We start from the raw sequence: 144179 nt of genomic DNA, 5'->3' as shown, positions 1-144179 counted from the left end.
GATTCTTTGGGGCAGGGGTAAACCGGCGGGAAACCGCCGGTTGCCCTTTTCTGACCGCGGCTTTACCGCCACGGTCAGAATTGCCCATGAATCACCGCCAGCCTGTTGGCGGTGCTTCCGCGGCACTCTGCCCTGGCGTTTTTCACTTTTACTTATTTTTACCAGTGCTGGACGGCATCTGCAAAAAGTTTGGCCAGTGCTTGGTTTTATGTCAGTTGATTTCCTTTCAAGGCACAGTGGTTGCAATCAATAAAAAAGAGACAAAATGCATTTTGCAAATGTGAATGGAAGACTGGAGGTCTGCTGTCCCTTCCAGGCCTCCATTGCTGCATTCGGAGAGTTTAACAAACTGAATCCCTGCCTCATTATTAGTAATGGGGCAGGGATTCTCCAAGTCCTGTTAAATACTGTTTTGCACTGTGATGGATATGTACCTGTTTCGAACAGAATAAATGACCTTGGGTTACATTGCAAATGCTGTGCAAAAATTGACTCTCTTCGTTTTCCACTATGTGGTATGGCAAGAGCCAGCCACGGGTCCAGTAGCTCACTAGATTCAATCTGCATCTCACTGATGAGCCCCAAAAATGCTGGAACCTGCCTTTGAGTTGTTTGTATTCTTGTTCAAAGAACACCAAGCCTGACAGTTTGGGCTGGTCTGTTCCTTTTGGATCTGGTCCAAAGCTGGTTTGCATATGGTTGCTTGATGATTCATGTCTGTAGTGGCATAGTTAGCTAAAATCGTGAAGAACTGGAATGCAGCCAAGGGTGATTACCAACTTCTGAGATAAATTCAAGCTTTCTACCCATCACTTATCTGTTTCACTCAGGATGATGCCAAGTCTGAATGACGTTCAGATTAAAACGGGCCTACACCTATGCTTGCCATCAAAGTGTATATTGGTGTGAATACTGGTGTAGGGTCTAGACAGTGTGGCTATTGGATGTAGGAGGGGTGTAGGGTGCAAGTGATGTAGCATAAGACTGGAGTGGGATGTGGGTTGAATGTCAGTGGTTAATGTTTTTTTAAGTATGTTTCAATGACGTTCAGCTGATACAGAGGCATGCCGCTGTCGACTGACAGTCGTGTATGCTCGATTAACGCCGGTGTTAGAGCGTCAGACCTTAATAAGTAAACTTACAAGGAGACGCAAATAGGCCGATGGATCTTTGGACTGCACTTAGAGTTTTTCCCACCATGAACCCTGTACCAATACAAATTAGTAGCAGTAACAATCAATGACATCAAAAATAGAAGTCAGTAATTTCCACACACCATGACCTCATGGCCATAAATAACCACACCTTTATGTAAAAGTAAAAAAAAAAAATCCCTATATTAACAATGCTAATGTCACATAACTTAATCTCAAAATCGAATGATAAACATACATAAAGAACACTGGCTGACCAAAGCGGCAAAACAATCGCAATCTAATCAAAGTTTGAGCCACTACACTTTCTAAGGTTACAGTACAAATGAATAGCAAGAATAACTGCGCAAACGATAATACATACATTTGGGTTCAGCAAAGAAAATACATCAACAGTTATTGTATGTAGCGAGCATAATCAGTGAACACCCTAACTAACATCAGATTAGAATAGCGTGTTTGGACTCCATGCAAAAGAATTTAGTCAACACAAATTTGGAAAAACATCTAACTATGGCTCTATCAAAAGTAGCAGTTGGTACCTAGGAACAAAAGAACATAGACATAACAATCAATGACGTGGCTAATACCTGTCCTCAATATGATTCAGCAAGCTGTGGAAGTCTTTGTCAATCGGACATCAGTTCGGTCAGCGAGACATCAGGATTTAGCATTAAAGTGAAGAAAAAGCAAAGTCTCTCCAAGCAATAAAGTTAAGCACGTCTCTTCTCGAGACAGTCAAGAAAATAATGGCAGTATCTCTTCTCAGTGCAATCCGGCTAAGTTAGATTTCCTAAAACTACTTCCCATGATCCTATTGGTCAAAGAATTGCATGTTTGCATTTAGTCCAATGAAAATAAAATCCTAAATCTACACTTTTGCTAGCATATGATTCACATGTCAATGATTGGCTCCTCATCTCCTGTTCCCATAGTTTGGCTTGTCAGGTATCAATATTGTTGTGGCTTATATTCCAGTCAGTGCATCCATTGTCTTTTCCTGGGAAGGTCAGTTTTACACACATTACATTAAACATTGTATCTTAGCTAGCACATCATCTTCTAGCAATCAGTTCTCATGAGAAAGACTTTCAGCTACGAGCACTTGGTCAGCACAGTAGAAAATCACAATTTAATTCTCTAAGCATCCATTTTATAAGTTGGTTAAGAAATGCAGCTTGACATGAGGCCATGCAACTAGGCCAAGACCTTGCTAAGTTAAGGCCTACAATTAATAAATCAAATAAAGAGAAGGGATCGGAGGATTTTATGGTCCAGTGTACACCCTCCAGTCAAACTGATAATATAATATAATACACTGTTCCAAAACTGGCGAAAGGGAAAGGGAAGAAGTCCTGATAATCAGGAGCACAAGTCCTCACACACCACATTTGGTGTCGTGCTTCATCATCGGACAGCTCCTCGTCAGGCCGGCACTGCAATGCCTGACGGGCACCACCCGAAGGGGGGCTCTTTGCCGGAGATCTTTTAGTTAATGATGAAGCCGCGGAGCCGAGTGTGGGTCCGAGAAAGAGGAAAGAAAAAAGACAAGAGAAGAATAAAATTGGCTCAAAACCCTCACTAAATAATTTATTGTTCGCTGTTGGGAATTGGTCAAGATTAAAAAAGTAGCAAGGGAGTGAAACAAGAGGTAATGCTCAGACACTCGTACAAAAATCAGGATAAAGGAAGACGGTAATTATCCGAAATCCCTCAGTATAAGGTCAATATACGGTCGACATGTTTCGCGTCTCTCATGGTCCAACAGGATCCCTTGACGCTTCTTCAGGACCTATTTATTCATTGGACTTCTCCAATTGAAAACAAAGGAAAAATCATCAGCTCCTGCAACCTAACGCTCACAGTCAAGACGTCATTAGTCACTTACTAGAGATAAACCGGACTGGCTTTCCTTTCCTATCAGTCACCCATCTCTATTTAGAGGAAGTGTTTCATGGGATCACGCAGGCCTGTTGCCCGGTTCACAATGAATTTGTGAGGTTGCCGGCGTGCAATGACACACCTACCCCCGCGGCTGCGTTCCCGAATATATATTCCAGTCAGTGCATCCATTGTCTTTTCCTGGGAAGGTCAGTTTTACACACATTACATTAAACATTGTATCTTAGCTAGCACATCATCTTCTAGCAATCAGTTCTCATGAGAAAGACTTTCAGCTACGAGCACTTGGTCAGCACAGTAGAAAATCACAATTTAATTCTCTAAGCATCCATTTTATAAGTTGGTTAAGAAATGCAGCTTGACATGAGGCCGTGCAACTAGGCCAAGACCTTGCTAAGTTAAGGCCTACAATTAATAAAGCCATTACATAATGCATAACCCTTAATATGACTTATCACTACATTAATCAAACATAATCTAAACATTTCACATTAATAAGCCATTAATAAGTACACTTTGTGAATATTGGCGGCCAATCAGGTGGGCGAACCTTCAAATGTGTGCAGTATTTTCCTCTATATTAATTATTTTTCTATGCAAATTCAACACTCATTATACATGAATAATCATTAATAATCTCATTAATATTTTATCATTAACACCAGCAGTCATACAGTCTGAGAAATACAAGCATGAGGCAAGTTTAACAGAGCATGCATAGGCAGAGAGAATGATAACTATCAACGTTCGGCGGTTGCAGTAATGGCAAGCCAGAATGTAGTTAGATGTCAGGAAAAACGTTGTTTGCTAAATTGAATAGGAACTTGAAGACAGAACCTAACCCATTCCCCCACCCCTGAGACTCACCACGAGTAAAAATCACAGATACATGGCCTTTTAGGTGGGGACTGTCTACTTCAGGGTAACTGTGCGCAAGCCGAATGGCAGGGGATGTTAAGAAGTGGGTCAGGCCGGCGCACAATGCCCATTAGGCTGAAGGGGCTTCAGCCCCCCCATCCCCCAGCCGGGTTCCAGTGCCCGGGTTGAAGCTGTGTGGATGTTTATCCCAGGGAAAGCCTGGGCGGAGTACGGCTGGAGGAGTGTACCCGAATAGACATTTTTCTTTTTTGACAGACAGCTTATTTTGCTGCTTGCAGAGTCCTCAAAGGAGGCGATGGGGAAGGTGGGTCGGTGTCACAGGTGATTCACAATATCCAGGACAAAAAACCCACATTAGGGGTTTTAATTGTTCAAGGCACTGTACTTTATTGATCACCCATTGTTTTAAAGGAGACAATGCTTGCCCATTGGCGCTAGTCTGTAAAACCGCACGTGCACACTAAAGGAAATCTCTGCCATTTTCCTGTGCTTCCAGGCAAGGCAGAAATGCCAAATTGGCTTGATTTCAAATTACATTTATATAGTGCGTTCTACTCATGCAAGGGATAATAAGCACTAAATAAATGCTAAAAAGGGAAGAAAGAGTTTTTCTCTTTTAAATGCAGTGACCATCCAATCGTCCTGGCTTTTCTGTCAATACCAGAGTGGGAATGTATGGTTTTAGTTCTAAAAGTGTCAAGTACTGTCAAATATAAGAGCATGCAAAATGATGTTGGCAAAATAGGGGGGGGGGGTGGATGGATAGCGAAGAGAGCCAATGAGTAGCAGTCCCAACCCTCTGGGTGAAATGTTCCTGGCAGCTGTCGCTTTTTATTTGTGCAATTTTGTATAAAGCAAAGACATCAGGGTACATTAAATGAGCACCAGATTACATTACACAAAATCAGATATTTTTTCAGGCACAGGGTGATTAAGTGATTTGCCCAGGATCACAGAATGTTGAGCTGACGCTGGAATTCAAACCTTGTTCTCCAGTTCCAATGTTGGCAGCTAAGGCCGTTAGGCTGCACCTCATCAGTAAGTATGGGCATCAGCGGTGGCTGGTGATCTTTGAAAGTGGTGAGGCATAACACCACCCTGGAGTTTACCCCATTTTTCCAAATTTTGCCTCACTTATACTCATTCCTGCTCACATTTAGACCCAGCTTAACAACCATTTTGCGTTGGGTTTGCTTCACAAAAGTGACCCAAATCCGTGCACATTTTTTAAAAAATTTGCTTTCCAGTGGCAAATCTGTTTTGCACTGCAAAGGTGCCTGAAAGTAATGCAAAGGAGTGCAAATTGCTGCTTTGTGTTACTCTGTGTTAAGGGGTACTCCATGGGTCATAACCGTCATGCAACCACCTATGGTTTTGACATAAAACCTAGACAGTGTTTTGCATCAAAAAATAATTGCCACTTAAAAGCAGGCAATAAAAAGAAAAAATGCTTTTCTTTCCCCTAAATTTTCCCACTTTGCATGTGTACTGGACTTTACAGGACAAATCCAAAGTATGAAAAGTTTTTAAGTTAGTCAAAGCATAGTATTTTGTGCTGGTATGGCACCCTTCCAGTACAAAACCTATGCTAGACTCACGTAGACACCTCTGCACTATGGTGCAAAGGAGTGTGCATGGTGTAGACAGCATGATTCTGTGCCAGCACTAGGGAGAGAAAAGGATGGTGCTATATCTTTTTAGATATGGTGATTTCCTGCTCTCTTCCTGTCACGCAACACAGCACCTTTGAGTGCTGTGCTGCGTTGTGTGAAACTTTGGGTAACCATGGGCCTTAGTCTCTTTTCCCTCACTCACTCTAACTCACATTCTCTCGCTTGCTCATTCTCACTCATACTCACTCCCATTCACTGTTACTCACACATAAACATACTCATACTCATTAATTCTCACTTACTAACAATCAGTCAGGAATTTGTAAAGCGCACTACTCAGTGGTGAGGGTCTCAAGACGCTGAGGAGGGGAGGGGGAGAAAGGGAGGGGATGGTGCTGCTACTGCTCGAACAGCCAGGTCTTGTGAAGGTTCCTGAAGGTAAGGAGGTCTTTGGTGTGGCGCAAGTGGGTGGGAAGAGTGTTCCACGTTTTGGCGGCGAGGTGCGAGAATGATCTACTGCCAGTTGTAGTTCTGCGGACATGTGGGACGGTTGCGAGGGCGAGGTCGGCGGAGTGGAGATGATGGGTCGTGGTGTAGAAGGAGAGTCATCTGTTGAGGTATTCTGGTCCGGTGTTGTGCAGTGCTTTGTGAGCGTGGGTGAGGAGTTTGAAGGTGATTATCTTGTTGACTGGGAGCCAGTGCAGATTTTTCAGGTGGTCTGTGATGTGGCAGTGGCAGGGGATGTCCATGATGAGGCGTGCGGAGGCATTCTGGATGCGTTGCAGCCTCTTCTGGAGTTTGGCCGTGGTTCCTGCGTAGAGGGCATTGTCGTAGTCCAGTTTGCTGCTTACGAGGGCTTGGATAACTGTTCTTCTAGTTTCAGTGGGTATCCATTTGTAGATCTTTCGGAGCATGCGGAGGTGTTGAAGCAGGAGGAGGAGATGGAGTTGACTTGCTGGGTCATGGATAGTGAGGGGTCCAAGATGAATCCTAGGTTGCGTGCGTGGTCGGTGGGAGTTGGAGCGGTTCCGAGAGTGGCAGGCCACCAGGAGTCATCCCATGCGGAGGGGGTGGAGCTGAAGATGAGTAGTTCTGTCTTGTCGGAATTGTGTTTGACGCAGCTGGTCGTCATCCATTCCTTTGTGGAGATTGGTCTTGGCAGAGTTCTTGGTGAGGGAGAGGATCAGTTGGGTGTCGTCGGCGTATGAGAGGATGTTGAGGTGTTGGGATTGGGCGATGTTAGCGATCGGGGCCATGTAGACATTGAAGAGGGTCGGGCTGAGGGACGAACCCTGGGATACGCCGCAGATGATTTTGGTGGCCTCCGAGTTAAAATGGGGGGAGACGGACTCTCTGGGTTCTGCCGGTGAGAAAGGAACCCACTCACTATCTCTGGACCCAGGCGCAACCGCACCTGCCGCACCATTGAGAGCTACAACCACAATTCACTTCTACTCCCTCTCACAACCTCCAATCAATAACACATTCTGACACACTCATACTCCTTCACTCACTCTCTGTACTCACTTTTACTTATTCATTCACATTCCCAAACTCTGATTCTCACTTTCACTCTCATTGACACTCTCAAACACTCACCCTTTCACTCAATCCCATTCACTCTCAATCACTCACAAACCCATACACACATACATAGAGGAATAGTTACCTGGCTTAGCTGGCATTTCAAAGGCTCCATGGCAGCAGTAAAGCAGGAATCTGGTGCTGGGTGTAGGAACCAGCAAGCTGTTATTCCCAACGAGGAGTCAGATGGAGCAGCAAGGGCAAGATTAAAAAGGGGGAAGACCCACCTCAGTACCTCTCCCAGCTTCTTGATAAGCAGGGTCCCTGGGTTTTTGGGATGGCCAAATTATGCAGCAGGGTTGACTAAACTATGCGTCCAGAAAAGGCAAATATGCAGGGTAATTGAGCACATTTTGTGGTGGTATAAGTTCGATATTGTCTAATTTTTACACTTGTTAACACTTTATGGGCATAGGTTACACCTTGTTGGTACCAATTTAACACCTAAATATAGCAATAAGCAACAGAAAGGTGACCAGTCAACCTTTGCAAAGGGACTTCCACTACATAGCAGAACATGTCTCTACGTTTTTAGTAATTTTTGACCCGTTTGAGGTAGAAAAATCTTTTTATGAACATCTGGAGATTATGCAGCAGATGATGAATTGTGTGGCAAATGCAGCAAAACAATAATTATGTGAAAAACTCCACAGCTGCACAAATGTATATTTCCAGTGGCCCTGTTGACAGGATTGGAAGCACAGGCCTATAATAAGATGGGATAGTACTCAAGATCGTGCCCCTGCTGCACTTTGTGGCTTTTCATTGGCTTCATGGATACACTGGGTGCACCCTGACAGCCCCATTTTAACAGATATACTGTGCTGCCTGAGGCATGTGCAGTATGCTTGCTCAATAAAATGGATTGTGCCTGTATTAGGGGATCATAGTTGAACTACGCCCATCTGACATTTCACCGTCTACCTCCCAGAAGGTACTTGTTGTTTTTAGGTTGAGCATAGCAGCGCGCAAGCTCTGCTTTTCCAACATGTTGGTATCTATTTGGGCTTTTAACCACGCCCACCTCACGCCCATCTCTTTCACTCGTTTGTGGGCTTGCCTTTCAAAAATCCTTTGATGACATTGGTAAATGCTTTACGTTGGTCCCGCCTTAGGGCATTTTTTTTACCGCCTGGGGGACCGACACTGTTACATGAATAATTGCACGTTTGTCGATATGTTTGACTGCGAGCGATCCTCTTTTTCTTTTTGTGTCTCTCCTTCGCGCTCATGCTCATGGTGGTCACGGTGCTTTGAATTGACTTGCATATGTCAATTGTTTTACTTTTGATTTTCAATTTAGGTCGCAAGAAAAGTCCATTTAGGAATTTACAACGCTAATAGCTCTAACTCGAGCAAGCGTGAGACCCCATTGTATTGCAAATGCATATTTGTTTGGTGGACAGATATATAATAGACTAAAGAAGTCTCCTTGCCTCAGACTGTTATTCCCTGGTCTTTCTAAAATTCCTCACTACAGATGTAGATCAAAACCACATACCAAAATGAGATAAAATCAGTGAACATCAAGAAGACATTCACAACAAAGTGCCATCTGAGAAGGAAGAGGTTGGGCCATTGAGAGGGGATAAGAAGACAAGGCAAACAGAGAGTATGGGGGCCATTAAGACCCTGGCGGTCCTGCTCCCCCACACTGGCGGTGGCAGCCAGACCACCGACAGCATGGCGGTGCAGGACCACCAAATTATGACAAGGGTAGTGAACCACCTGTACCGCCGGGGGGTAGGACCGCCTGGCCAAAGGTTGTCCACCTTCGACCCGGCAGTCCACCTAACACCGCCTGCGGTATTTTGAGTATCCTTACTGCCTGGGATATCGTAGTGGCATCCCTAACATGAAATCCCTAGCAGTTAGGATACTGGTGACAGGAACATTCCTTCCTGTTGCCACTACGGGACTCCCCAACCCCGCCCCCGTCCATGTCAGAACCCCCCCCAACCCCATCAGAAGCCCCCCTAACCCCCCATGCAGCGACACCCCCCCATCCCTGTACTGTACCCTCGGCCCCCCCATCCATGCGCGCACACACCACACATACATACATACACGCACACATGCACGCTCACTCATTCACAAACACATGCACACATGGCCACGACACTCCCCCACCCCTGCATACACACAGTCACACAGGCACACAGACTCCTGCACACACATGCACACTAACACCCACAACACCCCCTCCCACCCCCCCATTAACACACACACACACACATACCCATTCACGCACACAACACTCAGCACCCCTCCTACCCCCCTGTCGGTCGATCACCTTACCTGGTGGTCGTCCAAGAGGGAGCGGGGGTCCATGGAGCCTGCTGTGCCTCCAGCGCCCCGCCAACGCAACACCACCACACCGTCTACTATGTAGTAATACGGCGGGCAGTGTTGTGGTGACGTGGCGGTGGCTACGGAGCAGGCTCCACTAGACTGCCGACCGCCAGTATGGCTGCTGGTGGCTCCCCGCTAAATAGTGGCAGAGAGCAGCCAGCAGCCATAATATGGCAGTCTGAAGACTGCCAAAACTGGCGGTCAAGTGGCAGGCATGACTTTGGCGGTCTGCGAAAAAGACCGCCAAATTCATAATGAGGGCCTATGTGTCCATACACTTGCAGTGCAAAATCAATTGAAAAATCACCATTCAAAAGGGTGAAGTCTGCTCAGTATCAAGAAGCTAATTTTGGTGCATATTTTATTAAGGAAAAGAAGTTGGTTGTTCTTCTGGAGAAGACATACATTGCACAGAGAAAAGTAGGTTCTTGTGCATACAGAGAGTGGAGCTGCACCACAAACAGACCTTATCACCTTGTAGAGCTGAACTCATTCCTCTGCAGAGCTAAGCTCCAGCACAGATGCAGCTGAGTCTCTGCATACATAAGGCTGAATAAATGCAGGCAGAGCAGAGACCGTGTACCTACAGGTAATTTCTTTCATTGAGGTGGAGCTGAGTTCCTGCATACATAGCACTGCAGCCCTGGGCAGACTGAGCTGAACTTGACTGAGACTGAGAAAACAGGACCAGTTAATTTTCTATGAGAATCTCACACATCTCTCACCTGGGTTAATCTTCCACAAGGCCTGCTCCTGATAGGGTGGGAGGAGAAAGTAGGAGGGAGGATGACAGTGAGAGAGAAGGAATTGAGAGAAGCGACAGAGAGAGAGAGAGAGAGAGAGAGAGAGAGAGAGAGAGAAAGACCAGGTAGATAGTAGTGAAAGAGAACTAAGAATGTGTGTAAATATGGACAGAAAGGTGAGAAAGAAATGAGGGGAGTGTGACTAAGAAGGAATAGAACAGAGACGGAGTGTGAAACTGGAGCACCAGAATTGGAGATGTAACAACATCACAACAATAATGCTAAGGCGAACTTCATGTTATGTTAAGGGTATTTGTGAAGTGCACATCTCACCTCGGAGAGTATCCTGGTTTTGAGAAAGCAGGAAACATGTTGGCTGTGACTGGGACTTATCCAGATAAACAGCCATGTTTTCAGATTCTTGCACAGCTCAAGTATTGAGGAGGCAGCTCTGATTTGTAGGGGCCAGTTGTTCCAACCTTCGGGCGGGAGGTAGGGCAAAAGCACAAAGCTGACTCCAGTTCTTTGTATGTGGGGATGTGTGCGAGCAGGATTCTGGCAGAGCAGAGGTGTTTGGTGAGTGTGTTGCTTGTTGGTTAGTGTGGGTTAGTGAATGAGGGAGCCAGTGGAGGTCTTTGTTGGGCGGAGTGATATGAACACTGGGGAAAGCCTAAGTGTGAGTCTGCCCACACAGTTTTGGATAGTCTGAAGTCTTTCTAGCAGTTAAACAGTGATTCTGACAGAGTGCGTTGCCCTAGTCCAGCTTGTTGGTGATGAGGGCCTCGGTGACCATTCTGCATGTGCTTACTGGGAACCATTGGAAGATTACATTGAGCATTTTGATGGTGTGGAAGGTGGAGGGGGTGACTACTTTGACCAAAGCAAACTTTATAGCATATTTCACCTATTTCTTTTGCTCCCTTCATGAGAAGTCTGCCTTTTACGGTGTCACTGGGCAGTGCTGTTTGTGGATGGTGCCAATACCAATTTCCAAAAAAATATTTTGGTCACCAGCATAATTTTTTTATCAAATAAACCACTGGGCTGTGGTGAAGGTGTTACTCGTATGTGACAGATTGACTTGGCATCTATGTTTTAGAATGGTAGAAGGTGGTCTAGTCAATTTTGATATTGTGTTTTACAAGGAAAGTGAAGCCAAACCCTTCACATACTGAGGTAGTTTGGCATTTTATACTTCCTTCCCTGGTGTGATTGAAGCAGGCAGACCCCAAAGTGAGTAGATGGAGGAGTAAAGCACAAAGCTTGTGAGCGCAGGTTAACTTCAAGGGTGCAATAGGAGTGATTTCTTGCAGGAGGCTCTGTTAGTGCCTGTGTGCTACCCATTAATGTATGGCTTGGTGGTACCACAAACAAACTGAAGGGCTCCAATCCTGGTGTCCTCAAATCATGGTCTCCTCAGTAGCTCTGCATGCTCCCCTATTCCGCTAGCTGTACCTTCTATCTTCCTGCCAGAGAACACCAGACATCTGTTCAGGTGAAGGAACATGAGCTCTGCACTGCCTGAGGGTGCAGACATTTTGCACTGGCAGAAGCTACAGATTCCCTTTGAGAGCGGAGAAGCAGGTTTATTGGCATGCACACACTTTCCCACAAGCATGGGTCTACTCAAGGCCTCCTTTTTGTTATATCAATAGAATCCTGAAGGAGTGTCTTGCACTGTTGATGCTTACCATAACAAAAATAAATGTAATTTTTACATGGTTTCAGTTTCTTTCAGGTATATGGCTGCCAACACTATTTCCCAGGGTGAATTTCTGTTGCAGCAAGCACACATTTAAATCTGTGCATCTTTCTCTAACCTTCTTTCATTTGAACAGTGACTGAGTGCAAGTTTGGCTGAGGTGTGTGTGTATTTTTTATAAGAAAAGTAGTCTAGAGCTAGCAAAATGGGAACTGGCTGTATTGTTGTAATTTACAATATAGCCTCATTTCTCGCACAACAGTGTTTAGCCATTTTAAAGAAGTATTGAAGGGCCAAAAATTCAAAAACTATTAAATCAATCTTTTGAACTCTACCTTGAACGACAGAAAATACTACATTTAAAAGATATTGATAGCTACAATGGAGAGTATTGAGAAATCATTACACCTTTGAGTAAAAATGCATATATTATATATTTTGGTGCTTCTATTGCACAGAAGCAGAGGCATTAAACACACATTATTAAGGAACCATAACATATAGAAATATTTCATGGTTATGTGTGAAATACATATTTTATTGCCACTTTGCAAAGGTTTTACATTGTTCAGGCTACTAGAATTATGCAGCTTGGGGATCAAGGTTTTCAAAATTACACAACAAAAATTGCAAATTATGCAGCACTGGCTAAACAACAGTTTTGGTGAAATATGCATGATAAGTAAATCCATAGTTATTAAACTCTGCTGCCACAGAGGCACTTTAATCCACTGATCTCACTATTGCCCATAGTTTTATCAAGAACAGGTAAGCAAAACCTTAGCATTTTGATTCTAGTTAATGCCCATTGTTATTTGCACTTTGAATAAACAGTTTGTAATATATAAATAATGCAAAATGGGTACCTTGTCATTGTCATCTGAGTCTTCTGGTGACATTTACAAACTACAAGGCCGAAGATATCACCAGAACCCCTCAGTGGTACTATTGGACCAGATTACACAGTTACCCATTATACATGCGGTGTATGTACTTAACATTAAACCCTTGATGAATGCGGCCTAATGACTATGTTGAAACATCAAGAGATTATTATTGTTCACAGGGAGTGGTAAAATTGAATGTTTGAAGCTTTTTTGAAAGTTCTAGAACATCAACTAAAGAAGGAGATGTGGTCTAGTGGCTAAGCTAGCAATCTGAGGACCTTGAATTTAATTCAGCTTGGTCCTGACTGATAACTGTGCAGTTCTGAGAAATCACATAATCACAAATGTGTGAGATGCTAGTGTAAATATGTGTAACAAAAGATATAAGCCACCACTTAATGAATAGAATCTTGCATCATTTTCCATTACCTCCCAAAATGGGCTACTCTGTTAGTCTTGAGCAAGGTCATTGCTGTGGAAATACTAACATGTGCATGCTTCCACATTCTGAACAGGTATCTGGATTATTATTCTGTGGCTACCCCTTCCTTTTGAGCTGTTGATGAGCCCACCTCATATTGTGACAGACAGATAGAAGCTCCCATGATTTTCTTTATTCCACTTTATTCTTCACACTTCAAGTCTATTTCTCAATGTCTGTACGGGCACCTCATTGGGCACATTGGAAGATTCCCCCACACACTTTGTCTTGAAAATAAACTTTTCAAGTAAGCCTTCAGTGCTTTCAATTCTGACATTCACAGGACTCGCTTGGTACCAAACTTCTTGCAGACATCTGATGCTCGCAGGCCTGGAGGACATTCTGAGCTAAAGCAGTGCTCAGTGTTTCAGGGAAATGCATTGGTGAAGACAAAAGATCTGGCTCTAATGTGTTACTGCAGGACAAAGGAGGAATGGGTATATGCCATAACATATTAAATCTGGACCTATTGGCCTTCTAAATGTGTATTCTAATACTGGCTTTCCCCCTGTGTACAAATTGGTAGCCCCACCAACAATGTTTAGAACTTGCCCCCGCCCATCCCCCAAAGTCCGGGTCTAGTTGTACAACAGGGTTCAGGATTGAAAGAGGTGAGTGTGTGGCTGTTTTGGGGAGTCTAACAGTGTCGGGTGTCCTTTTTGGGTTGTTCCTTATTGTCTTGGAGGATTGTGTTCCAGATGGTCACCAGGGAGTATTCCTGCAGGCTTTTTTCTCTTCCAGGGCTTTAAGTGGGATGAAAAAACTGGGGAGTCTCTAAAAAGGGCGCGGTACACATGCTAAAGGGGTGTGGCCAACCCTATTAGGGATGTGGCCTAAATCATGGGAACTTGCATTGTGTGCTTAAGAATATCATTAAGTCTCACTCAGAAAAGGATAATAAAATAGCAAAAAGGTATATTTTTAACCATAAGCAATAAAAACAACAAACACTTTTTGATGAATTACATTACTTAGAAATCTATCTGACAGGAAGGACAGGGCAAGGTGTGGCCCAGCCTGTCTTTCCTGGTTGGAAATACCTTTGGGTCAAGTCCACAAACCACAAAAATAAATAAAAGCAATTAATAAACTGCATAAAAGTAAACAAATCTTTATATCCCCCAATTCATTCATGTTCTGAACACACAGCCTCCAAATCCTTGCTCAGGTGGATTTCAAAGGTTCAGCAGAGTTGAAACATGCTGGGGCTGTTAGGTTTGGGGCAGGGTCACACAGACTGGTTCCTCTGCATGCCCCTTTGGAAGGAGAGGGAGAAACGCTTCCCTAACTGTTGGATTGCATTGCAGTCTGCACGCTCACTGTGAAAAGGGCAGAACAGGTTTAGGTTTGCACGAGTGTCTGACTGCCAACTCTGACCTGAGTAGCCAGAACAGGATTGTGCTGTGCTGGTCGCTGGTGGTTCTGAGGATCTATCCTGAATGGCTGGAGACAGATGATGTTGATAGAATGGACGATGATGTTGCTGTTCCAGCACTGCAGAACGAGAAGGGAAATCCAGAGAGAAAATGCATATTTCTAAAGCGTTTCCCTTCCCGCTACAATGCTCACACTGACTGACATTGCACCGAAACGTCTCCACCAGTGAGAAGTCAGCGAGAAGTAAACGCGCACACATCTTTTTTCACACTGGTGCGCATGCTCACTCCAACGCTCAAGCAATAAATGAATCGTCTGTGCCACTGGCATTAAAACAGAACCAGATAGTGATCCGTTTCGATATCCCCTTTTAAAAACTGCTGTTGCTCAGCACCGGCAGTACCCAGCCCTCTTAAAGCCCTGTTCTCTTCCCTACAAAGATCTGTGCACTTCACTTGCGTCCACCCGTATTACTTCCGCGAGCCACTGTGGTGTCGAAGGGGGCATGGCCGATTTCCACCTCATAGCCAGCACTCACTTGGTCAAGAACAATGTGCGATCCATGATCGGGTTATGGCCTTTGAGTTTTTGGGGAAGGGGTACAGGCCCAGTAGACAATGGTATGCCGTAATTAGTTGTTCACGGCCTGTGTGACGTCTGAGAAAACAGTGCCCAGTAACCTTGTAGCATTCTACATACCAAAAGCAGGTGGAGCATATCAGCAGAGTTTGAGGCACATCGGGGGCAAGTGTATGTGGCGGACAGGTATATGAGAAGTAGGCATCGGTGAGTGTAGGTAGGCCATGTGTAGAATATAGTTTTTTATACATTTTAAACTGTTTTTTTCTGAAGACCTCGCAAGGGTATTCCAAGGCCCCGAGCCAGTCAGAGTTGTAGAATGTTTGACCCAGGGTGTCTTCCCACTAAGGGCCAGATGTAAAAAATTGGGGGGTTTGCGATTTCCTAATAGCAAATTTTAGCGACTCGCAATTAGCAAATCACAAACTGTGACATACAAGAGTGTGTTTAACAACATTATCGATTCCCAGTAGGTCTCAAATGGACCTGCTTCATCAATATTCATGAGGCAGGTCGCAATTTGCGACCCACTGTGAATGGCTACACCCATAGGAATGGTGGCCTCTGGGGTCAGCAGACCACCATGTCTGTGATTGCTTTGTCAATAAAGCAATTTTATTTTGTAATGCAGCCTGTTTTCCTTAAAGGAAAACAGGATGCATTACAAAAAGAAAAATGAAACGTTTTCTTTTCATTTTTTAAGAGTAAGCACTGCCAGCTCTCAAATTTTTTTTGCATCCCCATTCGCAAAGGGGAAGGGGTCCCTTAGGGACCCTTTCCCCTTTGCAAATGACTTGCCCCCAAGTTGAAGTTTGTGGTAACTACGAATGTTTTGCGACCACATTCCCATTCGCAAAACATTCCTACATACCAATGTGAGTCACAATTAGGAAGGGACGCCCTTAGCACGCACCTTACTAATTGTGAGTCGCAAACCCTATTTTGCGAGTTGATAATAGGTTACAAATGGTATATGCCAAAAAGCATTTTACCGGTTGAAAATGGCACAATAGGCTTTTTTGCCACAGGTAAAAGGCTTTGTACATTTGGCCCTTAGGGCCAGATGTAGGTAGGCATTCAATTGCGACTTGCAATTTGCGAGTCATAGCGACTCGCAAATTGCAACTCGCAATCCGAGATGCAGGAAGGTGTCTCAGACACGTTCTGCGACTCGCTATGGGGTCGCAAAGACCCACCTCATGAATATTAATGAGGTGGGTCGCAGTTTGCGACCCCATAGCGAGTTCAGGCACTCACAGGGATGGTGGCCTGCTGGAGACAGCAGACCACCATGTCCGTGACTGCTTTTTTAATAAAGCAGTTTTTTTTTTTCTTTTTGCAGCTCGTTTTCCTTAAAGGAAAACGAGCTGCAAAAAGAAAAAATTCCGAAACCATTTGGGGCCAGATGTAAGTAGGTTTCCTTTTGCGAGGTGCAAATTGCGAGTCCCAGCGACTCGCAATTTGCACCTCGCAAAAGGAAATGCAGAAAGGTGTCTCAGACACCTTCTGCAACTCGCTATGGGGTCGCAAAGACCCACCTCATAAATATTTATGAGGTGGGTCGCAGTTTGCAACCCCATAGAGAGTCCAGGCACTCACGGGGATGGTGGTCTGCTGGAGACAGCAGACCACCATGTCCGTGACTGCTTTTCAATAAAGCAGTTTTTTTTTTTTCTCTTTGCAGCCCGTTTTCCTTAAAGGAAAACGAGCTGCAAATAGAAAAAATACCGAAACCTTTTAGTTTCGGTTTTTTTCAGAGTAGGCAGTGGTCCATAGGACCACTGCCTGCTCTGAAAAAAAATCATTGTGAGCATTCACAAAGGGGAAGGGGTCCCATGGGGACCCCTTTCCGTTTGCGAATGAGTTACCATCCACTTCAAGTGGATGGTAACTGCGAGTTGATTTGCGACCGCTTTCGCGGTCACAAATCAACTCTACATCGCGGTGCGACTCGCAAATAGGAAGGGAACACCCCTTCCTATTTGCGAGTCTGAAACACATTTTGCTAGTCGGTACCGACTCGCAATATGTGTTTCTGCATCGCGTGAGGGCATTAGCGCCTCGCAAACGGCGTTTTTCGCCGTTTGCGAGGCGCTAATGCCTTCCTACATCTGGCCCTTGGTTTCGTTTTTTTCAGAGTAGGCAGTGGTCCATAGTACCACTGCCTGCTCTGAAAAAATATTTTTGTGGGCATTCACAAAGGGGAAGGGGTCCCATGGGGACCCCTTCCCTTTTGCGAATGAGTTACCATCCACTTCAAGTGGATGGTAACTGCGAGCTGGTTTGCGACCGCTTTCGCGGTCACAAAGCAACTCAGCATTGCGATGCGGTCGCAAATAGGAAGGGAACACCCCTTTCTATTTGCAAGTCGACTCGCAAAATGTGACTCTGCATCGCGTTCAGCCTTTTGCGCCTCGCAAACTGCATTTTTCGCCATTTGCGAGGCGCAAAAGGCTTCCTAGATCTGGCCCTTAGTCCTTAGGCATGTCAGGGCACTAAGAGAGTCGTTCACAAACGGTCAGTATCCATGTAACAAACTGCCTGCAATGTCCCACGGAGTGAAATGCATGAAGTAGGAAGTTTGTCACAGACTTGGACCTCGGATGTCCCAGTGTTGGAGAACTGCCCCATATGTTAGGAGAGCTCCACTGTGCATGACATAGTGACATTAAGATCATGGAGTTCCAGAAAGGACAGTAAAATCACGTCACTGAAGAGGTCACCAAGCGTGGTGGTGCTGACCTCAGTTAAGATGCAACCCTCTATGGAGAGTCCCTGAAGGGTTAGAAGTGAATAATGGGGTTGCACCATTTTGGCATGTGTGAATCCCCGCCGCAGGCACTCCCAGGCTGTCCATAGTATGAGCGAATAGGAGCTTCTACTGCGAGAGCCCAGTAGTAGTAAGCTGAAGAGCTGGCCCTTCCATATTCTTGTTTGGGAGAGCCCTGTCTCCTCCATGTGACGGCTGACCAGCCAGAGAGCAACCCAGTAGTAAGTAATAATACGATACATTCAGGGTGTCCATACCACCTCTGTCAGGGGGAAGTTGCTGTGTGTTCAATGCCACTGTTTTCACTAATCAGTCTGATCAACAGGGAATCGAGTTCGCAGAAGGTACACGGGGGTGCAATCAGAAGGTTCGTAGAAGTAGAGGAGGCTGGGTAGCATTACTATTTTTGCCTGCTTGCAATGGCAGAGTCGCCCAGAAGCATGAATGGGATCACAAGGAGTATATGTTTTTACTGAGGTTGCCCTCGAGGAGGTCTTCCCCATTGTGATATATTTCAGTTCCCTGTACTTGAACATGCGTGGAGCCCATGTTAACCACTCATCTCCCAGTTGTATGAGTCTCTCAGGAAGGTGCTGTTTGAACTGGAAGGCAAGTGATTTTGTATAGTTGACCTTGAGGCTGGAAACCTTGACAAATGCGTCCAAGATTGAGATGAGTGGGGTCAAGATTGAGCTGAGTGGGGTCTCCGTAAATGTTTCAGAGGTAAAGGACTATAGCATTGACCTAAAGAGAGACTATAGGGCCCATTTACAAGCCCCTTGTGCTACTGTAGCATAATTTATTTTTATGCTATGGTCGCGCAAACAGTCCCCCCACATAGCACCACATTTACAAACTGGTGCAATGGTACCATTGCGCCAGATTGTAAAGCCTTGCGCCACATTATACCTGCGCCAGGTAAAATGTATGCAAGGTATGCATTCCCCCACAGAAAGGGTAGCAGAAATGGCACAGTGAAATTTACAAGACTTCACTGTGCCATTTTGCGCCATCAGAGCTTCATTTTTTTAACGCCTGCTCAGGGCAGACGTTAAAGTGATGCTGTGCTGTTTTCAATGGGGCTCCCCTAGCATTGCCTGGACTAGTGTCAAAATTGTGGCGCTAGTCCAGCAATGCTAAGGTCACAACTGCGGTAGAATTTCTGACGCAGCTGTGGACACTGTGCCCCATGGAGCATTGTACTGTAAATACAGCACTCCCATGGTGTTGTTGCGGGGGCCAGAACAGTGCAAGAAAACTGGCCCGTCAATCACGATGCACTAGTTTCTTCTAAATGAGGCCCTATGTGTGTCTGATCAGTGAACGGTATACCCCACTCTCGGCCCTGCGCTCAAAGCTATGTTGCCAGTAGCTCCAGTGCCAGGACGAACAACAGTGGGGAAAAAAGCAACCTTACCTGGTGCCCCTGAAAAACCAGGTATATATCCAAGATAAGATGGTGTGTTGTGACCCTGGTGGTGGAGTAGATATGAAGAAGGTGGCTCCATCCCAAAATCTGGGAGCTGAATCTAAAGCGGTGAAGGGCCCAGAACATGTAGTCCTAGTTCAAGGAGTTAAAAGCCTGACCCAGGTCAAGAGCAATGCATGCTGCTTTGGGCAAATACTGGTGGGGGCCATCTTCATGGCTGCATATAAACGCCAAATATTCAGGGAGATGTTTAGGCAAGGGACAAACCTGTTCTGATGTGAATAGACAGGCCCGGAAGAATGGGTAGTATTCAATCCATAATGATTTTGCTGAGAATGTTATAATCCAAGGAAGGGAGGGATATTTGCCTTTATAATGAAGGGAAGGATGGATGCTGACTGGGGTTTGGAATTGGTACCACCAGGACCTCACACAGTGCGCGCGGTAGGGACTCTATGTCCCTAGCTTTATGGAACATCTGTAAGAGATGCAGCACCAGGGAAGATTCCTAGGCTGCATATATTTTGAGTGGCAGTCCATTGATCCCAGTGTAACGGTCACTTGGGAGGGATCAAATTACCTCTCTGATGTCTTGCTCTGTGATAGGGGGCTTCCAGGATGGGTCTTGGTCCCTTGGAATCTGTGGCAAAGTCAATTTCTCCAGAGACGTGCATTGTGTGGTTTTTGTTGAGGGGCGCCCTTTTAATATAACGTAGTGTAATGTGAGAGAAATAACCTGTTAATTTCCCTTTGTGTGGTGCAGTGTGACCCTCCCTGGTCTTTGATAGTATATATGGGGCACCCTGAGTATCAAGGTGTAACCAATCAAGCTAGAAGCCTGCCCGGCTTTTCAGCCTCAGGGTTGGTACGGGCCACATGTAATGTCCAGTCAAGACATCAGAGGCGCTCCATCAGCATTGCATGGAGTTCTCTCTCCCTATCCAAGGCCTTATTAAGAGGGGCATCTGAGACCACCCACATCTCCAACTCCCCAGGCTTTTCTTGATGTCGCAGACTTGTATATTTCGGACCGGCTAACCCCGACAATTATGTTGTTGCAGACCCCCTATAATGACCTTTAAGGCTTCCCATTCCATCTGGGGAGGAGGCAGTGTTAGTGTTATCAGCAAAATAGGCAGTGATTGCTTCCTGTACTGTGGATTTAAAGGCAGTGTTTTCTGGCTAAAGTGGCTGTACCCACCTTGTCAGGACTGGGGTGGGCATTGTTTCCCATTGTATGACTGTCTGTAACATATTGTGGTAGGAAAAGGTCTTACCTAGGTAAAACATGCTTATAGTTGAGGCATAGAGATTGGATAAACATACTATACGATCTAGGCAGGCTGTGGAGTCTGTGAGGTAGGGAGAAAAAGAAGTGCTCTTTGTGTTGAGGGTGTCAGGCTCGCCACATGTCTACCAGGGACCAGTGTTGCACCCATGGCTTTGGCATTGCGGGAAACAGAGGTGCCTGGTAAGCGGGGTTGTGATCTGTCCAGGGTAATGTACGACACACAATCAAAGTTGCCCCTCAACAGTCATTAGACATTGGCCCAGTGTACTAATATGGCAGAAAGTGAGTCAAGGAACTGTGATGGGTCGAAGTTAGAAGTATACATGCTCCCCAATATTGCATGCTGACTATCAAGTCTCCCTTGTAGTATGGCGTAATGGTCTCATTGTCGACTAGGCAGTCTTCAGTGGTGAAGGGGCCACAAGATGGATCAAAATTGTTGCCCCCCTGAAGAATGCGGAGTAAGAGGTGTAAAAGAGTTAGCCCCACCAGCGTCAGCTGAGTCGGTCTCCCTCACGTCAGTCAAGGTGGGTCGCTTGGAGAAAACAAATCTTTTAAGTTGGGAGTGGATTTTGTAACGTTTAGCGGCAAACCGCATGCCTCTGACATTCCATGTTAGGAACTTGCAGGACTCAGTTTGAATGTTGTATAGGCCAACTTGTAGGCTAGGAGGGGTGCCCAGTACAGGACCCTGAGTACGATGGTGAACAACACACATGACCAGATAGGTACGTTAGGGAAGGAGTCATGTGTTAAAAAGAACAATTGCCCAAAACCTAAAGGACAGAGGCCAATGAGCCATCTAACCAAACTAATAAAATAGTAGTGCATGAAAGTCTAACAATCCAAACAATTAGGTAGGGACCGCCAGGGAGAAGGAAGAAGCATTCACCAAGGAAGGCAGTTTCCATTGGTGCAATGAGCTTGCCAGCCTGGTGCGTAGGAAGAAACGAGATGGGGTCTATTCCCGTAGGAGGATCCGCTGAAGGTTGTGTGAGGTGAGGAGGGGGTGAGCTGCAAGGGAAAGGTTGGTGCCCAGTTACACAGTAACCTAATGTGGTTCACAAGGTCGATCAGACGGGCCATGTGATCTTCTGCCAGGGGGTGATTTCCAGCATGACTGACATATGTTATTGGACCTTTTGACAGTTTCCGTTGGTCTTCCTTTATCACTCCTAGGTCGAGGGTCATTGTGTCTATTTTGATTTGGGAGGTCTGTGACTCCTGTATTTCTGTCAGGATTAAGTCCAGTTTGTTGGGGGTGGATGCGTTGAAGCTGGTAGCTTGGGAGGAAACATTGGAGTCTCTGAATGAGCCCTCCAGTGCCATGATCTCCTCAAGCGTGGAGTGGCCGTGCCAGTAGGCCTTGCCCAACAGGTTGTGGGGCTCCTGGCCAGCCTGCTGGCCCGATCCTACTATTCGTTGCATCAGCCCAAGGACAAAACTGGAACCAGCAATCAAAGTGGGCTGTGGGATGGAGTAGCAAGGATGAAGCAAGTACAACATCAGGAGGTCATCCGGAAGGCCCACACCATCTGGCAGGTAGTCCAAGATGCCCCAAAAATCACCCCAGTCGCCACCACGGCTGGGATGAGCAGCCTAACTTTAGGTAGCAGCAGCATACTATTGGGAAGGTGCCTGGCCTTGTACCCCCAGATTAAACGTGCTGCTGAGGGCCACCACTGGTCATCTCCCTCTTGGTGCACCCCTTCCCCTGTTTAACACCCACGGTAGAGGCAGCTGGGCGGTGGATTGTGTGTGCAGGGCAAAGGTGGGGTCCCCTTACAAAGCCCCATTTTCAGTGTACCCAGGCGCAGGCTTGTGGCATTCTGTACAGGACCAGACGCGGCCTCCTCTCACCATCAGATCCTATGTCAGGTCCTCATGACCTGTAGCCCCAGAGCTCAGGATGGTCAGAGAAAGGATAGGATTTCCGTATGCTGCCCCCCAAGTCATGTCTTCAGGCACCAACCTGAGGAATGGGGCTGCAGGCATATGGTGTTTCAAATAGTACTGCCTGTTTTCTGTGGTGGAGGGGTCCTGTGGGCTGCGGGGCTAGTGTGCACAGCTCGTCCAGCGCTGGCCTGGGTGAGTTCTGCCTCTGTGCCTGGGCCACATGAGGCACCATTGAAGTGAGGCTTTGAGTGAGTCTGGCATCTCTCAAACGGCCTCCACCCCCCAAGTATGTTTCCTTTCAGCCCGCTGGGTGTTTTTGTTGTCCCTAGGTTGTCCAGGAGTGGTCCAGGAAATATTTGAAGCTGGACTGGGGGTCTGGAGGTCGTACAAGTTACGACTTCCATTTTAGGGGGCTAGCCATGCCCCCTGTGGTTACAGTTGGTGTACTTAGCGTAGGGTGTAAATGAGTAGAGCCTGTGGGACCTATTAAACAAACTGCACTGTCTGGTATGTTTAGTAGTATTACAGTTGCGCTGCTAGATTACCACAAAATGCTGTTCAGAAACCTGAAAAGTGTAAATCTCCACCTCTCCTATTTTTTCTAGAGGGAGATCCTTGCACATGTAAATTTACTACATAGTATTAAATGTGGGAGGGACCAGGGTTAGTGGTTGGCAAATGGTAGTACCTACTACAAAATAGATGGAATTTAGGAAGGAGTAAGAATTGATTAAGGAGTGGTTTAGGGAGAGACAGACACCCACAAAATAGTAAGCCCATTACAATTCACAAACTGCACTTCTGAAGTTACTACAGTCAAAAATGACCCACAACAGTAGTTAATGTTCTGCAGGTCAGAGCTGGAGTAAGCCCAGAACCATACATAGCCCACCATTGGCAATGCAAAACCCTCCCATAAACAATAACGGAGGTAGGGGCGTAAAGTAAAAACAACTAAGAAAATAATGCTAATTTGAATTATTAAAAATAGATAAATAAAATAAGTCTAATTTAATATTAAAAACCTACCTAAAAATAAAACCTATTTTTATTTTAACATATTTTTATAGCCTTTTTTTAATTTAAAAATAAATTCATGTAATATTCATTTGAAATGTACTTAAATCATTTATAATTAATAATACACATTCACATTTAAAAAAAATTCCAGCAAGGTACAGAGTAAGCATTAAATCAACATTACACAATTTTTTAGTAGAAATGGGTATCGATAAAGGGACTACCCAGGTATCGCTATACACCATGTTTCAGAAATATTAATACATAATAAAACAATATAATAATAATTTAAACTTCAGAATGTTTTTTAGTTTATTATATTTAAAAAAAATGTTAATTGAAAATTAATGTAACTTTTTAAATGTGTTCTAACTCAAAAATAAATCTAAAAAGTGCATGAATATGTATCATGAGACTATTTGAAATATCTATACCTATATCTATATATATGTCTGTCTATTTATCTATCTATCTGTTATATATATCACAAAACTCTGCCCAAGGGCATTGGAGTACTTTAGAACACTAGATTAAATCACATAAGGCCGGATTCCATGTATTTTTAAGCACAGATTAGGTAATTTGCCCAGAGCCAACACTAGGACTCGAACCTGGTTCCATAGATCTGAAGTCAGCAGCTCTAGCCATTGGGCCACATCCATATTTCTCAATTTATGCGTCATACCTAAATGGGATAATTGTGTATGATCACATATAATGGGCACAATCGCTGTTTAAATGGCTTTGTGATTTAAAAAACAGCAGCAAAAAATACTTGAATGTTTACTCAGAGTCTTGCTTGGAAATACTTGCACCAGTGGTGCTGTAACAATTGTCAGAGTGGGGGTGCTGACATCACTGTTACATCACTGAAGTCATTTGGATTGTGAAACATCCTAGCTTAACATAAAGGGTGGCAAATGGTAATGTGTGCAAAATCATTTACACATCACCAAGTAAAAGCCTCTTGATTCATGTTGAACTCACATATGTATATGTAGGATATGCAGTTCTTTTACAAGTATCAAAATGTTATTGTTACAAAAAATTACATCCTACAGCCTTTCATTTCACACTCAACGGTTCCCCAGCACGGTTGTCACGTAGTTCACTTTAAAAGCTCCTCTCACTTTACAGTCAGAGAAAAAAGTAAACACCAATCCCCATCTAAAAAGTATAAGCAGCAATTTATCAGAAGACATAGCCTGACATTTGACCCATGTCGTTGAAGCACAGTAAATGTAATTGAAGCATAGTAAATGGGACAAGATAAATGTAATGTCTCTTTTGCAACCCACAAGAAACCGGCTGGTGACCCACCAGTGGGTCACAACCCGCCAGTTTGAGAAATGTTGTTATATATTAAAGTACAGGAAAATGTAAAGTTTTTTAATAAACTTGAAAAATGTTGTTAACATTTTTTTATGTTTAATATTAATGTAAATTAAATTAATTTGATACACTTATTTTATGGTAGAACAACTTAAAAAAATGCTACATTGCTATTACATTTTAACTATAAATTACGCTAGGGGCATAGCCAAGTAAGATGGCCTACTGCACGTACTAGCAGGAGGCTCACCGGCAACCCGCTGCAATCCTACTAGTTCCCGGCTGAGATAATCCCCAACTCCTCTGCCCAGGCGCTTACCTGGCGAGGAGATGTGGATACCGTTTTACCCGGGTGGCTGTGGCCACAGATTCAGCGCTGCAGAATGAAGGCCTGGAGGCCACGTGGTACGCACAACACGTGGCCTGGGAGCTGACGGGTTGCCGTACAGCCTTCTGTCGGAATGGAGTGTCTTGCGGGGGCTTGGGAAGAAGCGGCCCGGGACATGACGAGAGGCCCCTGGTGGGATCTTGAAGTAGGGCCGGATACGGCGGCCTGCTGCAAGACGGCAGGGAGCCGCCCATGGAGCAGAGGACAATGAGGGAGTGGCCCGGGGGATCATGGTTTGCTGCATGGCCCTTTGCAGAATTTTCACACCTGGCTGGGCCCAGTGAGGTGGAGACTTGGGTCCATTGTGGAAGCCTGACATGGGCCTATTGCAGAAAAGTACCCTGAGAAGAACCAGCATTGAGGAGTGAAGGCCAGAGGCCTGTAAACCTGCTGAGGTGTGGAGAGGCCTACAGTGGACCAGAGATAAGGCCTGCAGCGGAGGGCCAATACGAGCCTGGGGAAAGTGATTTGACGGCCGGGGCCTCATCACAGGGAGCTGGCTGGGGCTTCCTTCTTCCCCCCCTCTATGGATTAAACTGTTGGCCCGCTTGGGGAGGCACTGAGACTGGAACTTTGTACCTGGTGAGGCACTCACTGTGGTGAGCTGTGGATGGTCTGTACCCCGACCTGTGGCCAGTTGGGGCTGGGACCCAGGCGAGAGTTCAGTGCGCTTTAGGGTGGACTCACTTTGAGGCCTTGAGGGCATACTGTGACTGGGCTGTCCTCCCTGTGCCCCTGGAGTGAATGGCGAAGGGAAATAAAGCATGACCCTGACAGTTGGTTCCCTGAGACTGTTCTCTTTGGAGCCCTAGTGAGTTGCTGGCCCAGACTCCTGGAATGGTGCAAGGAAAGGCCGTGCGAGACTCTCAACAGCTGCACATGGAACATTTTGCTGGTGCACGGATGGCTGGAATGACAAACGACAGACAGAGTGTGTTCTCAAAATCTGGGGCAGAGCCTTTGGCCTCACAAATCCTGGCAGCAATTGAGAGTTCAAAGAAGGCCTTGGAGCACAAGATGGACTCCATCACCACTGAGGTTAATATGCTTTGTGCTGATCTCGAGGGCTCCAAAGAGACTGAAGGGAAAGTACAGGTGCTTTCGCAGGAGGTGAAGGATTTGAAGGACACTATGCATATACTTTCGAAGCAGGCCATCCGCTTTAATGAGCATCTGGAAGATGAAGAGGGGAGATCTAAGAGCTGTAATTTGCAATTTGTGGGGTTCCTGGAGTGAGTGGAGGAGGAAGACATAGAACTGTTTCTTGAACACTGGCTTACCGGACTGCTGGGAAAAGGGTTCCTACTGGACTTTTTTGTAATCGAAAGAGCGCATCAGGCGCTGGTCAGACTTCCTTCAACTGGGGCCCGAGGGCAATTATTGCAAAAATACTCAACTCCAGAAACAAGGGACGCTATCCTACAGTGAGCTAGAAAGAACAGAGAGCCCAGATTTAAATGTAGCATGATATGTATCTTCCAACTATGCCTGCAGGATTCAGGCTAAAAGAAAATCTTTTTTGGCTGCTAAACAGAAAATTTGGTCACTGAACCTACGCTTTATGCTCCTGTACCTGGCGAAGTTGAAGGTGCTAGAGTGGGGCCGCTCCTACTTAGTTGGCTTCCCAGAGGAGACCTGGGACAGGCTAGACAGGAGAGACAGCTCGGGACCTGGACAGGTCTCAGGTGGGGGCTCTCGTAGAGTGAGACCCAGAGACAGACTCAGTGGCTCAGCTGAGTGACAGAGATGAGGAATGACCCACTGTGAGGAGGCGCAGTGCATAGAAGTACAAGCAGATGGTACCCTAGGCATGGGCGAGGACTTGGATACAACCACCTTGCAAATATCGTCGCTGGACATGGACATATGAAACTTGTGAGCTTGGGGTCCATTTGGGGTGGAGAGAAGGGGATTTCTGCTGGATTGGAGGGTCGTTGGCCCTTATCTCAGAATGGACCGTGGCTTACCAATGAATGGGGAACTCACACACTTTTGGTAAGGTGTGCAGGAATGCTTGGGGTTTCCGGGATGTGCACTACGACCCCTGATAGTCACTGACTCTATTGCAGAAACATTACAGGGACTGCTGGGGAGATCAACCCTCTCCTGCCTAGGAGCGACCATACGGGGGAGGTCTGCGGGGGGTCACCTGCTATTGTGCTTTTTCTTGTTTCTTTTCCCTGTGTGGACTCACTTGTTAGATTCCACACTTGGGGGGGTTTGGAATGAGATATTGAGGGGAGGAAGGTGGGGAGATGTTTGACTCTTATGGGTGCAGGGGGACATTGTATTTTCAATCAATCAATGAACCATTTCTAAAGCGCGGCAAATCACCCATGAGGGTCTTGAGGCGCTGGAGCTGTATGCTGCTGTGTGGAGGTATGCTAATTTGAATATCCAGTCAATCTAGTTCTCTTCTGCATTGATGGAGTGATGGTGTGGTCCTGAGGTGCAGGGGGAGATTCTTCCAAGCCTTGGCTTCCAGGTCCGAGAAGGAGCATCCTCTGCTGTTGGCTTGACGGATCCATGGGTTGTCTGTGGGGGAGAGGAAAGCTGATCGTAGGTCTCCGGTCAGTTGGTGGAAGGTCAGGGATTTGTTGATGTATGCTGGTCTTTCGTTGTGCAGGGCCTTGTTGGCGTGGATCAGCATTTTGAACTGGCATTTATGTGTTTACATAGGGAAGGGAATGCGGTTAGGTTGGAGTATGTTATTTTTCAAGTTGCAGTGTGACCAAGATGTTGCAAATGCATTTTTACACAGTACAGGACAGTATGCATGGTGCCTAGGTGAGTTGGAACTTGGATCTTCCAGGAGACTGGAGTTCCATATCTACTATGCCCTAAAGGAGAACCGGGCGCAGGTTGACTATCATGTGTGGGTTGGATCAGAGGCGGATATACCAGGGCCCATCACAGATGCTGAACGGTATAAGACTTGTGCCCTGGTGAAGGAAATGTCCATTTATGCACAGTTCAAATTGGCTCATTTTTATGTATCGCATCATGCGTACCTGGCCCCTACAAGACTCAGAAAAATATACCTCACCCGTATGAGTGGCTGAGATGCAGGGGGAAAGGAGCGAGGTTTAGCCACATGACATGGAGTTGTGGGGAACTATCCATTTATGGGCAAGATCGGATCAGCCACTTAAAACACGCTACAAATGTTCGTATTGAAATCACAGCCAAGCACTGTCTGCTGGGCCTTATTCCATGCCCCAGGGAAAGTAGAGCGTGCTATAGATTTGCTCAGCAAGGGCTTTTGCTGGCTAAGCGAAGGGTGGCCATCCATGGCTGTAATAGTGGGCCCACGATCCAGACATGGTCCATGGATCTAGAGGATTGGGTTTTGGGGGAATTGAGATATATATGAAAGACGTTCGCATGGATGAGCGACTGGAGGATGATTGTCTGGAGTAGGACAGTGTGTTACATGGAGTGACAGACGAGGAGGGTGGGGTGCACTGGATGGAGAGGCACAGCCCCTTGGATGGAGCTAGGGGGACATCTACTGTAAGTAGACTGGGCCTGGGCCGTCGTGCATTACTGCAGTGATATGCCAAAAACAAACTATAAGGACGGCGATAGCACGGGATTGGGTCCTGCCCACGATATGTGGCGTGAGGACGTGAAATTATATGGTCCCACTGGAGGTGTAACCACTGAGAGAGGGCGGCTCCAACACACAAGGCCCCATTATGTTGAGCTGTTGATTCCTTCTAGGGATAACAGGGTGTCTCTGAATGGGAATACGGGCACCACAGTGCGCTCAACGCTGTTGCATCACTGCACGTTACGATATTCTGTTATTGGCAGTGACTGTCATTTTTTGTTGTTTATTTGTGTTACGTGACAAAATTTGAAAATAGAACATTTAAAAAATATATAAGTAAGACTCCTGTGTTTCCGTGTTTACTGATTTTTACATATAAATACAAACAGAAAACCACGTATTGCTCTATCTGTAATTATTTTTAAATATGGAAAAATACGGAAGACAGGTGTTCTTTTGAGTGATATTTTATGGTGTCAGACATGACTGTGAGGCCAGTGGCTGTTTATACTAACTTGCAAGTGTGTTTAAAAAAGAAAACATCTTTATAATGAAGCGTTAAAAATTAGCAGTTGTGCATTGTACTAAAACCTTAATGTCATGTATTTGAAATGAGTGATCGAACAGGGGTGTAGCTTGGACAGTTAGATTGAGGGGTGTGAGCTTCAGATTTTCCAACAATCATGCTGAGTATAATGTAAAAATACATTATACGGGGACAGGGCGCATGAGAGGGGCTTAAGGGGCAGTGGAAAGGGAGATGGATGCAGATTGGGAAGGAGTACTAAGTAAGGAAAAACTTACCAACAATTTTGAAGACTTTCAAAGCAGAGGAAGGAAGAGTATGTGTTTTTGTCTGTATGTAAAGATTTGTGGTGAAATCATCTCACCACAACCGACTGAAATTACCATTATCCAACTATTTACCAGAAAATACATTTATTAGGGGGTGTAACACTCGAAACACCCCCCTGAAGCTACACCCCAGCGAGTGATGCATTATATTTGGATTTTTATAGCACCAAAACATACGAGATGTCCAATTGCAAGTGTACCGTGATCAGTTAAATAAATGTGGAAATAAATTAGGTTCGGGTTAATCATTTCACAAAACACAAAATAAAAACAGATAAATACAAATAAAAAGAGCAAAAAATAAATATAGATAATTGCAGACAGAAGTGACTAAAAAATATATACCATAAAACTGGGAGCCCTAATTATAAATATTTAATTTTATTTAATTAATTTAACGTTATTCTTTAAATGTTTATTAAGAAAAAATCCCACCTAAAGTAAAAAAAAAATCTTTATTATGTATTAATAATTATTAAAAGTGATGCACAGAATTAAATAAAAGCTATTCAATTACATTTTAACAAAACCTAATGTTATGTTATTTCTAACACAAAAACTTAATGTTACATTAATTTTGAAACAAAGGTTAATAAACTATGTTAAAACAAAATGTTTTATTTTTATGTTTTATGTTAAAAGTTTTTTTTTGCATGTATTAACAGTAAATGGAACTATTTATATATTTAACTATCTACTATTATTTTCTACGGGGTTTTGTTTTAAGTTCCTAACTCTATTATTTTGTCTGGGAGGGTGTGCCAGTACCAGTGGTTGTCCATGTGTGGTACTGGACTAGCTACAGTGCTTTGATACCCTACGGGTGATTAGCTGCGCTTTAGAAATCACTGATTGATTGATTGACTGCTCCTTTTTGACTGTAGTAACTTTACACTTGTAAACGTGGCTCCACCCACTGTTTCAAGGTTTAGAGACATATAAGTCTACACTTTTGAGCAACTTTACACTTGTGAATATTCCCAAATAGTAATGTTACTTCAAAGTGTAAGAGCAAACTTACATATGTAGATTTACTTAAGTGTAAGTGTATCTTTGTAAATAGGCCACTTTTTGTGTGTGTGCATGTAGCAGTAGTGTAGAGTGGTTGCAGTGTTGAAGGGAGGTTCTGTGCAAGGAAGATGTGGTGAAGGATGTAGGTGGTCTAGGTAACTGTGTAAGTTGATTTTATATGGCATAATTACTGGTGTGGACAGAGTGTGGTTTGCAGGTGGAGGCATAAGATATAGGTGTTGTAGGGGATACTGTAGTTTGTTGTGTGTGTACAGGTAATGTGTGGGTGTAAGAGGTGAAGTACAATCCAGCAAGATAGCTGGTTAGTTAATGGTTTGCGGCTGCCTCTGGAGAAAGTGGAAAGTCAATAGGACAGATGGCAAGGGAGAATGGCACTGTTTTGTGTCCATAATGCACAAATGTGGCCTGGCAGAGCAATAAGATGTAGGGTCTTAGTGTGTTGTAGGGCGTAGTTGGTGATATATGGTGTAAAGTCTTGGTAATGTTGAAGATAGTGGTATAGGTGCAGATTGCAACCCGGGGTATTAAAGAAGAGAAAGTAACATGCTTTGAGGAGCAACATACCAGTGGACAGAAAATTCCTTGTGCTGCTGCCGAGGGGGAATAAGGCGGTCTGTCAGAGTAAATTGGAAGGAGGATCATGCATTAGGGTTTTAGGTAACATTTAGGTGGCGCAAAGTAAGGTTACAGCACAGGGCATGGTAGGATGAAGGTGGTATATACAATGTTGGTTGAGAAGGTGAGGGTGGTAGTGTAAGGTAGTAGTGTGTGGTGTAGTATAGATTATGAAAGTGGTAGTGTGGATTAGGGTGCATAGTATAGATGACATAGAGGGAGTTGGTGGGGGTGTGGTTCTAGGGTGTATGTGGTGGTGCAGAATATTTGAGATAATGTTGATTATGGCATAGAGTGTGGTTGGTGATGTAGATGTTTTAGGTATAGAGTGGTGAGTGAATGTAGGTTTGATATATAATAAAGGTGCACTTGCAGGTGGTAATGCACAGGACAATTTGGTGGTGAGGGTGGAAGTGTAGGTAATATGGAGATGTTGGTGGTGATATTGAAGTTGGGTGTGAATGATGGCATGGGTATAGGTGATGGTGTAGAGGAATTGGTGGGGTGGTGACTATCAGGGGTGTTTTAGATGTGAGCTGGTGGTATGAGCTCCCACTTCACTGTCATGTCCTTCTTTCTTCCAGTTGGTAAGCACCTTCTCCTGCCTCCAGCTTCCTTCCCAGCTTCATGTCTTCTTCTAAGCCGTGGACCTTGAACTAATTCCTGTTTCCTGTGGCCAATGTTCTTCCACTGACAGCAGGCTCCTTTTTAGGGTCGAGCCTGTGAGTGCATGCGCTAGCTAGCGCATGTGTCTCACTTGCGAGAATGCTGTGTTCAATGCAGAGCTTGGAGCCCGCCTGTCGCTGACCATTTACAGCCTTATAATTCGTCAAGGCATGCATGGCATCACTTCTGTTTCTCTGTGTGGAGCAGGGATCAAGCACCAATTGATGCAACTTAATTAGTGCCTGTCTGCTGCTCCCGACGTCATTGAGGTACTGTTAGTTGTTTTTAACTTCGAGTGCCCTGCAAACAGCACAAAAACGTGCCCAGCAGGCACAAAATTGCAAAGTTTTATTTTTTAAGGTTACGTTTATCATACTTTGCCAAGTCGTCTTTTCTCAGATTCTTCTCATGCTTCCTTTTGTTTTAGCTCGTGGGCGCAGTTGTCAAAAGATGACAATTAACTTGTTCAAAATATGCGAGACGTGTTGCATTGCAAATGCTTGTTTTCATTTACTTTCCAGCATGCAGCCTCTCCCCTTCACCCCCACTTTCTTCTTAGTGTCATCACCCTTCCTTTGCTGTTGTTTCATCCAACCTAACCTCTGCCCCAGTCTCCTGTGTGTTTCCCACCCTTCTACCTCATTTTGTTTCACCCCACCGAATCCACTGAGCTTTTAATGTACATGGTGCACAACAGTGCGGGCTGCTGTGCAACATGGCTTACAGGGGGAAAAAAAGCACTATGGCGCAATCTTTGCTGACCATGGCATGGCACTTTTTTTAACTTTTTTGTTTTTTTACTACTCAACAACTGTGTTTTTTTTTGTTTTGTTTTAATGCAGCCACAGTCTGTGCTGCAGCCTACAAAGTGACCTTTAGTCCGCTGCTGCTTGGCAACACAATACGGCCTTCGTGCTCTATGCTCTGCGAAAAATGTGTTAAAACACATCAATTAGTGCATGAAGTGCTACGGACTTCCAAATAAATGGCTGTCCAGCTAGATGCACTACAGATCCATACCGGTTTCTTTTTTGGTAGACTTATATAATCTAACTTGGCAAAGCAGTGATAGGGCACATAAATGGTACTAGATGTTTTGAAAGAAAGCAAGACGTTACACATTTTTAAGGCATCGGGATTCTGCGATTTGCCCAGAATCACGGGATACTGAACCGATGCTGCATTGCAGTTTATAATCGGTTCTACAAAGCAGATTAAATGAGACAAATAATTAGGAGTTAAAAGCCACGCATGTGTCTAAATCCTAGAGAGTAGCATCGGAAGAAGGCAGAGAAATGGCAATGCAAACTTTCTTTTCACTAGGAGGTTTGGGGTGGGTGAGTTCAACTTGCCGTCATATCTTACTTCGAGCTCGTTTTTCAGAACCTTGACTTGAACAATGGAGGGGCCCGCAGAGAGAGACACTCGCTCTAGTCTCTCCACGGGCGCATTCGGGAGGACAGGATGTGGCGCCTATGGATGGGATTGGCTGCAGGTAAGTGGGGGAGGGACTAGGGGTGGTAGTTAAAAAGGGTGTAGGGGGAGGGAGTGGCCTCTTACCGCGGCAACGTTCAAGCGGGACGGAATTTGGCCACAGCAGGGGTTTAGGAGGCAAGTTTATTGCACCAGCGAGGCTTGCGGTCTCGTCTGTTAACTTTATCGTAGCACTTTGCCGCTATTCTGTTTCAGTGCCATGGCAACCAGCCACGACACTGAAGTAGTGCGGGCCGCACTTCACATCATCGGCGAAGCCGGGCGAGCCGACTAACTCAGGCCTGGCGTTCTGGACCAGGCCTGGGTCGGCATGATGCGGCTGACGTGGGCCGCGTCGAGCCGGGTAGCGGCAGTGATAGCCGCGTATTCTTCTCCGGAGCAGGAGGGGTGTGGGGAGGGGGACGGGCCCCAAGTTCATATAAAGGCTGCCGGGGGCTGGGGCACCCAGCCCCCTACATCAGGAGCAAGAGACACAGGACCCCATGCTGCCTGCAGAGTAGGTGAGACAGGCCCCGATTTCTCCAATTTGGAGCCCCCAGGGGACCAGCAGATGCTGCCAGGATGGGGAGGCCCTGAGATGGGCACAGGCCCAAGTGACCAGCCCCTGCTAGGGCCCAGTAATGTATGGGCCCCTTTGGATTTGTCTTGTCCCAGGGGCGAGGCTACACCCCTTATATGCCCCAGGCCCCCAGTCAAAAAACGTGGTAAGGGCGCAGCTAAGGCAAAGGTGGGCCTGCCAAGACCAAGGCTGTGAGAAGGCAGGGAAACAAGCCCAAGGCAGGGGCGGTGTCAGTGGTACCTGGGTCTGGGGGGGGACCTGCGCCAGGCTTTTGGGACCAGTATGAGGCTTGGGATTTGGAGGCCAGGATCAGGGAGCAACACCACATTGTGGCAGAGACTAAAGCTAGGTGGGCCCAGCTGTGCAGGGACAGGTCAGAGGCCCGTGGCAGGCAGTTCAAAAGGGCGGCAGAGGTTTATGACGGTTTGAGGCCCCAGCTAGCGGGTTCGAGGGCTGGTAGTTGGGTTTGGGTGCCACAAGGAGAAGAAGGGAGGGGCCAGGAGGCTTGTGCGGCCGGAGGGCTGATTGGCGTGGAAAGTCCCAGTGGTGCACACGGCCACTTTGGTAAAAGTCAGACGATGCCAGCAGCGGAGGCTGGCAGAAAGAAGGCAACACCATTGGGGCGCAACACGGCCCCTGCATGTTGGTCTGAAGCACTAGAGGGGTCTTTGGCGGCCTTCTCTATGCCGCTGGAGCGAGGGTCTCGCAGGGATGGTTTGCGCCATGAGGGCCCATAGGAGTTTTCGGAGACGACGTCCAGAATGAAGGGTGGTGTGGCGAACAGGTGTGAATTGGAGGAAGAAGAGGTGTTTGACCTCGATTATGATGAGGATGTGGATGAGTGGGAGGAAGGAGAGATTCATGAGAAGGAGGTGAGCGGTGCCAAGGGGAAGGGGCGAGGGCGCAAGTGCAGCGCAACCTCTTCTTCTGCTTCTATTTTACAGGATCCAAGGTCGGTTGATGGGCCAACCGAAGTGCATCAAGCGATGGCGCGCGGTCGAGCACCAAGGAAGGTTGCACAGGTTGCAGAGGTAAGGGGCAATGGTGGTCAGTTTGGGGGGATGGTGCTGTTTCCAGTGGTCCATGCACGCGTAAATCCATAGGTGTGGGTGACTGCTCGGTACTTGAGTCTGCCATAGAAGGGATAGTACAGGGTGGTGAAACGACAAAAGCTAAGGAGGCCAATTCTGTACCAGTTACAGAGACAGGCAATCAGACGTCAGGGGAGGTCACGGGGTCCAATGACAAAGAGGGGGGGGTCACACGAAGTAGCTCCCATACATGGGTTTGGCCATGCCTCTGGGTTCACATGTAGCGGACAAAACAAAAGCGAGAATTTTGAAACACGAGTATGTGGCTGTTTTAAAGCTCCTACACAGGGATATACAGGTCAAAGAGGGATCCAAGGAAGAGAAGTGGGAATTGGCATGCAGGCCAAGAGTTCCAATCACTATGGATAATTGGATGTCGGCCTTTTTGATCTTTGACAGTATATATTGTTCGAAATTCCCAGATAGGGCCATAGCTATGTTCAAGTATATGGACATCATACGGAAGGCTCAGATGCATTTTGGTGGTTTTGCATGGCTGAGCTATGACGAAGAATTCAGGGCTACGGTGAGCGTCAATCCAGATAAGCCATGGGGTGACGTAGACCCCGAACTGTGGATGCAGTGGATGGCGTCCGCTCAATCCTCTGCGTCTATGCACACGGCCAATAGTTTACCCATAGTCTACAAGCCTTTTCAGGTCCGTCCCACCCAATGAGGCGCGTGTGGGTCCAGGGCCTGAGGTGTCCACCACGGGGCATGCTGGAATTTCAACAAAGGTTTCTGTTCCAGGCAGCCCTGTAAGTTCAAACAAGACTGCTCCAAGTGCGGGGGTCGTCATCCAGTCACCCAATGCTTTTCCCTCTACAGCCCAGCAGAGCAATGGAGGGCGTCCAAAGGACGAGGCATGCAGGGCGCTCCTGCACCAAAAAAGGTCCTACGCCAATTAGGCTGGAGGCCCTGTTGCCTTGGTTACGCATTTACCCAGATTCTGACAAGGCCTGTAAGCTAGAGTGGGGTTTTCGGGAAGGTTTCCGGGTGGGTTATCAAGGTCCCAGGGGGAAGAGATGGGCTGATAATTTGCGGTCTGCCAAGGAACAGCCACAGGTGGTGCGGGTCAAACTGGCGAAAGAAGTGTCGTTAGGTAGGATTGCGGGACCCTATTATGATTGGCCAAATTCAGATTTAATGATATCCCCTTTGGGGGTGGTGCCAAAAAAGGCCCCAGGCTAGTTTCGCCTGATTCATCATTTGTCTTACCCGGAGGGTGCGTCTGTTAATGACTTTATTGCACCTGAAGACACTAAGGTGGTTTACGCATCTGTGGATGATGCCATCAAGTTGGTCAGTGGGTGCGGACCGGTGGCTGAACTAGCGAAATGCGATATTCAGTCCGCTTTCAGGCTGCTGCCAATACATCCAGAGGACTTGGACCTTCTATGTATGCAGCCTGACGGGGCCATTTATGTCGACAGAGTGCTGCCCATCGGTTGTGCCATCTCATGCGCACTTTTCGAAACCTTCAGTACCTTTCTACAGTGGGTTTTTGTCAGACAGAGTGGGCACCGGACGGTGACTCACTACTTGGATGATTTTCTTTTTGTAGGGACAGCCACTTCCGGGGCCTGTGGGTGGTAGTTGGCAGCCTTTCAAGAATTGACACAACAGGTGGGGGTGCCCCTGGCTCCAGAGAAAACAGAGGGGCCTCAATCAGTCCTAACCTTTCTGGGCATGGAGTTAGATGCGAACACCTTGGTGGCCAGATTGCCGGCGTCAAAGGTGAAAGAGATGTTGGACTTTCTAGGCGCAGTGCAAGTGTTTCGGAAGATTGATCTGCGGACTGCGCAGAAGCTCCTTGGATACCTTAATTTAGCTTGCTGGGTAGTGAGGGGAGGACGGACTTTCTTAGGCGATTGGGGTTAGCCATGTCAGGAGCGGTGCTACCACACCATAGGATACGAGTGTCAGAAGGTTTGAGAGAGGACATTAAGGTGTGGGAAACCTTTTTAACAGATTTCAATTGCGTATCCTTGTTTTTCTACGACATCGATACAGTGTGGCAAGTCCAGATTTTTCCTGATGCGGCTGGAGCTTCTGGCTTTGGGCTTTTCTGAGACGGGAGATGGTGCGCAGAACCATGACCTACGCGGTGGCTGCAGCAAGGGAGGAGCATTGCTTTCCTCTAATTTTTTCCACTCCTGGTGGCTCTGGCAGTATGGGGGCAGGACCTAGCTAACAGTGGTTTTTCGGGTGGACAATATGACAGTCGTTGAACGAGTTAACAGACAGCGAGCAAGGGACCTCAGGGTTTTGTGTTTGTTGCCCCAGTTTATGCTTTGTTGTTTGTCATTAAAAGTTGTTTTCAAAGCTGCGCACATACCTGGGGTTTACAACGAGATTGCAGATTCCCTGTCTCGTTCACAGTGGCAACGTTTTCGCACTTTGGCGCCAGGAGCGGAGCTGAGCAAGACCGCAGTCCTGGCAGACATTTGGGAGTGGGGGGCGTGATGATCACTGGGCTGGTGGAGATGTCCTTAGCGGAATCCACTCGGCGGAGTTACAGGCTTGCATGGTTGGAGTTTCAATCTTTTGAGTTGTTTTCAGGCAATTTTTGGTTGCAGGGCCTTTAAGAGCTCGAGGCACGCGCACTGCATTTTGTACTCTTTCTGATTGGGGAGGTTTATCTCCTGCGATCATTGGGGGTAAATTGGCTGGGGTCTCTTTCTACGGGAAACTCTTTTTTGGTTCGGATCCAGTGCGTAATGACTTGCTGGGCAAGATGCTGAAAGGCTGGGGCAGGGTCAGGGCAGGTTCGGGCAGGTCAGCTCGAGAGCCTATCACTTTTGATTTACTTTTGATTTACTTTTAGAACTTTTGCATGTGCTGCCAGTATGCTGCAATGACGAATACCAGTTGGCGTTATTTCGTTTGTGTATGGTCTGGATGTTTTTTGGGGCTTTTCGTGTATCTGAATTGTTAGGGGTGGAGAAGGGGGTAGGGGTGAGGATTAAAGAGGTTTGCGTGCATGGGGACTGTTTGGGGATTTGGCTCAGGCTGTCTAAGACTGATCAGCTGGGGAAAGGAAAATGGGTATGGCTGGACAAAGGTGGTGATGTGGTGGCATGCCCGGTGGGGGAGTGGTTGAGTTTTAGGGGTATGCAGCGCCTGACGGGAGAGTGGGGTTTTTGTACACAAAACAGGGGCTAAGCTTACTAGCTTCCAGCTGTTGCAGGTTTTGAGGATGGCACTGAAGCGGACAGGTCATTGCCCGCTGGATTTTGGCACACATTCATTCAGGATTGGGGCAGCTACGGCAGCGGCAGCGGCACATCTGGGTTGGGACTGGGCAAGAATCAGGGCTATAGGAAGATGGAAATCTAGATACTGTGAGCGCTATGTGAGGCCGTCGTAAGGTTTTTGTACTAGAGCCAGGCTGGGTAGTTAGTGGACTCAATTTTTTTGGGGGAAGGGGTGTTTAGTTCTGAGACAACTTTTACAGCTCTTTTTCTTTGCAGGGTGTGTGTCAGGCCCACAGAAGGACAAGATGGTAACATGGCTGGTAGGCTAATCCTTTATACACTGGGCGGCGAAGTTTGCAGAAAAACAGATTTACGGCCGGGAGCTGGTACTCCCTAGCAGACATCACAAAGTTTTCTGGTGGGGCAAAAGCAGCATGAGCTGGGGAAGCCTGCTTCCGTTTATTGCTGCTAGTTTGCCGAACTGGGGATGTCCTGACTTGCTGCTGATTCACCTGGGGGAAAATGACCTTGTGAAACTATCAGGGCTCACACTACTGCAACACATCCAGAGAGATTTGGAACTCCTCAAACAGAAGTTGTGTGGTACCTGTTTGGTATGAATTGAGTTTGTGCCCAGATGTGTTTGGAGAGGGGCAGTTAAACATGGAGCCATGGAGCGTGCTCGCAAGAAGCTGAACAGGGCCATGAGGGTATTTTGTTGGTCACAGGGGATAAAAGTGTTAAATCATGAGGACATCAAGGAACAAGATGAGGCACTGTTCAGAGCGGACGGGGTGCACTTGTCTCAGTTGGGAAATGCATATTCTTTAACAGAGTTGAGGTTACTGGTGGGGGAGCTGTGGGGAGAGAAGTTGTGGTTCAGAGACCAAACGTAAGATGTTGAGGTTGCAGTGGTGTGTTCAAAGTCCTTCCAGGGTGGGGCAGCAAAACGCCAAGTGGGTTTTGCTGGTTGGCAGTAGATGGGGGAGGGTCGAGAGCCAGATGCAGGCTTGGCCACCCTTCCAAGGGGAAATAACAAGCAGGTGAAGGATCATATTGGGGGGGATGCACGAAGCAAGTAGGGCATGAAAGGAAAAGGGGAGTGTCTAGGGGAGTGGAAGCGAATTGCGGGTTTGGAAGTGAAAAAGATGAGCGAGGAAATCTGAAAGGGTTAGGGCTCTGTTAACGTTGGGGTAAATGTTGAAAGTTAAATGATGTAATCTGGTTTAAATCCTGTCCTAAATAAATGACCTTTTACACTAACAATTGGTGTCACTATAAGTGTGTCCCAATAGAGGGTCCCACGGAGAGAGAGACTTGCTCTAGTCTCTCCGCGGGCGCATTCGGGAGGACAGGAAGTGGCGCCTATGGACGGGACAGGTTGCAGGTAAGTGGGGGAGGCACTAGGGGTGGTAGTTAAAAAGGGTGCAAGGGAGGGGAGTAGCCTCTTTCCGCTCCGACGTTCAAGCGGGATGGAATTTGGCCACCCACCCACCTGGCAATTGGCTAAGGTAGTGAGGGGAGCTAGCGGCGTGAGGTGCTAGGACAAGGGGGCTAGTGAGGGCGGCTGAGTGTCAGTTAGGGCAGGTGATGACATAAGGGTGATACAGTAGATGGGGAGGGTAGAGAGCCAGATACAGGCTTGGCAACCCTTCCAAGGGGAAATAACAAGCAGGTGAAGGATCTGAGTGAGGGGGTTCACGAAGCAAGTAGGGCATGAAAGGAAAAGGGGAGTGTCTAGCGGAGTGGAAGCGAAATGCGGGTTTGGAAGTGAAAAAGACGAGCGAGGAAATCTGAAAGGGTTGGGGCTTTGTTAAAGTTGGGGTACATGTTGAAAGTTAAATGATGTAATCTGGTTTAAATCCTGTCCTAAATAAATGGCCTTTTACACTAACAATTGGTGTCACTGTAAGTGTGTCCCGATGCTAACATTTAAATTAAACGGTATTTAGCACTATCTACTGTCAAGAGGAAGATTGACCTGTTGCTCTTCTTTTTATGGCATGGGCAGTCAAACCCACCCTTTGTCCCCTGAACAGACACAAAGACTGAGATTTAAGAGTGCATAGCGCCTCCTTGCACCACATTAGCGTCATTTTTTATGACTCTTATGTGGCCCAATGAGGCCAAATTTGCTGTGCCATAGTTTCAAAGTGGCGCAATGCATGCATTGCACCGCTTTGTAACCATTTGCACCACATTATGCCTGTGCCAGGCATAATGTACGCAAGGGGGCGTTCCCCCATTAGGGGGACCGCAAAAATGGCACAATGGAATCTAAGAGATTCTACTGTGCCATTTTTAGCGGCTATTTTCAACGCATGTGCAGAGCAGGCGTTAAAAAAGGGCATACCATTGTTTTCAATGGACCCCTATGTACTCTGTAGGATTAGTGCCAAAATGTGGGTGCTAATCCTGCACAGTACATCAATAGCGTCAAAACTTTTGATGCTATTGCCCCTACCCTGCGCCATGGTGTGCCGTAAATTAAATACAGCACACACATGATGGTGGTAGGGGGTGCGCTAAGGGGTGCAAGAAAAATGGCGGTGCATTGGATGCAGCACCACTTTTCTTAAATTCAGCTCATAGATTTCTAAAGCAACAATGGTTCCATTCATTGGTTACATATCAATGTAAAATAACATTGCCAAAGCCAATAGATCACACATTGGCCAAATCTATTAGCTTTGCTAATGCTTTTCTAATATCTTTATTTTGTTAACTGGTATATCCACAGTACGTCTGTGATTACAACAACAATAGGTAGGTCATCAGAAAGCAATTTACCACACCATAAACAATCACAGGATAAGGTAATATGAACCGTTTGTCAGTAGAGGAAAAGCAACATATGGAGGCAATGAATAACAGACTTAAGGAAAGGGTCTGATCTTAGCCATGGAGACCTCATTTAGTGAGTGGAGGTGAAGAGTTGGGAGATATGATTCTCAAGTGTAATATCAATCTAAGTTCCTATGTCTGAGTGGCACCTTGTGACCCCATACCAAACACAAGGGGCAGTCCATGAGATTCGACCCCACAACCCATTGTAACTGAGAGAAGTGGAATGGATGAACTTCTATTGTTAGTGATTTGTTCGAAGAAATAGTACAGAGCATGGGTTATCTGATGGGGGCGTACAGCACAGTATTCTAGTTACAGGCCCCATATTTTGTTAAAAAGTGCAATCTGATCCATTAACCTACTTATCGCCTATCCTGTGAATCAGAGAAGCTGTGAGGTTCATTAGTCTTTGGTAGGTATCCCTGCCCACTGCCAGTTCCTTAGGATACAGATTTCAGGGGATGAGAGCGCCATAGCCATCCACCTCCTCCTCCGCCAATGGAATGTTTGCTGAGAAGTGGAATAAACAATCATTGGTGGAACAGAGCACATGCCCTCTGCCGGTAATCAGATAGTCGTAGGAGGACCATAATATGTGCTGGAGGTCACAGTCGGCCGGGGCCATGCACCTTTAGCAGACATTGGTTGGGCTTAACTTTGCCCTATATAACTTAGTAGTAGACGAGTGCCAGTGACGAAAGGCCTTAAGATAAGTGTATTTCAGGCAGGCCTCCCGCAGTTCCTTTTCAAATGTATTGGGCAGTCTTTCTCTGTGTATTCTACGTCCATTAGGTTTTTGTCTATGGCCTCTGGTTTCCTGGATCACTGCCACTGAATGTAATTATGAAATTAAGGTGTTGTAGACTCCCTAACCCACTTCACTAGGTTTGCTTCACTTTGTCAGACAACATAGTATTAGGGTCTCTCTAAACACAAACGGGACAGGTTCTAACTTGACAGCTAAAGAATGTACCAGTTTTTGAAATTTTCAGCATTTGGAACGTGGCAGATGAAATTCGTAATATAGATCGTCAAAAGGTTTCAAAATATCCCCATGTACCATGTAGTCTACTATGGGCAGTACGGGGGAGCCTCAAGCTCCAGTGACCCCCTCAGCACAGCACCTGGCCTGAGTGAGTCCGGGGGGGGAGCCCCTCCATGTTCTTTGTACCCCGCCACCCCCCTAGTTTCGTTACGCCACTGGTGCGACCCCTGAATCAGCAGTCCTGTACCGTGCAGGTAAGCACCCCTCTGTAGATGTGTACATGTAAATCAAGAAGTTGTGGGGGTAGGGTCCTCCTATCACTCATTGCCCTAACATTGGGTGGGGTAGCTGGATGGGGTGCTGCGATGCAGGCAGTAAGGACTTTGAGCATCCTTTCAATGGCGGGCCCACATGAGGGGATTCTCACTGTCATGTATTAGGGACAGCAGCTGTTATCGTTGCTAGGAGTACATGTAACCCTACTGCTCCTAAAAAAGGATCCGCACACCATTCTTATACCAGTGTGAACTGTAGTATAATACACAGCAATGGAGGCAAAACATATGAAACATACTGTACTTTCCTACACTCATGCCCCGCTCTTTTAATATCAGTGTAATAATTTACGTGCAATGAAGCTCACTAGCTTAGGGAACATCATAAATCTGACTAGGACGCTGAAATTGTGCTGTTGAATACTTAAGGAGAGAATGCTTCAATACCTGGGGGCCATATTACTCTGTCACTTGACCTTACCTTGTCTCTAAACCTGACCCCTTCGGAGACCAACATGAGGAGGGATCTGGCCAGATGGAGCAACCTGCCGCCGAATGTGCTCGGCAGGTCAGCCTTCCTTAAGATAATGATTTTCCCCATTTCTTGTACACCCTTTAAAACTTCCCACCCCTAATCCCCCCCAAATGGTTCTCAGACTTCCAGGCCATGATGAAGTCCTTTCTCTGGGTGGGTAGGTTATGGCAGGTGTATGCCAAAGGCAGGAACATGGCTGCATCGGATGGTCGACTCCACTACTGGACATGACAGCTGGTGGTCGTAATGACTGGCTGTGGGAAAATGGGACAGACCCAGCGGTCAGGAGGAAGGTCAGTGAAATGAAGTGGAAGGCCAATGTTGGCATACTGTACAGGGCCCATATCTCCCGGTCTCTCCCTAAACTATCAAGGGTGGTCCTGTTTGTATGGAGAGCGGGGATACTCTGATGGGATGGGACTGTAATCTCACCCATGAGACCCCACTGTGGAGGAAGGGATAGCTGTGCAAGGTGTCCTCCTTACAGGGTTTGGTAAATGGGATCTGATTGGAATTCGAAGCTGGGGAATGTCTGGGGAGGATCTCACATGACATCCTTTCAAGACATACAGACAAACTTCAAGCTCCACCACTCACAGTTCTTCTGATTCCTTCAGCTTCACCATGCACTTGAGTCTAATGAGGTCTCTCTGGAAGAGAGTCCTGAGTTCAGTCCTATTGAGGCGCAGGTACTAATGGGGTACCTGGGAAAGGGGGCATATCCTGCATTTACTAGTCACTGGTTATTAGCTCCCCAAACCTCTTCAAGACACTGAGAACCAGATGGGAATGGTGGTTGGCACACTCAAGGACTCATATTGGAGGGAGGTCCTTCTGGCACCAAGAGAGGAAGCAATTTAATCTAGGCTCCACCTGATTCAATTAAAGTACCTGCACACCACATATCTGATGCCAACCAGGCTGTGGAAGGCCCACCTACTTAAACATCCCAAGACTGCTCGCTATGGAGGGGGGAAGGAGCAAACCTCTTCCATAGGGTGGCTGTTCATGTTCTCCTGATACTGGAGGGATGAGTTTCACACCCTGTCTCGGATGCTGGAGCATCCCATTGAAGCTTCCTCACGGGTGGCACTATTGGGTTTACTTGAAGATGTCATGGGATCCAGATGGAAGAGGGTGCTTGTAGGCCTGGGTACTCTCATGGCCAAATGAGATATCACCTGTGCCTGCACTGCGCGAATCCTCCATTGATACCAATATGGTGTAAAGAAATGGACTGGTGCGCGAAGCTTGAAGAGCCGGTGTATGTGGCCAGGGGCTGCCCTCACAAGCATAAGAGAATATAGGGACGATGATGGGTGCACTATGATTTAGAATGAGTGTAATTGTTGCTTCGATTGGTACAGCTCTTGACGTTAACTGCACTGACCGTTTGACATGGTTGGCTTGTTGGAGTCTATGTATTTGCAATAAAAATTACATTTTAGTTACCCATATCGATGGAGTGTGTGGTTTTACAATTCCAACCTGTAGAGAATTGTGACTAGCATTGTTTTTACTTTCAATACGTTTTATTGATATTTTCTGCAGCTAAGGTATACAGCGTAACATGTACAAATAGCGACATTACCTGTTGAAAAGCTGTAATAACAATTGCATAGTACAATAGATCCGGAAGGGTTGCTTGGTTAACATTGTGGTTCATAGATAACATGTCTTAATATAAAGATGGAACTTACATAGTTAGCATTTGAAATCAGATAAATTAAATCAGTGACCATTTGCAACTAGTAACCTATTGAGTTTGTCCACCTAATGCTGTCACGGTATCCCCAAAAGACAGAACCGATGGAGGAGAGCACGGAGAAGGTGACAGGTCAAAGAAGCAGGGGAGGATGGATTGAGAGAAAGGAGGAGTATGGTGGACGCATCAAGCCGGGTCCAACTGTGTGAGTGGAAGACCGGCTCTAGGTGAATTGATACTTCATTAAATGTATCCATAGATGCCCTACACTGCTCGTGGATGCCTGAGTGGGAGGGGTTGCGAGCTGTGCCTGTCTTGGATATAAAACACCCATGCCCATCATGTGTGAAATGAGAGATGATCGGGAGGTTTCCAGTAAATTAAAATCTGTTTAACTGCAGTGGTGAGCAGGCGATCAAGCAGTGCATACTGCACGTGGTTGAGTGTAACAGGGAACGTGGGCATTAACGGGCCTAGAATCACTTTGGGGAAGTCTTGTGCAGTGTGTTGTTTATTCTATATCATCCTTCTGCCACTATCTCCAGGTAGGTTTTTATTGGTCTGCAACGGAAGAACATGCGTGTAAAGTCCCCTGGCTCTTCTTTGCGGTTCCAGCAAGTGTTTAATTCACCTATTTTGACTTTTGCCAGTCTTCTTGAGCCCCAGTGCTTCAAATAAAGTGTAAAAAACGTTGATTGTGTAAGGAAAGTAATAATTTCATGTTGGAGGCTTTAGTGGATATAGTTGCCCAGGGTACTTCGTTGGGAGGTTCCCTATTGCGGTTTGTGAAAATGATCTTCCCATTTGGAGGGAGCAGGATAGGGTTTTGTTTTGTTTTGCAGCTTGGTGAGTGAAGTGCTTATGACTGGGCCTTGTACAGTTCATTTTTTGCCTTTATTTTTTTAAAGGAATTTAATTCTAGATTGGATAGATTTTTGGTTTGTTGTAGTTCAGCAAATGATAATGGCCTATGGGCAGAATCTAAATCTTTGATTGGTGATCTACCTTTTTCCGCCCAGTAAGTGACCATTTATGTTGGGCAGTTCAACACTGGTTTCTTTGCACTTCCAGAGGTTGCAATTTCAAATGGGGTAGCCTGTTTTTTGTCTAACAGCAGGATAGCTCTGGATGTGTCTGTTAGAACTTCCAATGTAGGGTGTCATAGCAGGGCATCGTTAGAATTGAAATAACATGGTAGGGTGAGACAAGTTCTTGTTCAATGTGGAACCAGTAAGGTCGTGTGGTAGGGTTTTCCAACAGCCGCTATATTCTTTGACTGGCAAGATAGGCAGTTTTGTAATTGAACCATTTGGAAAGTTTACATCTGCCATCATGAAAGTTGTATTTGCTTTCTCTATTTGAATAAGGTATTCTGGCCCTTTTCTTGGTTCATGGAAAAGATTACGTGATTTTAACAACTGAAGATGAAAAAAATGTTAGAGTCGTATGGATAGCATTCAAGAAATAAAGTTGATCATGGTTGTGATCATGATTTTTATTGTTTCGACTCTGCCCCATCACAATATGGGTTTTGGGGACCAGGAGTTAAGTAGGTCTTTAATTTTGTCCAGGGTTTTTGTTTTGTTGTGTCTAACCGATGTACACAAGATATTTAATACAACTGGGTTGCTAGTGGAGGCAAGTATTACCAGTGCTTGTAGAGGCAGTGCACATTGAGTAGGAGGGCCTAAGTGTTATCTCTGTTCAAACCGTAACCAGGTATCATAGAGAAACTTTGAATTATGTCTAACATTGCTGGGAAAGTGGTGTCTGCATTCTACTAGAATATTATCAGCATACGTCAACCTATTAAGATGTACTGAATTAAAACTGAAACCTGTTATATCATTAGGGTTATTTAGAAGTTTTAACAGAGGGCTGATGGCCAGAAGAAATACTAGACGGGAAAGTGGATATCCCTCATGGGTGACCAGCTGGAGTGGTAAGGCATCTGATGGGGTATAGTTTATTCTTACTCTAGCTACCGGTTTGGCATATAGGCCCTCATTACGACTTTGGCGGCCAAAGCCACGGGCGCCAGGACACCGCCAGTGCTGGTGGTCTCTAACCCACCACGTTACGGGTACTGACGGATTTCCGCCACACTTTGGGCACAAATCCGGCAGTAGTCGTGCTGGCGGGTGGAGGCGCTCTGGCAGTTCCACCACCACCCCCGCCCTGCCAGTAGAACACTGCCTGCCGTATTATGCTGCCAGACGACCTTCTCCCCGTAGCACTTAAGGTGATCGTCCGACAGGAGATGGAGGTGGGAGGGTGGGGGGTGTTGTGTGTGAGTGTGTGGTATCTGCGCGTGTGCATGAATGTCTGTATGCATGGTTGTATGCATGACTGAATGTTGAAGTGAGTGCATGTCTGCATGTAAGTGTGTATGTGTGTGAGTATGTGTGCTTGTATGCATGTATAAATGTGGCTGTGAATGCGTGTATGGATGCTTGTCTGAATGCGTGTATGAATGTTGATGTCAATGTGTGTATGGATGCGTGTGAGTGGACGCGTGTATGTAAGTGTAGGCGAATGGGTGTATGCGTGGTGTGTGTGGATGTCTGTGCATGTATACAGGGAGGGGAGTGAGGGAGAGGGGCGCTGTGGCTGAAGAGGGAAGGGGGTGGGGGGTAGGGGGGCACTGTGGCTTAAGGGGAGTGGGGTCTAGTGCTGGGTGGGGGGTGGGGTGTGGGCGTGCGGGGAGTCTAGTGGTTACGGGGGGGAAGCAGTCTACCGGTATCAGGGAAGAAATTCCCTGTCACCGGTAGCCTTTCCGCCATGGTTTTTGTGGCAGTGCTACCGCCGCGGAAACCATGGTGGAAAGCTGGCTTCTAATACCGCCGGCGGTCTTCTGTGGACCACCGGATCGGAGATGATCATCTCCGGCCCAGCGGTTCTAACCCCCATGGCAGTGTGAGTGGAGAAGTAGGGGGTTGGCAGAGGCCAACCCACCACACTCATAATGCTGCAGTCTGCACCGGCAGCCCGTTTGTGGTGGGACCGCCACATTTACCGTGCCCTTTTCACCATGGTCAAAAGACAGCCAAGGTCAAAATGATCACCATAGTGCCATCACCCTTCTTGTGAAATTAGGTCCTAGGTTATGATGTAGCAGGACGACTTCTAGATGAGGCCAGATCACCTTATCAAATGCCTTCTCTGCATCCAAGGAAATAGTCACTTCAGGTGAGATGATAAGGTGGGCATTTTCAAAAATATGGCAGAAGATACAGGTATTGTATCTACAGGAAAGTCTGATTGAGATTTGTGTGCCAGCTTGCTAATGATGTGCTCCAAATGTTTTCCTAAGATTTTCACATGCATTTTAGCCTCCTGTTGATTAGGGAAATTGGCCTGTAGTTTTTTGATTCTGAGTGGTCCTTACCTTCCTATGAAATAACGACAATTGTTGCCTCTGCAGAAGTGCCTGAAACCTTTTATATATGTGCAAAGTGGTTAAGTATGGCTTCAAGTGGTGTAAGAATTGTATTTATTAGTGTTTTATAAAAGTTGATCAAGAGCCCATCTGAACCTGGGGACTTGCATCTTGGGATTGTTTTAATCACATTTATGATCTCTTTCTTTTTAATGGGTCTGTTTCAAGCTGATCGATCTGTGTCGGAGATGTTGAACCAGCAAATTATTATTTAGAAATTGTAGACAAATCTCTTTGGGTGAGTGAAAGGAGGGAATATACAGAGCAGTTATATGTTAGTTTTAATGGCGTCATCGGAATATTATCTTGATTTCGGTATTTAGGGATTTATTTATTTTGTATTTTAAGTATGTGGCCAGTAGGGGCGTGTGACCCAGCAAGATGGCCGCCAACACGCTCTGAACAGCAGCTCTGCTCGGTCCAGGTAATTCAGTGGCATGCTGCACTCCTGTAGCCTCAATTGTGAGCCCACTCTGGGCCCCGCCACTGTAGAGGTCTCCTACATACATCAGGAAAGCTAGGCGTCCCCTCTGCAAAGCGCCACAATGGCAGCTGTTGGTTGGTTGGCCTGGACGCGAACAAAGCCCAGGACAAGATTTCGGCAGCCTGAGGATCCTAGATGGGGGATGGACCGGGCCCCAGTGGTGCACAATGGTCAGTCTTGCTTTTTCACTTACCCTTGAGATGTGTGGGACTGGACTGACACTGCAGACACACATGAGGCGGGCTGTGTGTCTGGAAGGACCACAAGCCCAAGCTGCAAAAGGCGCACCAGGCCCAGCGGCTTCACAGAGAGACAGCAGCGGGACATGGAAGTCGCTGCCAGCGGCACCTGCATCGAAGTACAATGAGATGGCACACTGGCTATTGCTGCTGCTGACACCCAGTGGGATGCCCTGAGCTGTGATGAAGAGAACAATAAAACACAGACAGGCACATGCTGAATCTTTCATTGGCTATTGTATCTGGCATGTGCTCTAGGCCTCTCTAAGATATTCAAACAAATACTGTGTAGAGCATAGATACTTCCCGATGCTTGGGGGGGAGTGGCATGATGATAATCCCACCCCACCACCCCCAATATTTGGTAGTTGGGGGAGTCGGTGGGCGTAAATAATCTCTTGCCTCTTAAACCTCCATTCAGAGTAACCATGCACTAACTCTCAGAGTCACTAACACAGGGGTGGGGCCAGCACCATATGACACCATGCCCGCCTTAACTACTTGTTCCATCCTTCATCTTTTCCTGGACCACTACAGATGGAAGTGATACAGTGTTCAGGGAGCCCTGACCTGCGAGATCATAGCCGGTTTATGCCAGCCTGTGGCTCTTAGCAAAGCAGGGCCTTCTGCATATTACAAATCATCTTATGTGTCGGTTGGTTATAGGCCGTGCAGGGACATAGATGCCATATTGAGTATGGGGAGGCTGACGACACTCAGTAGCATCTCACATGGGGAAACATCTTAAGAATAGAAGGTTTGATGTTTCCCGGGGGTGCAGGGGAGGGGGGGTTGTAGTTGTTCTATTGGTTTTACTATTTTGAGTTTTCTGCAAGACAGTGTACAGGCAGAACACAGGCACACAGTCGTCCGAGGGGCTGAGGGAGGTGAGTTGGAGACAGGTTGGGTTCCCCACGTAGGACAGAAGATGGTGATGGTTGGGCATGTTATAGGAGGGGGTTGGGTAGGCATAAATATCTATGGCTGGAGAAGTGAAGTTTATCACCTGGAATATTAGATCCCTGCAGAACTATTCACAACGCTATAGGGTTCATACCTATGTTAGCCGCTACAGGGTGGGAATAGCCTTCCTTCAGGAGACCCACCTTACTGACCCTGAGGCCAAGAAATTAAAGAAAAATAGAAGGGACAGGTATACACATTCACATTCTCCTCATATACGAGGGAAGTAGCTACAAGGATTGCCCCTGTGGTACCTTTCGGACTCATGGAGGCGTACCCAGATGCTAAGGCCAGATATCTGTTACTTACAGGAACAGTGGATGGAAGGGACATTTGTTTATTACATGTCTACGCCCCCAACTGCGATGGCAAGCCCCTTTTCTGGAAGGTGCCTGAAATACTCACACCCCACATAGAGACACCCCTAATCTGGGCAGAGGATGTGTTTTTTGAATGGAAACATGGACTGGTCATCCCCTAAACACAATACAAAACTGTGCATGCCTGGGACACTGGACTTCTTGGATGCGTGCAGGGCACCACATCCGACAGGGATAGAATTCACATGGCTCCTAAACCCGGAGGCGCTGCGAGATAGGGCATTTTGTGTTGATATACAGGAGGTTCTAGAATAATTATTTGCACATAATTAGAGGTACACTATGACTATAGCTATTGAATGGGACATGCTTAAAGCTGTCCTGTGTGGGGAGTGCCTCACAGTGTACGGATTCAAAAATCGGCTACGGAGATAATTACGGGCCCACATCAAAGGGTAAGATAGTGGACGCCAAGCGTATGAAAGAGGACACATGGGATCGATTGGACATATGTGCCCTGAAATGGTACAGGCAGTTACCACATAAAGAGTGGGACAAACCTTGTATGCTCCTAGTGCGGCTACTCCTGAGGGAAAAACTGACAAACTTGATCATGTCTCTTGAGATGCGTGACACGCATATGGTAGGCAAGCGAAACAGAGTTGGGCTGAAAGTGCTACAACTAGACATGAAGAGGGAAAGCTCGGCTTACCGAATATGGAATTATACTATATAGAGCTACAGCATGCTGCTAAGTGGTGAGCGGGTGGGCCCAATGTGGAAAAACAGTTACTGACTGGAACGGAGGACACAGGAAATGTATCTGAAGTGCTTCCCTGAATGACGGCTGCCCCCATGTGGTGAGGCAGATGGTACAGACACGGGAACTAGCGATTAAGTTCATACTGCACAAACCTCCGTCCTCTAATAACTTTCCAATATGGTGGCTACAATCCTTCTTGCACATCACGAAGGATATGTCAGTATCAGCTGGAAAGACGACAGCTGCTAAACATTAGGGGACTTATACTCAGAGGTGAGGCGCATCACATTCACAGATGCACAAAAGAGATTTTGGGTAGGCACGATCAGTTTTTGCAATTCGCCAAGTTAACTAAGTCAGCCAACGAAATCTGGGCTGGCTTTCCACAAACGCCTGACCAGTCGCAAACATTGGAGGTGGTGCTGTATATGGGTTCTACTCAGAGATGTGTATCCCACTTGTAGCGCACTAAAAAACGATAGGCCCAAGGCCCAGCTTATTGCAAGACATGGATGGGACTGAAACCTTGCAGACCCTTCGGAGGATGGGAATGTGGTAAAGCCTATGCACTGGTGTGAAGAATTTCATTTAATACAAGTTTTAAGCTGGCGCATTTTATGTCCTGAACCACGCTTATTTGTCCCCAATGAGAACGCACGGAATTTATTGGACTAGGTTGGGTACATGTCCTAGGTGTGGGATGAGGAGGAGCTGATTTTCTTCACATCACTTGCAGGTGTACGGGGTTGGTACCCTACTGGAAAACCATTATGCGCCGACTACAGGAGGTTGCTGATATCCACATTGATAACACTGTCCGTCATTGTCTACTACACATAATACCATGCCCTAGCGGGAGTACAGTCCAATATAGATTTGAACTGCTAAGTCTAGCGTTAGCAACAGATGAGTAGCTACTAGATGGCTGTCTATGGACCCTACATACGCACGGTGAAATGCTGACATGGGAGGATGTGCCATAGCTGACGAGAGACGAATACAAGAGGTTCGAACGGATGATAAAATGGAAGAAGATTGTTTCGAATGGGCGGGAGTGCTGCAGGAACTCCTAGCTCCAATGCCAGAAGGGAATTCCGGGATTAGGCCAGCCACTCTTACACCTATACGAGATAGTGTGCAGAAGATACATGAGTAAGTTACCATAGATAGGGACAATAGATATTAGAAGTCCTAACGGGGAGGGTAGGAGTGGGGAGGGTGAATGTGCATATATGCAAACATTAGGCATCTGTAAACTGTAATATCAAAAGTTGCACTTTGCACGGTTTCATGATTAAATTGAAAACAAAAAGGTAAAAAAAGGATATGGCCACTGATTTCTATGCTTTGTTAAGATAGAATATTTGTTTTCCTTTTTGGTGCGCGGACCCATAGATAGGCCCGCTTACTCGTGATTTTATTATATTCGTATTTCAATCGTTTGAGTCTATCCAGAAGGTTGGTTCTTTTAGTTTGCCTGTGCTGTATTTCTGGCATTTTTATTTCATTATTCAGGGCTTTCAGGGTGTTCTTGTTCTCTTTGTTTTTTTCACCATTTTACTTACCATTTTACTAAATACTAATGGCCCTAACATTTTTGGGTATTCCATAGCATAACTGGTGAAGTGATTAATGTGCGTTTTTCTGCATAAATAATTCAAGGTGTATGCACAAGTTTATCATTTCAGGATTAGCGGTATTATTAATAAAAGTTATGGTTGTTGCAGTATGATCTAAGATGACTATTAGTTTGATTGATGCATCATTTACCATCTGTAGTAGGGTGGTGATAACTAAGAAATAATCAGTGAACAAATAGTTTAGGTGGAGTACAGAAAAAAGTAAAATCATTCACACGTATGAAGAACTTTACATAGGTCGTTAAGGTTGTGGTCAGTACAGAGAATTATGCATGGCTTTGTGTGCTTTAAGTGGTCTACATTTAGAAGTTGAGTGTCTATCGAGGATTGGCTCCAAGGGGAAATTAAAACCACCCTTGCATATGACAGAAGTATTGAGTAGGAGAAAAGCTAGTTTTGAAATTAGGGTTGCCAGAAATAAGGATTATTTCTATTTGGGGCGCGGATATTTAAGGCACAGAGTTCGACCTCTCCATTTTTCTCTACCTTCATTATCCTGTTCTGTAGGCACAGCCTTGAGATCTGAACTTTTAGATATAAGAGTGATGACTTCTTAGCCACTGCCCCAGAACAGGAGATATCATCTACCCAGCCACTGACTTCACCGGGTGATTCAGACCTTCAGGGTTAAGAGATAATAGACGTCATGGGGCAGTAGTATGTAGTGGGGCATGTGAAATTATGTTAGGTGAGTCTTTGATTGAGACTGGGATACGCCCGTATGTCCATGGTTGAGGGAGTTCCGTCTGACAATGGGCCGAGTGGAATGAGCTGCAGGTAGGGCGTCATGAAAGGTAAAGTATGGACAGAGAGGAATAGAGATGAAAAAGCGTACACAGAGAAGAAAATACTGAAAAAATATAATTAAATGCCACAAACCCACCAGCCCCAGTCCCTTAAGGGTAGTCACAGAGAGACAAGGTTTAAGTGATGGAGCACTAAGGCGGGAGACCTTAGCAAGAGGAACAGGGGACCTCCTACTTGCTATGGAAAAGGCTATACCACAGGCTGTAGATGAAAAAGAAGAACAGCACTATAAAACACAGCATCACACAAGGGCAAACACTAGAACACATGGTGTTAAACCAATCTGAAATATTGTCAAAGGTAAACGCCGAAGAACTTGACATCATGTAGAACTTTGATCATATTATTGATGGGTGTCTGTTGAATCATGCTTCTACCATCAGGCTATAGCTTCGCTACAACAGTTTAAGTGCACCTTATTGGCTGTGCAGGGAAGAATTGGCAAACTGCACTAACCTCTTTGAGCCAAACAGTCATTAGTTCGACCCAGAGTATTTTGTAAGAGACTTCACTAAGTTGTAAAGATTGCAAAAGATGTAGGGAGTTGGCTTGCAAAACAAAAACTAATAGAGAGGGTTGAGGTTGTTGTCTGTATGCCTGTGTTTGCATTAGAGGTGCAATGGCCGGCATAATGCCACATCCAGATTGTATGGCAGTTGTGGTAAATGTAATTGCTGTTTATGTAATAGGTATAGTGCTGTGCCGGATTGGTGAAGTGCAGTGGATCAAGTGGGTGTTTTGTTGCTGTGCACTAGTGTGCAGTATGAGTAGATGTTTCCACTGGATGTCACGCTTTGGGAGTTTGTGGGTACACAGGGAGACCTCAAAGGCAAGTGTTCTGGCAATGGCAGGCAATCAGGAGTGAAAAGCCAGTATAAAACATAGCACACAACAACTGCAAACAGTGAGAGACATGGCATTAAATCACATTGAACCCGTTCTCTTTTCTAAGCATCGAGGAGCGTGGCCGCATGTTCACCTCTGATCAAACTATTAACAGACAACTGTAGATGTATTCCCAAACATGTCTGAACTACAGCATTGCTTCTAACACAGTTTGTCACTTTTTTGCCCTGAGAGGAAACATTATTAGACCTTTTTGTGCCAACAAACCATTGTCTGGATCCCGCGGAGTTCGTGCGGGGCTTGGACTGCGGTGTAAGAGGTATTAAGAAGTTGGCTTTCAGTAGACTAAGAGGGATGGTCGAGATGTCTTTCTGCCTCTTATTGAGAGAGAGGAGTGGTGGTCATCTTGTTACCAAGACCATATTGTATGACTGTTGAGATAAATGTGATTGTTGCGTATATCATAGGTGCAATGTATGGTGTATGTATAGAGTATGGTGTATTTTGTTGATGTGCTACAGTGTACAGCCAGGGTTTACTTACCCACTGGGTAAAACCTAGTGGGTGCTGGTGTGTCCACCTGAAATATCTAGGCAGTGGCTGCAGTAGCAATGATCTGCACTCAAGAATTAAGAGAGAGTTTCGTGAATTAGGATTGCATTCCAAATTCCGATTTGTCATTGATAAAAGTTTCTGAATCATGTGTTTGTGAAAACACATTGTTTGGCCTTGGACTATGAATTTAGATTTAGCAGGTCCGATAAAGGAATCCTGGATGGGCATGCCAGTCATGTTTTTGCGGAGTGCAAAAAAGGCTTTCCTCCAGGCTACTCTGTCTCTGGCAAAGTCCTATGAGATAGACATCTTGGGTCCATTCCATATTATAGTTTTGAATTTCATTTCCTCATGTGAGAAAGGATTACCTCAGAATGTTGATGTCTCACTTGTCTAGATGAAGATACATTTTGGGGTTTGTTTGTTGAAACGCGATGGGTGTGTTCTATCTCAAAGTTTCTAGAAAAAGTAATGCTCAGTGTTCGGAGGATGCTGCTTCATTTTCTTCAGACCTTTTCTTTGTGATCTTTTGTGTTGCCCATCTTACCAGGAACAAAAGTTTTTGGAGTCAGGTCAGTATAACTATTGTGTACAATTTTGTGAATAGGCACTTCAGCAAAATGTTGTTGGTGTGTATCTCTTGGTTTCAGGGGCCAGGGGACGGTACTCCCCAATCGACACTATTTTCTCCACTAAAAGTGCATGTGGGCTTATCAATGAGGACTGTGGCAGGACCAACTTGCAAGTGGAAGCAATATTTTAGGGAACACACACTATGTGGTATATTTGATCAACTATGTGATGCACGCTTCCTCTACGCAATGCAGACATGGGGTGAAGTCTGGGACAGCGCATTACATATTTCAAGCAAAGCAGGTAGGTCCAGCCATGTTATGCTTGTTCTTGTTGGCAATAGAAATAGGCCTGATTACATGCTTATCTGGATCAGTAGATCACCAGATGTGACTGTTGATGTAAAAGCAGCAGATACCAAGGGCTTGGATAAGCCAAGACACAATGAGGTGTTGTGACGTATATGCACCCATTTACAGGTCAATGAACTGCTATGTAGCATTTTGTTGTCACAGTGATAATGTCTAACAGGATTATTTAACAGGATTTTTGATAGGATCTATATGAAGGCGTCCCCTGGAATAGCCAGATTGCTGTACATCATAAGGCACCGATCGCTGAAATCACTGCACCTCTTTTCAGTCAGAAAACCTATTCTTGGCAAGAGGCAGCAATTGTATTTCACAGGGAGATGCAGGTTGGAAGAGGTGCTTGTGTCGCATCTGCTATGTCTATTAGGATTGCCCGGTAGAGCTGCTGAGGTAAGTGGTTCTAGTGTGTTTAATATGAAAGAGCCCTCTTGGTGAGCTCAAGGTGGGTCCGTCCGACCACTGTGATCATTGCTTTCCAGGGCTGCTGGCAATTCTCAAGCATTTTCTATTTAATAAGGTGGGTAGGTCAGTATGTTTGATGCCCGTCCTCGGCCCTCAAGCAGCTCACTCTTGGAGTGGGTGATTTGCTGGACCCATGGGTCTGCTCGCTGCAACCATTCCAGAAGTACCACACCATTGCCCCTATCAGATCATGAGGAACGCCTCAGGCAGAATTCTAAGCCCGAGCACAAGAGGTCCATTGTGGAGCTAGTGGGTGCGGTGCACAAGTACTGAAGCTCTGTCACATGCATTCATATTTACGAGCTGGGAGCCGCTCTGATGCTGCACAGATCCATTCTGCTTACCGTGTTGGGTCTGCGCTCCGTCGGGAACCCAGAGCCATCAACTGTTGGGAAAGGTGTCCTGTGCCAAATTATTGTCATCACCAACATTCTGTTAGCCCCCCTGCATGGATTTTAATAATTTGGCTAAGTTGGAGCGGAGAAACACTGTGGAACGGAGAGAGGCTCGTCTGCGTTTACACAGGAGCCACCTCCTTGTCCGAACTCCGTGCCCTACCCCAGCGTGAGTAGGATTTTAAAGGTATTTCACCAGAATATTGAGTGAAATATGTTGTGGGGCCAAAATATCAATGCCTAAATGTCGAGATCCAAAATATTATGATGGTAAGTATAGACTTATTATACTTAACTCTTCATATATGTACCTTGATTGTGTGTGTGTGTGTGTGTGTGTGTATAAATATATATATTCAAGCTATCTAGGTGTGGAGTCAAGAATAGTAGATCTATACTTACCCGTATGCATTTAATTGTAGGATATTTGTCCTTGATGTTCTGGCATACAGCCATTTTTAATTATCTGCTCTTGTCTTTTGAAACTTTTGTTATGTGATGCATCGCAAATGATAACTGTGGTAGCCATTGTACATGTTATTTGAATGGTATATATGTCATGTAGAACAGAATGATGTAAAATGTAATGGGGATAGAGAAGCTGGGAGGTGAAGCAGGTAAATAGTTTTTTCCATAATTTGAGTGTGCCTCGAACTGCTCTTACTCAATTTCATTGGTCTTCACCCGGTCAAGAGACCTGGGCCCAGATGTACGAAGCATTTTTCAAGTCGCAAACTGCGAATCTGGACATTTGCGACTTGAAAAATGCTAATTGGGATGTACAAAGCCCAAATTGCGATTCGGTAAACTGTTACCGAATCGCAGTTTAGGTTTTGCGATTCGGTATTAGGAAGGGGAGTCCCTTCCTAATACTGAATCAAGATGGTATGTATGATTGTTTTGTGACCGCGAATGCGGTCTCAAAGCAATCGCATTTAGCACCAGTTTCAAACTGGTGCTAACCCATTCGCAAACAGGAAGGGGTCCCCAGGGGACCCCTTCCCCTTTGTGAATTGTTGCAAAAATATATTTTCCCACAGACCACTGCCTGCTCTGAAAAAATTAAAAGAAATCTTTTCATTCTTGTTTTTGAAATGCATCTCGTTTTCCTTTAAAGAGAACGACCTGCATTAAAAAAAAAAAAACTACTTTATTTAAAAGCAGACCACCATCCCTGTGAGGGCGGCCATTCCTAATGGGGTCACAAATTGCGACCTACCTCATGTATATTAATGAGGTAGGTCATTTACGACCCCATTGGGAATCGCAGTGTCATTGACACTGCTGTACATCAAGTGTTGCGACTTGCAAATTGCGAGTGGCTATGACTCGCAATTTGCGAGTCGCAAAACCTGAATTTCCTACCTGTGGCCCCTGGTGTGCTATAATTGGTGTATACACGCTGTATTTGATAACTTCAAGACAGAGCCTGCCTGGCATTTGCGGGCGTTGTTTGGCTCATGCATAATGACTTGGACTTAGCTTATCAGGTCCACTTTACTGCGTTTTTGCTATTCATGTGATAGTGCTTCTCCATTGTTTTTGGATTCCCATTAACTAATTTGCGCATTTGTGCAGAAATTCTCACCTTAGATTAGCAGACCGTTGAATTGAAACCATGGGTGCATTCTAAACTGTCCACCTGATGCCGTCACTGAAATGCACACTTGCCCCTGATGAAGCAGAAAATGAAGGTTTTCATTTATTAGCGCATAAACGTAGTGTGAAATAATCATGTGTGACTTTAACCGAACTAATAAAGATTGTACGGGGACAAAATGTGCCCTCAGAGTAGTTTGCCAACATTTATAAGCGTGCTTTATATAACGTGATGTATTAGAATTGCACTAATCCGACATAATTATAAACGTGTGCTACGATTTGCTTGCTTGAAATGTTTTAGCTTAGCATAACTTTAGTGGAGGCTTTGGCCTAGTTGCCTGGTCTCACGGTTTAGATGCTCGTATTTTTCCAATGTGCTATTAAACGTGTATTTTTGCTTGAAGCTGTACTTTTCCACTGAGATCGTTCACATGCTTATCTTAAGGTTTCGTGCCAGCCTGGCATATTTTCTATTTGCTCCAAGGTCAATCTGCAGGTGCGGACAATGGAAGCTCTGAAAGTGAGTTAATTGGTATAAAATGTTGCAACTTGCGTACCCGTCTCCAAGGATAATGTATGCTTAAGTAAAAGCTTGAGAACTGTCGTTTTTGATTGGACAATTTGAAGCTAACCTATGAACCCTCCAATGGAAGACCCTACTGGATTTGAACTGTTGTCTATTTAAACCAGGTGCACGAGATGAAGGTAGCCATTACCAGCTATTGCCCGACATTGCGTCATTCCGTAGCTATTATGGCCCACCTTGCTGCAACGCCATTTTGAAAGAGACTTTGATGCTTTCTCTAGTCGAGAGAAAGAGACTTTAAATAATTCTTGCCCTAGAGACTTTAACTTTGATCCCTTGCATGAAGTAGTAGTTTTACCTTGCCGCCGTGAGGCAATTGCCCCGTCCACCTTGCCCCTTTGCCCCGTCCCATGCTGATCGAGAAAACGATACCTGTGAGACGAAGACTTCCTTGAATGCTGATCGTAATTGGTAAATATGAAAGGAAATTGTAAAATTGCATTGTGTTTCTTTTAGGTAACCAACTGCTGATGTTTGATAAGAGCCCTAGCTAGGAGTTTTCCAAATTGATGTTGCTAAATTGTTTTTGCATGAAGTCCCACATGCCGATGCTAATTTGAGGTTAGATGAGGATTCCTTTTGTTGCACGATGCAATTTGAGACCTTGTTATGCTGACTAAATGTATGCAATTAGTTCATTACAGATTATCGTATTAGTGATTTGCATTGCTATTATCGAATGCCTTGTTATTCAAATGCTGCATAGATTGCATTTGTTTCGCCGCTATGGACAGCTATTAATGTTCATTTATGTTTATCATTTGGTGTTGAGACACATCTATATTGTGCTAGCTTTGTTAATATAGGGAAATAAATTCACTAACTTTGAATAAACTGGTGTGGTTATTCCTGACTGAAAGGTCAGGGTTCGCCGAAAATGTATTCTGGATTGATTGTTAGGTGTTATGTTGATCAGGGAATTGCTTATGTTCGTTATTGATTATTGATTTAATGAAATTGACCGATTAAGGGTGCCGAGGGTCCCACTTAGCCAAAAGATTCATCGGCCTAAAGAGCGTCCCAATACAGGTAAAATTACTAGTACGGAACGCTCTACCAGTAGATGGTAGCAGAGGACGGTTTCGCCTTTTGGGACCCCGTACTCTTAAAGTACATGGTGTTGAATTAACGGTTACGCCCTTTGAGACCCCATTCGAAAAGTTGGATTAGATTTTTCTTGGATGAAACAGATTGAGAGAATGATGATGGGCTAAGTCCACCGCGACTTTCCCGGGATCTCGGAGCTTGCGAATGGAGAGAACGGAGGTATGGAATCAGCGTTGGCGGTACTAGTAATGGTATGAGAGAAATTAGGGTTTTGCGCTTGCACAGCTTATTGCCGCAGATTGTGTGAGAAGGTTGCGAGGAATTTTTTCCTTTTTTAGAGGATAGCGGAGGTGCGACTCCGAGTGTAGAAGTAGAGAAGTCGTCGAACTTCATAGAAATAGCGGAGGTGCGACTCCGAGTGTGAGAGTAGGGAAGTCGTCGAACTTCATGTGTATGTGGCGCTTTGTGCATAAAAAGGTCCACGTGGTTGTTGTTGTTGAGACGGGCCCTGCGAGGTCAAGAGACTCCGGAGTATGTTGTTCTATGTTGTGGTCTGGGCGGCTTAGTAGGTTGATCGGGCGTGGTCAACGAGTCGGTACGTGTGTTAAGGGAGTGAAAGAAACTTCGACTTCGGGCTTTGACAAAATTCTAAGTGCACTAGAATAGATCACTGACAAGTTGAGAGCAGTCTGCGGGTCAGATTTGCTTGCGAACGTGGGGACCGAGAAAGATGGAATAACTGCCGAGGCTAGTGAAAAATCCCTAAGGTCCTGAAGCGAATGTGTTACCCTTCCTGTAGTAAACCGACAGATCTGTTTTATATTTTTGGTAGCTCGCGATACATGCAAGAAGTTGTTACGAGAGGAGCTGAGTGAAGGAAGACTAGCCGCGAGGCTTTGTCAGCCGCAGTGTGTGTGAGTGTGACGTCACTAGGAGCCGCGCTGGGATAGGTTGGTTGCAGAGAAGGGTCGCGCACGGATTGGACGCAGTCCGTGGGGCTCGATTGGAAGGGGAAAGGCAAGCGAAGAGTATTCCGGGAATTAAAGTCACCTATTGATTACAAATTTTGTGAAACAAAAGACGAGAAAAATGAAATTTTTTAAAGCATTCAAGAGTGCGATGAAGGGGGAGTCTTACATTAAAGCGAGCGTAGGAGAGGAGACGCCGCCTGAAGGTACACCAGCTTACATTGTAATGGAGGAAAAGGGGGTAGCTCCGTGCCTTTGGCTAAAGCAATGGCACAAGCTGACAGAGAAACATGGGAGCGTAGCGTTCCCGATCCACGGGACATTCAATATAAGGATTCTAGAGAATTTGAGATTTGCGATGTACGACATGAAGGTACCTCCAAGGCCAGCTCAGTTTGAGGCTCTAGCAATTTGGGAACTAATGGCTAGACAAAAGCAGCAAAATAAGTTCGAGACCAGGATAAGGAAGGTAGAAAAGACACTAGCGGACGCTAGGTGGGATAATGCACAGAAGGTGTGGAGGTCAGATGTATTGCAGGGGATAAAATTGTTTCCTGCAATTACTAAGGAAGAAGAGGAGACAGGTAAGAAAGCTACCTGTAAGACAAACAGGAGGTGTTCCAAGGATAGAGAGGACGAGGAAAAGTTGAGAAGAGAAGAGGAGTTAGAGGATGAGGAGTTAATAATGCAATTGCTGAACGACCGTCCACCACCTTATGCGGAGAGTGGACAAGGTCCAAGTACCAGTTCTGCCCCTCCGGCATCGGTACAGAACAGTGAAACTCAGAGTTCAGGAGCATCATCGGGATCTAGGACCCGAGTTTACTGTTCACCCCGCAAATACCGCAGGTTAGGAGAATATATCCAGATGTGCCCATGTTGAAACCAGCAGAAAATTATCAGCCGCAGATGCCAGGGTACTACAGCAGTGACAATAATACGGGAATGATTCTAGATCCAGCCACAATGGGAGGACAGAATGGTCACAACCCAACAATGGCACAAGCTGAATCAACCCAGTTTTTGATGCCTCAAAAGCAGATGCAGGGGGGAAACGCACATGCTCAGATAACGGGGAGTCAGATGGGCATGCCGGCGATGATGACCCATAGTGTGGGAATGAACATGTCTCAGAACATGGGAAATGGACAGAACCCAGATGCGATATCACTACCCATTACTGTAGGTCCACCGGTACCTTTGTACAGTCAGCCTAACTTAGGTGTGAGCGGTCAGGGATCAATGCTGCAGAGGGGGACAGAAAGGAGGTGCATAGAAAACACTCCAGGGATAACTCCGATAGCGGCTCAGCCAAATGGATCTGGGTCCTTGATGGAGTTTAGTCCCATATGTGCTCAGTCGACAGTGGTGAGGTCGAGCCCCCCACTGATAATACCTCTAACATCGAACACTGAAAAGTTGCCGCAACCATCAATGGCAGTCGATGTGAACGCTACACTGATGGGGTTGAATGCGCAACAGCTGACACAGTGGTTCAACAGTCTGAATTCCACACAAAGCTCAGACAGTGGGAAGGGAGAAGATTATATGAATAGGATGAGGTTGAACATGGAAGCACAAGAATTGGTGGAAGGGACTATGGGTGTGAATAGGTTAGAGTCCTACTCGGAAGAAGAGCTGAGATATCTATGTCCCAGAATTACAAGAGAAGTGAACAAGGTACATAAAAGCTTGCAGGAAATAGCTGACAAAAACGGGGTTGATATAGACAAGACGAAACACTTGAGCAGGAGCTACAGATTGGATTTTGGGACCACAGACTTCGAACATATGAGGTCAGCAGGCATGAAGGCGCACCTTAGAGAATTGCTGCAGAGTGCACAAGTGTGGAGGTGCTTAGACAAATGGGAAAGCAGATGGGTAAAGAGAAAGGAAAAGAGGAGGGACAGTGCTACAGAGCACAATGAGAAAAGACCACAGAGTAGTGATGCAGTAACTATGTTACCAATGAGGGAGACAGCGGGGGAAAATTAATACATGTACCATGGCACAGAAGCGACATTCAGTCTTTTACGGACGATTTTCCCAAACTGAGAGAGAAACCCATTGAATGGTATCAACAGACTGACAGGTTTGTGAAGCTTGCAAAATGTCTCTGGGAAGCCCTGAACACTCTCTTTGAGATTGTGGTTCCGGCAGATTTGTGGGAGGATTGCAAAAGAGCTGTAGGTTGGCCGACAAGTGAACCAGAAAGAGACAGGGATACGGGTGCACCATCACCTATGGTGATGAGCTTGTACTATAAGGTGATTGAGCATTTGAAGACGAAGGTTCCCGCGAAAAATGTGGATTGGCAGAAGATCGATCGAACTGCCCAAGAGGCTAAAGAGTCGATTCATAGTTACTATGAGAGGTTGTTGAAGGCGTTCAAGAATTACAGTGGCACGGAAACAATAGAGGCGAAGGACATGCTTCATTTTGTGTTTAGATTTGTGGAAGGGTTGAGACCAGAAATAAGTCAGATGATAAAGTCGCATTTAATTTGCTGGCAGTCGAAACCGATTGATGAGGTGTTGAATTATGCGAAATACTGTAGCGACGAAATTGAAGTGAAACAGAAAAAGTTGAAAGAGAAAGTGATGATGATGCAACTTAAAGCAGCTCAGACAGGTCTGCAAGGTTTGCAAGGGTTGCAAGGGTTCCAACAGCAGGTACCACAACCGCAGCCGCAGTTGCAGGGAAACATGGCGTTTCAGCCACAGGCCAGAGGCAGAGGAGGTTTTGTGAATAATGGTCCGGATTTGAACACTGTTGTGAATGGTGTGCAGGCAATGAAGAAGGTGATGCCGTGTCACGTGTGCGGAATTGTCGGTCATTGGAAACGCGAGTGCCCGATGGTGGTGCAGGAAGGTGCAGGTGTTGGTCAGCAAAACAATGATGTCAATGCATTTCAGACAATGAGGGGACCGAAAATGAGAGGTCCAAACCCAAATTTTCAGACCATAAATCAATTGCAGGGATTACAACCTATGCAGCCGCAGCAGATGCAGATGCCCCGTATGCAGATGACACAAATGCAGCCAATGCAACAGCAGTTACCCATGGTACCTAATCAGCAAATGCAAATACCCTTGGCACCAATGAGTCAGCAGCAAGTGATGGTTCCTCCACAGGTCTCGGGTCAGGTAATGAGTACAAATGGCACCGTACAACAGTTCCCATTACACAGTGAGAGTGGAATAAACAATGTATGGGAGAGTGAAAGTTCAGGAGAGGAAGGAGATTGTGTGCTTGCAGCATCCTTGGAAGTTGATCAAAAGGGTCCGTACGTAGAGGGAAGAGTAATGGGTCATCGTGTCTCATTCTTGGTTGACACGGGAGCCACACGTTCAACAGTTAAGAGCAGTGAAGTACCAAATTTGCCACTCTCAGGGAGTACAGTTCAAGTGGTGGGAGTAGCAAACAGGCACCTGACAAACCCAATAACAGATCCGGTACCAGTCAGCATTGGCAACTATCAAGGGTTACACAAATTTGTGGTATGTGACTCAAGCCCGATAGCACTATTAGGGAGAGACCTATTGTGCAAATTGGGATGTTCGATTATGTGTTCGAACGAGGGAATCAAAATTCAGACGAGCAGTGATGGGGAAGAAGAGGACAGTGTAGAGGGGGATGAGATGGAAACTGTCGATGAAGAGTATCCTCTGATTTGTCTTTTCCCGATGATAACTGAAGAAGATATTCCAGCTGAATTACGGGAGACAGTCGGAAAGGAAGTGTGGGATATGACAGGGAAAGAGATGGGATTGATGAAAGGAGTGGAACCAGTGAAAGTGACTGTAAAGCCCAATGCGATCTTTCCCCAGACCCCACAATACCACATGGCACAGGACACCCTCATGAAAGTTGCCCAACTCATTGACGAATTTGTAAAACAGGGAGTACTGAAAGAAGTGTTAAGCAGTCCATGTAATTCACCAATCATGGGACTGATAAAGCCGAGTGGAAAGGTCCGACTCGTGCAGGACTTGAGGAAAATAAATGACATCATAGTCAAATGCTGCCCTGTAGTACCGAATCCAGCTGTGATAATGTTTCAAGTCCCTTGCGATGCCGAGTGGTTCTCAGTCATCGACTTGTCACAAGCATTCTTCTCGGTGCCTCTTCATGAGGACAGCCAATTTCTCTTTTGTTTCAAATTCTTAGACAGAGTGTACAGTTGGTGTCGAATTCCTCAAGGGTTTTCTGAGTCACCGTCAATATTCAATCAGATTCTAAAGAAAGACTTGGAAGCATTAGAATTGCCATTCGAGTCAACCCTAGTACAGTACATCAATGACTTACTGATTGCATCAAAGACAGAAAGTGGCTGCACAGCCGATACCATTGCTCTGTTGAACCATTTGGGAAGGAATGGACACAAGGTGTCTCCTTCCAAATTGCAGTTCTGTCAGAAGAAAGTGAAATACTTGGGTCACCAAATAGAGAAAGGGTCACGGAGAATAATGAAGGAAAGAATAACAAGCGTACTTCAAATGAGTCCACCAAAGACAAGGAGGGAGGTGAGGACGTTTTTGGGAATGGTGGGCTACTGTCGCCAGTGGATTCCCAACTTCTCAACTCTAGCAAAGCCTTTACTGAAGCTGACCCGGAAGGATGCCTTGGATCAAATTGAGCTGAAAGGAGATGAGATGGATGCTTTTGTTGAACTGAAAGAATGCATGTGTAGGGCTCCAGCTTTAGGTATGCCTGATTACACAAAGCCTTTCACATTGTTTTGTCATGAACGTGATGCATGTTCTTTGTCTGTCTTGACTCAAGCCCATGGTGGTATAAACAGACCAGTAGCGTATTTTTCAGCTACTTTGGATCCGGTTGCAGCAGCACTTCCAGGGTGTTTGCGCGCCGTAGCAGCAGTTGGTATCAGCCTCACTCAGAGTGAAGGAATAGTGATGGGACACCCAGTAACAGTCATGGTCCCTCACTCAGTTGAGATACTTTTGACCCGCTCCCGAACGCAACACATGACTGGAGCAAGACTCACAAGGTATGAAACGATAATTCTGGGCTCACCGAATGTGCAGCTGAAAAGGTGCACTACGTTGAATCCAGCAACCTTGCTTCCTGGTGAAAATGCTGAAGTTGAGAACGCTGAAGACGTCGAGCATGACTGCCTTCAGGTGACTGAATTTTGCACAAAACCTCGACCTGACATTAAGGATACTAAGCTTGATGAAAATGACCAAATTGTTTTTGTTGATGGTTCATGTCTAAGAGATGGGATGGGAATTTTGAAAGCAGGATATGCTGTATGTACTGTAACAGGTGCCTTGGAAGCGGGCTGGCTTCAAGGAGTCTATTCTGCACAAGTAACAGAACTTGTAGCCCTTACAAGAGCATGTCAACTGTCTGCACTGATGAAAGTCACCATTTACACTGATAGTCAGTATGGGTTTGGGATTGTGCATGACTTTGGACAACTATGGTCACAGAGAGGTTTCCTGACTTCTTCAGGATCCCCAGTGAAGAACGGGGAGAGAATAAGGGAATTGTTACACGCCATTCAAATGCCAGCCGAAGTTGCAGTGGTAAAGTGTAGTGCTCATACAAAAGGACAGGACTATGTTTCTCTGGGAAATGCATATGCGGATCAAGTCGCAAGATTTTGTGCCTTGAACTGTATATTACTCAGGGATGAATGGAATTCAATAAGTGAACCAGAACTCGAACCAGCTGAAGCATTTGCCTTGAAGGTCGTAGATACAATAGATGAATTAAAAGCATTACAGAATAACGTCAGGGAGGATGAAAGAGATTCCTGGATTAAATCACAATGTATAAAGAGACCAGATGAGTTATGGGTTTCAAATGAGGGAAAATTTGTTTTGCCAGATAGTCTCTTATCACAGCTTGCGCGGTTCTATCATGGGCAAGCTCACCTAGGGAGGGATGCCATGATAAGATTGTTCAAAACTGATTGGTTTAACCCCAGATTTCGTCAAGCTGCAGAAGCAGTTTGCCATCGATGTGTCACTTGCCAGCAGATGAACCCAGGAAAGGGAACAGTTGTGAACGCGAGCCACATTGGCAGAGCCAGTGGCCCGTTTAGTCGAATGCAGATGGACTTCATTGAGATGCCTGTGCATGGAGGATTGAAGTATGTGTTGGTGATTGTGTGCATTTTTAGTCACTGGATTGAGGCATACCCCACACGTAGAAATGACAGCCTTACAGTTGCAAAACTATTGTTGAGGGAGTTGATACCACGTTTCGGATTCCCGATCTCTTTAGAATCAGATAGGGGAAGTCACTTCAATAACGAGGTGATAAAGTTACTTTGCGAAGCGCTGAACATTGAGCAAAAACTGCATTGTAGCTATCGCCCTGAAGCATCAGGACTGGTGGAGCAGATGAATGGTACACTGAAATCAAGAATGGCGAAAATATGTGCATCAACAAATTTGAAATGGCCTGATGCATTGCCCTTGGTGCTAATGTCAATGAGAAACACCCCTGATAGAAAGACTGGATTGTCTCCGCACGAAATTCTCATGGGCAGGGCTATGAGACTTCCTGCAGTTCCCGCAAACGCGCTTTTGAATATTACAGATGATATGGTGTTAGACTACTGCAAGGGTCTGGCTGACGTGGTTCGCTCTTTCTCTCACCAGGTGGAAGCGACCACCTTGCCACCGATCCAAGGTCCAGGACACGCACTGAAAGCAGGTGACTGGGTCGTGGTAAAGAAGCACGTGAGAAAGTCGTGTTTGGAACCCCGTTGGAAAGGCCCTTTCCAAGTGATCCTGACAACAACTACCGCTGTGAAGTGTGCGGGAGTTCCCAACTGGATTCACGCCAGTCACACAAAGAAAGTGTTGTGTCCCACAGATGAGGAAGTTGAAGCGCTGAAACTGCCAGTGCCTGATAAAACAGTGCTGAGTGCTGAGACAGAGCAAAACCGAACTGAAAGCGAACAGGCAGGAACGGAGGAGAGAGAAATATTCTCTGGGGACGAAGCAGACTCACTTGGGGAAGACCAAGGAGAAAGTTCAGACAGTGACGAAGCAGCTGAAGGTGACAAAGATCCTGAAGCAGCTGAGGGTAGCAAAGAGCCTGAAGCAGCTGAAGGTGACAAAGAGCCTGAAGCAGCTGAAAGTGATAAAGAGCCTGACGAAAGTAACGGTGACGAAGGGCTCGAAAGTGGTGAAAAAGCAGGAGAGCATGATCAGAGGAGGGCTTTCCCAGAAGCAGACGATACAGAAAAAGAAAAGGAGAACGTGATTGATTCCCCAGAAGGAGGGGACAAGGCAGAACAGAACGAAAAAGTTCAAGCTTCCACAGAAAAGATCGCAGGTCCATCAAATGGACACGGTGCAAAGAGAAGACTAAGTATATCACCAATAAAAGAAAGGACTAAAGAAAGTTTGAACGACGGAGAAAGGCCAAAAGTAAAAGAGAAAAGAAAGGAAGTGACTGTCGTGGTACCATCCTCAAGTGAAGGAAAAGACTTGGCCAAAGAGGAAAGTACCAGTGAGGCAGAATCGAAAAGAGAAGCAAAATTGAAAAGGAAAAGGATACCAAACAGGAGATATTCCGGTCCAGAATGGGCATATGTAGTCAATGACGATTGGACTGACGAATTTGTATCTCTAAGCCTCGAGAACGAAGAAGAAGAGATACCAATAGAAAAGAAAAGCTTTATGGACTCTGTTGATTGAAAGGGTGATAAATGACATTGCTTGCTAAAATCCAACGTGATACAAACAACCAGCTGAGACATTGCTAAACAGGATGAGACACTTGCTGAACTGATAAAAGACTGAGTTATTGCCGAATTGAGACAAATGCTGCTAACCGATAAGTGACTGGCCTCTTGAAGAAAACTGTGTGAACATTGCGCTCGTTCAGCTTTGTAACTGAATTGCTAAATAGTTTTATAGGGGCTTCTAGCTCTCTGATTCTATACAGATCATGACGCAAAACAGTAGAAAGAGATATTGTAAATATGTGTGTATAGGCTTGGTAATTGCATGTGTACTAATAATAATGGCAATTGTGCTTGGAATGCATGGAAAAGGTGAGAATGAGAAAATTGATGCTTCTACTTTTGCTCCTGTTACTGTCACTGAACTAACCGCATTGAAAAGACTAGAATTAGATGAGAGACTCTTGCATGATAAGAAAGAACTTTCGTATAATGTTTTCTATCGCTTGCTAACAGAATATGTTGAGACTATGGATGCGAAAGATTGTTATGTGTGTACACAGATACCGACATCAGTAAAGGAAGGGGTGACTTATCACCACATGCCTCTTACATACGGGATTACCTGTAGTATAGTAATGTCTAGATTTTATGGTCAAACTAACATACAGTATTTTTACTCAAATTATGATGTTACCTTTGCATATGTTCCTATAATAGCGCAGCTAAGCCAGATTGCTAAAGATTGGGATGCTAAAATAATGAGGGAATTTTTCGAGCCAATGCAACCTTTTGAAACGGCTCACGCTCATAGGGAAAACCTTACCTGCTCGCTCTCTGCAGTAGAAATAAGTTTTTTAGATCGCACAGATGATAGAAGGGCACAAATGAATGCGAAATTAGAAAAAGAGCTAAGTAAGAGGACTTCAGTAGATCATTATGATTTTGCCGCAATAAAGACACAAGGGAGAATAGCTTTAGATGCTTGGCATGTAGGGAAATTTTGTATATATCGAGGTGAATCTTATTATGATAACATTTTCGTAGGAGCGAGTGAGTGTAAACATACGTTTATCTTTAAGGCCAAATGGACATTCATGATGAACGGACTTGACCCTGTCATTCCAGGTGTATATTACATTTGTGGGTATAATGCCTATTATCGTCTTCCAAAGGGATGGTGGGGGAGATGTTATTTGGGTATAGTGTTCCCAAAGGTTTATCAACTGGATGACCTATCGATGATTCAAAAGACATCTGGATCCCATCGTATCCAGAAAAGAGAGACCGCAGCTGCTGTGGTAGGAGATATATTTGGAGCCATGATTCCTTCATTGGGAGTTGTGTTGAATTCCATCAAAATACGAAAGTTGTCTACTATAGTGGATAACATGTTGACAAAGTTTTCAGGTGCTATAATCCTGATAGATGCTGAACTTGCAGCGGAAAGAGCTATGACTCTTCAAAATAGGCTTGCTTTAGACATTCTTTTAGCAAAGGATGGCGGCGTTTGCAAAATGCTTGGTGCACGACACTGTTGTACGTATATTCCAGACAATAGTGTGAAAATTAAAACTATGCTTGCTAATCTAACAAAAGAGAGTGCAGATTTGAAGGAATTGAAAGAACCAGGAGTGTGGGAGAAGGTTGGAAAAGGACTTGCTTCAGTGGGAAATTGGCTTGGTGGAATTTGGAATGGAATATTGCTAAAAATAATACAGGGAATTTTAATAGTATTGATTTGCATTTTTGGAATTTGGGGAATAAAAAGGGGAATAATAATGATTATGGAAAGAATTAAAAGAAGGAAGGAAGAGAAAATTATGAAAAGAATGGCAGAAGAATACAAAGCGAAAACTAGGGGAATTAAAAGGAAAAGAGAACTGACAGAATTTTAATGGAATAAAATTTGTGGGCATGGTTTGGTGTGATGACAAGTAGTCATCAGAGGGGGGATTGATGAAGCAGAAAATGAAGGTTTTCATTTATTAGCGCATAAACGTAGTGTGAAATAATCATGTGTGACTTTAACCGAACTAATAAAGATTGTACGGGGACAAAATGTGCCCTCAGAGTAGTTTGCCAACATTTATAAGCGTGCTTTATATAACGTGATGTATTAGAATTGCACTAATCCGACATAATTATAAACGTGTGCTACGATTTGCTTGCTTGAAATGTTTTAGCTTAGCATAACTTTAGTGGAGGCTTTGGCCTAGTTGCCTGGTCTCACGGTTTAGATGCTCGTATTTTTCCAATGTGCTATTAAACGTGTATTTTTGCTTGAAGCTGTACTTTTCCACTGAGATCGTTCACATGCTTATCTTAAGGTTTCGTGCCAGCCTGGCATATTTTCTATTTGCTCCAAGGTCAATCTGCAGGTGCGGACAATGGAAGCTCTGAAAGTGAGTTAATTGGTATAAAATGTTGCAACTTGCGTACCCGTCTCCAAGGATAATGTATGCTTAAGTAAAAGCTTGAGAACTGTCGTTTTTGATTGGACAATTTGAAGCTAACCTATGAACCCTCCAATGGAAGACCCTACTGGATTTGAACTGTTGTCTATTTAAACCAGGTGCACGAGATGAAGGTAGCCATTACCAGCTATTGCCCGACATTGCGTCATTCCGTAGCTATTATGGCCCACCTTGCTGCAACGCCATTTTGAAAGAGACTTTGATGCTTTCTCTAGTCGAGAGAAAGAGACTTTAAATAATTCTTGCCCTAGAGACTTTAACTTTGATCCCTTGCATGAAGTAGTAGTTTTACCTTGCCGCCGTGAGGCAATTGCCCCGTCCACCTTGCCCCTTTGCCCCGTCCCATGCTGATCGAGAAAACGATACCTGTGAGACGAAGACTTCCTTGAATGCTGATCGTAATTGGTAAATATGAAAGGAAATTGTAAAATTGCATTGTGTTTCTTTTAGGTAACCAACTGCTGATGTTTGATAAGAGCCCTAGCTAGGAGTTTTCCAAATTGATGTTGCTAAATTGTTTTTGCATGAAGTCCCACATGCCGATGCTAATTTGAGGTTAGATGAGGATTCCTTTTGTTGCACGATGCAATTTGAGACCTTGTTATGCTGACTAAATGTATGCAATTAGTTCATTACAGATTATCGTATTAGTGATTTGCATTGCTATTATCGAATGCCTTGTTATTCAAATGCTGCATAGATTGCATTTGTTTCGCCGCTATGGACAGCTATTAATGTTCATTTATGTTTATCATTTGGTGTTGAGACACATCTATATTGTGCTAGCTTTGTTAATATAGGGAAATAAATTCACTAACTTTGAATAAACTGGTGTGGTTATTCCTGACTGAAAGGTCAGGGTTCGCCGAAAATGTATTCTGGATTGATTGTTAGGTGTTATGTTGATCAGGGAATTGCTTATGTTCGTTATTGATTATTGATTTAATGAAATTGACCGATTAAGGGTGCCGAGGGTCCCACTTAGCCAAAAGATTCATCGGCCTAAAGAGCGTCCCAATACAGGTAAAATTACTAGTACGGAACGCTCTACCACCCCCAGCCTTAAGCAATGTGACATGCTGGAATGCACTTTTACGTGCTGCCATCTTAAGAAGGGATGTATAATGGAACAACGCGTGCGTATATCATGCATGCCTTTACAACGTGGTCTCTACAACAACCGTGTCTTTACCACGCATGCATTTACGACGAAATTCGTTGTAAAAGCACGTTTGGTAAAGGAACATGCGTGATAAATTCTCCCCCGCCCGCACCCTACACCTGACACCATACTCCACCCGCTCAAGCCCTTAAAACTGCCCCTTTCACCCCCTGCCCTGAGCCCTAACCCCGCCCTACCCTGTCCTAAGACCTACCCAGCCCTGTCCTAAAAACTATCCAAAAACAACAAGTGATGGACGGAATGCTGAACATTGTCAAACACTCACCCCCAGTCACAGATCTGGGTTTAATCCATCGTTCTTTTGCTCACCATGCCACCCCAGTTAGGACCCAGCCATATGCAAATCAGTCTTGACCCTGACCATCACTTGTTGTTTTTGCATTTGTCGCCCTAAGTGGGAAGGGTATGCCCAGACGTGGGTCCCGTGCTTCCCATGCCACTGGATTCAAGCTAGCCTGGCTGATGAGGGGTGAAACCCCGAAACCGGTCCCAGGATGCTTGTTTCCAGTCCAGGGAAGACCTGGCCTAGCAATTCGGGCTGGACTGTTCCCATGGGGAACAGGGTCAAGACTGATTTGCATATGGCTGGGTCCAAACTGGAGTGGCATGGGCAGCAAAAAAAACGATGGATTAAACCCAGATCTGTGACTGGGGGTGAATGTTTGACAATGTTCAGCATTCCGTCCATCACTTGTTGTTTTTGCTAAAAACGATCCCACTGCACCCTAAACCCTACCCTATCCTGTCCTAAAAAATATCCCAACCCTGTCTCCCTCCTAAGCCCTAAAAGCTACCCTGCCCTGTCCTAAAACTTAGCCCGCCCTGTCCTAAAAATACCCTGACCTCCCACCCTAAGCCGTAAAACCTACCTGGCCTACAAAAATACCCCTCCCTGTCCTAAAACTACCCCGACCTCCTGCCCTAAACCCTAAAACCTACCTTGCACTAAAAACTACCCCCACCCTATCCTGTCCAAAAATCTATCCTGCCCTGTCCTAAAAATGACCCCACCCCGCCTTGAACTGTAAAACCTACCCCGCCCTGTCCTAAAAATTACCCTTCGCCCTAAACCCTAAAAGCTACCTTGCCCTGTCCTAAAACCTAACCCGCCCTAAACTCTAAAAGCTACCCTGTCTGAATACCTGCACCGCCCTGTCCTAAAAAATACCCTGAGCCCCTCCTAAACCCTAAAACCTACCCTGCCCTGTCCTAAAACTACCCCTCCCTACCCTAAGCCCTAAAAGCTACCATTACGTCCTGGGCACAGAGCCCAGAGGGAGCGTTAGCGCTCCCTCTGTGTTCTTCCCTCCCACCCCCAAAGGCAGGGATGGAAGGGGAAGCCCTTCCCCTTCCACCCCAGACAGCCCCCCGATCCCCCCACCCCCCATAACGTCAGCGTGCGATCGTGTGCTGACCTCACAGAGGCCTCCTCCCATCCAGCGCGATCGGAAGAGAAATGCTCAGCATTTCTCTTCCAATCACGTGGAGGAGGCCTGAGAGGCTTCAAAGGGAAGGAAAGGAATTTCCTTCCCTTTGAAGTCTCTGAGCATTTTAGCAGCCGGATTGCGAAGCGATCCGGCTGCTAAAATGCCCACTAGACACCAGGGATTTATTTTTTTATATGAAATTGGCATAAGGGGAGCGACCCCTTGGGCAAGAGTCGCTCCCCAGGTGGAAATTTTTTTTTAAGGCCTTTTCTGCCCCCCCCGGGGGCAGATCGGCCTATTATTAGGCCGATCTGCCCCGGGGGGACAGAAACCTCTAGGTGCCAGGGATATATATTTTTTTCTGTTTTTTTGTTTTTTAGAGGTTGGGAGAGACCCCTTAGGCAAGGGTCGCTCCCCTAGGGGACAAATTATATTTAGGCCATTTCTGCCCCCCTTGGGGAAAGATTGGCCTATTTTTATGAGGCCATTCTTCCCCCAAGGGGGACAGAAACCACTAGACACCAGGGAGTTTTTTTTAATGTGAATTTCACGCAAGGGGAGCGACCCCTTAGGCAAGGGTAGCTCCACTGGGGGGCAAATTTATTTTAGGCCATTTCTGCCCCCCCCCCCCAGGGGGGCAGATCAGCCTATTTTAATTAGGCCGATCTGCCCCCAAGGGGGGCAGAAACCACAAGGCACCGGGGATTTTTTGTTGTTGTTGTTTTACAGATGGGGAGAGACCCCTTAGGCAAGGGTCGCTCCCCTGGAGGGGCAAATTGTATTTAGGCCATTTCTGCCCCCTTTGAGGGCAGATCAGCCGATTTTTGCAATGCCAATATACCCCCAAGGGGGGCAGAAACCACTAGACACCAGGGATCTTTAGTTTTTTGCGTCAATTTCAGGCAAGGGGAGCGACCCCTTAGGCAAGGGTCGTTCCCCTGGGGGGGCAAATTTATTTTAGGACATTTCTCCTCCCCTTGGGGGCAGATCAGCCTATTTCTATTAGGCCAATCTGCCCCCGGGGGGCCGAAACCACTTAGGCACCAGGGATTGGTGTGTGCATGTGTGTGTTTTGTTTGTGGTGGCAGCCCCTTGGGCAAGGGTCACTCTCCATGGGGGCACATTACTGTTGGCCATATCTGCCCCCTTTGGGGGCAGATTGGCTTATTTTTGGAAGACCCATCTGCCCCCAAGGGGGGCAGAAAGCCCGCCAGAGACCAGGGAAGATTTGTTTTTCAAAATAAGAGGGTGGGGGTATGGCCATACCCCCACCCCAAATAAATGGGGACAAAATTGTTCTGCCCACCACTGGGCAGATGGGGCAATTACCCACGATCCACACCCTAGGGGGGCAGAAAGTCTACTAGATGCCAGGGAATTAAAAAAAAAAAAGAAATAGTGGGATGTTGGCTACCAACCAGTATGGGCCTGGTTATGCCCCTAAACCAACTGAAGGGTGTAACAGTCTTTCAGCTCTCCCCCGAACACTAAAACATCTTATCCCACGGCAAGCAAGAGGACATTTGATTATTTGGGGTTTTCGTTTTACATTTGGGCCATGAGAGCTTGGCTAACTCTCAAAATGGTCCCACTTGGAATGGTGAGGGCTGCACTTTATGGACTTTGGGACGCTGTCATGTAGAAAAATCCACAAGACCTAGACACATCTGAAAACGAAACATCTGGGTGATTCCAGGGTGGTGTGCTTCACAGGCACCCTGCACCATTTTTTTACCCACACTGCACTGCAAACCTCCAACTTTGCTGGAAATCACACATTTTTGTGATGGAACCTTCCAGAATCTGCAGGAATCCACAAAATTCCACCCACCCAGTATTGTCTCATCTATACTGATAAAAATTCTGCTGCACTTGTCAGCCTAAAAATGATTTTTTCTCAAACTGCCCTTTTGGACCCGCTTTGGTTCCCCCTCAGTTTCACCATGTTTTTGGCTCTTCCCTGTCACAAGCACTTGGCCCACCTACACAAGTGAGGTACCATTTTTATTGGGAGACTTGGGGGAACGCTGGGTGGAAGAAGATTTGTGGCTCCTCGCAGGTTCCAGAACTTTCTGTCACCGTAATGTGAGGAAAAAGTGCATTTTTGGCCAAATTGTGAGGTTTGCAAAGGATTCTGGGTAACAGAACCTGGTCAGAGCTCCACAAGTCACCCCATCTTGGATTCCCCTAGGTCTCTAGTTTTCAAAAATGCACAGATTTGGTAGGTTTCCCTAGGTGCCGGCTGAGCTAGAGGCCAAAATCCACAGCTAGGCACTTTGTAAAAAACAGGTCTGTTTTCTTTGGGAAAATGTGATGTGTCCACGTTGTGTTTTGGGGCATATCCTGTTGCGGGCGCTAGGCCTACCCACACAGGTGAGGTACCATTTTTATCAGGAGACTTGGGGGAACGCTGGGTGGAAGTCAGATTCCAGAACTTTCTGTCACCGAAATGTGAGGAAAAAGTGTTTTTTTGGCCAAATTTTGAGGTTTGCAAGGATTCTGGGTAACAGAACCTGGTCAGAGCCCCACAAGTCAGCCCATCTCATATTCCCCTAGGTGTCTAGTTTAAAAAAATGCACAGGTTTGGTAGGTTTTCCTAGGTGCCGGCTGAGCTAGAGGCCAAAATCCACAGCTAGGCACTTTGTAAAAAAACAGGTCTGTTTTCTTTGGGAAAATGTGATGTGTCCACGTTGTGTTTTGGGGCATATCCTGTCGCGGGCGCTAGGCCTACCCACACAAGTGAGGTACCATTTTTATCGGGAGACTTGGGGGAACCCTGGGTGGAAGGACATTTTTGGCTCCTTTCAGATTCCAGAACTTTGTGTCACCGAAATGTGAGGATAAAGTGTTTTCAAGCCAAATTTTGAGGTTTGCAAAGGATTCTGGGTAACAGAACCTGGTCAGAGCCCCACAAGTCACCCCATCTTGGATTCCCCTAGGTGTCTAGTTTTAAAAAATGCACAGGTTTGGTAGGTTTTCCTAGGTGCCGGCTGAGCTAGAGGCCAAAATCCACAGCTAGGCACTTTGCAAAAAACAGCTCAGTTTTCTTTGTGAAAATGTGATGTGTCCATTTTGTGTTTTCTGTCGCGGGCGCTTGGCCTACCCACGCAAGTGAGGTACCATTTTTATTGGGAGACTTGGGGGAACACAGAGTAGCAAAACAAGTGTTATTGCCCCTTGTCTTTCTCTAAATTTTCTCCATCCAAATGTAAGACAGTGTGTAAAAAAGACATCTATTTGAGAAATGCCCTGTAATTCACATGCTAGTATGGGGACCCCAGAATTCAGAGATGTGCAAATAAGCACTGCTTCTCAACACCTTTTCTTGTGGCCATTTTGGAAATACAAAGGTTTTCTTGATACCTATTTTTCACTTTTTATATTTCAGCAAATGAATTGCTGTATACCCGGTATAGAATGAAAACCCATTGCAAGGTGCAGCTCATTTATTGGCTCTGGGTACCTAGGGTTCTTGATGAACCTACAAGCCCTACATATCCCCGCAACCAGAAGAGTCCAGCTGACGTAACGGTATATTGCTTTAAAAAATCTGACATCGCAAGAAAAAGTTACAGAGTAAAATGTGGAGAAAAATGGCTGTTTTTTCACCTCAATTTCAATATTTTTTTATTTCAGCTGTTATTTTTTGTAGGAAACCCTTGTAGGATCTACACAAATTACCCCTTTCTGAACTCAGAATGTTGTCTACTTTTCAGAAATGTTTAGCTGTCTGGGATCCAGCATTGGCTTCACACCCATTTCGGTCACTAACTGGAAGGAGGCTGAAAGCACAAAAAATAGTAAAAATGGGGTAGGTCCCAGTAAAATGCCAAAATTGTGTTGAAAAATGGGGTTTTGTGATTCAAAGTTAAAATAATTTTGTGGACGTCGAAAGCTACTTTGCGTCAATGAGATGCAAAGTAGGCATTCCCGTGCAAAAAATGACTCTATGGCCCTAGCGCCATATTTATTCCCCGTGCTAAAATCACGCATGCGGGGGAGGAGGGATCAAATAATGGTGCAAAGCTTGCTTTGCACCATTATTTAACACCTGGGTCATGGCAGGCGTTAGGGGACCTGTGGGCCTATTTCCATGGTGGAACACCATGGAATAAGCCCACAGGTGCCCTCCCCAGGCCCCAAGGACACCCCCATCCACACCAGAAGCACAGCGAAGGATGGGGGACCCCATCCCAGGTAAGTATAAGTAAGTACAGGTAAGTATTTTTTTTTGTAAGTGCCATTGGGGGCCCTGAAGTGGGGCCCCTACATGGCACTGGATGCAATGGCAGTGCCCAGGGGACCCTGGTCCCCTGTGCTGGTCATTGGGGTGGTGGGCATGACTCCTGTCTTTTCGAGGACAGGAGTCATGTGGAATGGATGGTTTCGTGTCAGAAAATGACGCTAGGCTGGTTAGAGTCATTTTTTTTACTCTAACCTGCCTAGCGTCATTTTTTGGTGCAAAACCCCCTTCTTTCATACCGCCAGCCCCACCCGGCTAACGTCATTTTTCTTACACTAGCCTACCCTTTGCACTGGCGTGCACCATTCCATAAATATGGTGCCTGGCTGGTGCCCAGAAATGGTGCAAGCCAGTGCTAAACGTTTTGGTGCAAAATTCAGTTGGTGCAGTTTTGCACCAAAAGTATAAATCGGGGCCTAAGTGCATTGAGGTTATCAAAAAAGATAATGGGAAGGAGTAAAGCATGCACGCTGTGAGGGTAAATTGAAGAAGAGTAACAACAAGAATGATGGTAGCGAGGATGTTTGTAGAAATGAAAAGCCTATAATCTCTGCAAGAAAATGTTAATGATGTGACAAAGTTGGTAATCTGGTGAATGACAAAACATGCCCGCCATTAATGCTACTTGTGGAATGGAGAAAAGGTAATTTTTGCGGTTGTGTGTAAAGCAAAAAAAAGATAGTATGTCAGAGAGGTAGCAGCAGATGATGATAGTGATTGCCCTGCCTTTGAATCCGGGCAGATTGTTTTGCAGGTGGGTGACACGAATAAGGCTAGTCCAGTGAGCACTAACACCATTAATGGAGAAAGCATGAAAGTTCTCTTTGATTCAGATGCAAAGATCACAATGATCTTGAATAGGTTTTATCGAGAAAAGCTTAAAGAGAAAGTTGCATTACTTAAACCAGACATCAGACCGTGTGCATATGGGGGTGAACTCATTAAACTGCACGAGTACGTTTGTGGTTTGATTGAATACAAACAACAATTAATTGCAGGGAAAATATATGTATCAAAAAAGGAGACAGTATAATTAGTTGGCTCCATCAAGATGAATTAGGAGTGATGTTAGATCCTAATAGTGATCCACCATTTTGTCTGAAAAATAGGTTGGAAATACATAAAGTGGATGTGCCTTCAAATGAGCAATTCATGGAGGAAATAAGGAAAGATTTGTGTAATATCTTCAGGGAGGGTCTAGGATGGTTAACTAGGTATAAACACAAAATATTTTTGGTTCCTGGTGCTCAACCTGTATGTTGTAAAGTGAGAAATGTTACCATAGCAGTCACAGAGGAGATGAGAATGGAAAATTAGTAATTAAAGGATAATGGAATTATTGAAGAGGTTGAAGGGACGGGATGGCTTGCATTGGTGGTTGCAGCAAGAAAGTCAAATAGATTTATGCATCTGTGTGTTGACTTGAGACATCTTAATAGGAGTGTTTTAGTGGATATATATACCTTACCAAATATTTCAATCGCTATGAGTTTGACTTGGGTTAAAACAGTAACATGGAGGTTGTGAGAGAAGGGAAAAGGAATAAGAACAGGAAGGTGTATTTTGATTTAAAAAATGGGTGTAAAGAAGACGAAGGTAGGTGTGGGAAACTGGGTCATGAGTCCGGTAGGTAAAGATGACAGATTTTCAAAACTGGTTCAGGTCATAAAATTGTTCAACAATGCTATTAAAACTCAGGACCATCATATTTAGGGCCTGATTTATGGAAAGTTAGCACTGCCTTTGCATCATTTTTTGATGCAAAAGCGGCACTAACTTTCCATAAATCAGGCCCTTAGAATCTCAACAGTTATGCTCTACGAAGGAAAGTTAGACTTTTTAAAGGATAAGGCAGGCAAAGAAAATGGAGAGAATGAGAGAAGTGCAGTAATAAAGACAACCACCAGAAATGTATAAATGTCAGATCGGGGAGGAATGGGGCAATTAGAAAATATAACAGGAAAACACAAAGGCCGGATTATTTGAAGGATTATGCTAACTAATTTTGTTTTTTATTGTAATTATCTGAATTGCGTATTAATATATTTTAGTTAACTGTATTGTTTTGTCATGTTTCATTGTAAAACTGTACTAAGGCCCTCATTCCGACCCTGGCGGTCCAAGACCGCCAGGGCCGCGGGCAACGGAAGCACCGCCAACAGGCTGGCGGTGCTTCATTGCCCATTCTGACCGCGCGGTAAAGCCACGGTCAGAAAAGGGGATCCGGCGGTTTCCCGCCGGATTTCCCCTGGCTGGGCTGAACCTCCATGGCGGCGCTGCAAGCAGCGCCGCCATGGGGATTCCGACCCCCTTCCCGCCATCCTGTTTCTGGCGGTTTTTCCCGCCAGGAACAGGATGGCGGGAACGGGTGTCGTGGGGCCCCTGGGGGCCCCTGCACTGCCCATGCCACTGGCATGGGCAGTGCAGGGGCCCCATAACAGGGCCCCAGCATGTTTTTCACTGTCTGCATAGCAGCCAGTGAAAATCGCGACGGGTGCAACTGCACCCGTCGCACCCCTGCAACACCGCCGGTTCCATTCGGAGCCGGCTTCTGAGTTGCAGGGCCTTTCCCGCTGGCCCGGCGGGCGCTCCCTTGGCGGGCGCCCGCCAGCCCAGCGGGAAAGTCAGAATGGCCTCCGCGGTCTTTTGACCGCGGAGCGGCCAAGTGGCGGCGTAAGTTTGGCGGGCGGCGACCGCCGCCCGTCAAACTTGGAATGACCCCCTAAATATTTAAAAGATTTTGCCATTAGATAATAGATTCTAAATGTGTACAAACGTTTTTGTTTTTGTTAAGGGAAGGAGTTGTGTGGTAACCATTGTACATGTTATTGGAAAGTTATATATCTCATGTAGAACAGAATGATGTAAGATGGAATGGGGAGAGAGAAGCTGGGAGGTGAAACTCTGAGACAGTTGGCTAAGATCTTTCTCTGTGAATAAAGAACCTAATTTGATTACACCTCTATTTTGGTGTCCTTCGTGATCTTACAATGTTACAATAACCTTCACGAACCACTTGGTTACAGGAAAGTATTCTGCTTCAACGATCTTCCTACAATAGTTACCAAAGACATAGCACCCACTCTTCTGTCGATGGCCTACCCATTTTTAGGAGAAGCATACAGTATTTGCCATAATCTCCTTATTTTCCTGCAGATCACTTCTAGAGAGGTGGAGGACTGAACCTCATACATCTTGAATGGTTGCTGATTCATTATCATCACCAAGGAAGAAAGAATGTGACTCTTCAAGTCTAATGAGGGCCAGCAGATTAGCATAATTTGTTGATTTGATAGATGAATATAATAAAGTACTGGATAACACAAGTAATGACACTGAATAAATAAAATGCTGAGCCATAGCTGTGAAGAGGACTTTGCAGTCTTTGTCAGAGATCATGCTCTTGCGGGACAGCAACGCGAGCAAAAAATCTAACGAGAGACCTAATCGCCACAAGACCACTATAATGTCTGAACTGAACAGCATCAGGGAATCTCGTGGTGGGGGGGTCACAAAAACTATATATTTGTTTGGTAAGGTTGCTAGGCGTTAATCCCCACCCTGGCCAATGGAACTCCAACCATTGGCAGTGCTGTAGGGTGAGACCTTCTTTGCCCTATTGCTTACACCCAGTGGCCTCATTCTGAGTGTCTTGGTAATTTTAAAACATGTCACATATGGTGTGAGCACCCAGTTTTAGAATCATTGGTTGGCTTCATGCACATTGTACTCATTCCTGGACTTCTTGCATGCACACATGCATGTGTATAAAATTGCAGTGATACTATATATATATAGATATATATATACACCTGTCATGGAGAATGTTTGCACACGTTATTCCACTTTGCAGTGGGGAAACTTATAGGGTGATTTTCACACCGACTCCATAAGAGTACAGAATGAGGCTGTCAATTTGCAAGTCACATAGGATGGACAGAATCTCTGTTTGTTTACTCATATTTCAGGCCAGTGGAACTTGAGCTATTGGTGTTTCTTTGTTTTCTCCACTACATCTGTGGCGATCACCTCATGAACTAACTTCAGTAGGAAGTTACTGTGAAACTTGAAGTCAACCATCCTCTGTCTAGACAGCTCACTGTAAATCAGCACATCTCCAAATAGCACTCTGAAGCACCAAGTAGCTTTTTCTTTTTGCATTGCTTATACCATTCTGTGTAGTCTTTCTAGAGTGGGACACTGCTTTAGCAACCGCTAGAATTCAATAGTTCCTACAACTCTAGAAGCTCCCTTCCAAAAATGCCTGGTCACCTCCAGGATGCCCAGACTCCTCTCCCATTCTTCAGACTACCAGCTAACTCCAAAAGGGTCACATTTGTTGTCACCACTCTCTGTGGAGGTTCCTCCTGTGCAATCTCCTCCACCTGAGATTTTCTTAGGTGGACAGTCTGAGTCAGGCAGCACTGGCTGCACCAAACATGGTGAATACTAAAGACTTTCAACAAAAGTGAGTGTTAGTGTGCACTGCATTTACCACGATGCATCTGGATGAATTCCATACTAGTATCCAAGCTGTGTGCTCTCCCCATCCCTTTTTCAGGACAGCATCCCGTCGTCACAACACAACAAGTTGATTCCGTAGGAGGAAGTACATATTTAGGTTTGTTCTTATACCAATCATAAGCAAGTCAGTCAAGTCCCTATCCTTAAGTTACACCTAAGCAAGAGGTAGCGAACAGTGGACCTGCTAATAGTCTAAATGATGATTAAATCTCCACTAAATTGTGCTTAATCCTGTTCGTGCTCGCTATAGTGACTGTTCAAACGGATCACGTGGAGGTGCTATTGAATTTTTGTCAGCATCTTCAAGAGAACTTGGGCCCTGCCTCCAGGACATTCAATACCAACATTACCACTTATATAGCACAATTGGTATGTCGATTTTATGCACGAAAAAGCCGGCTTGAAGTCTGCTGACTTTAAGTTCAAGTCCACTCGGGACAATTTTACTTTATGTAGCATTTTCCACCAAGTGTCAATTTACAATAACACACAGAAAAGACAAATCAACCCCTTATTGGCTTGATCTGAGCTTTCTTCCCCAGTTACTTTCTTATCCTGACAGAAGGATCTATTCCTCTTGGGCTTCTGTCTGCTGAGAGCACTCTCTAAAATCTTCTGACCAAGCTGTAATGAGTTTGTCTACCCATTTGACTTCTGCTGACCCTGTACCTTCTGCCCTACTCTATTTGTGGCTGAATCTTCTGCATCATCCAACAGACATTTTGGGGGTGATTCTAACTTTGGCGGGCGGCGGAGGCCGCCCGCCAAAGTTCCGCCGGCAGAATACCGCTACGCGGTCAGAAGACCGCCGCGGTAATTCTGAGTTTCCCGCTGGGCTGGCGGGCGACCGCAAGATGGACGCCCGCCAGCCCAGCGGGAAACCCCTTCCCACGAGGATGCCGGCTCCGAATGGAGCCGGCGGAGTGGGAAGGGTGCGACGGGTGCAGTTGCACCCGTCGCGATTTTCAGTGTCTGCTATGCAGACACTGAAAATCTTAGTGGGGCCCTGTTAGGGGGCCCCTGCAGTGCCCATGCCATTGGCATGGGCACTGCAGGGGCCCCCAGGGGCTCCACAACACCCGTTACCGCCAGCCAGGTCCTGGCGGTCAAAACCGCCAGAACCAGGCTGGCAGTAAGGGGGTCGGAATCCCCATGGCGGCGCTGCCTGCAGCGCCGCCATGGAGGATTCCTCAGGGCAGCGGGAAACCGGCGGGACACCGCCGGTTTTCCGTTTCTGACCGCGGCTGTACCGCCGCGGTCAGAATGCCCTGGGATGCACCGCCAGCCTGTTGGCGGTGCATCCGCGGTCGTTGGCCCTGGCGGTAGTCTACCGCCAGGGTCAGAATGACCCCCTTTGTTAGTAAAAGATTAAATAATACCTCCTAGGTCACCACTTTCGTCCCTGACACCCAACTTTCAAAGTTTTCTTTCTCCGATACATTCACATCTCCTGTGATGCTTTCTAGTTCATACTGGCATTTCGAAACTTCTTGTGGTGTGTAAGGGTAAGCCCAGATATCTATCCGACGTGTACTTTGGGCAGTCGTACTTCACATAGACACTCTAGCTAAACTTGTACTTGATCTTGATCCCATGAGGACAAGATATTTCAGCAATGTCACAGCTCTGTTACTGTTCAGCTTATACATCTCACATGCAATTTCAAAACACAACAAATATGCAAACAAATTAGCTACAGTGGTATTGTTCTTCACACACTCTTTGGGCATGTTGGAGCAAAGAGGTCTGCCATTTCCTTGGGCTTGGCTCATAATGTGACCTGGGTCCTCTTAAAATTACCTGCAAAATCAGTTCCCTGTCTTTTTCTTCTCCTCACGGTCTTTTCCTCTTTTCAGCTGTTCTGCCCTTTATCTTGTCCTTTTTAAACATTCTGTGCCTCTGTGGTGCCGCAGACTTCTCTGGCATTGATAAGTTAGGTTAGGGTAGGTTTGTATACCGCACTGCATACCCTATTTTCATGAGTTTAATAGAGCAGAAGCTTGTGTAAAGAGGCTGTGGGAGAAGTGTTTGTCAGAGTTGAGTTCCCAGTAAAGAATCCTCCACTGAACCAAACTGATATCACCAGTCATTGTTTCTTCTGCTTCCATATCACACTGCCAAGACAGCTGATTCCAAATGAACTCAATGTTCTGCAAGATTGTTTTATAGATATTCATAGCCTTACACATTATCCTAAGCTTTATTGGGTGTCTTCACGTGTCACCAGTCTCTTTGGAGGAACTGGATCAAAGTTCATCCACTACCACCAATGTAAGGACTTTGCTGTGGGTCCCTGGGTCAGTCTGTTGTTATTCTCACTATGTGTGGTGGGTACAGACATTTAAATATGTGTACTGGGGTGCAATTGTTTCTAATTTGATGGGCAAGTTATACCTTTTAAATACTGTTAGCTACAATGATTGGTCAAGGCTAATATGTTTATTACAAAAATAAATACATTTAATAAACGCAAGCACACAGAAAATCAAAACGTCATAGCACCTTCTTGGGCTTAGATATGCCCCAAACAATAGCTCAATAAGGCAATAAATTACAATAACTTGGGTCCTTGTGTCCAATGGTATCCTACTGAGAGAGTTTGGAGTATGCTTGTTAGTCTCAGGTTTGATAAGGGCTATGTGTATTCTAGTCAGTCTATGAAGAACAGCTGCTAGAGAGAATACAGCAATGTAACAAGCTTGTTATCATATGTCTCCCTTCTACCCAACTTTATAAGTAGTCCTGAGTGCAAAGTTGGATATCTCAAAGTGTTGCAGCTCAGCTGGATAAAAATCCCTCAAAAATAGTCAAAAACACCAAGTTACACAAAGCTGACTAATCAAATGGAACAAGAGTGCCAGACAAGTCAATGGTGATATTTTATGTTTTTAAATGGCCAGTTCACACAGTCTCAATGTCTGGTACTTCATGATACCAGGAGTCTGGTAACCTGTTTCCTCACAAGGAATACAGTGGCAGATGTATGGAAAGTGGCGCTGCACCAAGTGCAGCGCCACTTTCCCTGCGCCCCTTAGCACCTCCCTACCGCCACCATGTATGCGCTGTATTTAAAATACGTCTCACCATGGTGCAGGGTAGGGGGCAATAGCAGCATTATTCTTTACGCTATTGATGTACTCTGCAGGAGTAGCGCCAAACTGTTTTCGCTACTCCAGCAAAGCACATAGGGGCCCACGGTATCATCCTTCATCAGCCAGGCTAGCTTAAATCTAATGAAATAGCAAGCACAGGAACCATGTCTGGGCATATACTTTCCATTTAGGGTGACAAATGCAAAAAGAAGAGATGACGGATGGAATGCTGAACAATGTCAAACTTTCACCCCCAGTCACAGATCTGGGACTAAATCCATTGTTTTTTGCTCATCAGGCTATTGCAGTTTAGACCCAGCCATATGCAAATCAGTCTTGACCGTGCTTTCCATGGGAACAGTCCAGCCCGAACTGCCAGACCAGGTCCTCCCTGGACCTGAAACATGCATACTGGGACCGGTTTCGGGGTATCATCTCTCATCAGCCAGGCTAGCCTGAATCTGTTGGCATAGCGAGCACAAAGGGTCACCATATCACCGCTCAGTGTGGTGGAACTACGGGTGCTATTTATGAGAAATATATGAAACACATCCTCCTGTAGAACCAACTTGAAGCACCTATATCATAAAAGTTGCTGCTTGTCGTAAAGGCTATAGTTGGCCAGGTTAATAACGGGGCCCAGAAGATCACAAGTTAGGACTGGATAAAGTATTAGGGCCTAACTACAATTTTGAAATGTTTTAACTCTGAAACCTAAGGCAATAGATGGAAAGATGAAAATCATGTGGCCCTCTCAGGTGAAAAGGTGGCACATACAAGCTCCCATAGTGTTATGGATGTTATGAGACAGATCAGGAGCAATAGAAACTCACCACAGTTAATGCCCTGAAGATTATCTGCCTCTTAATTATGAAAAATATTATTTAATCTGGTCTGGGCAGCAAGATCTTCAGGACACTTAGGTAGCTCACTTCCTCACAGGCTTCAGTCATCTGGACATTGATTTTGCTTCTTCTACTCCTGGGCTTACACCTGCTCATGCCGGGCAGGGCAGCTTCCTCTTCTTCCAGGGTAGGTCACAGCAGCCGGCATACAGTGCCTCCTAGGCCTGGTCCAGGGTGTTTGGGGGTACAGCAATAAGCAGAGTACAGGGCCAAGTAAACGTCTCTCTTTGCTGTTGTACAGAACCTCCTTCGGAGATTCAGAAAAATAACAACTATTGTCTAGATTGAGCCTGTAGTTCTCCTTATAGGCGTCTGCCAGGAAACCAGAGCCAACTGAAAGGCAATGTAAACATTCATCCTTACCTAGTTATGTTGGGCTGCACACATTTGAGGGAAGGTTCTGTAGTCCACTTCCGCAAAGGGGGTTATGTGAAAAGACCTGTGTTTTTCTTACTGTTGTAGCTGTGTCGTCAATTGTCAGTCCACTCATAACCTGTTGTGAGGAGGCTGAAGCTAACCTTGATCAGGAGGGCAACCATTCCAGCAGAGGCATATTCTTTGCTAGTGAATGTCAGCAAAATCATTGACCATTACCAATGCCAAAAAGATCATTGATGGATAACACAATACAAAGACAGGAAATGTTAAAATGGAAGAGATTCAGCGTGCCACAATTGTGTCATTACAAGGCTTACGTCCCTACAGCCCATGAAACTTCCTTTGTGTTAAGGAAACAATATAAGAGGAACAAAGCATCTAGACATATATTGTGTACAATACAATTCGAGCACCACCAAAGAAGTATGCTAATGTAGTAAAATACTGAACTTTGCGGTACTGTAGAGCTGTATAAAAATACAACTTTTTGGTGTTTCTATTAACAAGGGTAGCAAACCAACAGAATGCACTATAATTCATTCTTATGTACAGTTCTGAGGCAAAGAACAATGCTAAATGATATGTAATGATCGATTTCTTGTATTATGTTCTTTTAGGTCCTCAATATGAGTGGTCAGGAGTGGTATTCCTGAGATGTGTTGGGGGAGGGGGGATATACTTTTCGGGGCCATTCTTTGTTTCTGGTCCCCCCAGGCGGCTCAGAATTGCTGAGTTGGCAACCTCTAGATCCGACTGTTCCGGTCCTGGAGACACTGGACCTGACCATGGAGAGAGGCTGCGGGGGATGCTCTGCGCCAGGCCCCTGTCTGTCCTGTTACTACAGCTTGATTGAAGTGTCAAACGCACCTCCCTCACCTAAAAAGCCTCGTTCCAGCCCTCATCCCAGGCCACTCACAGAACGAGCCTCCTAAAAGCCCCCACGCCCATTTACCACCTGCTTGAAGCAGGTGGTAAATGTTTGCGGATTTGGGCATTTATTTGCCCTGGAATAAGGAAAAACATGTGCCTTAGCATCTGGTATGGTCAGCATACATTTTCAAATCTTAAAGAAAATGACTTGTAATCCCTGGATTTGGAAGTGGGGATACCACCCAGAATTGGAGATTGTGGCCTGCCGGTATACCTGCAGCTCGATCCAGGCAACATGTAAGGAACGCCAAAGGTCTTTTCAGGTTCCAGTAGAAAAATACGTCACAGCCGGCGTGTGTTTCGTCCAAAGTCCAAAAAATGAACTTTTGAAAGAATAAACAGTCACAACCATAAAACAGCTCTTTTGAGTCTATACTTCCCCTTAAGGTAAGCCATGGATGAAGCATGGAATAGTCGCTCTTATACTGCACCGTCACTTAGGGAATTACCGATAAGGAACTGTTCAGGCATCAGATGTGTGAACAGAGGTGGTCCGGCTATTGATTAGCTAGAACGTTGGGTATATTGCAGGTCAAAGTTCGAGGGAGAGTCCCAGTGAGTATTACTGTACGTTACTTACCGTGGTTAAAACATCATGCTGATTAAGAACCCTATACAGGGAAAAAAATCTATAAGTGATGTTACTTTTTTCCTGTTCATAAACAATCGCAGTTGTAGGCGTGAAAAGCTGCATCAGGCTCAGGCTTCTAGGCATAGTACTGGGAATGTCACGTGACATCTCTTGGGGGCTCCTGTGACCCCCCCTTGTGCTGCTCTAGATACCAGAGGACACCGCAGAGCGAGAATGGAACCTCTGGTGTAAATGCACGGTAATTTATCAAAGGGACACATTTTCCCTGTGGAGAAAGCTGTTCCTCAAGACCCCCAGTAAAACTGGGGGTGATCCATTTCAGTTCCCCATTTAGTCTTCAACAATTTCCAGAGTTAAAAAGGGTTGGAGAGGAGTTTGGGAATGTTGAAAAAAGTATGTTTGTCACAGTACCCAAACGGCCAAGGCAAATCATGCCTTGGAATTCCCATTTGCAACCTCTTGGGTGGGATTTACTCCAGTGGAATTCTCTGCATTCATGGTAGAAAAATCATCAGTATTAAGTGCATTGACACTCGCTAGGCATCCCTATGTGGATTCCTGTAACTTGTTAAAAAGGTATTTTTGGCCATAGGCTGGCATTTATGATTGAATTCTCCTTTATAAATAAGGCCCTCGGTGACATACTTGAGGCCAATTTTGAAGGGTTTACTGCAACTCACAGCTAAAGACGCCTCATGGTAACGTCCATAGTGCCGAACAGCGTGTAGCCACCTAATTGGCGGCAACCATATTTAGTGGTAGGCAAATCACAGTGTTCTCAAGACCCTGGAGTGGAACCACTGTTTTGGAGGACATAGCCCTGACATTAATGATGATGCAGGGACCGCCTATTTGAGGATGGCCATTCCAATACCTGTTCCACAAGAGCCATAGTGTCTCAAACCCCATAGCTTTCTCAAAGAGAGACTCTACTAAATGTCCCACATGTGTGGGACACAATTACCATTGCATGGAAAACATTTGTTATGTGTGTCCTACGAATTCACTTTTAGCTGGTGAGTCATTCTTTCCACCAGTCTCTCCAACTCCTCTTATGTGAAGGCTGGGGCCCTTTCCCCAGTCACACAGGCTATGGTAGGTTCCAGACACAGGTCACAGCAGCACATGCAGTGTAGGTCCTCTTCTCTGGAAGGCCAGGTAGCAAGTGAGGAATCAGATAGAAAATGGCGGTCACGTCCAGGGTGGTGCATACCGTCACCACCAGCGTAGATCACCATTGTCCACTGTAACCCATAGGGCCCAATTATAACCAATGAGGAGTTGCACAGTGGCTCCCGACCGCCTCCCGCAACAACGCACAATGACAGCGGAATTACCTTACTTCCACCTGTCCCTCCACACAGGACCGGCGGATGCCATTTCGGGAGGGAGGGGCAGGCCTTGGAAAATTGCTGAGTCACTGGTGATATCAGGACATACTGGACAAATCACACTGACCCATTACAAGTTAACAGGATGCAAAGTTCTGTTGTAGCTCCATTGTTCAGTTTGTGACCAGCTCCTTACTCTTGTGTCCATTAGATTCCTACCGCTGCATATGAATAGGAGATGGATACATTTCCCCGTGTACAGGCCTTGGTGGACTTGGCTACACTAGAGGACAGGCACATAATACTCACCTATAGACTGGACAGGGCCACAATCACAGAGCTGTGTGCCCAATTGGAGCCTGACCTGATATCTGCTATCCGTCACCCCACTGGGATCCCCCCTCTTGGGAAAGTCCTATCAGTGCTCCATTTCCTGGCAACTGTTTCTTTCCAAGTGACAGTGGGCTTGGCAGCAGGAATGTCACAGCCAATGTTCTCAAACATGCTGACAAGAGTGTTGTCTGCTCTGATAAAACATATGTGCAGCTACATTGTTTTCCCCCAGTTGAAGATTTGGCCACAGTGAAGGCCGAGTTATATGCAATGGGACATATCCCCAACATAATTGGGGCGATTGATGGAACACATATTACATTTGTCCACCCCCCCCGCCAGAATGAACAGGTGTTCAGAAATCGGAACAGTTTCCACTCTATGAATGTACAGATGGTGTGCCTTGCGGACAAGTATATCTCCCACGTCAGTGCTAAGTATCCTGTGTCGGGGCATGATGCCTTTGTCCTGCGGAAAAGCAGCATCCCAAATGTGATGGCCCAACTACAGAGGCACAGGGTGTGGCTAATAGGTGAGCCCTGGTTACCACCCAGTAGGTGTTGGTGTATGGGTATGGTGTGAGCCATATGGGATAGAGTATGGCTAAATGTTGTCCCTCAATATTTCAGGTGAATCTGGTTACCCCAACCTATGGCTGCTGACCCCTGTGAGGAATGCCAGGACAAGGGCAGAAGAACGTTATAATGAGGCCCATGGGTGAACCAGAAGGATAACTGAAAGGTCCTTTGGCCTCCTGAAGGCCAGGTCTGGTGCCTCCATCTGACAGGTGGATTCCTGTGCTACTCACCCAAGAAGGTATGCCAGACAGTGTTGTCATGCTGCATGTTACATAACCTGGCCCTCAGATGCCATGACCCATTCCTGCAGGAGGAGGAGGCTGGAGATGCCCTTGTGCCAGCAGTGGATCCTGTGGACAGTGAAGATGAAGAGGCAGAGGATGAGGACAACAGAACATCTGTGATCAGACAATACTTCCAATGACACACAGTTAGGACAGTGATACTTCACATTTCAATTACATTTGTTTGAATTTCTGTGGCACTGGCCTGCTGATATTTCCCACTTCTATGCCCACTTACTGTTCCCTCTGGCAATTCATTTTGCAGATGTTGGTGACCTCACATATACTCCTGGTGTGATCACTGCAGCCAGCTACAAGTCATTAATCTATGCTCATCTTCTGTACAGTTGAAATGCAATGTTTGTACCTGTTTCAATGAATACATAATTGATATACATGACATACTCCAAACTTATTTTTTTTCCAAGGGTGTTTATTGAAGTGTTAAAATATAGAGGGGCAAGTGCAATGGGATGGGGTGATGATGGAGGAAAGTCCAGGGTATTGTGCCAGTCTGTTTGTAGCACAGGTGCCTTGTCCAAAGGGGACATAGGAAAGGGAGCAATGGCAGTTCAAGGTGGACAGGGTGACTGAGTGGGACACAAGGGTGACAATCAGAAGAGTCTCATTTCCTGGTGGAGTCTTGGCAAGTGTCTCTGGCTTCTGTCTGGATAGCAGGGAATGTTTGTAGGGTGGTTCACCTTCTGCAGGGGGAGGGGTGCTGGTGACCTGTGAGTCCTGTGCGGGGCCTCCTGTCTACTAGCTGTAGCCGAGGTGGAAGGTTGTTCAGATGTCTGGCTAGTGGCAGGGGCCTGCTGTTGTGTGACTGCCTCCATCATTATATTGGCCATGTCTGTCACTACCCCTGCTATGGAGATCAGGGTGTTGTTGATGGCCTGCAAGTCCTCCCAGATCCCCTGGTACTGTCGCTCCTGCAGACAGGATCTGGCCCATCGTGTCCTGGGAATGTTGATAGGCTCCCAGGATCCCTGCAAGTGCCTCCTGGAGAGTCGGTTCCCTGGGCCTTTCCTCCCCCTGGCGCACTGCAGTCCTTTCAGTTTCCCTGTTGGCCTTTGCCTCTGTCCCCTGAACCATGTGCCCACTGCCACTGACCCCAGGTCCCTGATTGTCTTAGGTATGAGGTGTGCCCTAGGGTCCCTGTAGAGGTGGACACACTGCTGATTGACGTGTCCTGGGGACAAAGGTTTGGGTAGGCTGGGTGGGTGCTGTGGTGGTGTTTCCTGATGGGGGATGCTCTGTGGTGATGTGTGACTGGGCCTGGGTAACCGGCTGTCCAGAGGTCCCTGATGAGCCAGGTAGGTCATCCAGCTCCTAAATACCAGAGTTGCTGTCATCACTGTGGGCCTCTTCTGTTGGGGGACTGGATATTGTTGGCATCTCCTCTCCGCTGACATTGGCTGGGGTACCTGTGGAGATGTAAATGATGTGTTATGGTTTCTGTGTCTGACATATTGTGCATCCGTGGCTTGTCCTCTTTGGTTGTATTTGCCCTGGCAGCTTCCACTTGTGTACGTTGGTGTATGGTGGGATGATTAGTTCTCTGTAGTGTGCATGCTTTAGTGATGAGTGCCCATGCAGGGCTGTGAGTGGTGTCCATGCATTGGTAGTGCATGCAGGGCTTGGCATTGGGATGGGTGAGATGTGATGCTGGGGTGTGTGGGATGGAGTGGAGTGATGGGAGTGAGGGTGGGGGTATGTGATGGCATGCAGGTAGTGGGGTAGAAGTAGTTGAGAGTTGACTTACCAGAGTTCAGTCCTCCACCTACTCCGGCCAGGCCATCAGGATGCAGGATTGGTAAGACTTGCTTCTCCCATGCTGTGTGTTGTGGGGGGGCAGTTGGGGTCCACCGCCAGTCCTCTGTACAGCAAGCTGGTGTCTTGCTGCAATGGAACGTACCTTTCCCAGTATGTCGTTCCACCTCTTCCTGATGTCATTCCTAGTTCTTGGGTGCTGTCCCACGGCGTTGACCCTGTCCACGATTCTCTGCCATAGCTCCATCTTCCTAGCTATTGATATATGCTGCACCTGTGCTCCAAATAACTGTGGCTTTACCCTGATAATTTCCTCCACCATGACCCCTAGCTCCTCCTCTGTGAAACAGGGGTGTCTTTGTGGTGCCATGGGTGCTGTGTGAGGTGTGTAGGTGAGGGTGTGTTGGGTGATGTATTGGGGTGTGTGATATGGGGGGGGTGAGTTGTGTATAGGTGTGAATAGTGTGTGGCTCTAGTTGTGTCTGTGGTCTTGATGTCTCTCTACTGGCAATGGTTTGGAATTGTAAAGGGTTGTGGGTACTGTGGGTGGGTGTTTTATAGTGGTTTGGTTGTGTGGGTGTGGTGTGTGTATGAGTGTCAGGTGTGTGTTGTTTGAATTATCCAATGTGGTGGTGTTTATTTTGTGTGTCCATTTTGAGCGTGGCGGTATGTACCGCCAATGGTTTACCACCGTTGAATGTCCGCTGTGGTGATTCGTGGGTCATAATGTGATGGGCGTTGTTCTGTTGGCCTAACGGTGTGGGTTTTGATACCGCCACTTTATCACTGACCTTTGGGCTGGCGGATTTGTGTATGTGGCTGTATACTGAAGGATTGGTGTATGTGTGTCATAATATGGTGAACGGATATCCGCCGCTGTGACGGTAAGTTGGAGGCAGTCAGCGTGCAGTAAGTGGGATTTACCATGAATGTCATAATGAGGGTCACTGTGTTCTTCCAGTAAGGAAGGATCTGATCCATTCCAGTGCTTCATCGCAGATGCCGGCATCATGGAGTCTGGCGCAGAGGGTGGAGTGGGAGACGCTGTCAAATACGGCACAGAGGAGAATGAGTGTGGTGTGTCTCAGTGGTCCAGTTTGGCGCAAATGCTGTCGGTGGCTGCTAGGCGTGCAGTTTTGGTACTGTGATTGCTCCTGAATCCGGATTGGGATGGGGCTGGGATCTGTTGTATCTCGAGGAACTCGGTGAGTTGCTGGTTGACGGCCTTTTCCGTTACTTTGGCTGGGAAAGGGAGAAGAGAGATGGGTCTGTAGTTCTTCAGATCCCTTGGGTCTCTGATAGGTTTCTTACGTAGCGGGTTGATCTCGGTGTGCTTCCAGTCGGATGGGAAGGTGGCGGTCTCGAAGGATCGGTTGATAGTCCGGTAGAGCTCTGGTGTAATGGTGGCACTGGCCAGGTTGAAGATGAGATGTGGGCACGGATCCGAGGGTGCTTCCGATTGGATGGAATTCATAAGTCTCCGGGTTTCCTCTGTGGTGATGAGGACCCAAGAGTTCAAGATGTGGTGCGACGTGGGGTCCATGGTGGTGTTAGTGGGAGGTGTGGGCAGGTTTTGGTTCTTGAAGCCTTTGTAAATGTCCTGAATTTCCTGACGGAAGAAGATGGCGAGGTCGTCGCAGAGGTCTTGAGAGGGAGGGACGACTGAGGTGTCTGAGGTTCATGAACTCTTTGGCGATGGTGAAGAGCTCTTTGCTGTTGTGTACGCTGGTGTTAAGGTGTTCTTGAACGGCGGCTTTCATAGCAGCTCTGATGTTCTGGTTGTCGACGGTGCACGGTGACTGCGTTTTTCTAGGCTAAGCGGTCTTTGGTTGATTTGCTGATCCTCCATTTCCGTTCCAGTCATCTGCAGGAGCGTTTGGATTCTTGAAGGTCTGTTGTGACCCATCTAGGTGTCTTGCTTTGTTGGTTTCCTGAGGGGAGCTACACTGTTGGCACATTAAGAGGTCTAGTGGTGTAGGTTTGGTGCGGATTAATTCATGTTTGCAGCATCCAGTGGAGAAGGGTGGTTGAGTGCGTCAGTGAGTTGCACTTCTGTGACTTTGCCTCAGCATCTGCCCAGGGTCATGGGGGTCATAGTGGCATGCAGTGTTCTTCCTGAAGGTGAAGTGGACGCACCGGTGGTCAGTCCAATGGTATTCAGAGGTGTGAGTGATGGTGATGTTGTCCCCTGCCGAGAAAACAGGGTCATGGGTGTGCCCAGCTGTGTGAATGGGGAAGTTGCTTGAGGCCATGTGTTGCAAGGTTGCCCTAGAGGCTTGTGGTGTTGGGGTCATTAAGGACATCAAGGTGAAAGTTGAGGTCACCAATTAGGATGTTGTCGGTGAAGGCGAGCGATTGGGAGGGCGACGAGGTCGGCGATGGCTTTGCTGATTTGAGGCCAGTTTTTGGCTCCCCCTCATGTGTATCTGATCAGCATACGCATTCTCTCAGTCCCTGCTCTGTCTGAGCCCTTACAATGTTGCTAAGGGTCTCCCTCACTTCGGGTCGTGGGGAGTATGTGGTCACTGTCAATGCCCCCTGCATCAGGTGACTTTGTGATGTATCAGGCACAAGGCTCTCAGGGGCTGGCCACCGAAGAGCATGTGGTGTCTACTCTCCACAGGGCTCTGAGAGGTTTGATGATGGGCACAGCTCAGTCCCCCTCCTGTGGCAATTCGGGCATGAGTCCATAGTGTTCTAGGGCTGCTGGAGGTTTGACTACTGCACTGGAAGAGATCTCCACTCAGGCGCTGACTGAAAGCCAGTGTAATTAAAGGGGGAGGCTGCTCTCAGTACTCAGTCTCTTACACTCTCCCTAGGCCTCCAATGTTGGACTTGGGAGTATTGAACAGGCCCCACAGGGTGGGGGGGGGGGGTGCCGTGCGCCAGCAGCTGCCAGGCCGGGGCGTCTCCTCCCCGGTAGTACCGCCCTGCGGAGCCTCGCAGTGAGGAATTACGCCGACTGGGGGCCAGCAGTCAATGAGAACAATATGCAATGCCAGGGTGGCAGCCCTCTCCTCCGCGGAACGAAGAGAGAAGCCAACAACATCTAGGTGGCACTTCAAAGAGGGAGGGCTGCCAGGCCGCAGCACCTCACCATCAGCTGCGCACCTCTGCGTCTTCCCTCCTTGATCGCTGTAGCTTCAGCCCGCAGGGGTCTGCTAGGCTTCTGTAAGTCTCCCAGCCAGGAGGGAGGTGCAGCAGGGCGTCCAGGTCTCACCAACATCGCCGCCAATTGCACAGGTGTCTTCGCCTCCCCACGCAGCAGGCCAGCAGCAGGCAGTCACGCCAGCCAGATCAGCGCAGCCTCTTCCGTTCCTGTGGTCATGCCTCAGAGCCACTCACAGTCACTTGGTTTGCCAATTCACTGTAGCACTAACGCATGGCCATCGTTTTCAGGGTCAGATTGGCCACTGTCGTGGCGATTAGTCAGGATGATAACCAAGGCCAGCGCGGTTAGGAAGCTGTCTTGTAATGGATAATCTCAATATATCACTCCATTTGAAGATGTATTCATATGTGAGCCATTGCTGGGAGTTCTGCGCACCCTTAAAACATACATTGTACTCCTTTGTGTTCCTACAGTAGTGACATTTTACTGTAATGCGCGGGAGACCTGCTCTATTCTACCCTCTCAGCCCAACTGAGCCCGGGCCACCATGCCGAGAAGCAAAAACTCCAAGTGGGAATGGCCGGGACCAAGCGTCGCATTCTTCTCGCACAAGAAGGGCGAGGTAGAGTGCTTTTGGAGGGAGAGCCCATTGAAATCAATGATGACTAAACATCTTATGGAAAAGCTTTTCAGTGACGGTGATCTCATTGAAGTTAACGGGAAGCATTTGGCTTGATATGAGTCCTTTGATATCTCCCCAAACGAGGGGGCGTTGAAGGTGCGCTGTTTCTTTTTATCCTCGACTTAGCCTGCTGATGTGTTACTGCAGAGCTCCATTAAATGGTGGGAGTTAAAACCACACCAATGCTCCTTTATTTTATTTGTGGAGTCGCAGCTGGGAGCTCCCAGACGTTTATATAACAAGAGCTGATAAGAGGACCGACCGATCCGTCTGACACAGTGCAACATATGAGCAATTTTCCACTTCTGGACAATAATTAAGCTCATGACCGTGCACGAATCCGCAGGGTAACATTTTAAAAGTTCAAGGTAAAAGGGTTTGAAACAGATATGGAACAAACAAAAAACATACTGCAGGAGGCTGTTAAGCGCAGGGAAAGTTTAATTGGAGCTGGTCGTTTTCAACATGGCAGCTCTTACTCAGGCGTCTAACAGGATTTCCTCGGCGGCAGGTCATAGTGTTTTCAGCGGGGAAAAGGGGAGTGATATGTGCTAGTCCCCGTCACTTAAACGGTGATGGGACAAGTCACGCACAGCAGCATGGACGTCAACTATGGTAGCCAGGTTCAGCATCTTCATGCTCCTTGTCAGTGTCATCTTAAGAATTGTTAGCTAGAAATATTTCCCCCCCCTTCGTAATTTTATTGCCTATTTTCTGCTAATTCAAACCAGCATCAATATCGAATTACATATATTTTTAGGACCCTCAGAAGAGGGAGACATTCAAAAGTAGAGCTAGAGAAGTTCTGATAGAAAAATCGACAAAGGTAAGCTAGAGTAAGAGAAAGATCACATTACCGAGGACCCCCTTCGAAGGGGGGGGGGGGCCTGAGCAATTGTCCACTTTGTCCATGTCTTAAAACGTCCCTGCTTCCTTCATTCAGAAGGCAGAAACAGAAAGTAGCAAAGACTGTATTTTCCACTCCCTTCATTTCTCCCGGGCCTGCAACAGCAAATACGAGTTGAACAAGAGATTAGCTCTGGGATGTTTTTGGGGTTCAAAAGTGCACACCACTTTTGAACCCCAAAAACATCCCACTATACCACTAATTCTACGCCTGAAATTGCCCATGTGCCCAGACGCTACTGTGTTGTGGGACTTGGCTGCACTGGTGTCAAGTCTATGGTGGTTCCAGTAGGCGATTGTGTTCTTTATGTTTATTTACTGGTAGGCATTTGATCGTGCGTTTGTGCATTTTACTCAAAATATGCATTATTAATAGTGTGCAGAGCAATTAACACTTGAATGCCATGTGTATGTGGCTATGGAACTAGTGCAGTTATATACAATTTGTTATGACTTGTTATAGTATATTTTTCTGGCTCATGCTTACGCCTCAGTTAGACCTCGACTCCATTTTGCCAAAAATGGATGTCATTTCATCATCTTTATTAACTGTTTATATTTCTGCCTGACACTATGTGCGGTAATATGAGGATTTGTTTATTTTTGAATGACGCTGCTCTTGAAGAGGGCCTTTTGTAACAGTTTCTCAAAGACCTTGCAGTTGTACGCAGTATTGGATTAATTCACAATGGTTCACAGTCCTTTATGTCAGTGGTTCCCGACCTTTTGACTTCTGTGGACCCCCATTTTATCAATTCTAGAACCCGGGCAACCCCACTGAATCATGATTGGAATCCGGGGACTCCCCTACTGAGTCATTACTGAAAGCTGGGGACCTAATTTGTTAAAATGATTAAATTTTCTAAGTAATCGCAGACCCCCTGAGGAGGCTCCGCTGACCCCCAGGGGTCCCCGGACCACAGATTGGGAACCACTGCTTTATGTAACTAGTTCTGACAACAGTGAAGGATATTAGGTCAGAGGGACTGAATCTTCACTTTGCAGGTAAACAGCTCCCTCTCACCTCCTGATGTAAAACCAAGTACTGGCTTTGACGGGCGTGGATAGGCCCGCCCTTGGCCTGAGCTTGGCCTGGGCACAGCCTGCGCACATTCTGCACAGTGATAGGCATATAAGCGTTATAAAGCGCTGGGAATGCTGGTTCCTTCTCCCCTCACTAGCACAGGTGTATCTAGGGCCTGGAGTCCCCTTGCTGCACAAATGAAGCCCAGTGCAGTGGGAGGCTTGTAAGCGCTATATAGCGCTGGGAATGTTGGCTCTTTCTCCTCTCAATAGCACTCACAAGCATGGGTGTTTCTGGGGCCTGTAGTCCCCTTGCTGCACAAATGAAGTCCCCCGCAGTGGGAGACATTTAAGTTCTACATAGTGCTGGTAATGCTGGTTCCTCCTCCCCTTGTTGGTACTCACAAGCGCAGTGTTTCTGGGACGAGGAGTCCCCTTGCTGCACAATTGAAGTCCAGCTGAGGGGAGACGTGTAAGCGCTGTGTAACACTGGTAATGCTGGCCTACTCCCTTCTTTGGTACTCATGATCGCAAGTGTTTGGGGGGTTTGGAGTCCCCTTACTGCACAAATAATTGGCTGGGAAAAGAGAAATCCAGGTGCAAAGTATGCTCACATAAATCCAGCAGCGGCTCTTTTGGAATGGCGAAGGAGCATCACCCCCTGGTTAAGCCAGTTGCTGAAAGATAAAACAATATTTCTTTCTCATTTAGTCTTTTAGCTGCTGGCTCAGCCAGCAGCACGTGAAGGGAGGTGTGGGCTGGGCCATGAGAGGTGGGAGGGGGATGGCGAAGGAGGAGAGAGTGCACCTAAGTGCGCACATGTGTTTGGCCGGCCGTCTCAGGCCGGCCAAACACACATGCAAACTTAAGTTTCTCCAGCCCGGCTGTGTTGATCAGCCAGGCTGAAGAAACTGCACAGGCCCTAGGGTGGTGTCTGAGCGGCAGTCCAAGCCACTCAGACCAATCCTGACACTGCTTTCATGCTAGGTTTAGCATGAAAGCAGCACCAGGATTGCTGGGGAGCTTGTGCTGGTGTCCCAGTGAATGCTAGGACACCAGAAGAGGATCGAGGCGGCAGGTGGAGTGACTGAAAGAGGTTTTTTTTTTTTAATTATTTTTTGTTCCCCCACTCCCCTGGCAACCTGTCCCTTGCCCCCACCTGCCCCTCCCCTTGAGATATGCAGCAGCTGCTGCTGCATAAATCATGTATAAGGATGGTCCCCTTTTATTTGCTGTAAAAAATACGTATAACCACTTCCAATGTCCACATGCTGCACTGCCAGCCATCGGCGATAAATAGTGTACACTTTTGACTGTTTTGGAGTACATGTGGTTGTGGATCCCAACACCCGTGGTAGTACTGAAATAGCGGGGAAACTTTTGTCACTGTTTATGCCAACCATTTTCCAGAGCTTTTGTGGCATCTAGTAAATCCTGTGAGTGGAGTGGAATTGGATGATTTTGATTTTAACAAGAATTGCAAGTGTATGGGCTGCCATTTTTGCCCGTCCAGTAACTATCATCCTGTGGCTTCACATCTGTTTCACATGCTTCTTCAAGTTTAACCTGACTGTCTAGGGTAATAGTCACCAGACATCTATGTAACTGCCCTTTTCCGGGGGTCATGATCAGGGTCAGTTGCATCTCCAGTGGGCTGTAGTAAAGGACTTGCTTTAGGGTCGCCCTCTAACCCACCCAGCACATGCTTCAAGTATAGATGTTTGTAAAAATGGTATTTGTGGAGCACAAATTCATCCAAGAATTCCTAAAAGGAGTCTGTGAAGCCAGTCTTCCAAATGTCTTCCACTTATGATATACCAATATGGCCCCAACCCAAGAATCCTTTGGATAAGACAACTTGAGGCAGCAGGTTACTGTGCCAGAGGGGTGCCTCTTTTGTCACCGTTTATGCCAACCAATCCAAATCTGCACTTTTTGTCAACAGTCAACCACCACCTATTCACCTGAGGCAGAGTATTTAGCGCAGTGCAACCTTAGAGCTCATTCAGTACCATTCATTCAGTGATCTCTGGTAGTTTAGCCCACATGGCCAGGGCTTCCCTGCTACCATATAGCCAGTCATTGAGGACAGTTAACAGTGCAGCTCAATAGTACAATTGCACATCAACCATCTCAAGACCTACCTCATACGATGTGCAAACTTGTTTTTTAAAGGCTCCCCTTGGCACCTTATGCATCCACATGAATGCACATGCATATTCCTTTTGTTTTGCAAAGAAATGCTGGGGGATAGCGTAAAGGTAGTTCTGAAGGACATCTATGAGCTGTGGCAGTGAGTTTAATTTAAACAATGCTACCCTACCTGCAGTTGATATTGGTAGAGCAATCTATTGCCGAAGCTCATTGATTGCACTGGGGCCAGATTCAATTCCCAGGCCATTTGCGGGTCAGCTGCGACCTGCATTCTGAGGTATATGAAGTTAGCTGAAGCAGCGAGCAAGCAGGATTGCCTTCCATGTGCACTCTTACCTCACTTTACTGGATAAATTGCTGATTTATGCCATTTACGAGAAGGCCGGACATCATCTCAATTTTGTGTAACATATCTCTCACTCTCGGGCCCAATCATTTAGGATATCTGATAAACCGAAAGAGGTAATCATCAGACAGCCTTCCTACCTCCTCTCCAATACAAGCCCTGCACTAGGCCACCCTTCCCTACCCAGGCTGCTAGTAGTTCAGTCGCCAGCATGACATGAACGGTGCATACCCATCTCTAGGATAATCGGAGGAGACAGCATACCATTTAAGTGTATCTCTGCCGTTGGATATATATAATAGTTCAACATGCTTAGTGACTAGACCACTTAAATTTCAGCTCCTCAACACATGAAACAGATAGGCCGAGTTTATGGTGTTTTTCAAAGTCGACAAGGACGGGGGCAGCTGGACTGGGGAGCCTATGTGCTCGCACTATGGCCAGGTGCATCCTCTTCAGGTTATGTCTTATTCCCCTTTTAGGCATGAAATCATTTTGAACCATGTAGACCAGTGAGGTATTGAATTTGGATAAATGATTAGCTAGAGCCTTGGTGATTTTTGTTTCAACATTTCTAAGGAATTTAATGCAGTACGAATTGCACCAGTCTAGTGGTCGGCCAGGTTTTGGGACAATAGCTATAGTGGCAGCTCCCAAGCTGGCTGGCAACTGCCCTAAATGAACAGTCGCAGCCAATACTGCCAACAGGTGAGGCGGCACAAGAGAAGAGATCCATTAGGTTCCAGAGTCTTACCAGTGTTTCAACCAGCTACAGTCTCAAACAATTCCTCCAGTGTCAGGGGCCTATCCAGATCCCAGTATGCGGACAGCAGAAGCCATGGAATTGGCAAATCTGCCATCATCTCCTCTCACATCGAGTCATCAGTAGATGGGCTTACACAATATAATTTTTGGTAGGAATGAGCAAAGGTCTGGAATGTAGTTGGCAGGTCTATAATCTTGACCCTCATATAAGTGTATATTTCTGGCAGGTCACAGCATATCTCATAGGATACTGCCAAGCAGTAAAGCAGTTTCTCTGCCTTGTCCTCCCATGCATATAGTCAAGTTTGTGGCATAAACCAGGCTCTTTGCTGCATCTGTTGCTATTTGTTCTAAGGCTTTATGAGTAACTATGCAGTTTTATTGGCACTTGTTTATTCTTGCTCGTGTTCTAGAAGTCTTCTCTCAAAAGAGATCAGGGTGTTCTCTATCATTTTTTTCTGTGCACTGTGATGTGCCATGGCTTTGCCCTGTAAGACCACCATATATGCATCCCAAAGTGTACTTGATAATTTGACAGGACCATGATTAAGGCTGAAACACGTTTCAGTCTCATCCCTTAATGACTGCATGAAAACGCCGTCTGTAAGACACCAAACGTTCAGCCTCCGCACATCTTGCACCCAAGAGCTACCTCAACCAATTATTAACTCAACTGGCATGCGGCCAGATATCCCACAAATCACTTTACAAATAACTGTAGCCGAGACCAGAAAGTTGTCCTGAGGGTAGCATGTGGAGTGTGCCACTGAAGTACGTCAGCCTCAGGATGTCAACGTCTCCCAACACCAATCTTTCACAAAGCCTTTGTACAGTCCCTTAATTGATTCATCAGACACGGGCGGACCCAGTTTTGGTGCATGTATTGAGTTATTTATTCATAATCCTATTGAGAGTCCCCAGATGACTGTGATGCTTTGTGGTGCATCCATGACCCCCATGTCCTCCGCTCTTTTAATCGCAAGGATGTAACAAGTGGGGAAAAGTAAATGCAAATCTAAATCAGTGTCTGGTCTTCTAGCTTTCTTGTCACATTGAGGAATCTGCCTTGTGTATCTGCTTTGTGACACAGTATTTTGATGGGTAATGTTTTATGGAACACCTCTTGAGCCCCGCATTTAACCAGCAGGGAAAACTCTGGTGTGGCCATTCTGCCTAAGAAAGTGCACCTGTTACCCATCAAGTGTGTTTATGCAACATAGTGATTTTTGGGTTGTGTCACCTTATATACTGAAAGACTTCCCCCATTTAGCTTTTTCGATAAGTCGCTTTATGTTCCATGAAAGAGTTTGGAGCTATCTCAAGTCCGGCAGCCTACTTTGGGTGATATCTATGCTGATAGTGTAGTGTTCCCGACTGTGCTGTGTGGTTGATTTGGCAGAACAACGAGGAACAACAGGGAAGAAACACAACTTTTTCCCTCCCAAAACTTCCATCCCTAGACATATCTGTCGCCCATACCTTTAAACCTAACATAAGTAACTTACTCTGTCTTTACTGGCTTACTTGCATATTCAATGAAGCATGGTATCTTTGGACCATACAACTTCCACCCCATAATGTTTAGCGCTGGTTACAAGCTTGATTAAAAATACAGTCCTATGTCCAGATCACTATGTCCAGCAAGAGTAACTTAATCCTCATGTCCCAACCCAATTCATGACTTCCTGCACCCCGCACCCTCCTCCCAGTAAAACAAAGTAAAATGTTCTGCATATCATCATCATCCATTAGGAGTACTACTGACAACTGTATCTTTTATTGGGTATCTCTTTCTCTGAGTGTCTGTCCTGGTCTGATAGCTGGGTTGTGGCACCATAACGGCTAAGGTGACAATCAAGTTGTTTTCTTACTCACCTTATTTGGCTATGGTGCATGTTTTCTATGTAACTGTCAGGACTGCTCCACAGCATGGCCGCAGCTGATGCCAGATGTTTCTTCAACCATGGTCAGGTGGCTTCAGGAGTCTAAAAAAAAGTACAGTTGACCCTGAAAAATCACTTTTATTTTGGCAAGATATAATAGTTGGTAATATCTAATTGCATAGCTCTTAGTTTTTGTTCACAACCTGGAATGTTTTCTGCTGTGCTGCACCTGTTTAGTGCAGTCAGTGAAAAAGTATTCTTTTTTTGGGAATCAATCCTGACCTCCCCTTGAGACTGGCCGCTCTAATTAAACTATTAAGGTCATAGTAGTTCAATCTGGCGATAATAGCCCTAGCGGGTGTCCCTGGTGATAGCCTCGGTGCCAGTGCCTTGTGCGTCCTAGCCATCACCAAGCAAACCGAGAGGTCATTTTTAAGAACCCATATTTCAAACCAGTCACAGAGGAATTTCTTAGAGATAGTGCCCTCTGGTATCCTGACCATAAGGATGTCATTCCTTCTAGCATGGCCCTCTGCATCGTCCACCTGTTCGGCCAGGTGCTTCGATGCTGCTTCTTGTTTGCTGACTGTCCCTCAAAAGATGATCTTTCGAAGGTCCTCATTCTCTGAGATTTGAGCCTCCTGTCATTGTATGTGGGAAGCACAAAAGAATAGTGGCTTCATGAGGCAGCATAATGAGTGCCAAGAGCTAAGGAGGTCAGGCCCTGAAGGAGTGTCTGGGGAAATTAGTAGACAGACCATGATAAGAGTGACCTGGCAGATGAAATAGCCTGGGATGCCACAGGTGTTTATGGCTGGTGAAAATATAGCTCATGAAGACATGTGGATTGCATGGTTATTGACACTGTCCAGGGTGTTTATGCCCTTTCCAACCTGTGCCTGAAAGTGGAGGTGTCTACACTACATTATGTGCTCAAGTATTTGACATGGTATTTTCATTCTCTGTTTGACTTGAAGCAAAAAGAGGAAACACTTTTAGTGGTACTGTCTGTAATGGAGCAGCAAATGGACTTTTTGATATTGACTGCATCTTCACTGGGTGGTCCATTGTGACAGCAAGATAGAATATATGGGTTTAGCATTTCGCATACCATTGCCAGTCAGAATGCTTTTTTCTTCACATCATTCTTGTGTCAGAAGTAGCTTGGTGCAAGGTTGGAGAACATGGGGGCATATTTACAAGCCCCTAACATCACTGGAGTGTCACTTTTGTGATCCTCCAGTGGCCCTGTGCCATATTTACAAGGAGCCAGTAAGCCAATTTTTGTTGCTTAACATCGCCTTGTAAATATGGCCCCGATGCAGTTTTCTGCCAAAGAGGGGCGTGCAATGGGTGTTGCTGTGGGCGTACCTATTCAACACCCATTGCTTTTTGAAACTGCCCCAGATTTACATGGAAACTTACATCTGTGGCAGCGCCAAAAACTAATGCCACCCCAGGGGTAGCGTTAGCATGGCACAACGAGGAGAAATACTATGAATTCTCCTCATTTTTGCTTTTTCTATGTGTGTTGCATTCAGCAAAATGCCATTAATGATTGTCTATGTGCAGAGGAACGTGTCCCTTTCTGCACATAAACCATCATTAAATATGAATGATTTGCTACTTCTAGGTGTGCTGCATTCTGCAGTACACATAGCAGTAACAAATCGCCATTATTACTAGGCAGATAAATCTAGCACCAGGGCTAGGGGAAACACAGGGGTGCACCGTATTTTTGTAAATATGATGCATTTCTGCATTTCTGAAGCGACGCAGAGTGGCACTGCCACTTTTGTCGCAGCACCACGCCACTTCCTTGTAAATATGCCCCATGGCCCGTAAGACATTTGAGAATGCAGGTTTGATTCTCCATTAAACGACAAAGCCAGGTCCGGGGAGGCTGGGTTTCATTCTGGAAGGTCTTTTTCTAAGGATGCTGGTTGCTGTTGCAAGCATTCTGGCCTGTTTTCAGAGTCCGGCTAAGAAGAACCATGATCCGGACTATGTGGTGGTCCCTCGTCTGGGGGTCCACTTGTTGTCCATAATCATCTGTTCCAAACTTTATGGTGTTAGTTCTTTTGTGACCCATTGGTGATGTGCATCGTTTCCAGCAATTCGTGTATTGAAATGTCTACCCTTCTATCTGAGCCTAAAGCGATTTCCACACCACTCCCTAGGGATCTTCTCAAGAGTAAGGCCCTGACTGTGGGCATTCAGCTTTTGGTCGGCAAGACAGATCTGATGCAAGTCTTACCTGGTGCCTGGAGATCTGGGTTCTACTCATTTAGCTTCATGGTTCCTATGGTCACAGTTAGGTTTAGGTTGGTTCTGAACCTCAAGAATCTGGACTTATTGACCCCAATTTGCATATCAGGTTTGAAACCTTTGCAATGTGTGATTCCAAGGGTGTGACCACATGAGTTCCTGAGATCCTGAGATTCTGGATCTTCTGGATGACTATCTGCACGTCCACATCTGGAGGATTTATCAGAAGTATCTCTGGTTCTTTCTGTGCAGCAGGAATTTTCAGTTGTTGGCCTGCTTTTTGATCTCAAGACTTTTGGTCTCAAGACTTCTCCCAGTCTGCCAGAGTGGTAAATACTCTTGCTCTACAGTCAAAGGGGTCTGAATATCTGGAGGCTGTTAAAGCTTCCTTGAAAGGCTATTAGCTGTTTCAAGGTCACATGGTCTCCAATGCGTTCCTAGTCCCATTTGTTCATCAACACTGGCTCAACATCTGCTTGCATTTGGAGGACTTTGATTTGTTGCTGGTGGTTCCTACTTGCCTCTGTTGTCATCAGTTGTGGTGGTTGGATCTCTTAAATCTCAGTAAAATAATTGATCTGGCCCTTCCAATGCCTTGTGTTGTCTTGACGAATACAAGTGCCTCAAGATGGGGTGCAACCTTCTGCAAGCTGGAGGCTGCAAGAGGTCGGAGAAACAGAAATCCTCCAACTGGTGGCTGTTTGTAGGGGTCTGGAGGTATATGTTCCTTTCTTGTTGTATCACCCTGGTGTGATCTGTCAATATGGTTGTGAAAGTTTACATCTAACATCTGATGGGTGGCTAAGGTGAAGCCTCTTGCTTACCTAGCAAGAAGGTTGTTCTTTTGTGTGGAGTACTGGTTCCCTCCACTTGTTGCTGTGCATCCAGAGGGAATAAACAATTGAAGTGTATTAACTCAGCCATACTTTCCTATCCCTTCAGGACAATTGGGATACTGGACCATGGACATTTGCCACAAAGTTCAACTGGATGGACCACTGCTTCTGTGTCAGTTTTCAACATGCACTGGCTTAGGAGGGTGGATAGGTTGGTGTCTCTTTAGCCCAAAATCTCCAGTATGTTTTCCCCAATTCCTTGTTGATACTTTTGCTGGTGCCGAAGATCGGCATGGAGGGGGAATTAGTCATAATGGTCTTGCGAGTAATAGGTTCACAAATATTGGTTTGCTAGGTTGCTGGAGTTTGCTGTACAACCAGTGTATCTTCTTCTGGAGAAACCAAAGGTTCTACAGTTGCAAGTGCTATCTGCTTTCCAGGTATCGTATTTGAGGTTGTTGATTCGGTGACTGAAAGTCTAGAGCTTCTCCATTTGGGTTTTTCAGGTAAGGCAGCTGTGGCTGTTTAGCAGTACCAGTGGCTGTACACCATGCATGCTTAAACCCAAAATGTAATGCCTTTCCAGACTTGGTGCCTAGCAAAGGGCATACAACTTCTACCCTGCTTGCAGCCCCAGATTTAGGATTTCTTACTGGATTGTCTTCCACAAGGGGTCTGTGGTGGCCACAATTGAAGGACAATGGCCCAGTTTGGAGGTTATGGTTCTATTGGTGCCTAGGCTGTTGAAGGGATTCCTCCATCTTAATCTTCTGAGGAAAGTACATTCTTCAACCCTTGGAATTTGCTACTCATGTTGGATGTCTTGCAAGGCCCCCCTTTTGAGCCTCTCTAAAGTAGTCCTTTGGTAATCCTATAAGACATTTATATAGTATCAGGTATGTCCTTGAGGCAACGGGTGGTTTTAGGTTCCCTCTGGTGTGTACTGCTCCTTATTAGTGTATCTTCTTAGATGCTTTGGTCCTCTGTCCTGGGTCAGACCTTTTGCCCTAAGCACTCTTGTCTTTTCACTTTGATCAGGAGTGTGTTCTTCCCTTTATTGAATGCAATGCCTTATCCAGTTCATTGTTGGTGTTGAATGTTAGGTGGGCTGTTTTGATTTACTTAGATAGCATGACTGTTCACCATGGCTGAAAGCTGGCTATAATGAATATCAGCAGACAGATTTAGTTGCGCATCACCAAGTCTTATGAGTTTATAGGTGCTGTTCTACCTCCTGTGGTATGGGGATGGTCTATTAGGACAGATTGATGGGTTCGTAGGCTTTGGCATCTGGGATTCCTTTGGTGGATGTTTGGAGGGCTCACTTCCATGTTTATGAATCATTATATTCTGCATGTGTCTGATAGAGCTGTCTTAGTGGTTGAGGGGGCAGCTTTGTCGACATCTGGTCTTGAATCTTTATTGTGTGCTGTTCAAATTATATTCATATGCATTTTTGTATCTATTTGGTTGTTGGGGTCTTTAGTGTATTTGGGCCATGCCTCAGCCTTTCCTTTAGTTGGGGGGGGGGGGGGGTAGTGGTTTGATTACCAGGGATGATCCTCATTATGCCCAGCCTCTACATACTTGTTCTGTCCTAGATTGCCCTACTGGTTGCCAGAGAAAGTTGAGTTATGTCGTCTTGGATATTTACAGGATATATTGCAGTGTTCAGCAGAGGACATGGGAAGTAGCAGGGGCAGAGCTAGGCACAAATAGGGGTTGCAACAATTAACATTGAACAAATACTTGTGTTTGGGAAATCAAGATCTTTGAAGTTTCTATCTGTGAGGCAACATGCCCCAATAAAGAAAAGAATGAAAAGAAAAAGAGACTAGCTGTAATGACGATTAACTGATGCAATCTAAATAGGGGAAATGACAACTAGATACCAAACTCATTCCCCCACTCTCCCATTGTCACAGACACAATTTATCCAGGGTTTTTGATAGGGATCGGTGAGATTAACTGTCAGCAGCCTGCAGGGGTGGGAGCAAACAAGTAGGCACAGCAAGCTGTCAGTGTGTCTGTGTCTAGAACACAACAGTTTCCACCACGCTCATTAGAGGGCTGGGATCAAGCCCATCTCAATAAGCTTAAAAATAATGTAGTTAAAAAAAGAAGTAGGCATGGGCAATAAGAATGGGATAAGAGGAAACAGAGACAGTAGGGCCCGTATTCATACTTTTTTAGCACCGCATTTGCGTCATTATTTGACGCAAAAGCGGCGCAGACTTCCAAAATACTATTATATTTTGTAAATTTACGCCGTTTTTGTGTCAAACAATGACGCAAATGCGGAGCTAAAAAAGTTTAAATATGGGCCTAGATATTTCCTCTCTGATCTGACTTTCAGCTGGACACTGCCTTCAACTGGAGGAGCATTGATATCTAAACTTTAACTCCTCGGGTCCCCTGGACGTAACGGTTACGTCCTGGGCAGCACTGCTCGGGTGGCCAGGACGTAAGCGTTATGTGGGTGCCCAGTACGTAACCATTACGTCCACATAGGGGCCTTCGGGGGAAGCGCTAGCGCTCCCCCCCCCCGGGGGCCTCGCACCCCCATCCCCTGGGCAGGGATGGTAGGGGACAAACTTCCACTTCCACCCCCCCTCCCTTATCCTCCCATGGCGTCCGATGACGTCAGCACATGATTGCGCGCAGACCTCACCAGAGGCCTACTTCTCCACACTGGAAGTTCAGCTTCCAGCACGGATCGGAGGAGAAATGCAGAAGCAGGGGGCAAGAGAGGCATGAAAGGAGAGGAAAGGCCTTTCTCTGTGATCGGGCAGCAGAAATGCCATCCGACACCAGGGATTTAAAAAAAAAAAATTATACATAAGGGGAGCGGCCCCTTGGGCAAGAACGGCTCCCCAGGGGGGCAAAATATTTTTAGGCCTTTTCAGCCCCCCTGAGGGCAGATCGGCCTAATATAATTAGGCCAATCTGCACCCAAGGGGGTAGAAATCCCTAGACTCCAGGGATCTTTTTATTTTTTTGTTTGTGTTTATATTTTTTATATGTGGGGAGCGACCCCTTAGGGAAGGGTCACACCCCTGGGGGCAACATTAACTCTAGGCCATTTTTACCCCCCTTGGGGGCAGTTTGGCCTATTTGTATTAGGTCAATCTGCTCCCAAGGGGGGGCGGGGGACAGAAACCACTAGACACCAGGGATTTTTTTTTGTAAGGTTCAGGTGGGGGGAGCGACCCCTTAGGCAAGGGTCGCTCTGCAGGCGGGGGGGGATTTGTTTTAGGCCATTTCCACCCCCCTTGGGGGCAGATCGGCCTATAGTAATTAGGCCGATCTGCCCCCGGGGGGGAGAAACCCCTAGGCACCAGAGATTTAAAAATAAATATTTATACATAAGGGGAGCGGCCCCTTGGGCAAGGACGGCTCCCGGGGGGGGCAAAATATTTTTAGGCCTTTTCTGCCCCCCTGGGGGACAGAAACCCCTAGACACCAGGGATTTTTTTTAATGTGGGCAGCGACCCCTTAGGCAAGGGTCACTCCCCTGGGGTGCAAATTGTCTTTAGGCCACCTCTCCTCCCCTTGGGGGCAGATTGGCCTACTTTTACTATGCCAATCTGCCCCCGAGGGGGGCAGAAACCATTAGACACCAGGGATTTTTATTTTTTTATGTCAATTTCACGCAAGGGGAGCAACCTCTTGGGCAAGGGCGCTCCCCTGGTGGGACAAATTAATTTTAGACCATTTCTGCTCCCCCTGAGGGCAGATCGGCCTATTTCTATTAGGCTGATCTGCCCTGGGGGGGCAGAAACCACTTAGGCACCAGGGATTGATGTGTGTGTTTTGTTTGGGGGGCTGCCCCTCGGGCAAGGGTCGCCTTCCATGGGGGCACATTACTGTTGGCCATGTCTGCCCCCCTTGGGGGCAGATCAGCCTATTTTTGGAAGGCCCATCTGCCCCCAAGGAGGGCAGAAAGCCCACCAGAGACCAGGAAAGATTTTTTTCCAAAACAAGAGGGTGGGGTTATAGCCATAACTCCACCCTGAATAAATGGGGCCAAAGTTGTTCTGCCCACCAGTGGGCAGATGGGGCAGTTACCCCCGATCCACACCCCGGGGTCTGGAAAGTCTCCTAGATGCCAGGGGATTAAAAAATATATATATATTGGGGTGGTGGCCACCAACCAGTATGGGAATGGTTATGCCCCCACCCCAAATGAAGAGGGTAACAGTCTTTCAGCTCTCCTCCTGCACACTAAAAGATCCTATCCCACGGAAAGCAAGAGAACATTTGATTATTTTGGGTTTTGGTTTTACATTTGGGCCATGAGAGCTTGGCTAACTCTCAAAATCGTCCCACTTGGAATGGTGAGGGCTGCACTTTTTGGACTTTAGGATGCTGCCATGTAGAAAAATCCACAAGACCTAGACACATCTGAAAACTAAACATCTGGGTGAGTCCAGGGTGGTGTGCTTCATATGCACCCTGCACCATTTCCTTATCCTCAATGCCCTGCAAACCTCCAACTTTGCTGGAAATCACACATTTTTCCAACATTTTTGTGATGGAAACTTCCAGAATCTGCAGGAATCCACAAAATTCCTACCACCCAGCATTGTTTCATCTATTCTGATAAAAATTCTGCCCCACTTGTCAGCCTAAAAATGTTTTTATTCAAACTGCCCTTTTGGACCTGCTTTGGTCCCCCCTCAATTTCAACATGTTTTTGGCTCTTCCCTGTCGCAGGCACTTGACTCACCTACACAAGTGAGGTATCATTTTTACCAGGAGACTGAGGGGGATGTTGGGTGGTACAAAACTTGTCCAGATGCAGTGATCCCACAAGGAAATGTGGGAAAAATGTGATTATTTTGCTAAATTTGAGGTTTGCTGAGGATTCTGGATAAGAAAACACTGGGGGATCCATGCAAGTCACACCTCCCTGGACTCCCTCGGGTGTCTAGTTTTCAGAAATGTCTGGGATTGGTAGGTTTCCCTGTATGGCTGCTGACCCCAGGACCAAAAAAGCTGGTGCCCCCGCAAAAACAGGCAGTTTTGTATTTGATAATTTTGATGTGTCCAGATGGTGTTTTGGGGCATTTCCTTTCGCGGGCACTAGGCCTACCCACACAAGTGAGGTACCATTTTTATCTGGAGACTTGGGGGAATGCTGGGTGGAAGGAAATTTGTGGCTCCTCGCAGATTCCAGAACTTTCTGTCACCAAAATGTGAGGAAAAAGTTTTTTTGGGCCAAATTTTGAGGTTTGCAAAGGATTCTGGGTAACAGAAACTGGTGAGAGCCCCACAAGTCACCCCATCCTGGACTTCCCTAGGTGTCTAATTTTAAGAAATGCACAGGTTTGGTAGGTGTCCCTAGGTGCCGGTTGAGCTAGAGGCCAAAATCCACAGCTAGGCACTTTCCAAAAAACACTTCAGTTTTCAATGTAAAAATGTGATATGTGCATGTTTCATTTCCTTTTACGGGTGTTAGGCCTACCCACGCAAGTGAGGTACCCTTTTTATTGAGGGACTTGGGGGATCACAGAATAGCAGAACAAGTGTTATTGCCTCTTGTCTTTCTCTACATTTTTTCCTGCCAAATGTAAGACAGTGTGTAAAAAAAGACTTCTATTTGAGAAATTCCCTGTAATTCACATGCTAGTATGGGGAACCTAGAATTCAGAGATGTGCAAATAACAACTGCTTCTCAATACCTTATTGTGTGCCCATTTTGGAAATACAAAGGTTTTCTTGATACCTGTTTTTCACTCTTTATATTTCACCAAATTAATTGCTGTATACCCGGTGTAGAATGAAAACCCATTGCAAGGTGCAGCTCATTTATTGGTTCTGGGTACCTAAGGTTCTTGATAAACCTACAAACCCTATATATCCCCGCAACCAGAAGAGTCCAGCAGACGTAACGGTATATTGCTTTCACAAATCTGACATTGCAGTACAAAGTTACAGAGTAAAACGTGTAGAAAAATGGCAGTTTTTTTCAGCTCAATTTCAATTTCAGTTTTTTAATTTCAGCTGCTATTTTCTGTGGAAAAACATTGTAGGATCTACAAAAATGACTCCTTGCTGAATTCAGAATGTTGTCTACATTTTAAAAATGTTTAACTGTCCAGGATCCAGCATTGGTTTCATAACCATTTCTGTCACTAACCGGAAGGAGGCTAAAAGCACAAAAAATAGTAAAAATGGGGTATGCCCCAGTAAAATGCCAAAATTGTGTTGAAAATGTGTTTTTCTGATTCAAGTCTGCCTGTTCCTGAAAGTTGGGACGATGGTGATTTTAGCTCAGTAAACTCTTTGTTGATGCCATTTTCAGGGAAAACAATCACAAGCCTTCTTCTGCAGCCCTTTTTTACCCATTTAAAAAAAACAAAAAAAACGAAATTTGTGCTGTATTTTGCCTAATTTCTTGGTCTCCTTCAGGGGAACCCACAAACTCTGAATACTTCTAGAATCCCTAGGATGTTGGAGAAAAGGACGCATATTTGGAGTGGGTAGCTTATGTGGCCAAAACGTTTTGAGGGCCTAAGAGCGAACTGCCCCAAATAGCCAAAAATAGGCCTGGCACCTGAGGGGGAGAAAAGGCTTGGCCGCGAAGGGGTTAAAAAGGCCTTTAGTGCCCTAGCAACCTTGCTACAGTGCCTAATTTATACTATTACATATGACCTACTTTCAAAACATTTGTCTTTCCAAAACTTTAAAGTCTCCCTTGAGCTAAAATCCAATTACTATCTATAAAAAAGTACCACAGGTATTCAGAGCTATTATGCGTTTTTTCACTTCAGACAACTGCTGTCTGTTTATTACAACAACACACTCTGTGGTTGACATTTTTGCAAAGGCACATGTTCAGAAACAGCAACATAAACCAAGTTCGCATTGAAAACAAGCAATCATTTTCCAAACTGATAGCAATATTACGACACGTGTGATGAAAAGAAATACTAAAGTTTGCGAAGACATGAATCTTTCTGTACTTAAGTGTAAAAAAACAAGTCCATAATCATTAAAGGATAGCTCCTAAAATAGAACTCAGAAATGCATTCTAAATCCTCGAACACGAATGGCTTCCTAAAAGAATTCTCTGTATTCAGTTCAGCCTTTCTTGGCGTCCAGAAGTAACCACAAACACACTTCAAGGTTTCTTTCAACTCAACAGGGTGATGGCTGCTGCAACCAATTATCGTGTGTGCCTGGCAAGGACATTATGGGCCACTAGGAATGTCTACTCTGTGACTTCAAAAAGGCGTCCACCGTTTGCCACCCAGTGACAGTTGTTGTGTTTCATGCGACAGGTAGTCTTTGATTGAACTCGGACATCTAACAAAGTATGTCAAGCAAAGAAATGAAATCTCTCTCCAAATGATGCCCCACACTCTGCCCTGACCTGCACCCTTTTCTGTCTCTGATTACGGAAAATATATTTTTATTGATAATAGTATACCAAGACCCAAAGAATAAAATAACTTCTTTCTCTAGCTCGCTCTCCCTCTTTCTCTGTCAGTTTGCAGTTACCTATTGCTCTTCATCGATTTAAAGTTTAATATGGTGTCATTGCTGTTTCACCCGTCTTAGGGGAGCTACTTGGCTTTAAACTATCGGCCTGATGGTTGAGGTTTTAAGTTCAGCTGTCTTCATAGTGAGTGCGTATGAAGGGGCATATTTATACTCCGTTTGCGCCGGAATTGCGTCGTTTTTTGTGACGCAATTTCGACGCAAAACTAACTCCATATTTATACTTTGGCGTTAGACGCGTCATGGCGCTTCAGAATGGCGTTAGCCGGCGCTAATTTTTTTGACGCAAAACTGCGTTAGCGCAGTTTTGCGTCAAAAAGTATAAATATGGGCCGAAGTTCTTGTTCATCATCATAAGGCAATCTTAGATCTGTCAACTAAATACAAAGCTATTTATTTTTATAATTGAAACTTTTTTCTTCTTTGATGCGTAAAGAGTACAATTATGTAAAAAATGTTAACGATGAGCCCTTTTTGCTGGCATCCATTTAAAAAATATTATATTGAAATGTAGGATGCTACAAATAAAATATGGTTTCCCTTTCACTCGCTTTGTCTCTACGTCTTATTGTCTAAATGAAGTAGCTGCCAATTTTGACTCTCAGTGTGATGTTCTCTATGGTCATTTATCTACACAAAACTTTGTTTTATTACAGAGTTTCAGTAGAAAAGTTAACAGTTTTCATTCTGCAACGATATGTCCATTTTTGTTTAATGGGAGAGCAGTAGGATTAGGTAAACACATACCTTTAATGACAGGGAAATATTTTTGTTGGCAGTATGACTGGTGTTTTTTTTTTAAATAATGTTTAAATATTCCATAAACCAAAGAACAACATAACGTCTCTCTCTCTTCTTCCTGATGACTAAATGATGTAGTTGTCAGTTTGCAGTCACCTATGAAACCTCAATCACTTCTTTTTAGGACCTATTTTCATAGTTATGTCTTTATCCAATCCACCAGAGTTAAATATAGTCTAGAGGCTATGATCGTAAACTCGCAGGCTGAAGTAGGGGCTCATTTCACTGTTTGCATGGTCATATATCTGGTTTAAAGTTTGTTACTGTAAGATGAGTTTCCAGATTCTTTAAAACAAATATAGCCGGTTGTTTTCATAATGCATAAGCAATATGGAAGCAAATATGTAGCAGTTTGTCCGGTTGTTTTTAATAGAGTATGGAACCTTTTTGACCTCTATTGTATGAAATTTCAAAGTCGTGGTGTTTTTTCTAAACCTCATTAGTAACAATACCTAATCACTTGGGGTCTTCTGGTTAAGTGTTTTAGTGTCTCAGACTACGTGTTCAAATCAGCAGTCTTCCTAGTCTTATGTTTGCTTCAGTGTATTTTCTTGTAAAATTGTTTTAAGATTCTTTGACACAAAACGTTGGTGTTTTTTACACTATATAAGCAGTATGGAAGCAGATATTGTGCAATGTGTATGGTTTGTTTTTTAAAAATAGCATGCTCAAAGAACACCATAACTGATCTCTCGCCTCTTCCTGTTCAATGAATGGTGGAGCTATCAGATAACAGTCATATGGAAACACCTTGACTTCTGAATTTAAATTGAAGGGTGTCGTTTTTTCACTAGAACAGTGGTTTCCAACCCCTGGGGGTCCGCAAAGCCTCTTCATAGGGTCTGTGACTGGTTAGAAAAATAATTGTTAATAGATTAATAAAGTTTATATAAATAAAGTGGCTAAATGTGTAACTAACATTTTTAAAACATACTGTAAATGTCAAGGACTTTGAAATCGGAGGCTACAAATTAAATTAGTATCCTCAGATTGATTTGTGGGAGCAGTGCAGGTGCATCAAACAGAATAAAGTATGGACCATGCGTGACGTCAATTTAGAAACGCTCCAACCATCCTATTTAAATTGTTATTTTGTTTTTAGTTTATTTGTTTGCATATTAAATAATATCTGTTATTATTTGTGTATGTGTTTGATGGAATGCTTGTTTCTGTATTATTTTCTGTATTGTTTTGCGGTTCAAATCACTGACAATGTTTAGGCCTGGGTCCCCGGCTTCCAGTAATGACTCAGTCCTGGGGTCCCCAGATTTCTATAATGATCCAGTGGCGGGGCCTCAGGTTCCAGTAATGACGAAGTGGGGGTCCGCAGACGTGAAGAGGTTGAGAACCACTGCACTAGAAAACCATTTATTGTCCACTGGTTAAGGTCGTAAACACATAGGTTTAAGTTAAGGGTGCGTGTGTGCTGTGTTCACGATCAGGTGTCTGCTTTAAAGTTTGTTCTTGAGCAAGAATTACAAGGGTATCGGAAATAAAAAAAAAAGTTGGTGAATTATGGTCACACAATGAAGATGTATTATCTAGAGTAAGACCTAGGTATCCATATTTGTAGACTCTGTTTATACATTTTCCTCCTATTGACCATGGCAGCATTTTGAGGCTTTTCTAAATAACATCACTCTCTTTCGGTTTTGAATTCATTCAGTTGCAATAATAGGATTTGGAGACCTGTTGCGGTTAAAGAAAAAAACCAAAAATATGTAATTGGCAAATTTATACAACTCAGAAATCTTTTGTTTTTGACTTGATGGTTCTGATTAATTTTACTTAAGCTTCTCCCTAGTGCATCATTTGAATTTCCTTTATAGACCGTCTGTAGCATGCCATTTTGTGTTTGATGAGGAAACCCCAATTTGAGGAACATAATTTTTTTCAGGAGATCACACATTAGTTTTCTGTGCTATCTTTTTGCTAAGGTAATTGATTGGTTCCTAGAGAATCGATCCACAGACGAAATTATGGTATTGTGCCTGTCAATGGAATTGGTCGAAATTATTTGAAGAGTTACATGTAACAGTCTCACATTCACAAAGCAAATCAGATACATTGAGGTTAAGGTGATTGGGTGTGGTCAATCTTGATTCTATAAATTCTTGATTGATCAAGGTTGACAATTGTCGATTAGGATCTGCCGTCCATCTAATTATTTTGGGAAATATTCAAAATTATATTAATATTGTTATGGTATTTATTCATTTCATGGCATTTATTAATCTTATATTGCCCATAAATAAGCGATAAATTGATTTGCTGGTGATTGTGTTCACTCTCTTACCTCGTAAGAATTTCCAAACCATTTACAACATTGGATTTTTGAATAATGAATAAAAGTGAAATCTACAATATTTTTGAATTTAGTTGTGACAAATAGTAGTCTAGCTAGTGGATCTTGGGGGAACCTACTGTTCAGAAAACGATAGCCTAACTCATGTGATAGGTTAAACATACATTTGTTGTTTTTTACCTTTTTCTTCATATAGTCAGGGTCAGAGGTGGATAGATACTTCAGGCTGTACCAGGTGAATGCTCGGCTGATAATTTCTCTTGGAATGGATAAAGTAAACTTTCATTAAATTCACCCTTATCATACATTCAGCACAATGTTCCAAAATGTTCTCTAACTTGTTAAGGGTGGCACAAGATGTGACTTTATTTTTAATTTACTTAGGAGAAAAGTAAGGGCCAGATGTATAAAGCTATTTTGCATTTGCAAACGGTGTAAATCACAAAATTCATCCGTTTGCGAATGCAAAAATGACTTTCAAGATGCATGAAAGACATTCGCTGTGCAATTTTAAGGAATTGCAAAAATAGCGATTCCTTAAAATTGCGACCCCATGTAGAGAATCGCAAATTGCGATTTTCTAAATAGGAAATCGCAAATAGGGGATTCGTATTTTCAATTTCCAAAGCACATGTATCAAGCATTTCCGAAATGTGAATTGGGCATTTAGGAAATGCAATTACCACCAAATCCAATTTGGTGGCAAGCATGTGCAATTTTTAAAAATGCATTTTAAATGCATTTTTAAAAATGACATGAAGCGCACCCATGCCCCAAATATTTGTTTGGGGTGCATCAGAGGGGGCCTTAGGCCCCCAGCATCCTGGGGTTTCCATTACCTAATTTGCGAATTCCTAACTGGAATTCGCAAATTGGGAAACGCAAAACGATTTGCACCTGCCTACAGGCCCATAGGGATCAATGGAGTCGCATTTTCTAATTGCGATTCGGTAACTGCAATTACGAATTTGAAAAAAATCGCTGTTACTGAATCGCAAATTTCATGCATCCTATTTTACATTTCTTAAATAGCGATTTCTTAAAATTCGCTATTTAAGAAATGCAAAACGGATCTTTGGTACATCTGGCCCTAAATGTTTACGAGCAATACTAGAGTGGCCCATTGAGCTTTGAGAAGCTTGTATTTCATATGAGTGAAAATTTGTTAAGGTGTGAGTTTCACTCTTCCAGGTTTCTTAAAGCAAATTTAGGTGGCATTGATTCAAAAAAGTTATTACACTTTTGCCGCTTGAACAAACAAATCTGAAGTTCATCTACCTGTGCTTTTTTCATTTTTTGGTCTACAACTAGGAGTAAAGTGTTGCAGTTAGTTTTAGATTGCTATGTTCTTCGAAGGTGAGGTTGACTGTTATATTACTTGCTGATGATCGATTATTGTTAACAGATTTCCAAAAGTATTAGGGTCTGTAGGATGTTTGAAATAAGGGGATTCCTTCTGTGTGCTGAACTTTCCTGAGAGACTCGTCCCATAATTTTTGCGAGCCCTCTGTGTGGAGTGGGCAAGAACCAGGGAAGCCTCGCTCCCGCCACGACACGCTATAATGCACCTGTCACATCCCGCTGAGCAGGATACTTTCTTTATGCTGAACCTTCCTGAGAGATTCGTTCTCCCATAATCTTTGCGAAACCTGTGTGAGGAGGGGCCAATAAGCAGGGAAGTCATGCTCCTGCTGTAATGCGGTATAAAGCACCTATCACATCCCCGTGGTGCGGGAGGCACTGGGGTGGAGAGCGGGCCAGTGGGCACCCATCCTGGGCTGCCAAGGCTGGGCTGGGCCCGTCTCTTGGTCCGTTTATTAGGGCTGACAGAAGTTACTACCTTGGCTGGATGATTGTTTTCTTTGAGAAGTAAGTGTGGTGCCTTGTATTGACAACATTATTTAGAATTTCTTTCCCAGCCTTGTTTGAACCCTTTGTGCCCCGTTACTTTAATTGATCCATTAGGTGGCTGGGCTTATTTTAGTAAACATGGGCAAAAGAAAGGCAGTGAGCAGCAAATCACAAACAGGTCCCAGCCATACCACCATTGATTACTTTCTGGCCAGAGCAGAGAGTGTCATTTAAGAAGAGATTGATTTGCCAGAGAGACGTCTAACCTTGGGTCTCGCCGGTACATCAGCTGCCCCACTAATAGACGACGCTAAGGGCGCTGAGCCAGTAGTGGAACTGGCCGCTTCAGAGGGCCCATTTCTATCTCAGTTTCAGATGTGATTTCTCTTTGTACTTTCATCTTAAAGTCTCCAGAGGATTTTCCAGCTCCTGCTTAGCTTGTTCATTCTCCCTCTGCCAAGCGTAAGAGATGGAGGGCTGCAGAAGTTCCCTTAACCCCTCCTGCTCTTCTGACAATATGGATTCCAACCATATAAGTGTCTCCAGTGACTTCTCCTGGGCTCCCGTTTTGGGCAAAATTACAGCTATCTTAAGGTTTTTTTTTGCCCCCATGAGGGAGAAACTGGACAAGTTGGAGTTGGAATTGGGGAAAATCTTACCTATGTGTCATAATCAACAGAAGACTATCTTAGCGGAGTCTCCGCTCACGACACCTGCCGCAGCTGAGACTCCATGGCTACTGAGGCCAAACTTGTCTTTACCATGAGATCATATAGTTCCTCAGTAAGCCGGTTGTTGCTCTTGTCTGTCTGTTCCGCCTACAGTGGAAAATTCTTATTGTCAACCTGCTCTCTGTGAATCCCCTCCCCTGGCTGCACAGGAGCTTCGTCTTGCGTTTTTTGTTACCCGTGATTAACCACCTTCCCGCTTGTTGTCCTTATGGTGTGGTTCTGGCAGGGGTTCTGGTAGGGGTTCCTCCACCGTTGAATCCCAACCAGGAGTCCACCGGCCAGCTTTGAAATAAGGTGTGCCATTGACTTGCCAGACACTCCAGATTGAACATCCAGGATTACAAGAATATCGTGCTGATTCGATGCTTGGGTTGGATTGGGACATCTATGAAGACTATTCAAGGGGACTGTGTCATAATTAATTTCAGGTATCCTGACGTTGCAAGACTCATTTTGACCCAGCATCACCAGAGCCACATTGTAAGTAACAGCATTAATATTAATATTCTACCCCTTGGCTTTTTATAGATCTCCTCATATGGCCCACAGCCATCCTCAGCCATTTGGTTAAAAGTTAATAGTATCCCGATGGTTACCACATCCCATAAAAGAACAATTACAGGATCTTAATGATCTTGGGTAATCTACCCAGGTTAGGTCAGGTGGGCTCCCCAATTGTTGCAGCTCTGACGATCTTCCAGGGGCCCCTCTGAAGGGATTCCCTACCATTTTAGGGGAGCCCTCTGAGGCTCCATGTATGCACTTATTTCCAACAGCCACCAACAGCCCTGCTATAGCTTCTAAAGAGGGTAGAGCCCAGGGAAGGGAGCAAGGGGTAAATGCAGCAAGAAGGGGTGGATCTTTTTCCCTCGTAAGTTGGAATGTGGCTGGGCTGAAAGGCAAGATCGATAATCCTGATTGGCCGGCATTTATCAACAAACATCATTGTGTGGGACAAGATGGCCACAGCACACAGAGAGTAATGTCCAACAGTAAAACAAGAATAGATATTCCTGGTGTCGTTCTGTAGGTTGGGAGAAGTATGAAGTTGAAACGAGTCTCAAATCCTGTTTGCAGATGGTGTCTTTATTTGTAGGTGTTAGAAATCATTGAGTCATCATGGAGATACAGCCAACACGTGTTTCGTCACACAGGTGACTTCATCAAGGCTGGGGCAGCTGGCCAATGTGGGTAATTGGTGGTGCTAGGTAGAGAAGTTGCTCAGTGATCAGTTGAGTGGGCTTAGTACAGTCGTAAAGCTGTAATTAGTATGGCTGCGCGGTCGACCTCGACCTCGCGACTACTTTGAGCTCACTGCTACTCTTCTTCCCGGTTATGGTTACAGGCTTATCAGGGCCTCCTCTATCTGCAGTAGCATACAAGCTCCCCACCTACGCACCTATAGCTGCTTGGCGCAGCCATACTAATTACAGCTTTACGACTGTACTAAGCCCACGCAACTGATCACTGAGCAACTTCTCTACCTAGCACCACCAATTACCCACATTGGCCAGCTGCCCAAGCCTTGATGAAGTCACCTGTGTGACGAAACACGTGTTGGCTGTATCTCCATGATGACTCAATGATTTCTAACACCTACAAATAAAGACACCATCTGCAAACAGGATTTGAGACTCGTTTCAACTTCATACTTCTCCCAACCTACAGAACGACACCAGGAATATCTATTCTTGTTTTACTGTTGGACATTACTCTCTGTGTGCTGTGGCCATCTTGTCCCATTTTGTTCTAGGGTACTTCTAGTACCCGTTTTGGTGCCTACCGGGTAGTAAGGCACCGGGCCGTTTTGCACCAAACTTCGCTCATACTTCTTTATTTTGTTAAAACTATTTGTTTAGTGCCTAGAGGTGCGGCGCCTCTCACCCTTACTACCCTCATTAAACATAATTGTGTGGTTATGCAGGATAATTTAACCACCTCTCCCATTATATGCAAGGGTTTCACCTGTCTTTCACACCCTGCAGTGGCTTTTCCTTAGGTAACGGCAAAGGGTGGCCTTTCAATTTGGGTTAAATTAAATCTTAGAGTAGAAGTCTCTGTTGTACATACCACCAGCCACTCATTCCAAGCCCCGTTTATCAAGGTTAATAATAGCTCTTTTTGTCTTTATTTTATAAGAATGATTTTTTAAATTCTTATCCTTGTCTATTGGAGAAGCTATTTAGATTTGTCATGGGCTTACTTCATCCTCACCTCCTATTATGCAGGACTTTAATGCTAAACTTGGGGTGAGCCAGAAAAGTTGGACTGGGCGAGCTCAGCTGCCAAAAGCGCACCCGGGATGCTAGAGTGTTGGAGTTGAGAAAGTTTGTTGCTATGTTAGTTATTTTCAGGGTGCAGAGCCTAGCAAACTAATGTTCAAGGGTGGGGGGAGCAGGCGTTAGTTATAGATTATATATGTGCCACCAAGTTATTCTTGCAGCTGTGTTTTAATGGGAAAGTTGTAGAAACCCAGTGGAGCAACCATAATGCGCTTTTGATTGAAGGGGTCATCCCGACGCATAGGGACAAAATACTCTTAGTGCAGGATGGAATTAATAAACACTTTAGAGATGGACTCAGAGTGGTTTGGCGTCTGAAAGACCTGAACACCACACTCGATCTTCTACTAAAAGATAATCTGTTGATATCTTTGGGGTGGTTAGCTGAAGATTCAAGGGATATATTGTTTCTACCTGTTATAAACTTTTATGCACTCATATCAAGAATCATTTGTTGAAACTTGTTGATTCAGCCTTAGAGCATCCTTGCTGGTTTGATGCAAATTGTTCAGCAGCCAATCGCCGCTTGACAAAGGCATTGGTGAGGTTTCACAGAGGCACTGGGAAGGTCCTAGAGGCTAGGCTGGCTTACATGCTTGTCCTTAGGGAGACGAAACAATCCCTGAATAAAAAGTATTGGGAAGTGCTAGAACTCGCAGCTGCCCAGAACTGCAGTCAGGTATTCTGGGATACAGTAAAGAGGTTTAAATAGAGGGAATCTCCAGCAAATCCTCTCTTGATAGATAATATCTTGGGATAGGAGTGGGTGAAGCACTTCACCTCTATTTATCTCCTGCCTGAAGATAGGGTGTGTAATGATGGGCTGCAAGAGCACCTGGATCACTCCCTCCCTTTTCAGGTTTCCCTTCAGGAAGTGGAGGACGCACTTAGAGTCAGACCAAGTGGTAGGCCCCCGGGCCCAATAGGATCCCTATGGACCCGTTTAAATATAATTTGGATCTGTGGGGACCCCTGCTCACTTACACATTTAACAATTCTTCGTGTTACCCTATTACGAAGTCCTGGTCTTTATCTATCATAGTTCCTATTTTTTTAAAAGGTGAAAGAGAGTCCCCTAAATGTTACCGGCCAATTTCCCGTATCAAATGTTCTGTAAAGGTTTTGGGGAGGGTTATGTTTAATTGTTTGCAGATTTGGGCCGATGACAATAACATCCAGCTTCCCTGCCAGTATGGTTTTCGCCACGGGCTAGATACAGTGGAGCAGTGCCTGAACCTGCATTTGATTGTAAGTAAGTATACCATCGCCAGGCACTGCCCACTGTACGTGGCCTTCATGGACCTGTATTCTGCATTAAATCACGTCAATAGGAGCAAATTGTGGATGACCCTAATTAACTTGGGGGTAAAAGTTCCCCTTGCCAATTTCTTATATTCTCTCCGCGAGAATTTAGGGGACAGGGTGCGGTATGGCCGGTCAGGGGAACTCTCTGATGTCCTTCCATTAGTTAGTTGGGTGCGACAGGGGTGTGTTTTGGCAACTCTGCTCTTTATCATTTATGTTAACAATCTTAGCACTCAATTGTCCGCCTCCACCAGGGATTTACCCACAATGGCTAATTCCCTTGTTCCGGCATTATTGTATGGCGCTGATGCGGTCCTAATGGCCTGGACACCCCGAGCATTGCATACTCTGATCGAATATTTTGTAGCCTTCATGGAAAGTCTTGATATGCCGACCAACTTCAGGAAGTCCCTTGTAATGGCCTATGGGCCTCGTAGGAAATCCTTGTTGTCCCTAAAGCTGCAAAAGCAACACCTGAGCTTGGTTCAGAATGTTTGCTACTTTGGTGTCCCTTTTGATGCTGCCAATTCATGGCAACCACAAGTAAATGCAGAACGTTTAAAATGGGGCAGGGCAGGGGGGTCTAATTTTAACTTAACCCAGAAGGGCGGCAGGTGTACTATTTCTCCCTACCTCAAGATTTATAAGTTGCAGTGCTTACCCACAGCCACCCATGGAGCCTGAGGTATCACAATGCTTCCTCCATACAGGCAGAGGAAAAAGGAATTTGTTGGAGGTTGCTGGATCTTCCACCCTCTAGCCCCAATTTCACTCTGCATTCTGAGCTCAATCTAGGTTTTACATCAGACTCCATTCCTCTCCTCTTGCTCTGGGTGAATGTGTGGACCAACTATAAAGTTAGTGTTTTTTTACAGAGGTCATCCAGGATTGTCTCAGACAGGATAAGGGTCTTTCCATCCCTTGGCTCAATTATGTCAGTAGGTCCTCTTGCAGGCCATGTGGGCCCTCCTGTGTTAACGACATTTGTAGACACTATGGGCCTCATTTATGAGACTCTAGTGGCACACTGCGCCACTGGAGCGTTATTTTTTTTTTTATGTTCCGGTTGCGCAGTGTGCCAGCCCACGTGTACAATTTTCTGACATTGAACTCACTGAATTGTTGACTGCCCCTAACAAGCTTATTAAGCAAGACGAGAGGTTGGTTAAGTCTTGCTATGCAGAATTTACTTTCTCCCAAAGAATCGAGGAAGCTTACAGTTAGCAATTCACCTGTAAATATTTTATTACTTCATCATCATGTGACCCAGCACCCTACCTAACCTTGGAGCTTACTCACTGGGAGAGGTCTCTTCTCTTCAGATTCAGGTCTGGCACAGTGTGGCACTTAATGTATTTTTCTGAGGTGGGAGGAGGTATGGGATAGTAACCTGCCCCTTTGCCCTTGTGATGGGAGGGCAGAGCAGTCCTTACTGCATGCACTTCATACTTTTCTGTAAATTCTATCACAAGTTCCATCAACTTTGCTTTAAGCACCTTGTTAAATCACTGGCTTTAAAGACGTTCAGGGAGGCTTTAACATACCTCCAGATGCTAGGTAGCCACCAGACAATGTTCAAGTTATATGATATATGTACCTCCCTTGCATCATTTCCACGTTTTTATCCATGCCTGTCTTCATGTTGATATTTTATTATGCATATCGCTGTGAGCTATCCCTATGTGATGAGGTCAGTTTGATGTCCCAGATTTTTAAAGGAATAGCATCTGTGCTCCAGGCAGTTCAGGTACCCTCGCCTTCAGAATTTCTATCCTTAATTAACTTAACACTACTTAAGGGGCTTGAAACTGGACTTTCAAGCTTACACAACTGTTTCAAAACTTTCAAGGTGTTCTGATGGTTTAGGATATCATGACAGCCTTCCAATCTTTAATTGGGGATTAAGTCTTAGCTTTATATAGTCTTGTAGGATTGGGGCTATCTGCATAGTGGAAGCCTGAACATCTGTTATGTAATGCATATGTCTGCTTACAAAAACATGATTGGGATGCTGTCCTTCAGTGAAATACCTTGAATGGCTACACGCCTTCCCCCTGTAGCCTGAGCACCACCTGCTTGATAGGCAGGGTGAACAGGAGAGGAGACAGAGGGCATCCCCTCGGTTACCCTTGTGCAACTGGAGCTGTTCCAGAACAAGTTTTACATGAACATTCTAGTAGTCAGGCTGGTGTAAAGCAGTTTGATTCAGCAGATCATGTTGGGACCGTGGCCACATTTTTCCAACACAGCACACATATAATACCAACTGAGGGAACCAAAGACCTTTTTTTGTAGGTTTAATAATAGGCTTGCAGGGTAGGGCCAGTTGGCAGGACAGCTTCCTCTACTGTGTATAGGCTTCTGATAAACACGGAAGTGCATCTTCTCAAATTGAGCTGTTCTGATCAGTATGGATCAGGTCTGGTAGCCCTGGTGGAAATCGGCTGACCAGAATCTTGCTTAATATGATGTAGTCAGAGTACAAGATGGTGAGTGGTCTGTTTGAAGAGCGCTCTAGAAAATTCCTCCCAGGCTTGAGCAACAATGCTAAAGGTGCCTCTCTTTTCATAGGGAGTAGCTCTCAAACCTCTTCCCCTGCCACATACAGCAAAGTCGGTCTGAGCACCAGATGCTCTGAGTGAGTATTATAGAATGCTGTAGGAGCCCGTCTGAGCGTGGAGTTTTGCTTGCTGTGAGCTCTTCTACTGTTCCCACTCACCTCCTACTCAGTAATCAGCCCATCCAGTACCACCCTGTGTGCCGGGGTGACCCTGGGTAGCCTGAAGTTCTCTTCTCCAAGAGGCGCTTAGAAATGTTTTTAAAATACTCTATAATGTTGTTGTTGTCTGATGATAATGGAAAAGGCCAGTTTGTATCTCTTTTTGAGTGTATATTGTGGAGTTGGGTGAAACCATGATCAACGCTATTGGAGATCCCTATTTTTCCATCCTGTTATGGTAGGATAAAGGTCTGCCCTCTTTATCCCCATCTTCATCTGTCTTTGCTAATTAGGAGGTATAGTCTAAGCAAATAAGTGCTTCACTAATGCTTCATGTGTTTTTCTGACTTCAGTAACAGCCTCCTTGCAAGTCATTTTATTAATCGGAAAGGTCTCCAACTGTACAAAGTAGTTCTCTACTACCTTCAGCTCCTGATCAATGGTTTGGCAGTCCCTCTCTGTCACTTCCATACTGAGCCCTCCGAATACAACTTTACATGCGTCCCAGTTGACTATTGTGGAAGAAGTAGTCCATACTTTCTCTACAGAATAACTCTTGGGGGCATATTTTTAAGAGCCCTCTAGCGCCCCCTTAGAGCTGCAATAGCATCATTCCTTTTATACTAAGGCAGCGCTAAAGTGGCTTTTCTGTCGTGCCATATTTACAAAGTGGCGCAATGCTTGCATTGCACCACTTTGAAACCCCTTGCGCAACATTATGCCTGTGCCAGACATAATGTATGAAAGGGGATCATTATATCTCTAGGAGGCCCACAAAAATAGTGCAGTGAAATTTAAAAGATTTCACTGGGCCATTTTTGGCGTCATTTGTATTGCCTGCTCAGAGCAGGCATTAAAATGACACTTCCATAGTAACCTATGGGCCTCTTTGCACTTTGCTGTACTAGCGTCAACATTTTTGACACTAGTGTAGCAAAGGACCACAATAGCATCAATGATTTTGACACTATTGTGCTAATGCCTGCCATGGTGCACTGTATTATAAATATGGTGCAACCATGGTGTTTTTAGGTGCCGGTAGAGGGGGGTGGGCGCAGAAAAAGTGGCACATCATGGCTGATGCACCAATTTTTCTTAAATATGGGCCTTGGAATTTTAATGAAGGGCTTCCCCGAAGATACATCCTCCAATATGGATTGCTGGCACGTCAACATAGGTATGGGAGAGAGGGACCTATCACATGAAATCCCTATCGTTAGTGGATTCTGGTCTAACATTATTCAGGCCTTGGAAAATCATTAAAATTTTACTAGATCAGTAGGTCGAGTAATTTGAATAGTCTACTCGACCTGACTGTAATGTACTTGATCCGTAAACGTGTCTCAAACTGTGTGATCATAGGCAAATATTTTATTTTACATAGTCATTTTTTCTTGATTCTCACATGAGTACACCTTCGATTATGTGAGTACAGCATTTCTGCTCTACAAAAAAACCTCTTTTGTTTGATTAACTAGACTAAACGTTTGCTCCATGTATAATAGGAATCTAGCCCACATATAGGGTGCACATGATTCATGACTTGTCTCGTAGTTTACTAATGGCATTGCCATCAGGGCAAGAGTGTTTCTCAGTTTATGTTTAAACACTCACTTTTAAAAGATATATTACTAAAGCATGATGTGGTAGCACACTGTCATTTACAGACAGTAAGGGCCATATTTATACTTTTCGACGCACAACTGCGCCAACGCAGTTGTGCGTCAAAAAATCTAACGCCGGCTAACGCCATTCTGAAGCGCCATGCGGGCGCCATATTTATTCAATGACGTTAGCCAGCGTTAGCCGGCGTTAGCCGGCGGAGCTGCCTGGTGTGCGTAAAAAAAAATGACTTACACCAGGCAGCGCCGGCGTAGGGGAATATGGAGATTGGGCGTCAAATAATGGGGCAAGTCAGGCTGAGGCAAAATTTTCGCCTCAACCCGATTTGCGCCATTTTTTTTGACTCCCAACCCCCATTGAAATGACTCCTGTCTTAGCAAAGACAGGAGTCATGCCCCCTTGCCCAATGGCCATGCCCAGGGGACTTCTGTAAAAAAAACGACGCAAATCCGGCGCAAACGGAGTATAAATATGGCCCTAAATGTCCAAGAGATGCACAAAAAACTTCCCACTAACTTGCAGCTTTACTGATAAAACTATATAGTATATAGTGTTCTGCTTTATTTTCATCCTATTAAAAACATTTTTTCATCACACAGAAGTACAGAAATGGGCTTTCACAACCACTGGCATATACTTTGAAATGATTGTATAGTTGACTCAGTTATTTAAATGTGAGTTAGGAAAAACCTGACACCCTGTAGCCTTACATTTCACACTTTTTACAGCAGGTCAGACAGTTCACCTTACACAATCCTGGAACTCTTCAGTCAGAAGGAAAAAATACAAATTGACTATTGACCTCTGTCTCTGAACACAGAGCAAATGTGACAAGAACAAGATTTAAAGGCTTAATTGTGCCTTCACTTTCTAACTGAACAGAACAGCTGTTCTTTGTCAACTGTGAGAAGGGGTGAGTAGGTCCTAAAAATAGTTCAATCTGATAAAATTTGACTCGCCATAGGTAGTTGGTGAGTAGATTTTTCAAGGCCTGCTATTTTTCGACACATATTTGGCATTTGCTGCAAGTGGTGGTAATGCGCATGAGTAGAAAATGTAGTCCAATCGCACATGCAGGTTATAAGATGTCAAGTGAAATGAATACTCCATGATGTACCGAAATCTGTCATCCCAGATGTCACTTAAAGATCAATATGATGCCCATCATGTCAGGGCTATTGCATTTTGTATGGTTGGAGAGTGACGCAAAGGTGGGTGGAACTTGCTATGTTGGTATCCAAAACACAATTGAAATAGACATCTAATATCCATTGTAAATGAGATGATTTGGACTATGTTGCAGATAACCTGGACGCGTAGGAGGCTTGCACAGTATTGGTAGTTTGAATAAAGCCTAGCAGCACCATGATACCTTCCAGCTTACCCACTATTAGAACAAACCTGTGTTTAAGAAATTTGTAGACACTATGGGCCTCATTTATGAGGCGCTAGCGGCACACTGTGCCAACGGACCATGATTTATTTTTATGCTCCAGTTGCGCAGTGTGCCCGCCCATATGTACAAGGCCACGCAAAGCCACTTTGCATGGCTTTTCGTGGCCTTGTAAACATGGACCCCTTTCACGCATAACACTGTGTGAAAGGGGTGGCCCATGGTGTTGCTTGGGGAGTTCCCACGTAACAACCATGGAACCAGAAGGAATCTGACACATTGCCAGAATTACCAGTCTTGGAATGTGTCAGATTCCTGTGCCACCTCAGGGGTGGCATTAGAGTGACTCAATGGGGAGAAATATCTTTATTTCGCCCCGTTTTTCCTCTTTCTTTGTATCCCTTCCTGCGCAAAACAATCATCCCCACAACACAGGCACCCTTGCACTGTGGTGCAAGGGTTCCTGTGTTGGCGCTAAGCAGCAATTTGTGCGCCAGCGCAAGGGGAGAGAACAGAAATGTGCCGTATCTTGTAGATATGGCACATTGCTGCCCTTTCCCAGTGTAGCAGGGTGGTGCAGCAAGGCACTTGCTGTGTTGCCCTGCGCCAGGGTCCTCGTAAATGAGGCCCTACATCTTTCTTCTACTGTGTTCAATCCCCAATATTCCAGGCAGGCTTGCCAAGTGCCACGCATCATAGGTTAGATGAACACAATTCAGTGCCTGACCCCACATCATCTCACGTAAATGCATTATTCACGCAAATTAGCAGTCCCCTCTACACACGTTTTTTCTTTGCATGATGCTGGAGTCGCTCCTGGCACACAGTCTTGTTTGCTGCTGTCAGGCTGCTGAGTGGCCCAGGCAGTCAGAGAGACAGGTTGGAGGGAGATGAGGTTTGCCTGGGAACAGAACAGCTTGTTGTATCTTTTCCTGGCTCTTCCTGGGCAATGCCCCTTGTCACCCTCTCTGCGGTAACGGGGGCTCGCTCTTTCTGTTGTAAATGGGGGTCACAGCATTACCTGAACTGGTTCCTGGGTCACAGTGCAGAAAGCATTATCCTGCCTTTTCAAAGCTCAAGAAATTGAAATCTGCCCAGCCTTTACTTTTTAGGGTCGAGCCAGAGTCGCATGCGTTTCGCTAAGCGAGACGCTTTAGTAATTAAAAAGGGCTCGGAGCCCTGTCCACGTCACGTCAGTGTCTGTCATTGGCTTGTGGGCTTGCCTGTTAGAATGTGCTTGATTTCATTAGTGGAAGGCATGCACATGTCATGCCTTTTCCGGTGGATAGCCCTCCTCGAGCGCATCGACCAAGTACAGAAAACATGCGAGGCTCGCTGTTTTCTGTCCGGCTCGTAGACTAATTTTTCTCTATTTTCCTCAGCGCGATCACGCTTGGCAGAAATCGAGCGCTTTACATAATATCGGCCCTGTTACACAGTTAATTGCACTTTTTCGGGTTACGTACATAAATGCACTTTTGCCGATAGGTTTCATTACCAGTCAAAAGTCGGGTTAGGAGTTTACAACGCTATCAGCTCTAACACGAGCAAACGCGAGACCCGTTGCATTGCAAATGCTTTTTTTGCATCTTTTTTTAAATCTTGTCTGTGGTGCTAGGAGCTAGGGCACTGATACTGGTCCACGTCGACGTCGACTGGTCGACGGCTGGAGCTTCTATAGCCCGACCCAGAGGTGGAGAATGGGAATGAAATGATGGATGTAGGTGTGCTGCCGCTGTCGAACTTCGAGAAGGCAAGCCAGTCAAATGAGTAGGATATTTATATTCTACAAATCTACCTTTTTAAATGATCGTATAACTGTAACCTGCTGCTTGCAAACTGCCATCAGTGCGCTGTATGACCGGAGGCATACAGAGAGGTGTTTGTAGCTTTTGGCTTGTGTAGTATTTACCAGCAGCACTGCAGTTTTGCTTCTGTTTTGAAGCTTTTTCTAGTCCAATAAATTGCAAAGAGGAGGCTAAGTTCAGAAATCTATTTCTCTACATGGATATAACTCATTGGTTCTACTCAGAGGAAGGTGTCACTAGGGGTGTCACACATAAGCACACTGGAAACACAGAAATGTCACACAGGGGCAATCTGAAACCTTGGCAGTTCTGTCCAGGTTACAAATATGGGGTTAGTTAAAGGGCTCATGTAGTCCACGATGAGTATGATTTATTTTGTGTTTCTCTCTTACCTCGAGCCTGCATGTACTAAAGGATAGCCTTAGAAAGAAAAGATGAGATGCAGGGGCGGCTTCTCCGCTAGGGCAAAGGAGCATCACCCCCGCCAGTGTTTATTATTGTTTTCTTGAAAAGGTGTGGGGCATTGGGTGTGACGAGCACTTGAGGGTAGTACACAGAGCACTCCCCTCAGAGTGCATGTGTGTTTGGCTGGCCGTCTCGGGCCGACCAAACACACGCTCAGTAGGCTCTCTCCAGCCCGGCACTGTGTTGTCAAGCTGGAGAGAGCCTGTCCAGGCTCTCAGTCTGCCTGGGACCACCCTGGCTGGGCACTCTTAGCAAATCCTGACGTTGCTTTGAGCAGTGTCAGGATTGGCTGCAGGGCAGGCTGGGAGCCTGTGCCTGCATCGAGATGGGGGAGAGCAGTGCGGGGGGAGCAGCTCGGCGCGGCACGGGAAAAAGGTAAGTTTTATTTTTATTTTTTCATATTTTTTTGGGACACTCCCCGCCATGCCCCCCCTCCTTTTCCCTCCCACGAGCCGCACCTGATGAGATGCATATAGTATCTGCTGCTTCCAATTAATATCTGTCTGCCTTAAACCTATTCCCAACTCCATACCCGGGATGAGGGCAAGTAGCCCAAAGTCCAGACAGTGAAAAAAACCACTAGAATTTCATGTTCCTCTGCTAGCAAACACCCTTGACCTAGAGGAGATATGGGGTTGACGTGTGTATGTATGTCTAATAAACTGAGCTCTCCAACCTGACCCATGATTTCGATTTAGAGTGGTTTGTAGGACTAATTCGGTTGATGTATTTTTGAGAAACCATGTGCACTGAGAGGGTAAGGGACTTCCTATGGTTTTAGTCTGGCACTGCGAGAACAGGATTACGCCAAGCATTTCTAAAAGGATTAATCCTAGCATTTTTTGGATACCAGCCATTAATCAGCAAACAACTTCAAGGAATGAAGTTTAATTTATATTGTATACAATTACGACACATTTTAAGAAGGTTAATACATTCAACCGTTACAACGTTTTATATAATCTTAAAACGTGTTTCTTGTTAATAAATAATTTAATACAATTAAACGTGTGGAGTAAGATGAAAATAATTTGCTCCATTTGAAAAGAGCCTTCGAAATTCGAAAACGCAAGTTCTGTGTTTAATATTTCGATTAACCTTAGCATTTTTTAAAGAGAATAATTTAAATAGTAAAATGTAATTAACGTAGATAGCATATAATTACATGTATTTTGCCCATTCCAAAACGACTTTTAGTAACGCAGTCATATAAAAAAAAAATGTTTGTAATAATATTTCTTTTTAGACGTTAAAGTATTACTTATTTTATGCTTAAAAACTAGTTACAAATTATTAAAAATAAAACAAAGATAACTAGTTTATAAACGTTCTAATTAGTCAATCTGGGGTTTCGGAAACAGCTGGCTTGGTTTTGCGTGGGCGTTTTTTTAAGTCAACACTGCCATCTAATGTTCGCTCATTATTTACATGGTAAGCACTTAAAACATGAATGAGCTACTTGAAAAAATGATAATTCCTAAAAATATATTTTTTAAATTGCTTCTTCCCTTTTACCTGTTTAACTTTTAAACCCGCTATTATCCACATGGTACGTAAAGATAATGCAAACATGCGTTGTGAACGCTTGCGATGTAAATGCTCATGCGGGGAAAAAAGTGTGATAAATGCATGTTGTATGTAGTACATGAATCGTAGTTAATATATGTTGGAAAATGGGTTATTGGTAGGGCAGGTAGGTACCTAGCAACAAGCCACTAACCTCCACGTAGGTACAGTTAGGTCTCAGTAAATTAATCCCAGCTCAACCCTTGGTAGCTTGGCAACGAGCGTCAAGGCTTAACTTAGGAGACAAAGTGTGAAGCATTCAAATATCACAAAACAGTAATTAAATAAAACACAGGAAACAGTTTAAAAATCCAAAACCAATTTATAAAAATAGTTTATATTTTTATCTTTAAAATGACACAAAAACGATTAAAATTGGTTGAGGGGAACCGGAGATATGAATTTTTAAAGAATTATTACTTTTCTAGCGCTTAGAAACAAAAAGCGCCAATCGGGTCATCTGGTTGCACCTCGACCGGGGCAAAGTCAAACTTTCAGGCCGACCGCGATGGAGCCCTGCTCGGCTACAGGTCGTGGGAGGCCTCGGTTAAAAAGTTACCTTCTGACTTAGTCTTTATTTTGAAGTTTTTCTTCACCGGGGCGAACCTGCCAGTTGAATCCGACCTCCTGGAGCCCTTGTCCGGATACGCGATGTGGGTTTCCTCGGTGGAGACTTTTACCTTCGGACTTAGTCGTTTTTTCGAGATGAAAATCTTTCGACCGGGGTAAACCTGGATATTGATCCGACGTCCATGGAGCCCTTCTCGGATACGATGGCTGGGAGGTCCCGGTCAACTTTTTACGTTCGGACTTAGTCTCTTTTTTGGATGTTTTTCTTTACCGGGACGAACCACGAAGTCAGGCCGGGTCGCGGTTGAGGCAAGCCGGCTAGAATTTCCGCGGCGGGTCGGTCCCTCTCTGGAGCTTTTTTCCAAAAATTCTCAAATCTTTTCCAAACTTCTGGGGCTTCACCCAGATGTTCTTTTAAGGTTCTTTTGGGGTCCACAGCTCACCCCAAGGGTCCAGAAGTTCTGTGATGGTCCTTGGGGGGTGCGGACTTCAACTCCCAGAAAGCACCTGGCGCAAACTCCTTTTTGGCCACTGGACAGTGGTCAGCTGGTCGCTTTCTTCAGGAGTTGGTTCAGGGGACTCTGGTTAGCAATTTTTCACCTGTAGCAAACAGGGAGTCCCTCCTTGAACCAGTTGAAGCCAGGCAAAGTCCTTCTTGTGGTGAAGCCCAAGAGTGCAGCTGGTGCAGTCCTTCTGAGTGCAGGTTCCAGGTGCAGGCCAGGGGTCCAGCAGGGCAGTCCTTCTTCTTCTTTAGTTCCTTTCTTGTTGAATTCTGGAGGGGATCTGAGGTGTGGGTGCAGGTCTGCCAGTTTTATCCTTGCTCCTGGGTGAAAAGCAGGGGGGCCCTGGTTCTCCAATCAGGGACAGGGTCGTCCCCCTGTGATGACCACTTCCTGGGAAGTGTGGCAAAAATCCATCCCAGAATGCAACAGTCTCTAAAAATCCAACATGGATGAATCTGATTTTTGGAGGTTACATCTGGCTGAGCCCACCCACTGGTGTGGCTAAAAATCATAAACACACCCCTCTCCTGCCCTCTCCTAATCTAATCAAGGGGGCACCTAGCTGTCTGGGGTTGCAGGATGTGGGGGTGTTGCTGGGTGCTGCAAATGTCCTTCTCTGCCTTTGAAGACCAGTTTGGCAGCCCTCCCCCTTCCTGCCTCACCATCTGCTGAGGGGAGATTCTCTCCCCCAAGCACATTCCTTTGTGTGAAGCCTGGCCACTTCACACCTCATCAAGGCAGCCTGGCAGAAGCTGCTGCAGGCTGGCCAATCAGAGCACAGCAGCAAAAACAATGCAGAGCTGAAATTGGCAACTTTTTAGGTAAAGTCTAAACTTTTTACCTGAACTAGTTATATTAAATCCAACAACTGGAAGTTGTAGGATTTATTACAACAATTAATTTGATACCAAATTCTTGGTATGCAACATTTAAGGAGACTATAAAATTTAAAATAAAGTCTGCCCATTCTAGCCTATGAAGGCCATTTACTTCAATGAAGGAAAAACGAATTTGGCTGTTTTTACCTCACCAGGGCTCATAAATCTATTTTTATAAAGTCCCTGCTTATAGTTACATGGCACCCAGCCCTAGGGGCACATAGGGCACACCTTAGGGGTGACTTATATGTAAAAATAAGGTAGTTTAAGACTTTGGAAGTACCTTTAATTCCAAAGTCGAATTTGCATATAACTTTAATTTAAAAGCAGCCAGCAAGGCAGGCTTGCTTTTAAAATGACACTGGACACCTCAGCAATGCACCTAGGTGTGCACCACCTATGCTGTGGTCCCTAAACCTACATGCCCTACCATATACTAGGGACTTATACTGTAGGTAGGTTAACTTAGCCACTTATAATTAGCCTAATTTGCATATCCATTTTACACAGAGCACAGGCCCTGGGACTGGTTAGCAGTACCCAGGGCACCTTTAAAGTCAGGAAAACACCAGCAAAAAGTGGAAAATGGGGGCAAAAAGTAATGGGGCCTCTGCAATCAGCCCTGTTTTCTCACACAACCCCCCCCCCCCCAGCCCACACGCCCAGGAGACTCAGCCCAACCCTGGGAGAGTCTTCCTGGCTTGTTAGGCGAGGAAGACAGTGAAGAAAACTGGCTGTCCCTTTGCAGGGCCTACTCTGCCTTATATCCTCCTGTCAGGGTCACTCCCTATGGGTAGTGAAGCCATCCCAACAGTAAAAGGACCCAACACAAACTGAAACTTTCCTCTAGGGGGGTCTTCCTCCTTTCTCTCTGCCAACTTGGGTAGTGAGGTGCCCACCTCCCCTACTCCAAACTTTGCTAGGGCAACACCTAGCTTACCCAAAGAGGTCACCCAACACTTGAGCAACCCCACCATGACCAATAGGGTCAGGGGGCCTACTTTGCTATTGGCCCTGGGGTCTGCCTCCCAGGCCAAGTACAGTGCTGCCAGGAAGGCTAGAACCCAGCAGAGGCTACTGACAGCTGTCAGTACCCAGAACCACACCCTAAGCACTCCACTGACAGGTGGCTGAGCTGCTTTAGGGGCATCTTTGGGGTCCTGGCACCCCTCTTGCTGTCTAGAGTGGGGGGCTACCACCTCCTGTGGCAGACACCCTCCTTCCACTCTCCCTTCTGTCAGTGCAGGGGCAACACCTTGCATCTGGACAGCTGCCTGACTACTCAGGACTTCCTTGGGGTCAGGTGAGGCCTCACCAGTGCCAACTCTGGGCTCCACCCCTACTGGGGCAGAAGGCCCTCGGCTCCCTGGAACTCTCTTTAAGAGTGGCCTACCCTTCCTTTTCTTCTTTCCTTTTCTTGGGGACCCCTGTCTCCTAACTGTAGGGACTGACTCCCCAGGACTTTGGGTTGGGGGGGCGCCCTGGGCGACCACCCCATCTGTGACCAGACTCACCTCTGGGAGGTCATTGCCCAGGATACAATCTAGGGGGAGGTCAGCACTGACTACCACCCTAATCCAGTCAAGGATACCCTCCCTCTCTAGGGGCACTATGGCTACAGGTTTGGAGGTGACCTCCCCTGTGGCTATCCTGACTTTCTTTGTCTTTCCTGGGACATACATGTCTGGCGTCACTAACCGGTCACTCACTATAGTGTGACTGGCACAGGTGTCCCTCAGGCCAGTGGTAGGGATCCCATTCACTTGAATGTCGTGGAAGTGCCTACTCCCACCCTCAGGGATCACCAGCTTACCATCTGGTCCTGTCTCCCAGCACAATGCTAGGAGGACTTCATCATCTGAGGAATCCTCCTCTATGGCTACACTGGACAGCCCAGTGCTAACCACCTTCCTTGGACAGGCTGCATCTCCTCTGAAGTGACCTGTCTGCTGACAGTCAAAGCAAGCCCTACTGTCCAAGAGTTTTTTTAACCCTGGGTCTCTCTGTCTCTGCTTGTCAGAGTGGGAGTGGGATTTACTCTCCTCCTTCTTAGGGTTCTGGGGTACAGAGGGAGTCTCTGTGGTGGGCTTACCACCTCCCTCCTTAGGTTTTTGGGGACCTGTCCCCTCCTTCTTGGAGTCTCCCCCCTGGGACTTGACAACCACCCTGGTTCTCAACCACTCATCAGCTGCCTCCCCTAGCTCTCTAGGGTTGGTCTGCTTAGAGTCCACTAGATGCTGGCGTAACCTTTCTTGGGTACAATTGGTCAAGATGTGCTCTCTCATGATCAGATTGTATAACCCCTCATAAGTATCTACTTTGTTACCAATAATCCAGCCCTCTAGTGCCTTTAGTGAAATGTCCACAAAGTCAACCCAAGACTGGGTACTGACCTTCTGGGTGTCCCTGAACTTCATTCTATATTGCTCTGGGGTCAGACCAAACTTCTTGGCTAAGCACCTCTTCATACTAGGGTATGAATCTGCCTCCTCCCCCCTTAAGGTCAGAAGCCTATCCCTCCCTGAGTTGGGGACCAACTCCCACAAAAGGGAACCCCAGTATTGAGGCCTAACCCTTCTCATTTGGAGTGCCCTCTCAAAGGCCCCCAGCCACTTATCTATGTCATCCCCCTCTACATAAGCAGGAACTACCCCCTTGGGTAATCTGGGGCAAACTCCCCCACCCATGGACACCTCAGCTTCTTTATCGCTGCTTCCATCTCTTTTCTCTTTGTATGCCCACTTTTTCTTTTCTAGGGCCAGCTTCTCTGCTTCCAAAGCTATGTATGCTAGCTGGGCCTCCAGCTCTCTTTCTCTGATGGATGGGTGCTCTCCTCCTGAAAGGACCCCCTTCCCACCACTAGCTTTGGATCTGCCCCTAGTGACTGTATTTACTGAGGACCGTTCTTCCTCGTCCTCACTTAGGGTCAGATGCCTTCCCTCCCCTGAGTGGTTAGAGCTTGCATCCTCCCTTCTTTCTCCCTCCTCTGGAGCTTCTTCTGACTCTACCTCTTGGGCCTCAGCCCATGCTGTCAGGGATGTGATCAGGATTTGCTTCCTGAGATCAGTGGTTGCAGGCAACCCTCTTTCAATACACAACCCCCTAAGCTGGACTACTGTCAGTGTGGGTAGGCTAGCCAGATCAAGCTCCATGGTTCCCTAGTTTTGTGTCAACAAAAACTTTTTGCAAAAATTGGAAACAAGAATTTAGAAAAATTAAAAAAATTCAATAATTGAAATTAATCCAAATTAAAAATTAAAAACAATTTTTGCACTAGGACAATTTAAAGGATTTTTAATTTGTTTTACCTAAAACTGTAACGTGATATTGAACACAAGTAAAGGATCCCGTCGCTGCTTCCAATTATGTTGGAAAATGGGTTATTGGTAGGGCAGGTAGGTACCTACACCTAGCAACAAGCCACTAACCTCCACGTAGGTACAGTTAGGTCTCAGTAAATTAATCCCAGCTCAACCCTTGGTAGCTTGGCAACGAGCGTCAAGGCTTAACTTAGGAGACAAAGTGTAAAGCATTCAAATATCACAAAACAGTAATTAAATAAAACACAGGAAACAGTTTAAAAATCCAAAACCAATTTATAAAAATAGTTTATATTTTTATCTTTAAAATGACACAAAAACGATTAAAATCGGTTCAGGGGAACCGGAGATATGAATTTTTAAAGAATTATTACTTTTCTAGCGCTTAGAAACAAAAAGCGCCAATCGGGTCATCTGGTTGCACCTCGACCGGGGCAAAGTCAAACTTTCAGGCCGACCGCGATGGAGCCCTGCTCGGCTACAGGTCGCGGGAGGCCTCGGTTAAAAAGTTACCTTCTGACTTAGTCTTTATTTTGAAGTTTTTCTTCACCGGGACGAACCTGCCAGTTGAATCCGACCTCCTGGAGCCCTTGTCCGGATACGCGATGTGGGTTTCCTCGGTGGAGACTTTTACCTTCGGACTTAGTCGTTTTTTCGAGATGAAAATCCTTCGACCGGGGTAAACCTGGATCTTGATCCGACGTCCATGGAGCCCTTCTCGGATACGATGGCTGGGAGGTCCCGGTCAACTTTTTACATTCGGACTTAGTCTCTTTTTTGGATGTTTTTCTTTACCGGGACGAACCACGAAGTCAGGCCGGGTCGCGGTTGAGGCAAGCCGGCTAGAATTTCCGCGGCGGGTCGGTCCCTCTCTGGAGCTTTTTTCCAAAAATTCTCAAATCTTTTCCAAACTTCTGGGGCTTCACCCAGATGTTCTTTTAAGGTTCTTTTGGGGTCCACAGCTCACCCCAAGGGTCCAGAAGTTCTGTGATGGTCCTTGGGGGGTGCGGACTTCAACTCCCAGAATGCACCTGGCGCAAACTCCTTTTTGGCCACTGGACAGTGGTCAGCTGGTCGCTTTCTTCAGGAGTTGGTGCAGGGGACTCTGGTTAGCAATTTTTCACCTGTAGCAAACAGGGAGTCCCTCCTTGAACCAGTTGAAGCCAGGCAAAGTCCTTCTTGTGGTGAAGCCCAAGAGTGCAGCTGGTGCAGTCCTTCTGAGTGCAGGTTCCAGGTGCAGGCCAGGGGTCCGGCAGGGCAGTCCTTCTTCTTCTTTAGTTCCTTTCTTGTTGAATTCTGGAGGGGATCTGAGGTGTGGGTGCAGGTCTGCCAGTTTTATCCTTGCTCCTGGGTGAAAAGCAGGGGGGCCCTGGTTCTCCAATCAGGGACAGGGTCGTCCCCCTGTGATGACCACTTCCTGGGAAGTGTGGCAAAAATCCATCCCAGAAGGCAACAGTCTCTAAAAATCCAACATGGATGAATCTGATTTTTGGAGGTTACATCTGGCTGAGCCCACCCACTGGTGTGGCTAAAAATCATAAACACACCCCTCTCCTGCCCTCTCCTAATCTAATCAAGGGGGCACCTAGCTGTCTGGGGTTGCAGGATGTGGGGGTGTTGCTGGGTGCTGCAAATGTCCTTCTCTGCCTTTGAAGACCAGTTTGGCAGCCCTCCCCCTTCCTGCCTCACCATCTGCTGAGGGGAGATTCTCTCCCCCAAGCACATTCCTTTGTGTGAAGCCTGGCCACTTCACACCTCATCAAGGCAGCCTGGCAGAAGCTGCTGCAGGCTGGCCAATCAGAGCACAGCAGCAAAAACAATGCAGAGCTGAAATTGGCAACTTTTTAGGTAAAGTCTAAACTTTTTACCTGAACTAGTTATATTAAATCCAACAACTGAAAGTTGTAGGATTTATTACAACAATTAATTTGATACCAAATTCTTGGTATGCAACATTTAAGGAGACTTTAAAATTTAAAATAAAGTCTGCCCATTCTAGCCTATGAAGGCCATTTACTTCAATGAGGGAAAAACGAATTTGGCTGTTTTTACCTCACCAGGGCTTATAAATCTATTTTTATAAAGTCCCTGCTTATAGTTACATGGCACCCAGCCCTAGGGGCACATAGGGCACACCTTGGGGGTTACTTATATGTAAAAATAAGGTAGTTTAAGACTTTGGAAGTACCTTTAATTCCAAAGTCGAATTTGCATATAACTTTAATTTAAAAGCAGCCAGCAAGGCAGGCTTGCTTTTAAAATGACACTGGGCACCTCAGCAATGCACCTAGGTGTGCACCACCTATGCTGTGGTCCCTAAACCTACATGCCCTACCATATACTAGGGACTTATAGGTAGGTTAACTTAGCCACTTATAATTAGCCTAATTTGCATATCCATTTTACACAGAGCACAGGCCCTGGGACTGGTTAGCAGTACCCAGGGCACCTTTAAAGTCAGGAAAACACCAGCAAAAAGTGGAAAATGGGGGCAAAAAGTTATGGGGCCTCTGCAATCAGCCCTGTTTTCTCACAATGTAACACACCACATCGCGTTTTTAATAACTCATACAAGTAAATCACAATTTAATATCATCTAATCAAAACCACATTAACATTGCATGCGGGTTCAACACAGCAATTTCTTTTTTCATTAAAGTATAAAAGGATGGATTGTTTTTCAGGGGCGGCTCCTTTGCTATAGCGAAGAAGTGGCGCCCCATTGGCTGTAGCCGATAGATCGTTTTATTTGTCTCCTCCTGGCACAGCCAACAGTGCATGGAGGGGCGGGGCTGGGCCACGGGAGGTGGAAGGGGGATGAGGGGAGAGTGCACCTAAGTATGCATGTGTGTTTGGCCAGCCGCCTCAGACGAGGTAAGTTTTTTTTTTTTTTTAATTTGACCCTTGTCAGCCCCCCACCCTCCTTGCATTATGCAGCGGCCGATGCTGCTGTTTTTTTCTCCACGAGGTGGCACCAATGGGGGTCCCCGTCGTGTCACCAAAAGGTGTCCACCCCTGGGATTATTGAGGCAGGTGGCGCATTCCAGACCAGAGGGGTCCCCAATTGGTTAGTTTAGGTCAGGGGCGGGGTTTGGAATGGCAGTTAGGTCTCCTGTCACCTCTGTGGCATCCTAGTTAGATCAATGTGGTCCTGGAGGTAGGCAAGTGTTTTTTGTTCTGTTTGATAGGCCCAAGGTTAACTAGTTTGCTTTTGGTGATTCAGGCCTTAATATAGTGGTTAGTGAGAATAAGAGAGGGTTGTTATTGTAGGTTTGTGGTGTATTGGGGGTTAGGCAGAATGGCAGATAAAGTGAAATCAGTGCGCGACGTGTTGAGGGTGCTTTGTGAAACAGGGCAGGAGGACCTAATTAAACCAGGGGTCCTCTCGCAGGCATGGGTGGGAATGGATCGTCCTAAGCGTTCAGCAGCTAGGGGTGTTGCAGCTGCTGTTCTGGCATGCTCACCGTCAAAAGCCAAAATCAAAATACAGGAGGCAGTAGCAACTGAGCCCCTGTCAGGAGGTGCAGGGACTGTGATGGCGCACAGAGAAGTGAGTGCGCTTACTTCAGCGCAGGAGGGGTCCAGTGCCCCAGCGGGCCACAGGAGAGCACGGGTTTGCATCGTGCAGCATGACAAGTCAGCCAGCGCGAGGCGGCATGGAGAGAAGTCGGTATTTCATGCGGGGCAGACACTTGCTGCGTCAGTTCCTCCCTCTAGAGTGCGGTGGCAGATACAAGACACCACGTGGTACCTGAGTGATCGTGCACGTCAAACAGCATGCGTGCTCAGGTGAGGATGGCAACGAAGGCCTGTCCATGGGAAGAGGGAGGCAGTCTGTAGCTCAGCGTGCATTCACTAAAAGTTAAAAAAATGCTGGGCAAAGACTTGCCATAAGGCACAGGATGATGAATTTAATAAAGAAAGAGGTGAAGAAGAGGCTGTAGGTTATGGTTAATTGATAGCTAATGTTTACGCAATGGTGGAAGGGACAAAACAGATGGTAGCATATGAAGGAGAAGTGGGTCAGCCTTGTGATCAACATTTACAGATGGGGGGTCAAGGATTAAGCGGGGCACAGGGCAGATGGATATGGGTGGCATATCAGGAGGCAGGTATCACAAAGGTTGTGCAGAGGGATAATTTAGGGACAGGACCACAGATCCCGCAGTTTGGGGCGACCTTCAGGGCAACATGGGGAGAATGCAGCAGAATCAGGACAGCTGTGGCAAGCTTAATATGGCCAGGTTAAAGGCGACCTGGGTCACCTGGCCTGAAGTGAGGGAGAGGTTTGCGGCAACCACCCTGACAACGAGGGAGGATGCAATGTGTGGCATGAAGCAGTTTGGCCTCTCCGAGATTGACTGGAAAACATTTGACGGTGGTTTGGGAGATGGAGAAAGACCAGGTGGAAGTTGCCTTGACAATGGATCTTGAGTGTGAGTTGGACTATGCTGAAGAAGAATTAGAAGAAGGGGAGATACCTCATTGGTGTGAGCAACATCAAGTGGCAAGTGGCAAGGATGGGTAGGGGGGCACACTAATGTTGCCCATGCCAATAATGTATTGCAGTAACACTTGGGGACGCCAGTGGATGGAGAGCACAGGAAGCTGTGGCAGCGCTCCACAGGTAGAGGTGAGAAGAGAACATCAGAATTGGCGGGCCGGAGGTTTACGCAAAGTGAGAAGCACTGGTGGCACGGTTGGGATATGAAGATGACTAAGCATGCTGTTAGAGTGGATGTAGGGGTTGGGACATCTTCGAAGGACAAAGGAGTGGGGATGGATTCCAGTGGTTTGAAGGTAAGGGAATCGGTTTGAAGGTAAGCGAATCAGAGTATTAGGTATTGGAAAAAATGGGAAGGTTAAGTCCAGATGTGGGTCCCGTGCTCACTGTACCACTGGATTCAATCTATCCTGGCAGATGAGGGGTGATTCCATGAAACCGGTCCTAGGAATCTTGTTTCTGGTCCAGGGAGGATCTGGTCTGGCAGTTTAGTCTGGACTGTTCCCATGGGGGGCAGGTTCAAGACTGATTTGCATATGGCTGGGTCCAAACTGAGGTGACGTGGTGAGGAAAAAAAGGATGGATTACACCCAGATCTGTGACTGGGGGGTGAATATTTGCATTGTTCAGCATTCTGTCCACCATCTGTTCTTTTTGCTTTTACCTCTCCTAATAAAGCAGCCTTTTATTCTCTAACTGGTCTGGTTAATTGTGCCTTCCTGCCCAATAGGGGGGCCCAGTGGTGGCACCCTTGGGTTTCTTCAGGAGGGTGCGCGTTCCAGACTGGGGCAGTCCCCGATTGGTTAGTTTAGGTCAGGATTTGGAATGCAATTAAGTCCTCTGTCACCTCTGAGACGTCCCAGTTACATCAGTGTGGTCCTGGATGTAGGTTACTGTTGTTTGTCCCTCCCTCCCATAACCAAAATGTACGTTTTTTCAGGCTGCTGTGGGCAGGCTTATTGGGTAGGGTGGGCAGACAGTTAGTTTGTCGCTTAGGACAGATGACAGAAAGGGAGGACTGCCAGACAAGGCTTAAGGGTTGGGGGCCTTCCAGGATAATCATGGCAGAGGGAATGCAGGGGAGTTGTGGTTGTGTCGAGTGTGAATGACAGTGAATGGAAAGAAAGGTGATGGCGAGGAATTAATGTTTGAATGGTGGATGGGGCAACAGTTTTTATTGCTTGGGGGAATGTTTGTGGGTGGGGGTGTTAGAATTAGTCTTTGTATTAGTGAGGTGGGGTTTTTGAATACTGTTTATGTAAATATGGTTTGATAGTCTGCTTACCTGTCTTAATAAAGCAGCCTCGCACTCTCTATCTGGTCTGGGTAATTGTTCCTTCCCGCCCTAAGGATCATTTTCCCGTTTAACTTTTAATACCTGCTCTTACATCGTATATACTTACAATACAAACTTGTCTTATGTTCTTGCTGTGAAAAAATGTGCGACAAATCCATGTGGTAGTAAATGATTCAGTAAAAGAACATACCTTTGCTTTGGGGAGAGGGT

This window comes from Pleurodeles waltl, chromosome 11 (genome assembly GCF_031143425.1).
Source record: "Pleurodeles waltl isolate 20211129_DDA chromosome 11, aPleWal1.hap1.20221129, whole genome shotgun sequence".
Classification (NCBI taxonomy): domain Eukaryota; kingdom Metazoa; phylum Chordata; class Amphibia; order Caudata; family Salamandridae; genus Pleurodeles; species Pleurodeles waltl.
This window is presented reverse-complemented; position numbering follows the sequence as displayed.